A 144,179-nucleotide genomic window follows, 5' to 3' on the forward strand; every position below is an offset into this window, starting at 1 on the left:
CATCTTAAGGTTTGGAAATAATCTTTGACCAGATGTTCGACCTTTTGGCCACATTTAGGCAGAAGTTGGACTCCCCACTGCTCCAGGCAGCCTTATTCTCATGGTTTTGCTGGGTGCAGCTCATGGAACAGATCTCATGGGTCGGAGTCACTTGCCTGGGGCTCTCCCAGGCTAGAGTTTCCCCCTGGAGGCCCTACCATTTGGGCGGTCTATGGAGAGGCCACCCCCCTGTGGTTCTGCTGGGCATTTCTTCTGGGCTCATGCTGGTGGCCCTGTCTGTGGCAGGTCTCTTTCTGGGCCTTGTAGCTCTCTGGGGCATCCTTTCAAATCTAGATGGAGTGTCCCTATAGCATGGACACTCTGAATGCCAGTGGTGACACCATCATGTACACACCACAGGCTGCTCTCTGAAGCTGGCCTGAGTTGCACCAGAATGCAGACAGCAGAGCCTTGAAATCATTACAGCTCCAAGGCCCTGACATTCCGGAAATGCCTTCCCCAAATTCTGGAAATGCCATCAGGGCCATTCTGCCATCCACCGTTTTGATGAATAACATCTTCCTTCAATCTATGCGTATCTCATCAAATGTTCGCTTGGGCACGCCTTTAGTGTTCTCTTCTGAACACTTTTCCATTCTTCTTCTTTTAAAGTTTATTTTATTTAATTGAAAGACAGAGTTACAGAGAGAGGTAGAAACCAAGAGGTCTTCTATCCACTGATTCACTCCCCAGATGGCCACAACGGCTGGAGCTGAGCTGATCCAAAGCCAGGAGCTGGCAGCTTCTTCTGGATCTTGGACGGGGCCCAAGGACTCCAGCCATCATCAGCTGCTTTCCCAGGTGCATCAGCAGGGAGCTGGCTCGGAAGTGGAGCATCCAGGACTTGAATTGGTGCCCATATGGGATGCCAGCGCTGCAGGCCGGGGCTTTAAACCACTGTGCCACAGCTGGCCCCAGTTTTTCATTCTTTACAACATGCCTAGCTGAGAATTTTACCTTCTGCTTCCTTTTTGATTATAAATCCTAACTGTAGCATTTCTCACCATTTACATTTTACTGAAAGCAGCCAAGCCACTCCTTGCCCTCAGCTCTTTGCTTAGACATTTCTCCCATCAAATACTCTGATCACGCCTATGTTCTATCTTCCACAAAGCACTAAGACATGGACACAATTCAGTCAAGTTCTTTGCCATTTTAGGACAATGGTCTCCTCTCCAGGAGAGTTCGAAGTTCATTTCCATTTGAGACTTCATCAGAATGGACATTGCCATGTATACTTCTCCCAACACTGCCATCACGGCCTTTTCAGGAATCTGAGATGACTGGCTTTCCTCCCCTTCCTCTTCTTCCGAGCCCTCATCAGAATCACTCTGAATTCTCCATTCACAGTAATGCAGGCTTTTTTATACCAGCATCTCCACATTTTAGCTGCTGCTCATTAACCAGTTGTGTTTTTTTTAAGATTTGTTTACTAATTTATTTGAAAGGCAGAGTCACAAAGAGGCAGAGGCAGAGGGAGAGAGAGGTCTTCCATCTGCTGGTTCACTTCCCAAATGGCCGCAATGGCCAGAGGGGGGCCAAGCCAAAGCTAGGAGCCAAGAGATTTTTTTCCCAGGTCTCCCACACAGGTGCAAGGGCCCAAGAACTTGGGCCACCTTCTACTGCTTTTCCAGGCCATAGCAGAGAGTTGGATTTGACATGGAGTAGCTGTATGGGATTAAAGCCACTTCCATACTTTAGGTCTTTGTTACACCAGCTCTCCACTCCTCAAAAACAATCCTCAGCCTATTCAGCCTGCTCTAATGAAACATCTTACACTGGGCAATTTATAAACAACAGAAATTTCTTCATCATGGTCCTGGAGGCTGTGAAATCCAAGATCAGGTGCCTGCAGATTTGGTGTCAGGTGACGGCTTGCTTCTTGGTTCGTAGTTGGTGTCTTTCCTGTGACCTCACTTGGTGAAAAGGATGTAGACGCTCACCCAGCTTCCTTCATAAGGCATTGATGCCACTCTTGGGAGCTCATTATGGGATCACCTCCTCATACCATTGAGGTTTATTATTTTAATGTGTGAATGTTAGGAAAATACATCCAGACCACAGCAGCTTCTTGGACTCAGCATGTTTTGGGGTTCATCTGTGTTGTCTAAACTTTTCCAAGAATACCCTGAAACAGAGTATTGAAGTTGAGTTGATTTGTTTAAAATCATAAAACTAATGAGATTGAGAGCCAGAGTTCAAAAAAAGTCCTTTTTGAAAAGTGAAGTTACATATTGAGCCATCAAAATTAAACATCTGAATTTTAGGCATTAAAAAATTGCTAGTATTTATTAGTGTTTTTTTTTTTTTTTACTGGGAGCTGGGAATTCAACTCAGGTCTCCCACCTCAGTGGCAAGAACCCAATTACTTAATCCATCATTGCTGCCTCTTGAGGTCTGCAGCAGGAAGCTGGATCAAAACCAGGCACGCTGATGTGGGATGCCAGTGTCTTTTTTTTAAGATTTATTTATTTTATTTGAAAGAGTTACAGAGAGAGGTAGAGACAGAGAGAGAGAGGTCTTCCATCTGCTGGTTCACTCCCCAGATGGCTGCAACGGCCAGAGCTGCACCGATCCGAAGCCAGGAGCCAAGAGCTTCTTCCAGGTCTCCCATGTGGGTGCAGGGGCCCAAGGACCTGGGCCATCTTCTGCTATCCCAGGCCATAGCAGAGAGCTGAAGTGGAAGAGGAGCAACCAGGACTAGAACCAGTGCCCATATGGGATGCCGGCGCTCCAGGCCAGGGCTTTACCCCACTGCACTACAGCGCCAGACCTGCTAGTATCTACTAGTTTCAGTAAATATAGTAAGTATATTTTGTCTAAACATCAAAGTAAACTAAGATATGTGTGTAAGGTTTCAAATATTATAAAAATGGAAAGAGTTTATTACATTTTAGGTCAGAACACAGATAATATCATTTAAAATGCTTTTAAAAATTATCAGTATCTTTATGCAGTATAACTTCGAAGTTCACATAAAGTGAAAGTCTGTGTTCCATACTTGTTCCTCAGCTAGCTGGTTCTCCTTCTCCTGGAGGAAAATCATGCTCCCAGTTTCCTTTGCACTTTTCCAGAATTACCATATGCATATGAGTATATGTACATTCTAACTCATTTCCTTTTCACTTAACAGTATACATTGAAGACTGACTGATAGTAATGCAAGTAATTCCTCGTTTATGACTACATAGCCTTCTAGTATGGACATCTTATTTAAAATTTGCTCATTGTTGCTGGCTAATTGTCTCTAATATTTTATTATTGCTAAAATAGCTACAATGTCAGTACTGCAATGCTATTTTGCATGTGTGAATATATAAGTAGTTTAAATCCTGAGAGTGAAATGTGCATTTGTAGTACAGATAAAACATTATGTCAACTATTTCTCTGTGAACTGCTTGTTTGTGTTCTATAGAGCTGTTTGTTTTATCTAAAGAAGTTGTATTAACAGGACCAGTGCTGTGGTGTAGTGAGCTGAGCCTCCACCTGTAGCACTGGCATCCCGTATGGGCAACAGTTCGTGTCCCGGCTGCTCCTATTTGGGGCTAGGCGCCCACATGGGACTGTGAGGTGCCCCTGGCCTCCCTGCAGCCCCCAAGGCTGCCTCGGCAGAGTACTCACAGGCGGCTGGCTCTGCAAGCACCTCTGCCTCTCTGTGGATAGGACGGACTGGAAAGACAGTGGATCCTCGTTGCCCCCTTGTGTGCTGGGACTGTGGAAACACTGTGGCTGTGTGGGAGGGTGCAGTGTATGGCTGCATCTCTGGGCTCCACAGGCTCAGGGTTCCCTGACTGCTTGGGATGGGTCATTGCTGCAGGATCCATGCTCAGATGAAGGACTGCATGGATCCTTTGTGTGGTTCTTGTGGCAGCACAGATGAATATTGCACCTTCTAGGGCTAGTGCCCAGGCACTGGTCACCTTGGAGGAGAGGAGGTGAATATGAGACTATGCAACAGAGCTGATCAAATCTTCTCCTCTGATAAGAGAGAGAGAGAGAGAGAGATCTACCATGCCCAACTTGGTGTCACTTTAGATACTCTCCTCATCCTAGAGCACTGAACAGAGCTCCCTGGCCACACCCAGGACACGCCTCTGGGCATTCACTAAAAGAGCAAACACTCCACTAAGCTATAGAAGTATAATGCAAAGATAAAAGCTATCTGAGAAAAAAAGGAAAAAGCCAAGAAGTATCTCCACAAATGCCTAAAAATAAATGTACAAATTCAAGAAATAAGAGTAAGAAAGACAACCTGATGCTCCCAAAGAAACACAACACTTCAACACTAGAATGTGAAGATAAAGAAATTGATGAAATCTCAGAAACAGAATTCAAAAAAATTAACCATAGGTTACTCAGAAGTAATCAGAAGCAAATCTATGAATTAAAGAAATCCATACATAATAAAGAAATTCATACCTGAATAAAAAATTTTCCCATGAAATTGAGATTTTAAAGAGAAATCAAAATGAAATATTAGAAATGAAGAATTCAATGGATCAAATAAAACATGCAGTGGAAAGCCTTAACAACTGACTCAGTGAAGCAGAAGAAAGAATATCTGAATTAGATGGCAAATGTTTGGAAATTTTACAGTCAGACCAAAAAAAAAAAAAAAAAAAAAAGAAAAAAAAAGAAAGAAATTGGAAAAATTAAAACCAGTGTTGGAGATTTAGAGGATATTATCAAATGACCCAACATACAGGTCTTAGGAGTTCCTGAAAGCGTGGAAAGAGAGAATGGATTAGAAGGCCTTTTTAATGAAATGATTACAGAAAACTTCCCCAGTTTGGAGAAAGGGACATCCTTACAGGAAGCACATAGAACTCCATATAGACATGATCAGAAAAGATCTTCACCATGATACATTTTACTCAAACCTCCAACAGTAAAAGATGCTAAACTGTGCATGAGAGAAATGCCAGATTACTTTTGGAGGATATCCAATTAAATTCTCAGCTGACTTCTCATCAGAAACTCTGCAGGCTAGGAGAGAACGGTGAGATATAGTCCAAGTCTCAAGAGAAAAAAAACTGTCAACCCAGAACACTGTACCCTGAAAAGCTCTCATCTACGAATGAAGGTGAAGATCTTCCATAACAAACAGAAGTTGAAACAGTTTGTTACCTCTTGTCCAGCCTTACAAGAGATGCTTAAGGATGCGCAACACACAGAAACACAGAAAGATAGCCATCATTATGAAAGAATGTGAAGGCAGAAAATCCCCTCCCCCTCCCCCGTAAAAGTATGAAAGAAATCCAAACAATAGGAATATTCAGAAAAATGACAGGACCAAGTCATTACATACCAATAGCTACCTTGAATGTAAAGGGCCTCAACCCTCCAGTTAAAAGATAGACTTGTCCAACACATTAGAAAATAAGACCCATCCATTTGCTGCCTACAATAAACACATCTCACCAACAAAGATACATCCAGACTGAAAGTAAAAGGATGGAAAACATATTCCATACTAATGGAAAGCAAAAAAGGGCAGGTGTATTCAGACACAATAGAATTTTTTTTTTTTTTTTTTTTGGCAGGCAGAGTGGACAGTGAGAGAGAGAGACAGAGAGAAAGGTCTTCCTTTTCCGTTGGCTCACCCCGCAATGGCTGCTGCGGCCAGTGCACCACGCTGATCCGAAGGCAGGAGCCAGGTGCTTCCTCCTGGTCTCCCAGGCGGGTGCAGGGCCCAAGGGCTTGGGCCATCCTCCACTGCACTCCCGGACCACAGCAGAGAGCTGGCCTGGAAGACGGGCAACTGGGACAGAATCCGGCACCCCGACCAGGACTAGAACCAGGGGTGCCGGTGCCGCAGGCGGAGGATTAGCCTATTGAGCCGCGGTGCCGGCTGACACAATAGAATTTAAGACAAAAACTGTTAAAAGAGACAAGGGCACTATGGGATGTCAATACAGGCAGCTTAACCCACTGTGCCACAATGCCACCCATTCCCCACTCCCTGTTCTATCTTTTCCATAGTATTTATGACCTTCTAAAATATTCAGTGACAGGGCTGGCACTGTGGTGTACTAAGTTAAGCCTCTGCCTGCGGTGCCAGTTTGAGTCCCAGCTGCTCTAGTTATAATCCAGCTCCCTGCTTATGGCCTGGGGAAGCAGTGGGAGATGGCCCAAGTGCTTGGGTCCCTGCACCTGTGTGGAGACCCAGAAGGATTAATATCCAGAATTTAGAAAGAGCTCAAGAAATTCAACAATAAAACAAACAATCCTTAATGTTAAGAAATGGGCAAAGAACTTGAACAGGCATTTTTCAAGTGAGGAAATTCAAATGACTAACAGACACTTCAAAAAATGCTCAGGATCATTAGTAATCATGGAAATGCAAATCAAAACCACAATGAGGTTTCACCTCACCCCACTTAGAATGGTTCTCACACAGAAATCAACAAACAATAAATGCTGGTGAGATTGTGGGGGAAAAAGTACCCTAATACACTACTGGTATGAATATAAACTGGTGCAGCCACTGTGAAAGACAGCATGGATACCTCAGAAGTCTGAATATAGACCTACCATATGATTCAGCCATCACACTCCAGGGAATTTACTCAAAAATAAATCAGCATATGAAAGCATTATCTGTCCCCCATGTTTATAGCAGCTCAATTCCCAACAAACAGCTAAGATATGGAGTTAACCTAGGTACATCAACTAATGACTGGATAAAGAACTTAAAGTATATTTTCAGCACAGAGTAGTACTCAGCTGTAAAAAAAAAAGAAATTCTGTCTTTTCCAACATAATGGTTGCAACTGGAAAGCATTATACCTAGTGAAATAAGCCAGTCCCAAAGAGACAAATACCATATGTTCTATCTAACCTGTGGTAACTTATAAAGTATCTAAAATGTAAAGTATTGGTGTGAAATGGACATTTTGCAATTGTCCATTTTGCCCTTGTCTCTATTGTTGAGGAACAGTGTTTTTTTCTTCATACTACTTGTTACTCTTTACTTAGTGTAGGTTTAACCTTATGAGTATAAAGTAATCTGAAAATCTTTGTAAAAACTGAGTGGGAACAAGAGAGGAAGAAGGGTTAGAGCATGGACAGCAGGGAGGGTAGGGTGGCAAGTATCATTGTGTTCCTAAATCTGTATATATGAAATACATGAAACTTGGATACCATCAATAAAATTTTAAAAAATGTGCAAGGAAATTTATAAGGCAGATGTATATTACTCAAGACCCTCAGAGCAGTGATCACATTGCAAATTAGCATGGATTTTAAAAAATGTAGGAAAAATGTTTCACAAGCATGCCAAAGCAGATTAAATGAACATGTTAAGATGAGATGGAGTACGAATACATCAAGTCATCAAGGACTGGGAAGTAAAAATCAGTGTAATGAAATCACCTGATGATGCTATAATCACACCACTTTGTGTCTTTCATACTTCACATTTTATCTTGCCTGATATGATTGTTTCAGGACTAGAACTACACTTCTGTGTACAACAGTGATACCAGTGACCCCTAACATAATACCCCTAGCATTGAATTTGATAGGATGGTTCCTTAAAGAAATTAGAGTGTATCACAACTTCACTCCAGATTTCCAAATTAAGGCTGTGGCCCTATCATTCCTTGCCTGGCAAATGGAACTTATTTCTGCAGGAATGACAAAGGGAGCGTCCAAGTCTGACAGATGTTATTGCCTGCTTTAGGAGCAATTAGTACAGCTGAGTCAGGGGAGGAAGTGTGTAGGTTGAAAGCCCATTAAAGTTTTATAGCTGAGATTCAACAATAAAAGAGCTATCTTAAAAGCTGGAAGTCGTCATCTTGCATGTCTAACTACATCTAAATATTTCTTGTACGACTACTAATTGGATATAGCCACCTTAGGATAAATTTGTACCAATAACATCTTTCATGCTGATCAATTATATCCTAACAGTATTACCAAAATGAAATTACATCAAGATTTTGTTAAATGGAGGAGAAAAATAAAGCAATGAAAGGATGAACAAAAAATATTGTTTGGAAAACAGTAGGACAAATTCCTAAAACTATACTGGAACAAATTTTAAAAAGAAAGAAATAATTTTAAAATTATCAATTAATTTCTATATACTCTTTAACAAACCAATATATTTAGATCATGACCAAATTATAAACACATAACTGCAGTCTTATTAATTGAGCTTAATCCTTAAACTGTTGTAGTAAACAGCCTTGCCTCTTCTAGCTACTACTGTTTTTCTCCAAATAGTTAAAGAACTTTTATGGCATCCAAATATGGAGACTTTGAGACTTTATCAGATGTCAAACAGAATTAGACTTTCTATAGCCTTGGAAAACCACAAGCTAATGTTTCAACATTGAATCACTTCTAGGTCTGTGGTATACAGATAAAGACATTTCTATTATAAGCAATACTATGGGTTATAATTTAAAGTGGAAAGAGCAATCAGTTCAAAATTAATGACTGTTAGAATATACAGTGGCAGGTGGCATTCTTTTTAACTTTCCCAAAGGGGCTTTCTTGCCTATGTGGATATTCCAGCCTGTCAAGGATACAAATGAAGATGCTGTCCACAGGCATTTGGGGGTTTATTTTATCCTCTTCTCACTTCCAAGTGAGTCAACAGAATCTTCAATTTGCATTATTTGTTTTGGAAAAATGCCTTAACATCTATAAAATAGAGGTATAAGCTAGTTTTTCTCCTTTCAGAAAATGACTCATATTTAAACCAATATAATACTTTAATAGGCATGAATAACAAAGCATGATAATAATTTTATAATGTAATAGTTTATTATATACATAAGAGTATTAAATAAAACAATGAAGACTGTTTTGTTTTTGTTATACATATATGCATTTTTTTAACTTTGATACAATGTTCAATTCTGAAAGTTGTACACAGAAAGCAAAAAATACTACATATTCATGATTAGTTTAAATTTTTTATGCTGTATAAACTGAAAATGTTTACATTTACTAATAAGGAATGCCAAGTGTATCCATCACCATTTGAATAGCTTGTAGGGGATTCGTGACTTCTTCCATGTTATCTCTTCTCAAAACCCAATTTGGTTTAAGTCTGTTAAGAAAAAATATGGTATTAATAAAGTTCTTCTCTTAAAACAGTTGGCTTCAATTGTTTTCCATCTTCATTAAAATGTGGTTTTTCTTGAACACATCATTTTCCTTACAACTTTGTCAAAGAGGTGGGAAGGGCTTCATATTGTTGCTTATTACCAGTTCCATACTACTGCTATGGGACAATGCTCCTCTATACTTCTCTCCATCCTTCCTAAAAAATGATCTTGGCTTCCTTGATGCTTATTCTGCTTAGCTCCATCATTGCCTTTTGAATAGAACCAGACTCCCAATGTCTTGTTCTTTGTACACCTGGTTCTTGGTTCTCAGCTCCTTTCACCATCTCACTACAGTCAAAACCCACGTGGCCCCAAAGCCAACAACCTGGTCAGTTTTTGTCTCTTTCTGTTCTACCTCAACCAATTCTTTCTCATGTGGTCCCACACTAGACCTCATCATCATCATCATCATCATCATCAGAAATACACCATCACTAACATCTCAGTTTGAGACTTCAATTCTCCAACCAACATTTCTGATTTATACTGAACCAATCTTCCCACCACACTGAGCTTTCTAGTTCATTTGACCTCAATATGTTCCTACCATTCTTCAGAATTTTGGTCTCATTTCCCTCTGTCTTTATTTATGTGCTTCAATATAATCCCCTCTGCAAATATCATGACCTGTTTATCTACTACAAAATTCATCTAGAAAATTCTATTCAGATTCTAAATAGAACCAAAATATCTTCCCATACAGCTGAATGTTGCTAAATAAAAATTATTATACAAACAGGCTGACTGATTTTATGTCAAGAATTTCAAATCTGAAATGGGCACTATGAAATTGACTCCCTTTCTCTCAAAGATGACTATTTTCTTCCTTTCCTTTTTTTCTTTTTTTTTTTAACTTTTATTTAATGAATATAAATTTCCAAAGTACAGCTTATGGATTACAATGGCTTCCCGCCCATAACGTCCCTCCCACCCGCTACCCTCCCCTTTGCCACTCCCTCTCCCCTTCCATTCACATCAAGATTCATTTTCAATTATCTTTATATACAGATCAGTTTAGCATACATTAAGTAAAGATTTCAACAGTTTGCTCCCACACAGAAACATAAAGTGAAAAATACTGTTTGAGTACTAGTTATAGCATTAAATCTCAATGTACAGCACACTAAGGACAAAGATCTTACATGAGGAGTAAGTGCACAGTGACTCCTGTTGTTGACTTAACAAATTGACACTCTTGTTTATGGCATCAGTAATCACCCTAGGATCTTGTCATGAGCTGCCAAGGCTATGGAAGCCCCCTGAGTTCACCGACTCTGATCATATTTAGACAAGGCCATGGTCAAAGTGGAAGTTCTTTCCTCTCTTCAGAGAAAGGTACCTCCTTCTTTGATGACCCGTTCTTTCCACTGGGATCTCACTTGTGGAGATCTTTCATTTAGGGTTTTTTTTTTTTCCCCAGAGTGTCTTGGCTTTCCATGCCAGAAATACTCTCATGGGCTTTTCAGCCAGATCCACATGCCTTAAGGGCTGATTCTGAGGCCAGAGTGCTGTTTAGGACATCTGCCATTCTACAGGTCTGCTGTGTATCTCACTTCCCATGTTGGATCGTTCTCTCCCTTTTTGATTCTATCAGCTAGTATTTGCAGACACTATTCTTGTTTATGTGATCCCTTTGGTTCTTAGTCCTATGATTATGATCAACTGTGAACAGAAATTGATCACTGGGACTAGTGAGATGGCATTGGTACATGCCACCTTGATGGGATTGAATTGGAATCCCCTGGTATGTTTCTAACTCTACCGTTTGAGGTAAGTCAGCTTGAGCATGTCCTGAATTGCACATCTCTTCCCTCTCTTATTCCCACTCTTATATTTAACAGTGATCACTTTTCAGTTAAGTTTCAGCACTTAAGAAGAATTGTGTATTGATTACAGTATTCAACCAAAAGTATTAAGTAGAACAGACAAAAAAAATACTAAGAGGGATAACATATTAGGTTGTTCATCAACAGTCAGGGTGAGGGCTGATCAAGTCACCATTTCTCATAGTGTTCATTTCACTTTAACAGGTTTCCTTTTTGGTGCTCAGTTAGTTGTCACCTATCAGGGAGAACAAGTGGTATTTGTCCCTTTGGGATTGGCTTATTTCACTCAGCATAATGTTTTCCAAATTCCTAACAGGGATCACTTTTCAGTTAAAATTTAAACACCTAAGAATTGTGGTTGTGGTTTCACAACTGTAATGGTTTTAAAACTCATTAAATTGTATACTTAGAAAATGATATTGGCAAATTTAACCTCTATCAAAAGAAATAAAGAATCTGTTCATTCATATGTTAGTAATAACTTTAAAACCTAATGAATAATAAATTCTAATAATGCATTAAACTAAAACCATATGTAGAAACGATACATTAATGAACTTTAAGCAAGTAGACTATTTTTATGCTATACTGTGAAACATGTATGCATAAAATCAATTTCTAATGTTATTATACATTTTATAATCAAAGTGAACTCTGTAACATCTGTCTTCACTCAGGTCAAGAAATGGTGAATTGTCAACACCACAGGACTTATTCCTAATATGCAGAAGTTGTGAGGTACATAAAGGAAAAGAGAGAGGGAAAGGAAGGAGGGAGGTAATTAAACCTCATGATAGCTCACCAAAATAAATTCAATCTTTTTGTTAAGGTAAAATCAGAGCATAATAAATCAATAATTTTCTGATATAATTTTCTATTTCAGCAAAATATTAAGTCTCAGCTGAAGTTCTAGTGTTACAAGTTTTAGATCATTAAAAAACTCATGAATATTAACACACTTGTATCTTATATCAGTATTATAATTCTACTTTATACTATCTAATAGAAGAATAATACTAGAGTCCTATAAAAGAAGACCAACACAAGCTTCATAAAGAAAATTTATCACATTTTACACTTTAAAAGGATAGGGCTTATTATATGCAAATTAAACCTCAATAAGGCTATCTTAAAAAATACGTAACTGCAAGGTCAAAGGTTAAATTACCATAAAAGTTCTCCACACTCTCTAAATTTCTGAATGTTTATCAACAAGGAACAGTAATATAGTTTGTAGTCTGACACTAGTCTGTCCGTGAGTCACACCCTGAGTAGCATTAAAAAGGACTGAGTAACTAGGGTTTTATGGAATGAAATCCTGTTTAGAAGATGCTATGTGCCACAAGACACAGGTATCTGCTTGTTTTAGTTTTTTCTGATATCAGGATACGTCAATAGATTTGATTATTGTTATCAGATTCAATCAATATATTCAAGTGTTTTGTCAGACCTCCATGATCATGGCCTATAGCAGAGAACTCTTTTATATGTACAAGACACAGTCTATAAGAAGAAAGATGATAAACAGTTGATTCTTTCCCTTCAGTTGTGAGGTGACTTCACATAATTCATGGAAAATAGAATTAAAAAATTGTTTCAGTGCAAATTTTTGAAATCTAGGCATAATAAAGGGTCTTCAAAAAGTCTGTGGAAAATGCATATTATGAAAAAACTATGTATGGCTTTTAAAAATCTTTGCATTGAAAATTTTGCACCAAAATAAGCTTATCTTTAATTTCAATTTTCCTGTTAAGTTTTTGAAGTACCCTCATATTTGGCTTTATGAGTTGTTTCTCTAAAATCCTCTAAAGGCCTTCTTTGTTCTTTAGTATCCAGACATAAATTTCTCATATGCTGAGTTTCATTTGTTTTCAATTCTCATCTGGCACATGTCACTACATCAGCATTAATTCCACCTTGCTAAATCCAACAGGCATTTTTTCATCTTCATTTAACTTGAGCTCTCAGCAGTATTCCATATAGATGATTGACACACTACTTTCTTTAGAATATTTCCTATGTGAGTAGCAACCTCTTTTAAGGGTCCCTGGCTGACTCATTCTCTATTTGGTTCTGGAATAAGCAGAATTACACTGGAATTAAATTTGGGACTTTGCTTTTCTACATATTCTCTTCCCTCAAGGTGATCGATCACATTCATGTCCTGGCCTTTAAGTGCTACCTGTATTCTGAAACTAATGATTTCCCAGTTTACTTCTCTAGCATGGGTCTGACTTTTATAATAGGTTTCTCAGGCTTATCCAAAACAAAATCCATGATTAAGCGCCCCTCTCCAATATATTTTAACCTTTCTTTAATTCTTACTTTTACTTCTCATCCTTCAGGACTCACTTTAATTATTACAAACCTGAGACAATTTCCTGGTCACCTGAATTCCATGTTACCCTATCTTAGTAGTTGTCAAAATCTTTACTATTTTGTTCCTTTATTTGAACATTCATGGTCATTCTCTTGACCTACAGAGTTCTATGATCTACAATAAATATAACTTCAGTACCTGGTAGTGTCTACAGCTCCAAACCATTTTTACTCCTTCACAGTGACAGAGGGATCTGTCTGGTTAATCAGGTTAAGCGGGCACCTATTTTTCTCTAAACTTCTAAATCAACCTATCTTAAACTATTTAAATATATGGTCTCTACAGGTCTGAAGTAGGTTGCATAGTGGCCCCCACAAAAGATATATCCATGTCCTAGTCCACAGAACCTATAGATGTTATCTTATTTGGAAACACTTTTTGCAGATATACTTAAGGATCTTGAGATAAGATTTTCCTGGATTATGTGAGGTGGGCCTAAATCCAATGACAAATGTTCTCATATGAGACACAGAGGATGAAGAAAGAGAAGGAGGCCATACAAAGATTAAGGGCAGGAAAATGACTTCTATAGCCACAAATCAAGGAAAGCGTTGAAGCACCAAGAGCTGAAAGACTCAAAGAAGGACTTATTATACACTAGAATCTCTGCTAAGAAACATCTTGATTATGAACTCTTGGTCTCCAGAACTGTGAACTAATACATTTCCATTGTTTAAAGCCACCGGATTTGTGGTAATTAGTTAAGGTAGCCTTAAAAAACTAATATAGGTTCTCATAAAGAATTTCTACGGGGACTGGTGTTGTGATATAGTGGGTTAAGCTGTTGCCTACAATGCTGGCATACCATGCAGGCACTGGTTCACGTTCTGGCTGCTGCACTTCCAATCTGGTTCTAATAATGCACTTGGGAAAGCAGTGGAAGATGGCCCAAGTGCTTGGGTCCCTGCATCCATGTGGGAGACCTGGAGGAGGCTCCTGGTTCTGGCTTGGCCCAGCCCCAGTTGCTGCAGTCATTGTGGAGTGAACCAGAGGATGGAAGAGCTCTTTGTCCCTCCCTGTCTCTCTCTGTAGTTCTGCCTTTCAAATAAATAAATAAATCTTACGAAAAAAACCTTCTCTACAAAATGAAATTTCAAAAATTATGATTATGAGAGGAATTTCTGGCAGGTTCTAAAGTTTGTTCTCCATGTAGGGGGAAACAGTGATACAATAAAATGATAACAAGCTTAGCCTTAGCTTTTAACTATTTAATACAAGGAATTTGCTGAATAATGATTAAGTGCTCAAAGATATAAAGGTAAGTGCTCAAAGTTATTACTTCATTACTTAGAATGCCTCCTTTATATTTACCACACATTCTCATTCATATTTTGTTTCTCTATAGTTAAGAACAATATACTGAGTATAGTAAGTGCTCAATAAATATCTATTTAATGAATGAATCAATTAATGAATAGTGACAAAAAACTACGGAGTACACTTAACTGCTTACCTTGAAACCATCCTGGTCCTCACAGGTGTTTCTGGAATAAAGGGAGTGCCTGTACAAAGATTCTTCTTTTGTTTGTAAAGTATTCTTTTAGTATCCATTTTATGTTTATGAGCTGTAAGTTTGTAAAGACTATAAATACGGTCAACCACTTTGGACCTACTTCGTACATCCTAAAAGAGAAAATGTACATTTATTAAGAAGTAATAATAATTGGCCGGCGCCACGGCTCACTAGGCTAATCCTCCACCTGTGGCGCTGGCACTTCGGGTTCTAGTCCCCGTTGGGGTGCCGGATTCTGTTTCTATCCCAGTTGCTCCTCTTCCAGTCCAGCTTTCTGCTGTGGGCCGGGAAGGCAGTGGTGGACGGCTGAAGTGCTTGGCCCCTGCACATGCATGGGAGACCAGGGGGAAGCACCTGGCGCCTGGCTTCGCTGCACTGGCCGTAATGGCCATTTGCGGGGTGAACCAATGGAAGGAAGACCTTTCTCTCTGTCTCTCTCTCACTGTCTATAACTCTCTCTCTGTCTTTCTCTCTCACTGTCTAACTCTGCCTGTCAAATAAAAAAAAAAAATAATAATAATTGAATTTTTATCTCTTCTAGAATAACACAACCATCATAATAAGCTATACACAGTAAGTTTTGATCTTTTAACAACAAAGGACAAAGCTCTTTCATTTCAGCAGGCAGACTGATTTAAATGATGAACTAATCTACAAGACAACTATAAAGAAGTCAAATATTCAAAAATTGTACATTAACTCATACAGAAATATCACACCCAGTTATCAAGTCTCGTGAATTTTATCATGTCAAAGCTTCTGAAGTCATCCACTTGTCTCAGTGACACAACCCTAAGTCAAGTACAGTCTCGTGCAGAGATCATTCCATATCTGTACTTGCCTTCTTCCTTAGTGTCTCCCTCCTATATCTGCCTGTGCTCTTCCAGATTCATTCTTCAGTCAGTAGCCAGAATGATATTAAAACTTAAACTGGAAAATATCATTCCCTAACTTAAAATCTTCAGTTATTCCCCACTGTTACCATGATAACAAACACAGTCAAATCATAGCTTATGGCTACCCCCATATTAATTGTGATACCTACAGAGAATAACTCAGAGGTATCTCCTTAGAAAAACTTGAAATACATTTATAGTCACAACAGGAAGATAAAGAGTTCTACATATCTAGTTTTCTACCTTACTAGGATAATTTATTCCCTTCGGTACATGTGAATTGGTTACTTATCTGGATGGAATAAATTCTATTTCCAGAATTTCATTTCTTTAACATCAGAAACAACTTATACACACACACACACACAACCACACACACAACCACACACACACACACACACACACACACACATACATGAGTTAAAAGTACCAAAGTCATAGTCTTAAGAACCTAGAAAAATAACTGATTAGGGGGCCAGTACTGTGGCATAGTGGGTAAAGCCATCGCCTGCAGTGCTGGTATCCCATATGGGTGCCAGTTTGAGTCCCAGATACTCCACTTCCAGCTCCCTGCTAAAGTGCCTAGGAAAGCAGTGGAGGATGGTTCAAGCCCTTGGGTTCCTGCATTCATGTGGGAGACCTGGAAGAAGCTCCAGGCTCCTGGTTTCAGATCGGCCCAGCTCTGGCCATTGGGGTCCTTGGGGGAGTGAACCAGTGGATGGAAGACTTCTCTCTGCCTCTGCTTCTGTAATTCTGCCTGTCAAATACACAAATAAATCTTTACAAAAAAAAAAAAAGTAACTGATTAATACTTACAGAGGCTCGATTTGTTGTCTTCATTAAAACAGCCAACAAACAACAAGTTTTTGTGAAAATGCTTCCACCTTTGTCTGCAACTCTATCACCAGGTTTTTCTCTGTACATCTGCAAAAGCTCCAATAATGTATCTATACTATTTTCTACATCATAAACTGCTGAAGTAGTTTTCTCATACTTGAAAAGAAGAGAATGAAATTAAAAGTTACAATGGATACGTAATTTTAGAAACTGACCAGTCAAAAAGAAAGTTTAAAATCTCTCACAATGAACATCTGGAAGTAATTAAGAGGAAGTTTTTAAAGATAAGACCATTTCTTTTCCTTTCAGGAAAGAACTTATGTATGACAGTCAATCACAGGGTAAGATAACAAGTAAAGCCAAGATCTACTTAGTTACGTTAATGTATGCTATTGAACAGAAAATGAGTCTGCTTTGAAATTAAAAAAGTGTGACATTAATAAATCTAGGATATACTTATCCCAATGTGCATTTATATAATTGTATCATTAGATTCATATTCAATTTGCATGGTTACACAAATAACAAAATGACATTAATTAGCTGGCAGTTATAAGGCATGTTAGTGTATCAAGTACTTACATACATTAACCCACTTAATCCTCAAAATAATACTTTGAGATGGGTACTGTTACTCTATCCATTTTACAGTTGAGGAAAGTGAGGCACTAAGAGGCCAAGCAACCTCTAATGCAGGTCATTACCTGCAGAGCTGAGATTCAAACCCAGGCATTAGAATCTACGCTCTTATCCCCTGCCTCTCAATATGAAAATGTAGCTCAATGTGCTCTAAGTTGTGGTAGTGCTCTAAGGGCTTGGGTAGGGAAGAGAAATCTTTCATACTAATAATTTTGATTGCCAGCAATCTAGCTTGGTATAATCCAAAACTAAAGACTTACACTAATACACAGAACATGGCAGGGTAAGTATGTTGTAGCAATCACATTTTGGCAGACGTGATTACAATGAGGTGTTACTGTTTTGAGACATACAGCAGGTAACAGCAGCAGCTTCATGACAGAGTGAATTTAAATTCAAGTCCATAATTTAACACACTTAGGTTTTTAGAAGAGGAAACTAATGAATATAACTTATTCCATCTCTATAAAATGGGAATACAAACTATATTTGAGGATTTTTATAAGGAGTCAGTTAAAAAATGCATGAGAACTCCTAGCATGTAGTATATACTCAATGTCAGTCATCACTGTTATAAATATTGGAAAAGCAGGAGAAATAAAATTATATTAAAATTAGAGTTTCTATCTGTAGTTCTTAACAGATTAAACACCCCTCCCCCTCAGACTCTAGCACATAAATTAATTTTAACTTAGATCTAAGTTCTAGTGATGAGAAAGCATAAACTTAATTTGTAGGGTCATGTTTCTTGATCAATGAATATTTTATTATTAAAATGGAAAATTACCTTAGCTACATTAAGCAAGACTTGTATAGCATATCTGATAACTTCCATACAAGGAACACTGCGATTACAACTTCGGATCAAAACAAATATTTTAGGAATTGCTTCACTCTGGGCCATGTTTTCACAGCAAAGAGGAGACAATCTAGTAACTACCTCTGAAAGGGAAAAAATTAGGTAAATTCACAGCAACAAAATGAAGTTTTAGCTAATACTGTACCATTACAACATTCGTTAAGCATTCCTTATCTTATTCAAGATATCTCAAAAATAACTAACCTAGGTGCTTTAAAGCTTCAAGAATGGCAGAAAGGTGCTTATAAGTTGAAAGATAATGAAGTGCAAGTGCAGTTCTGTTGTAGAGTTTGTCATTTTCTTGAATCTCTCTATTAACAACTTGTAGACTTAGTCGGATAGCTTTAATTTTTGTACAATCATTTTTCTTCCTCCAATAATAGCCTCTCCATAAAGCCTTAAAGAGATAAAATAATAACTTTAGTAATATAGCCAAGGTTTTAAACTTATATCTTTGTCTATTTCCACAATGTATATATTTTTAATACATTTATACATAGTATCATTTCAATTAAATCAATTCAGGTCCTAATCTTAAAAATCACATAATTTTCATTTACCTGAATTTTAGTGATTCCATTACTAATTTTTTCCTGTTTTTTGCGAAGGAGAAATTGGCGCACTGCTTTCTGTATTACTGTTGCAGCCTTATTTTGTTGGTTCAGACATTCTTGAACAGCATGTTCAATTTTTATCATGCTATCATTTTTCTGAATAAATCTCTTTTGTTGTAAGCTTGCTCTAAACCATCTCTGTTTAAAACATATAAGGATTGTTCTCATTTTTACTTCAAGATTTTAAAAAAATACATATATATATTTAAATACATGAGAAAGAAAAAGAACAGTATACTGATGTATGTATGTTTAAAAGTTATTTATTTGAAAGGTAGAGAGGACAGAAAGAAAGATCTTCCACCAATGGTTCACTCCCCAAATGTCTAGGTCTGGGTCAGACGGAAGCCAGAGCCTGGAGCTGGATAGGAAATAGAGCAGCTGGGACTTGAACCAGTGCTCACATGGGATGCTGAAGTCACAAGTGGCAGCAAAACCCACTGTGTCACAATGCTAGCCCTTGAAGTAGCTTTCAGCCCTCACCAGTAGCATCACTTCCCTGTTCCACTTGGTGCAAACCCTTCATATACTTGTGTGTGTGTGCACACATGTATTTCATCGTGCACAACACTGCCTTCATTTTACAATTTGTATCAATTATATTCAGCTGTATACATCATTCTGCAATACTTGTCACTCAATATTTTATGTATATATATAGATCCTTCTCCAGAATATAAAAAGCACACCTAATATCATAAGAGCATCCAACAGAAAAATGAGTAATGCACACAAAAATACAATTAAAATACACTGATAAAAACTTGAATAAACTAACACATATGAAAAATGCTAGCAACTGAGTAAATCAAAACAAAAATGAGATCGTTTTCCCATTCATTAGAATGTCAGAAAGCAGAAAGTGTTCCAAAGCCCTGTGCTTGCAAGGATGAAGGATGTAGAGAAATATTCTGCTGGTAGAACTGTTCATAAGTACAACTACAAAACAGAATAATTCAGTTTGGTTTCTTGTGCAATAAAACATCAGCCAATTTCTAACCCTCAAAATCATCCTACTGGCTAAATGGTGAAAGGCTAAATATTATATGCCCTTCAAATAAGGTGTGTGGAAACTCTTTATGATATATGAAAAGTTTTTAACAGAAAAACTGTATCATCGAGTTTGTTGCTAACCTGAATACAGATGGCTGAATTAACCTGCTTGTTAGCATGCTTCGCAGCAAGGTGACGTCTGAAAGCTCTTTGGATGCTGACGGCAGCCAGGTGATAATACGAAGCTGCTGTGAAGCGAAGCAGCCGACTTCTGGTTTTCTGTTCTAAAATCTAAAGAGGGGGGAAGAGTAGCACATTAATTATTAACTCTCTGACTCCTAAGATAATTAAGGTTTATTTTTGTATAAACTCAATATCAAAATCTATCAACTAGTAAAAAATACTTTTAGTATTAGTTACATTATAATTCAAAATTATTATAATCTGTACTAATCATATTTTAACAGTGTAACACTCATAACTCTTAATCTGTATTAACCATATTTTAACAGTGTAACAAAACTCATAGCATAGAAAGCAAAAGTACATTTTGGGCACTTAACTAAAAAATAATAACATTTAATTTAAGTAAACTGCTCAATATATTCTCTATAACACTAGTTAAGGCTTTTCAATCTACTTACAATGAGAAAGGTATAAACATTAAAGCTAAAATAGGTTACAGGAAGACTATTAGAGATGGTGATACTAAATTAGACAAAATAAAATGAATTATTTTTCCAATATTAGTCTAGCACAAGTGAGCCTAAGACTCATATAGTATAAGTTTTCTGCAGTAACCCGTGACCTTTAGACTTCCAATTTATACTTAATGAACAAAATACAAAATAGTTCTTTTTATTTTCAAATCTCATTATTTTGTCTATGCCAAGACTTTACACACTGGAAATGTCTCATGAGCATCCTAAATATGGATTTTTTTCTCAATGAAATGTGGAAGCTATTGCAGGAATGAGACATATATGTCAAAGAGCTGATTTGTGGTAGCAAAAAGCTACTTGAACAATAATTGTCCTTCTTCAACTATGGTTTTTTTGTCTCATACTTCCATCAGTTCTTTTTAAAGAGTTAATATGCGGCTGCCGCGGCTCACTAGGCTAATCCTCCGCCTAGCGGCGCCGGCACACCGGGTTCTAGTCCCGGTCAGGGTGCCAGATTCTGTCCCGGTTGCCCCTCTTCCAGTCCAGCTCTCTGCTGTGGCCAGGGAGTACAGTGGAGGATGGCCCAAGTGCTTGGGCCCTGCACCCCATGGGAGACCAGGATAAGTATCTGGCTCCTGCCATCGGATCAGTGCAGTGTGCCGGCCGCAGCACGCCGGCCACGGCGGCCATTGGAGGGTGAACCAACGGCAAAGGAAGACCTTTCTCTCTGTCTCTCTCTCTCTCTGTCCACTCTGCCTATAAAAAAAAAAAAAAAAAAAAAAAAGTTATTATGCAAGAGAAATTTTATTTTTCACCCTTGGCAGTGAGCATCTCTAGGAAAAAGCAGGGTCACAGAACAAAAGTCTGTCAAAACAGTGCTCTTGTCAGCTGAATGAATTTAAGTTAACAGTGCACACTTATTCGTTCTGAAATTCTCTAACATCCAAAATTTCTTCACACTACTTAACATCAAATACTTTCATTTCATAACACTGAGAAAGTCTACTTAAAAATACGTACTCTTTTTCTTACTAACCAACCGCGAACCAGTGCTTGAAGAATAATTGTAGATTCTTCTAATTCAGCATATTTCATCCTTTCACACTTCTCAGCCTCCCTGGCTTGGATATATTTTTGTATGATCAATGCAGGTTTCTGGTGAAGAAAGACCTGCCTTCCTTTATATGTTCTAAAATGTGCTTGGATCACACTAGCAGCTCGATGTCTCTACAAGGAAAAATTTGCAAGTATCATTAATAGATGGAAATAGTACAAATTTCAATGAATCAAGAGGCTCTTGAATTTCTTAGCATAAAATGGGATGGGCAATTATCTTCTTTACAATTATAGTTTTAAAATGTTCTGTATTTCATAGATATGACAGGTGATGAAGTGTTATTTCTAAACTCATATAAATCTAGAGCCAAAAATGAAGGAGCAGGCCAGGATCAATAATACCTAGGGCTCCTTCCCTCTTATCTTCTTGATTATTTTCACAGTAAGGCAGAAAAGAACAAAGATTATTATAGGACAAACGCATCTGACAAAAATGCTAGCTACAGTAAGCGCAGAGTGGACATTATAAACAGCTATGAGGGAAACTTTACATAGCTTCAAGAACCATATATTGCATTTTACACACCGCAATCCCACAGATATGCTCACAACCAAAGTATAACAAATATACTAAAAAGGATATGAATTAAAATGGTTTAAGTCATTTAAGCTAGGTGAGTTTTAAGGCTAGTTTTAGAGCCTAATTCCCTTGCCAAATAGTGAAATGACCTTGAGAAATACCATTTTATCTCTTTAAATCTGTTTCCTCATCTGTAAAATGAGTGGGCTTACAGAGTAATTGCCTCATAAGGTTGTTACAAGGAACAAATACATTAAGTGTCAGTAGTAAGAATTTTAACAGATTTATTTAATAAAAGATCATAGGAATTTTAGCTACTTTAAAACTTTGACGTTTAATGTTACATTATGACTGTCCCCAAACATTATTTATTTTCACTTAACTCATTCAAACTTGAGTTTGAGAATATTTCATAAATATGTATATATACACAATACTAACAAATATGCATGTTTTTATTGAAGAATATAATTTCCAATTGACTATAATATGTATATGTGAAATACATACATAGGTATAAAAACAATATTTTTGTTATTTTCCTAAAGTAGTTCTTGGAAAAATGTTTCTTATACCTACTTTTATCATTAAGAAGTTCTCACGAGCTATTCTTGCAGAAAGTATAGCTCTCCATCTTCTCTGAATGGTAATTGTTGATGTTCTCAAATTTAGAAATCTAAAAAAGTAGTTATTAGAAAGTAATTTTAAATTACTTTAATATATAAGACAATTCAATGAACAGTGTTATTTCCCTTAAATGTTTATTTATTACAACTAGTTGAAAGGCAGGGGGAGGAGGGGAGAAAGGAGGGAGGGAGAGAGAGATCAATTGATCTTTCATCTTCCATCTGCTGGTTCACTCCCCAAATGCCTACAAGAGCCAAGACAAGGCCAAGCTGAAGACAGGATTCCAAAAATCCATCTGGTCTCCCATGTGGGTGGCAGAAGCCTAAGCACTTGAATCTATAATCTGCTGCCTCACAGGATGTACATCAGCAGGAAACTAGATCGGAAGCAGAGTAGCCAGTACTCAAACTGGCATTCTGATATGGAATGCAGCATCCCAAGCTGCGGCTTAACCCACTGAGCCAAAGCCCACCCAATAGTGTTATTTTATATGAGCACTTAGCTACATACACAAGATACTCTCATTCTTCCATAGAGCTACAATATATTACCGTTCTCTCTCCAGTTTGGTATAGAAGTAACCTTGAATAATTTTAACAGCTTCTAACACAGCCAGATATTCTTTGCGTGCTCTTTGACACCGATACCAGGCTTGAATCCTGCGGACAGCTTTCACTTTACGTAAATATTTCCTAGCCTTGTATCTCCTCCACATGGCCTAGTAAATACACAAATATAAGAAATATGCAATGAGCTATTTTTTATAAAATTGGAGAATCAATATTAAGGACAATTAACATACGCTTAAGGCTGAAAATAATCAACTGCAGAGATATGATCATATCATGACTCTGACACACATTAAGTCTTTTTTTTTTTTTTTTTTTTTTTTTTTTGCCAGGCAGAGTTAGACAGTGAGAGCCAGAATCTTACTGCCTCTATTGCCAAAGTAGTTTCATATCACTTTTTATTGCTCTCTTTAGGTTTTGGAGTTTTCCATGTTAATCTGCTGCAACTGAATATTCCTTTTACAATTTACTTGGCTATTTCCAATTGATCCTTCAACTCAGTATTCTAAGTTTAACAGCCACCGAGTAAAACACTAACATTTCACATCTAAGTTCAAAGCTCAGTTTATTATAGGTAGAACAGAAATAGCTGAAGCACCTGGATTCAACTCCTGCACCTGTCTTTTCTGTGCAACACTCGCAAGTTATTTAATCTGGTTCCTATATTTTATGTTTTAAGTAAGTTGGTAATTTACACACAACACTATGATTTTCATGATCTGTTTTAGTTTGCTTTATAAATTCTAACAAAAACTGGTCAGAAAAGGTTAAAGCTTTGCATTCAAATATATAAATACCTGAATTTTGAAGGTGCTATTTTTAATTTTTTGAAATCTCCTTTTCTGTATAAATCCTTTAACTGCAGCTTGAATAGTGATAATACTGCTCCTGATTCGTAAATAAAACTGTCTTTGATGTTTTACAGACAGAAGGGCTCTGTAGTGATTTTGTAAAACCACTGCAGCCTTTCTATACATTAGAAACTGTTTTCTGGTTTGCCATGTCCTGACATACTGCTGCAGTGTGACCGCAGCTCTTTTCTGGTGAAGAAATCTTCTTCGACACACAGCCATCTGAAGGAAGGACTGAATTCGCAGGGCTGCGCATCTACGTGTTTCCAGTTTTCTTGTGACCATTTTACGAAAAGCTTTTTGAATTTTCATGGCAGCCCGATTCTCTGCTTCCTGTGAACAAGCAAGTAGAGAAGCTTTACATCATGTGTGAATCACATCGCCCCCTTTGCACAGCTTCATATTGAGCTTTCACTCTGTTACAGCAGAACAGACTGGTTAACAATGGCTACTGTGTTTTGCTGACAGCGCTTTCAATTCCTGTGTAACTTTACTTCCCCTAAATACATAGCCTGAACAGTTCAGATGGATTTTTGAACTGCTAAAAATTTCTCCCTTTCCTTTCTCATTATGACATATGATCCACAATAACTCTGAACAACAATAACCATAGTTCTCTTTGAAAATCAACCATGGACCTGTGCATTCAGTAGAGTGACTGAATCAGTGTGGTAGCCAATTGCATACACTGTAAGAAGACTGCATGCAAATAACTGCTTAGGTTTGCCTTGCTGTTAATGCTCTATATCTTCTTGCTCTAAGGTGGAGATATCCCCTTATTTTAAAGGCTTTAAAATGCTTCTGAGTAACAGCAGCAGCCTTATGCTATTTCTGAATGTTTCCTTATATTCATTTCCCAAAAACTTGCCTGAATACAAGTTGCTGCTACTTCCTTAGGTGTGTTGTGTAGAAGAGCTTCTTGTTTCTTTTTATTTGCTCTGTATTTTCCTTGTATTAATTTTGTAGCCCACTGAAGCTTTTGGTACAGACAGTACTGCTTATACATTCTATATGTGCTTTGTATAATGACAGCAGCTCTGTGTTCTTTCTGTAAATGCTGTCTCACTTTCATTCCTTTATAAGCAGCCTGAATGACCACAGCAGAATCCCATCGCCTGACAAAATTGTCTCTCTCCAGTTTTGCAGCTGTGTATGCTCGATAACGTTGTTGAATTAGAATTGAGGCATTTCTCCAAGTCTGAAATGTAACATATGTTCTGTGCATTCTGAAAGTGGCCTGAATGACAGTTGCAGCCCTGTGCCTTTCTTGTAACTTCTTCCCTTGGAGTCTTCGGTAAGACGACTGTATCACAATGGCTGCTTTTCGTAACTGCAAGAATTCATGCAATTTTTTCCTGGCACAAACGGTGGCTCGATATTTCTGTTGAACAAAAATAGCAGCTTTTCTGAGGGAAATGAATCTTCTTCTCATCACTAAAGATCTAAACCTACTCTGAATAAGAGTTGCAGAGGAATGCATGCTTTTCAAATGTCTTCTAGTTTTCATGCCCCTAAAGGCAGCCTGAAGGACCACAGCAGAACGTCTCTGTGTGAGGAAACACTGCCTCTGCAGCTTCCCAGCTCGCTTTGCTTGGTATTGTTGTTGGATCACAAGTGAGGCCTGTTTCAGTGCCTGGTATCTCACATATGCTCTGTGCATTCTGAAAGTAGCCTGGATGTAAGTAGCAGCTCTGTGCATTTCTTGAATCTTTTTCCTCACCACCCATCCTCTATATGATGACTGGATTTGAATAGCTGCCCTTTGCAACTTAAGGAATTGTAAGTGATGCTTTGTACAAAGTTTTGCACGGTATTTTCTCTGAATCCAAACAACAGTTTTTTTGAGAGAGAGGAATCTTCTTCTCATGATTAGAGTTCTAAATCTCCTCTGAATAAGGGTAGCACTTAAATGCATAACTTTTAAATGTCTCCTGGCTTTCATTCCCCTAAACGCTGACTGAATGCATATTGCAGATTGTCTCAATTTGTTGTACCTTTGAAACTGCATGTTTCTTTCTTTCACTGCACGGTATCTCTGCTGTACTATTTTTGTTAACTTCTTCAACTTATTAAAGTGTGTTTGCTGTCTGTATCTTCTATAGTGTGACTGAATGAGTGTTGCTGCAATCTGCATCTTTCTTAGAGACTGTCTAACTCTAGCTCCTCTAAAACTTGCCTGAAGAATATTAACAGCTTTCAAAAATGTCAGGTAATTTTCACGCTGAATTTTACCTTGATAATATGCTCTATATCTTACTTGAATTACAACAGCAGCTTGTCTCAGTCTATGGTATCTTACTCTCAACTGATACATTTTAAACATGGCTTGAATAAAAGTGGCTGCCATATGCATGCGTTTAATATGTCTTCTTATTCTAACACCTCTATAAACAGCTTGGATCTTAACTGCTGTCTTCTTTAAAGTAAGGTATTCCCTATGTTGATGGCTTGCAATTTTAATATTTCGATACCATCTCTGAATTATAATAGCTGAGGCTCTATAGACTGCATATTTCTGTTTTGTTTTATAGGCTCTATATTTAGTCTGTATAGTGACTGCTGCTTTGTTGCAATCCTTTAGTCTTTTTCTCACTTTCATACCACGGTAAGCTGACTGTAAAATTACGACAGCTGCTTTTGTCTTCAAATATAAATGATGCTGTTCTCTACCAATACTGTAAGCCCTGTAATACATTTGAATCAGAAGAGCAGCTTTCTTCATAGTTTTCCACTTCTTTTGTTGCAGATGCATTCTACAGTATGACTGTAGGAGGACAGCACATTGGTGTTGCCTCTGAATCTGTCTTCTCAGTGTTCTTCCTCTCCATGTAGACTGAAGCATTAATGCAGCACGACGGAGCTCAATATACTCCATACGTTGCTTCTTTCCTGCAATCCATGCTCTCAGATGTTGCTGGATGACCACTGCTGCTGTCTTTAACAATCTAAACTGTTTCTGGGCCTTAGTCATTCTAAAAGCAGACTGAATCTTCATTGCAGCTTGATGCTGCCTCCTGATCTGCTTCCGAACTTTCCAGCCACGATAAGCAGACTGGAGAGAAATCACTGCTGCCCTTGTCTTTAAAAAATGTGTTCTTACATCACAAGCAGTCTTATGTGCCCTATACCATCTCTGAATCTTTACAGCAGAAAGAAGCACAGATTGGTATTTCACCCTTTTACTGTAGCCTCTAAAAGCAGTTTGAATTTTAAGGGCAGCCACAGACTGTTGTTTCATCAGCTGCCGTACTTTATATCCTCTGTAAGCTGCTTGTAAGCAAGTAGCTGCTCTTTTGACTTGCAAGAAATTCTTTCGCTGATTGACTAGTGCCTTGTATGCACGATAGTAAATCTGAATGACAACAACTGCTTTATAAATTTTCAGGTAGTCTTGCCGCATCTTTCTCATTCTGAAATAGGATTGCAGTAAAATAGCAGCTTTTCTCTGCAACCTTATCTGCTTTCGGACCAGATGTCCCCTAACAAAAGCTTGCAGTCTGATACAAGATTCCCGCATCTGCACATATTCTTCTCTCTTCTGTGCACCCAGTTTTTGGGACCGGTACCACTGCTGGATAAACACTACAGCTGCTCTTAAACGTAGATATTGTTTACGTGTTTGTTTCATCCTGACAATTGACTGCAGTTTTATTGTAGCATATTTTAGTTTCAGAAATTTCTTTTTGGAAAGATAAGCACGGTAATATGATTGGATCTTTACAATGGATGTGAGGATGCGAACAGATGTTTTCCTGGCTTGCATCCCTCTGTATGCAGATTGTAGAACAATGACAGCAGAACGTATTTTCTGATAAGTTGCTAGAGCTTTCCTGGCTGTAATATAAGCTCGGAAATAAGTTTGAATTACAAGAGCTGCTTTCTTCATCTTCTTGTATTTCTGTAACTGTTGATGTTTTCTTATGTGTGCCTGCAATCTGATAACACACTTCTTAAGGCTTAAAAATCGAAATCTGTTTTGTCTCATTCTCCAGTATGATTGTAAAATACAGGCAGCCCTAATCTGTCTGTGTAAATTACGAGCTCTCATTCTCCTGAAAGCAGCCTGCAGTTGAATGGCCGCAGCTCGTTTCTGCAGATAATTGGTGCGTTCAATCTTTCCTCTCAGATAGGCTCTGTAGTACTTCTGGATCGTCAGCACAGACTCTTTTCTTCTTTTATATAACTTTTGGGCTTGAAAGCACCGAAATCTTCTCTGAATGATAACAACACAAGATCTAATATAAATATATTTCTGTAATTCTTTGTGCATTCTATACCATGATTGTATGACAACAGCAGACTTTTCCTCTTTAACTTGTTTCCTGAAATGCCATTCTCTAAAAGCTCTTTGCAGAATAATCACAGCTCTTAGCTGTAATTTCATTTTACGTTGCCTCCACCTTCTGAACACAGACTGAATTATCAGGGCTGATGATTTTAACATTTCATATCTCTGTTGATCTTGATTTCTTCTTAAACAGGCACGCCAATGCCTCTGAATTGTAACTGTAGCCCAAAGATATCGCTTATAAGATGCTACAGCAATTAGCATTCTTATCCTAGACTGCAAAATGATTGAATAATATTTCAGTTTCAGAAATCTTTTTCTAGCAGAGTATCTTCTCCAATACCCCTGAGAAAGGTAAGAAAGAACAAAGTAAAATAGATGTAACGTTCCATACTTAACATTTCTGAAAATACTAATTTTTCTAACATTCTGTTTACAAATAAAAACATTAAATTAGAAAACCAGTGTATTTTTACTACTTATCTCTGACTTGTACTTTAGTTTTTACATGGATAGTATTGTAGCCAATTCAAAAATAAATATCTCATTCCTCATTATATTTACATTGCATTTGTATTCCAGAGTCATAAGCAATATAAACAAATTTGTTATATATAATAGGAGCAAAAGAGTCAAAATAAAACTATTGTAATATTATTCTTGGTTACCTACTGATCCTAAATGGTTTTGTATGCGTTTTCTCTGGATGTTATAGGATCCCTTTATTTATTTCCTATTATTTATTTCTCTGGATGTTATATGTTCCCTTTATTTACTATCTTAAAATGACCAAAAATTACTTAATTGAGGGATCCTATACCATTATATTACAGGCTCAATAATACAAGCATAGTTGGTCCTCTGTCTCCATGGTTTCATGGATTCAACCAGTATCAGACTGAAAATGTCTGGGACAAGAAAATTGCATCTGTACTGAACATGTAGATGTAGTCTCCCTGTCCTTTTTCCTTTAAACAATACAGTATAACAACTATTACACAGCTTTTACATTGTATTTTCAGGTATAATAAGCAATCTATAGACAAGTTTAAAGTATACAGAATAATATGCACTAGCTTATAAAATTCATTTTGTATAAAAAACTTGAACATTCACAGATTTTGTGGTATCTGCTAAGGTCCTAAAACCAATATAACTGGATTCCAAGGAACAACATACAGGAATGTGGGAAATAAAGGAATCAAATCATTTTCAGTTACTATTTACTTAAGAATAACATTAGTTTCTTTCTAAAAATTTAGAAATTATAGATACCTGGCAAAAAAAATTCAATAAGATGATATATTTGTCCAAAATATAAAGAGGGGAGCTGTCTTAATTTTTCTCAAGTATTTGTTGGACAGTACAGTAGCTGAACACCTCACACTTCTTTAACAGTGTTTATTGCGCATGCTGCTATGCTTGACCCAAGCACATCTATCCAAGGACAAGAAAGTTATGGAGAACATTTGTCTCCTGCTGGCCATTTTTATAAGTTTTACTGCCTTCTCTATTAAATGTCACCTAAAATCCTGTTCCTACTCTTTAGCCTGAGAAGAAATGACACATACTCTATATTATTTCCCTTAATATTAAGAGATGTAATTAAATAAAACATGAATTGACGTACAGTCAAGGTTATTTGTGCAAAATGACCTTGAAAACTAACTATAAGCTATCTCTTATAAGTAAGCTGCCCTAAAAAATAAGCAGGGGGACCACTATTGTGGTGCAGCAGGTTAAGTTGCTTATAACTACATCCCATATCACAGTGTTGTTCAAGGCCTTGCATCTTTGCTTCAGATTCAGCTTCCTGCTAATGCACCTGGGAAGGCAGAGGAAGATGGTCCAACTACTTAGGCCCCTTTCACCCACGTGGGAGATCTGGATGGAGTTCCTGGTCAAGCTTTGGCCTGACCTGGACCTGGCTACTACAGTCATTCAAGGAGAGAACCAGCAAATGGAAGACTTCTGTCTTTCCCTCTGTCACTCTTTCAAATAAATAAGTAAACAAATTTTTATAAAGAAAAGGCAAAGTAAAGCAGAAAAGGCAAAGTAAAAGCAAAGTAAAGTACTAAGAACTCTAGTATTTAGAGTTGCAGTTACCTTTATTTTTATTTTTTTTCCCCAGATATTTGAAGATACAGATCAGGATCTAGACTTGAGGGTGGCTACTGAGTGAAAACACACATGGGACTGATACCCATAGAAGGCAGATATGAACCTCTGGCCTCAACCTAACAAGCGGATTATCTGCTAACACATATCAACCTTCTCCACTGGATTTAAACAAAACACTCTCTCATATTTAAAAAACTCAAATGAAATGTAAAAATGACTTGGCATACATTAAAGGAAATTTTCAACTTGCACATTTAAAGATAAAACTAATGCCAGTGATGAGATGACACATATATTAGAAATACCTAACACAGGTATTTTTTAAGATAGCTAACTTGAAAATGTTCTAGTAAGTAGAACCTAATGTAAAGATATGTCTCAGTAAAGATATCAAAGGATAAATAATCAAATGATAATAATAGAACTAAAAAACACAATAACTGAAACAAAAAATTCAATGAACTAATAGAATGGAGATGGAGAAATCAATTAATTTGAAGATCAGAACAAATTATTAATGATGAACATGACAGAGGAAAATAAGGGAGAGGAAAATATCTCAATAAACTATGGATAAGGGGGACTTCCTCAATTTGATAAAAATTAGCTCCTCAAACCTATGGCTAACATCAGACTTCATGGTCAGAAATTATATCCTTTCCCTTAAGATTTAGAACAAAGCAAGAAAGGACCTCTCACCATTCCTAATCAATATCATGAAAGCAATAAAAGAAGGAAGAAATGAAACTATACTTATTTACAGATGATATTATCAGGAAAATTTAAAGTACTAACCAAAAATATCCTAGAATAATAGCAAATTGAACAAGTTTATAGACTACAACATTTATATTAGCATCAAAATACATACACATATATCTAAAATACATACACATACATCTACATACACATCTATCTAAAAAATATGTACAAGATACCTATGAACAAAATTTCTAAATTCTGATGAAACAGTCCATAGTTTTAAAAGATCTAAATGAACAGACACTTTCTTGAAGAGGAAGAATCAGTATTATTAAGATTTCAGTTCGTCCAATTTGATTCAATGCAACCACAGTCAAAATCCTACCTAGTTACTGTTAGAATCAACAATGTGATTCTAACATTAGATGGGAAGGCAAAAAAAATCAATACTCAATAGCACACTGAAGAAAAACAAAGTTGGTGGACAAATACTACTTATTGTCAAGACTCAGTAAAACTACCCCCCAAATACCCGCTACAGCCGGCACGCTGCACCAATCTGAAGCCAGGAGCCAGGTGCTTCCTCTGGTCTCCCATGCGGGTGCAGGACCTAAGCCTTTGGGCCATCCTCCAATGCCTTCCCGGGCCACAGCAGAGAGCGGGACTGGAAGAGGAGCAACCGGGACAGAATCCGATGCTCCAACCGTGACTAGAACCTGGGGTGCTGGCGCCGCAGGTGGAGGATTAGCCAAGTGAGCCGTGGCGCCGGCCAGAAAGTTATTTTTAAAAAATGCTAAAATATGTCACATCCACATGCAAAAATATAAAAGTTAATCTCTTTACCTTTTATAATAATTAACTAAAATAAAAATATAATCGCTTCTCAGCATTTTGGCTAAGATCAAGTGTAGTATCTGTTCTTATTAGTTTAAAAATATGAAATTATAAAAACTTTTAAAAGACAACAGTACAAAATCTAAACGACTTTAGTTTGGCAATCACTCTTTAGACAAATACAAAAAGTATCCTACTCATAAAAGAAAAATTTATCAGCTAGACTTTATTAAAATTTAAGAATTTGGCTCTTACAAGATTCTGTTAAGAGAAGGAAAAGACAAGACACAGATTAAGGGAAAATATTTTCAAAAAAATCATCTGATAAAGGTTTTATATTTAAATTATATATATATATATATCTGAAGCCTTTAAAACTCAATAAGAAATTATACAATTTTAAAATGAGCAAAAAAATTTTTAAATGGGCAAAAAGATTTGAATAGATGCTTTTCTAAGGAAGATATTTAAATGGTAAATAAGCATATGAAAAGTTTCTCAACATCATTTGAGATCTGCAAACTGATAAATATGTGATACCACTATCTACCTATAGAATAGCTAAAATTGAAAGTACTGGCAACACTAAATGCTAGCAAGGATATGGAGCAAAAGAGACTCTTATTCTTTTCTGGAGAGAATGCAAAATGACAGCCACTTGGTAGACAGTTTGGCAGTTATGTGAAAAGCTAAACATAGTCTTATTGTGCAATAGAACAATCACCCCAACTCAAGACAGTTCAAAACAAGTCCATGGAAAATCCTGCACAAAAATGTTTATAGAAGCTTTTTTTATAATTGCCGAAATTAGAGTAATTGAGATATCCTTTGATAATTGAATAGATAAAAAGTTCTAATATACCCATGCCAAGGAATATTATTTGCTAATAAAAAATAAGTTAACAAGCCTGGAAAAGTATAGAGTACTCTTTAAGTACATGTTACTAAATGACAGAAATCAAAAGGTTTCCAACTATATGATTTTCTGGAAAAGAATGAACTATTGAGAAGAAGAGCACTGATTGCCAGAGTTTAGGGGGAGAGAAAAGGGAGGAGAAAATCATTAGGATAAAGAGGGACATTACATAATGAAAAGAGTCAACTCACCAAAAAGATATAGCAATCCCAAATGTGTATGACCTAACCAGACCTTCAAAATATATGAAGCAAAAACTCAAAGAACTGAATGGAAAAACACATGTCCACATGTTAGAGACTGTCACCTCTGCCTCAGCAAAAGAATGAATGGAAAAAAATAAGTAAGGATATCAAAGAACTGACCATCAACAACCAAATGGAGCTATCTGACATTTATAGAACACTGTGCCCAACAACAACAGAATACACATTCTTTTTAAGCATACATAGAACATTCATTGGGATCGTGGGTCAGTAAATTTTTGTATATAAAATATCACATAGCAAGTACTTAGCTTTGAGGGCCAATTCTGTTTCAAAAAGTCTATTTTGCCACCACAGTGCAAAAGAAACCCACAGATAACACATAAAAAAATGGATGTGGCTGTGGTCTAAAAAAAATTGCATTTCAAAAACATATCAGGACAAAGGTAAAACACATTCTGGGTTTGAGTAACCACATTTTTGGTATCTGCTGGGTCCAGTAATCAATTCCCCTCAGATATTGAGGATGCCTGCATTTAAAGATCTTAAAATATAATTATTTAAAACTATCACATTTTGCCTTCCTACTTAAAAAATGCCATTAAGAGTTTTTAAGTTTAGTAATGAGTCAAATATACTCTACCTGAATAACAGATGCTGATCTTTTTTTAACTTTTTCCAGTTTTTCTTTTTTTAATGTTAACAATTTTTGCTGTGCTAAAACTCTTCGCCAATATTTCTGAATTACCAGTGCTGCATTAACCTCTTTTTTCAATCGTCGTTTAGCTAGAAAATTGATTACAGCAGATTGAATAATTCTTGCAGCTTTATCTCTTTCCTTAAAAAGAAAAATATTAGCAATGTGAATTAAACACTTAAGAATCTTAAAAATTGTTCTTTGATAATTGTCTATTAGTCAAATTGATCCTGGAATTAAAATGTCTGCCAAGCCTCTTGTGTTCCTCTTTGGAGAACAGATTCACTGGGCATGTTAAAAGGGCCTATTGCTGGGCTTGTAGGTATCTGTGCATGATGGAAAAGAGTCCTAAGAAATAGTCTAAGATAAAAATCAAAGAAATGATTTATCCATCCGAGATCCTCAGCAACTGAGATAAAGACAATATGAAATATAATGAGGCGTGTTTTTAGATTTGGGTCCAGCAAATTCATGCTTGAAGTGTAGGAAACAGAATTTATAGCATAAGGTAGCTATTATTTTGTTGCAATATAAAAAAGGGAAGAAAGAAACAATTCTTCTTGAGCACAGCTCTGTGGTGGTGTTAACCACAGAGTCTCAGAGGTCAAAGTGCAGCTGGGCTTTGGAGGGGTGGTATCTGATACGCCCTGCACCATCGTGGTCAAAGAGCAGACAGCCACCACGGGAACACTAGAGGCCAGCACTCTCCAAATCTCTTATTTCTATGACTTCTGATAACAAACTACTATGAAAAATAACAACATATTTTTGTTCAGTACCAATCTAAATACTTCATGAATGATACATTTAGACCTCACAATAACCATAAAAACAAATGAGCAGATAATACTTTTCAGACTAGCAGGAAGCAGAAGTAGAAAAGTTATGTGACTTGTCTTTTCCATAAACATAGTTAGGATTTCAAGCAGGCAGTCTAATCTGGCAGATAAGTCCTTGGCCTTAATCACTTTGCTACACTTTCCAAGGCTACCTTAGCAATTCATTTTAATTGAATAGCAAATTAGAATTTGAGTTACTTCCTCCGGTGGAAATCAACTTACAGATGTCTACCAACCCTTTATGTTTCTGTCTGGGATAGTAAATTATGCAAGGATGGGCTCTACACAGTGATAAGCTATATAGTTCCTCACTAATAATAACAACCAGTAGATGGTATCTGTATGTGAAGGCTGTCAAATTGATAATTTAACATAAAAAAGGTAGTCAATCCAATTAAAACAAATATTAAGAAATGGTAAGGGCCATATACTGGATCACTCATCTGCAGGAAGACCAGAAACATGTAAAACTGGGCGGGAGGAATTATATATACATCAAGTTGACCAAGTCACCTAACATCACTGCCAGAGCCTCTGTGAAACTTAGGACCTTTAGATCTGTAGACAGTCAAGTTAAAAAAACACCTCATTAGCTAAAAAAGAATTTTAAAAAATACTGTAGTTCAGAATTACATAGCATTGAGGTAGAAAGTGACAGAGGCCAGAGGCTTCTGATCTAATTCCCTGATAATGCAATTGGGAAAGCAAGAGAAAATGGGCCAAGTGGTTAGGCCCCTGCCACCCAAGTGTGAGACCCAGATGGAGTTCCAGGCTCCTGGCCACTGACTATCCCAGCCCCAGCCATTGCAGCCAGTTGGGTAGGGAACCAGCAGTTGGAAGATCTCTAACTCTGCATTTCAAATAAATAAAAATAAATCTTTAAAAAATTTCAAAAAGAAATACAAAAAAAGAAAGAGAAAAAAAAATACCAAAAGTGCTTCACACATCAGTAACATGTAAAAATCATGCGAAGAATCAATCAACCAGCATCTTATAAGTGACAATCCACACTGCAGTGTTTCATTTACTGCAGTGTTTCATTTACAGGGAGTACCTGATAGCATTTCAGATCTTTTTGTAGTTTATATTTTCTCCAGGTTGTCTGTATAAGACGGGCAGCTCTTATTTCTTTACGAAGATCCAAAAGCCTTGCACAGAGAAATGACAAATAAGTAATGACCACCTAAAAAACAAAAGATGTTAAGTGAAGATCGACAGAGAATATATGCCTTCCTATCATCTTCTGAGACTCTTGTTATCAAAGGTTATAAAGAGATCTTCTGTTACCTACCTTCTCATCTGGAATTGTATTTGACATATCTGAATGATGAATCATTGCAGGTATTCCACCAAGGTCTCGAACTGCAGACCTAACTAAATGAAAATTTTTCTTCTCATTTTCTAGGAGCTCTTTGTATAGTTCTGAAGCATTTTCTAGTATGCAAGTGAAAAACAGTTATTAGACTACAGCTGCCAAAGATCAAGCATGGCAAAGAATTGGAAAAGTTACATATAAAAAAGTACTAACCATGATCAAATGCTTTAAGAGACAGATCCAAAGAACTATCATCAGATTCAGATGATGAATTTAATACCACTGAACCGGTCTGCGTGCACTCCACAGTTTGGGTAGTGCGCTGACAAATGGCATCAAAAGGCACATAGCAAGGGTGGTAGTGGTGGATCAGGTAACACAACACACGACCATCTGAGAAAGCCACTGTGAAATTCTCCACCTGAGAGAAAATGCCAGAAAAATATTAACTATCTTTTTAGATAGTAAAACATTTTAATAGCTTTGTAATCCTTTATTTTCTTTTAATAGCTAAGAATACCAGTTGCTAACAGTATCCGTGATGATACTATTGTCACCAATTCTCAATTATAAAATACCAAACATTCCTAAAATAGGATATGGTTTTATTAATAATAAATTTGTGGTATTATTATAACATTAATCATTATCCTTGATTGAAGAGAATCCCTCAAAACCTCATGTCTTGCCTAGAACCTCAGAATGTGAACTTATTGGGGCCGGCACCATGGCACAGTGGGTTAACACTCCACCTGCGGCACTGGCATCACATATGGGCACCAGTTCTAGTCCCGGCTGCTCCTCTTCCAATCCAGCTTTCTGCTACGGCCTGAGAAAGCAGTGGAAGATGGCCTAAGCCCTTGGGCCCCTGCACCCACGATGGAGACGCAGAAGACGCTCCTGGCTCCTGGCTTCGGATCAGCACAGCTCTGGCTGTTGCAGCCAGTTAGGGAGTGAACCAACGGACAGAAGCCCTTTCTCTCTGTCTCTCCCTCTCACTGTCTGTAACTCTACCTCTAAAATAAATATAAATAAATAAATACATAAAAAGAATGTAAACTTATTTAATGAAGTCACACTGGTATAAAATGAGCTTTAATCCAAAATGAATCAACCCAGATGTCTACCAACTGATTACTGGATAAAGAAAATGTGGTATATTAACACTATGGAATACTAGTTAGCCATAAAAAAGAATGAAATCCTGTCTTTTGCAACAAAATAGATGTAACTGAAAACTATTATCCGTAGTAAAATAAGCATCTCAAAAAACATAAATATGTTTTCTCTGATAAATGGTAGTTAATACAGAATACAAAAAAAAAAGTATAGGAATGAAATGGACAGTTTGTGATATGATTGTTTATACTTATGCAGAACCGTGGTCTTCCTACTTTTTACTTGTTGAATATTATGGTTAGTAGTGAAATAAGCCTGCAGATATAGAGTGGATTAAAATTACATCTTTGTAAAAACTGATGACAGGAAGAGATGGGAGGGAGGTAAGGAAGTCAGAGAATGGTAGGAGGGAAGCATGGTTGTCTTTTCAGAACTGTACCTGTAGAATGCATGAAATCTGTTCTCTTTATGTTAATATAAGAAAACTTCAAAAAATAAATAAAGCTAACAAAAAAATAAAAAAACAAAAGACAAAAGAAGCAAACATACAGGGAGAACTCCATGTGATAACAGAGGCAGACTGAAGTAACACACCTACAACACAAGGAATGTCAAGGATTGCTGAAAACACCAGAATTTCAGAGAAAGGCATGGAATAAAGTCTCCCCCAGAATCTTCAGTGAGAGCATGGCCAGGCTAACACTTTGATTTCAGACTTCTAACCTCTAGAACTGTGACAAAATACATTTCTATTCTTTTAACTGATACAATATTTGTATATACTTAAGGAATACAATAAAATAAATTCCATAAACATAATGTGTGATGAGCAAATCAGGGTAAATAGCATTTGACCTCCTTAAACATTTATTATTTCTATGCACAGAAAACCTATGAAACCTTCTAGTTATTTTGAAATACGTAACAAAGTGACGTAGACTATCGTTAGCCAACTATGCTATAGAACACAATGAAAATAGACATTGGACAATTGGTTGCAATAAATTTCTATTTTAAGCCACCTAGTTTGTAGTAATTTTGATAGCAATCTTCATAAATTACAATAATTATGGTTGATTCTCATTATTCATGATCACTGAATTAGTGAATATTGAACTCATCAGGGAAATACAAGTACAGGGTTAGGCTCCTGTGTGCCTCTGGTCACAATATTTTCATCAACCAGTCAATATATAACCTTGTTTTAGGTATGTTTCTCATTCAGTAACAACGAATTTGCAGCAAAAGCATTACAAGTCATACTTGAATGAAACTTATTTAGCACACTTATTTCTGCATATTACAATCTAGGAACACTAGACTATTACAGCACTACACTTGAGGGACATTTTAAACAGGAAATGAGCAAGAAAAAGCACAAAAATGCAAAATACAGGACACTTGCTTTTTTCAGTGGAACTGCTGAAACAAGAAGGCAGAGTATCACTTCACTGGACCTCACTGGAAATGAGTGCCTTGGTGTTTACACACCAGCATTAATTCTTGCATTAGAAATAAATTTTAGTTAGTAGGCAAATTCCAAATAAGGCATCCATGAATAAGGATGTCAACTGTGTCTTCTTTAGCTCTCTAGTATTAGTTAAAACAGAGATATGTAATTGACAGTTTTTCTACTAACAACTTCAAGGTATAAGAGTTTACCATATCTAGTTATATGTGCTCTACATCATTTGTTCCTGTTTTATATTCCTTACTAGATGTGCAGCAGAGCATTTTTTCCACATAATTATACTCTTAATGGCAATAAAAGCAAAAATAGATTTTATGTATTAAGTTTAATTGTACTTCACCAAAATGTGTTTCAGCATCCTGGGTTGGGACAGGTGTTGTGCAGCTGTGGATTAAGCTGCTGCAAGGGGCACCCACACCCAACATGGTAGTGCTGGTTTGAGTAGCAGCTAATCTGCTTCTAAACCAGCTCTCTGCTAACACACCTCAGCAGCAGAGGATGATGGCTCACGTGTCTGAGCCTCTATCACCCATGTGGGAGAACAGGATAGAGTTCCTGGCTCCCAGCTTCAGCTCAGTCCAGCCCCGGTCATTGTAGTCATTTGGGGAGTGAACAAGTGTATGGAGGATTTCTTTCTTTTTTTCTCTCTGTGCTACTCTACCTTTCAAATAAATAAATCTTTAAAAATATATTGATTTTAAACAAAGTCAAAGAAATTTACCTTTTTATTATAGAAAGCACAAACAGCATTCACCCAATCCATCAATAATTTAATGCTTTCACTATATTGTCCAAAGGAATCATGATTCCTTTTGTCTTTTTTATTAACAAAAGCATCAGAATGACATGTTAGTGCAGACATTGTTTTCTTTATACGCCGCGTTTGTTTTAGAAAGTCAATTTCATCCTTTAATTGATCTAAATTTAGGGAAATATCCACCTGGAATACACATAAGAAAAAATAAATACCTTTATGTTTTCTGTTTAGTATTTTTAAACCACAGAATTTAAAATAACTATCTTTTACTTAGAGAAACTATTGAAGGCTGAAATATAACCCATAAAGAAATTTTTTAAAAATCTAGGGAAATACATACAACATATGTTTTAGCATAAAAATGCATTTTAAAAAAGACAAACACAATCCATGGAAGTGCTAGAATGCTTAAGACTTAAAAATGTGGAATTTGTAGCAATATAAACCTCTGTTCTAATCTCTACTTTTAATCAATGACATAAGCTTCAGCTTCAGTTTCCTCACTGTGAGGAAGATTTTACAACCAACATTGCCAGTGGATGGAGAAGATTAAACTGGAACATATACATGGCAAATATTACATGTCCAGGGACAGAATAAACCCCAGCAATCTCTATTTGATTCAAATTGCTTTTGTACATCATTATTCAAAATTAGTAAAAACTGCAAAATATACCAGATATACAATACCTGAAAGGCAAATGCTATTTTCCAAAGCAACCCAAGAGTTTTTTCTCTGTGCCTATCCACAATATCCTTAGACAGAATTGTATTTCCTATAAATGAAAAGATAGCCTGTTAGCATAATCTATGTACATATGAACACTCAGTGTAGAAATCAATTTTAGTTGTCTTTACCATGCTCATCACTTAATTCAATTCCTTTTGATTTTAGGACTTGAAGAACAATGTCAACATTGTGCATCTTTTGAAGACGACTTATTGCAGGAATCCTGAGTTTCTTTGAGAGATCCCAGTTCTGTGTGAGAAGTTCCATGGTTCGCCTAGCAGGAAATAAATTTTCAGATGAAATTGTTATGTAAAAACATATATGAAAAGCATATAAAAATGAATAATTTTCATGTAACTTGGTTATTATAAATATAAATTCCAAGAGATAAAGGGTGTTATTAATGTCAGAAAGACTCCAGAAAATTATTTTATAGCTCTGTTGCTCCATGGTTAGCAAGTAGAGTAATTTTTCATGTTAAGTCTGGGTTGTTGAAGTCCATGCACAAACTATAAAAGAAAACAATGAGACAATGGGCTGGCACAGTGAATTAAACCACCACCATCCCATATGGGCACTGGTCCAAGTCCCAGCTGCTTCACTTCCAATCCAGCTCCTTACTAATGCACCTGAGAAAGCAATGGAAGATAGCCCATGTGCTTGGGTCTCTGTCACACATGTGGGAGACCAGGATGAAGCTCATGGCTCCTGGCTTCAGTCTGGCCCAGCCTAGGCCATTGTGGCCAAGATGGAAGAAATCTCTCTCTCTCTCTCTCTCTGTGTGTGTGTAACACTACCTCTCAGACAAATAAATAAATCTTTAAAAAAAAAAAGAAAAGAAATTGAGACATACACTCAGAAATATACACATGAATAAAACAAGAGGGCTCTAGAGTGAAAGAAAAAGAGAAAAGAAATGAGAGAAGAGGAATATTATTCAGGTATTTTAAATTCTACATATCAAACATGTATTCTCTTCTCTTATTTCAGTCATCACAGTAAATCCCTCAATCAGTTCTTATTACCCTATTTAGATAAAGAAACCAAGCCCAGTGAAATTAAGTAAATTGCCCAGGGTCATATAAGCTGGTAATGCCACAACTAAGTCAAGAACTAAAGGCTAGTTTTATCAGTTTCCATAGTCATTCTCTAACAGATTACTTCAAAAATAATCTGAGGGCATACCTGAAAAAGACAGGTACACCACAGTTTGACCTCAAATCCCTAACACCATCTAGTGCTTTATTCTCTAGACAACAGTTGATAGTCCCACAGAAAAAGCAAGCTCCAACTGATTATGTAAGAGCTGGCAGAATTACTTATAGAACCATAGTCTCTAAGAGTTAGAAAGTGACTTAAGCTCATTCCAGGCCAACCACCCAATCAATGTAGGAAGCATGTCGGCAACAGAACAATCCATAACCGTTGGTATTAAAGGAGTCCACATATTTTAAAGTGACTTTCAAAAACCATGAAACAGTCATTGTTGTTAACACTGAACATAATAAAAATTTGGCATGTAAAACTGAGACTCTTAATGATTGACACTTTAATCAACCACATATCATCAAAATCCAATATTGCTAAGTCCTTAGTAACTCATGTTAAAGCATTAAAAATGTCTGGGAAAATAACACAACATTAAACCTACCCCTGCTCCTCCTGGAAAGTAGAAAAAGTTTGAAAACATGAATTCCTACTGGCTAGACAATAAATGTGGTGGCTTAAAATTATAGAATGAACAAATGCACCAAATATAAAAAAAAATCTGAAATAATTTCAGCAAATGATATAGAATGTATGGAAACTGCTTGAATGATAGAAATTAACAATAATATTCAGAATATTAGGGGCCGGCACTGTGGCGCAGTGGGTTAACGCCCTAGCCTGAAGCGCTGGCATCCCATATGGGCGCCAGTTCAAGACCCAGCTGCTCCACTTCTGATCCAGCTCTCTGCAATGGCCTGGGAAAGCTGTAGAAGATGGCCCAAGTCCTTGGGCTCCTGCACCCGCATGTGAGACCTGGAGGAAGCTCCTGGCTCCTGGCTTCGGATCGGCGCAGCTCCGGCCATCGTGGCCATCTGGGGAGTGAACCAGTGGATGGAAGACCTCTCTCTCTCTTTGCCTCTTCTCTCTCTGTGTAACTGACTTTCAAATAAATAAATAAATCTTAAAAAAAAAAAAAAGATACTAATTTGTGAAAATACTCAGAAGGAAGAAAGGGACATGCATGTTTTTGAAGAAACTGGGGATTCCTTGTATTCCTAAAAACTGAGGGATGTCTTCCTCAAAAATGAAGAATTACTCCATTCCAGCCAAGTAGACCCTTATCCTCTGCTTGAATCTTTCAAGGTTCCTCCTCAAAGACATCTCTGGGTCATAACAAAGAAGTTAACTGGTATAGCCAAGTAGCCTCATTTCTGTTCAGTAGCTTTTAGCCCCTTAGTACTTTAATTTTTTTATTTTATTTTATTTTTTATTTTTTTGACAGGCAGAGTGGACAGTGAAAGAGAGAGAGACAGAGAGAAAGGTCTTCCTTTTCCATTGGTTCACCCCCCAATAGCGGCTGCGGCCGGTGCACTGCAGCCGGCGTACCACGCTGATCCAAAGCCAGGAGCCAGGTGCTTCTCCTGGTCTTCCATGCGGGTGCAGGGCCCAAGGACCTGGGCCATCCTCCGCTGCACTCCCAGGCCACAGCAGAGAACTGGACAGGAAGAGGAGCGACCAGGACGGACTCCAGCGCCCCGACCGGGACTAGAACCCGGTGTGCTGGCACTGCAGGTGGAGGATTTGGCTATTGAGCTGCGGCACCGTCTGCCCCTTAGTATTTTGACATGAAGATTGCCTGCAAGATTCTGGCTATACCACAGCAATTTAAGATGCAGTAGGTCAGGTAAAGAGTTCTGAAAGTTTTATTGTAACAGAGATATTTTATGAAGACCATTAATTCTGTACTTCCCATATTTCAAAACTGAAATGGCTCTTTTGAGGCTTAGCAATTCTTAAATACACAGAGAAAAATTGTATCTTTGCTTTACAAAAATCCTCTTCTTTGACTCTAAGAGTGCTTCCTTGAGAGGACATACAACACATTGGAGAGTTCCCTAGAAACAAGACAGTTGTCTCCAAGCCCAGTGTCCTAAAGAGGCAACCACAGAAACATGCCACAGGCCATTCCTTCCAAAGCAGAAACTGGCAACCCATTACTTAATACCATAGCCAATTTTAAGAATTCTACTTTATAACTAAGAAAGTATTGTATAATTTGAAGGCAGACATCATGAGTATATGTCCAGATTCCATTGTATAAACTTGGGCAAGTCATTCTACCTATTCAACTTATATTCCTCATATGTATAATAAAGTTAATGCTACGGTCTCAAATAATACAGAAGCCACTGTCAATACAGGGTGCTATTTCAATGTTTGCAATATGAGCTTCATGTTCTTCCTGTCCTGAGACATCAGTAGTTCCTATCACAGACTCTAATCACATACCAGCAGAGGGAAAAAAAGTATTTTCCAGAAAATTTTAGTCTATTATTCTGTAAAGTAAAATAATTCTATTTCTTATACTTACACAAGACGCACCCCACATTGCAAGTCCACAGCAAGATTGGTCACAGCAAAATCGAATTCATCAAATGGTGTCTGGACATGACTAACAGGTAATCCCAATAAGCTAAGGTGACGGGAAAGGTCACCTTCTCCACTTAGGAAATCTCGTGAAAAAGCCAGAAGAATCTCTTTACTAGCCTATAAAGACACAAGTTGTAAATATTGTATTACATTGTAATAATTTTGTTTATGATAAAAACAAATCCAAACCATTCTTTACATATAGAAATAAAATTAAATATTACTACAAAAATATTTCCAGTTTCATGCCATATGGTAATAATACAAACTTCTATACTGCTAATTTAAGACCTTTTTATTTATTTTTTATTATTATTATTTTTTTTAGTTTGTTTATTTGAAAGATAGAGTTAGACAGTGAGAGAGAGAGAGAGACAGAGAGAAAGGTCTTCCTTCTGATGGTTCACTCCCCAAATGGCTGCTACGGTCAGAGCTATGCCGATCCGAAGCCAGGACCCAGGTGCTTCCTCTGGTCTCCCATGCGGGTGCAGGGGCCCAAGCACTTGGGCCATCCTCCACTGCCCTCCTAGGCCACAGCAGAGAGCTGGACTGGAAAAGGAGCAACTGGGACTAGAACCTTGCGCTCATATGGGATGCAGGCAGAGGATTAACCAAGTGAGGCTCGGCACCAGCCCCTAAGACCTTTTTAAAAAAGGTAAATAATTAATGTTCTAGTGAAAGATCAACCAATAAAAAGAAGGCCTGGTTATAATTAATAACGAAAACTCATTAAATAGGTATTCTTATTTTACAGCACAGTACTATTCTTCTGAAAATTAATTTTTGTCTAAAGAGAGAATATGTCATAAAAACAGGCAAGTTTTAGACAGGAAATATGAAATGTGAAACAGAACATTAAAACTATACCTTGAATTCAGCATCTTTACAGAAGAGACAAGGATCATGATCAATAAGTCTGGAAAGTTTAGCATAATCAAGGAAACAGATCAACAACAATAACTTTTTCAGTGTAAACTTCGACAAAGTTTCTTCATGATCTTAAATAAAGTACAAAAAAGCATAGTAAGTTAATCATGGAAGGTAAGTTTCACTTTGAAATAAGCTAACCCTAATGCTAATCATGTACAAATAAAAAAATGTAGCAAGCAACAATAAAATACTTTGTTTTACATTTCATCCTCATAATGACTCTGAGGGCCAGGTACCATTTAAAATACCCAACTCATGGATGAGGAAATAGGCACAAAGACACCAAGAGATCTAACTGATCTCACTCAACAAGTATTTACTGAACACCTACTATATGCAGGCATCATCCCGGATACTAGATCTACAGTAACAAACTATAACAAATAAGATCTCCACAGGAATTACAAACTACTGGAGGGAGTGAATGGGCAGAGACAACAAACAGATAATAATGATTATAAACAGTAATGGAGGAAATGATGGGGAATGATAAGGAAAGAGGGGCGGATGAAGGGAAGGTAGTGGAAACAGAGAGGTATTAACACCGGTTTCTTTGATAAAGTAAAATGCAAACAGAAAGAGTGACAAGCCATTTACACAGCATGGAGATAAAGCAGTGCCAGCAACACCTACCTTCTCTATAGAGATGTGGAACAGTGGGGTGTCTATATTCAGCTGCGATATCAGGATTCCAAAGCAAGCGATTCAGAATAAACATAGCTAACCCTGTGACATCACTATTATCTTCCAAAGAAATGAGTTCTCCATAAATTGTCTGAAAAGAAAAAATTACAGCAGAACTGAGGCTTATACTATCTTTAAGAAGCAAAAAGGATATAACCGGGGAAGGGCATGATCTTCTAAGGAATGCAATTTGTTGTTTCCAGAAAAGTATGGAAATGATATGTTATATACTAAACAACCCCCTTAAATTTTACATGCATGCTTTATACACATTTTGGTATGTATACTACTTCACAGTGAAAAAAGACAAAGTTTAGGACTAAGATAAGTTCTTATTCACTTGGAAAACAATATTTACATTTAAAATTTTTCATATATATTAAAAAATATCAAATACTAGCATATTGTTAAAATTTAATATAATTGTCCTGCTAAATAAATGAAGGTATAACAGAAACCAACATATTCAAAATTTTCTATTACTTATCAAATGAAAAAGCATCTGCACATAACCTAATAATTTGGGATGTTCAGATCTATTTATAGTCAGTGACTTAAATGTGACATTAGTTTAACCTCACCATGCTTTTTAACGATTTTTCGAAGAAATTAGAAAAAACTAAAGACATATCAAATTATTCTGTAATCCTGTAATATACTGATAAAATGTAGAGATGAAAGCAGGAAAAAGTGTTAATAGTTGCCACAATAGAGAAATCTATCTTTTTCTACTTAGTTTTTTAGCCTTTGAAACTTTCTTAAAATCTTCCAAGGCCATGCCCATTAACTAAAATATAGTGCTGAGGCAGAATGTTTTATTGTTCAAGTCATTTATCCACCACTCCCTGTGAAAGGATTACACATCCCCACTATTTGTCACAGACATGCTGTGTCTCTTGCGGGAAGTTAATACATTTCTGACTAGTTTGTGCTTGATAGATAATGTACTCTGGTAATGAAATAAGGGTAGAGGTAATGCACACAACCTTAAGCACAAGTTTTAAAAGGTATTCCAAATTTCTATCCAATGTGCTTGCTTTTTACTCTTGCCACAAATAAAACTATGTCCCAAAATTGAGAACCCTACTGAAACTGAGGTTCAAAAATTATCTGACATGTAAAGCAAAGCCAGTTAGTAGGTAATTTGCTGACTAATGAAAGGAAAAGCATACTTTAAAAAGGATTTAAATTAGAAATCTAACCAATGACACTATCAAGTTGAGTGACTGCAGTAAGCTGATTATTTATTCTTTCTGGGCCTCAATTTATTAGCACATAAAAGTCAGATTATTTGCAATGATTCCTTTCAATCCTAAAGATTCTACTATTCTAAAGCCTGAAATAAACTGAAAGCGTGGGAAATATCAGGTGAGGAACATAGCAAACCTAGAAAAGCTATAAAAGTATACTAGAAAAAAGACTACAGGGGAGAGAAGCAAAGAGGATTTTTGAATAAATGCATACTTTTAAACGCCAACCACTAGTAATAGCTTTCTAATTCAGTTAGTTTTAACATCCTAGCTATTACTGAGCTAAGACCCATGTGAATAACTGAAATCCTGATGACATTTTCATAAGGAGTGCTTCATTAGAATGGTTACTACATTGAGCCTTGACATTAGGCTGGTAAAGGCTCAAATCTTGACTGATATTGGCATTTGGCAATTCACTTAGCATTTAACCTTCTGTTTTCTTAGTGAAGTGGCAATAATAACACATACCTCACTGGGTACTAATGAGGTTTAAATCAGAAAATGTATTTAATACAGTCTAGTCTTTTCATTTGTAAATGTTCAGGAATAAGCTTAGTATAGTTGTCATTACCTACAGCAAAACCTGTAGCTATTTAAGAGGTTACAGGTAAACTATTCTGTAATAGTATCACAATAATGGTAATATATAATGGCACAGTCTATTTAACTGATGAGCATTTATTAACAGATCTTACATTTTTTACTGAAAGGTGAACCAAACTAACAAAATGACTTCCTAACTTTTATAAGTAAAACCATATTTTATTAAAGAATCTATTCTACTAAAATTATGTAATAAAGAAATACTGTTTTCAGAAACAGAAATATATGCTTACCTCTAGACCAATTCGAAGCCACAAAGGATTATATGACAACAGCCAATTCAGGACTTTCTGGCGTTCTCCTGAAATGCATGTCAAAAGCAAGTAAACTCAGATTGCTAATCAAATACAGACAATAAATAAGGCTTCATGGAAAGGATATTAGTGGGGGAAAAAAGTGCTTACATAGAATAATTTAACTGAAATATACCTCTAAAAGATAAATGATCATATTTATGTAAGATTTTGGGCAACAAAGTTAATTAATGCAGATTTAGCAGTGAAATATAAATCTCTTAAGCATATATCATAAGGAAATGAAACCAGTATCTGGAAGAGGTATCTGCATTTTCATGTTCATTGCGGCATTATTCAGAATAGCCAAGATATGGAATCAGCCTAACTGTTCACCAAAGGGTGAATGAATTTAAAAAAAAATGACATACATGCATATATACAAACACACACACACACACACACAATGAAATACTATCCAGCCTTTAAAAAGAAGGGAATTATGTCATCTGTGACAACATGGATGAACTTACATTCTGTGAGTGATTAATTACATTATATAAGTGAATAATGTCAAAATGTACAAATTATCCAAAGCAATCTACAGATTCATTGCAATTCTAATCAAAATACCAACAATATTAATCTAAGATCTAGAAAAAATTCAAGGAGACCAAGAATAGCAAGGCAATATTAACAAAAACAAAGCCAGAGGCATCATAATACCAGGTTTCAAGACATACCTACTACAGGGCAGCTACTACAGTCAAAATAACCTGGTACAAACACAAAAATAGACATGTAGGCCAATGGAACAGAATAGAAACTCCAGAAATTAATCCATGCATCTACAACCAACTAATCTTTGACGTACAAACTAAAATCAATTCTTGGAGAAAGGACAGCCTCTTCAACAAATGGTGTGGGAAAATTGGATCTATGCATGCAGAAGTATAAAACAAAACACCTACCTTAAACCTTATAAAAAATCAACTCAAAATGGATCAAAGATCTAAATCTACAGCCTGATACCATCAAATTATTTGAAGAACACATCAAGGAAACTGCAAGACATTGGCATAGGCAAAGTCTCCTTGAAAAAGACTCCAGAAGCACAAGCAGTAAAAGCAAAAATAGACAAATGGGATTATATCAATCTAAGAAGCTTCTGTACTACAAAGGAAACACTCAACAAGAAGCCAACTGACAGAATGGGAGAAAATATTTGTAAACAATGCAACTGCAAAAAGGGTAATATCTAGAATCCCAGAATCTATAAAGAGATCAAGAAACTCAACAACAACAAAAAACAGTCCAGTTAAGAAATGGGCGAAGCCTGGGAAAGCAGAAGATGGCCCAAGTCCTTGGGTCCCTGCACCTGTGTGGGAAACCAGGAAGAAGTTCCTGGCTCCTGGCTTCCAATCGGCACAGTTCTGGCCATTGTGGCCATTTGGGGGGTGAACCAATGGAAGGAAGACCTTTCTCTCTGTCTCTCTCTCACACTGTCTGTAACTCTACCTCTCAAAAAAAAAAAAAAAAAAAAAAAGGAAATGGGCAAAGAACATGAATAGGCATTTTTTCAAAAGATGAGATTGTTATGGCCAACAGATGCTCTGGATCACTAACCATCAAGGAAATGCAAATAAAAATACTGTGAGGTTTTACCTCACCTGGGTTAGAATGGTTATTATCTCCAAATCCAAAAACAATAAATGCTGGTAAGGATGTGGGGAAAAGGAATACTCTGGTAGGAATGCAAACTAGTACAACCATTATGGAAGACAGCATATAGATACCTCAAAAAGCTGAAAATAGATCTACCATATGACACAGCAAACCAGCTCCTGGGAATGTACCCAAATGAAATGAAATCACCATATGAAAGAGTTAACTACAGCCTCATGTTTACTGCAGCTGAATTCACAATAGCTAAGATATTCACCTAGATGTTCACCAACCTAGATGTTCACCAACTTATGACTGAATAAAGAAAATGTGTTATATAAACACTATGAAATACCACTCAACTATAAAAAGAATTCAATCCTGTCTTTTACAACAAAATGGATCCAACTGGAAACCATTATGTTTACTGAAATAAGACAGTCCCTAAAAGGAAAGTACCATATGCTTTCCCTGATTTGTGCTAACTAAATACCAGGTACCTAATGTATATGAATGAAATTGACATTCTGAGATTTGATTATTGTTTACAGCCCTTGTCTATACTCGAGGAACAGTGGGTTTTCTACTTACTACTTGTTGAAGTCTTTATTTAGTGGAGGGTTAAGGTTGTGATTATAAAATAAACTGAAAGTATGTCATTGTAAAAATTAAAAGGAAAAAATAAAAGAAGGAGGAGAAAGTGTGGGAATGTGGGCAAGAGGGAGGGTAGGGTGGGGAGCATCATGCTTTAAATCTGTATATATGAATTACATGAAATTTGTTCACTTTATATAAGTAAATATATAAACACTGTATCATATTTAAGAGAGTATCTTGGGGTCAGCATCATGGCACAGAGGGTTAAGCCACCACCTGCTACACTGACATCCCATATGGGAGCAAATTCGAGTCCTAAATGATCTACTTCCCATCCAGCTCCCTGCTAATGCACGTGGGAGCAGTGGAAGATGGCTCAAGTTCTTGGGCCCCTGCCATCCATGTGGGAGACCTAGATGAAGCTCTTGGCTGCTGGCTTCAGCCTGGCTTAGCTCTGGCTGTTGCAGCCATTTGAGGAGTGAACCATCAGATAATCTCTCTCTCTCTCCTTGTGTCTCTCTCTCTCGCTGTGTAACTCTGCCTTTCAAATAAATAAATAAATCTTTAAAAAAAGTGTTTTTTAAATGCTCTCACCACACGTATACATAAAAATGTAATTATGTGAGGTAATGTATATGATAATCAGCTTGGTTATTGGCATCATTTCCATAATATATACATGCTAAGAACATCATGTTGTATACCTTAAGCATATACAATTTTTGTGTTATTCCTCACTAAAGCTATGGGTGGGAAGGGAATACAAAATCTTTATCTCAAGATTTTTGGAATCTTCTTACCCACATCCTTCCAAAGGTGTCTATCTTTCCGAACAATTAATCGCCTAGCTTCAATTTCAGTTTCAAGCTTTTTAATAGCTTTAACCATTTTTTCAGAAGTAAATAAACGGCATGCTGCACGACGCAATCTGTTCAACCTGCATCGAGCAGTATAAGCTCTAAGAGACATTTCGTCTTTTGTAGGTGCTCTCTGAACACTTATTTTATGTTGATTCTCCACTCCTAAAAGAAGAGTAGCAGCATTTACTAGAAAAAAAAAAGGGAAAATGTTTCTGGTTAAAAAATATCTCTGTAATTGTCTCAATTCCAGTAATAAAATGCAACACAGAACAATCAACACTCTCTGCAAGTTTCTATTGCTCTTTCTTATCTCAAAATACAGGTGTTATCATTCACTGAATATCAAAGGCCAATCATCTATCACTGCAATTTGTCAGTTCTAATTGCAAAATATATCTCCAGTCTAACCACTTCCCACCACCTCTAGCATAAGTTCCAACAGTATGATCACTAATCCTAATAAAATGGCCTCTGAACTGGCATGTCTATTTCTATCCTCTTTATAAATTCGTAAAAAGGCAAGCTTCTAAGGAATGAAGTTTTTAAATAACAATTAAAATATGAAATGTACATAAATTTTTGTAAAGCATTTATTTTCTCTTGAGAACTAAACATCTGGCTTTTATCCTTCAGAGAAAAATAAGTGATCTTAGAGATCACCTAATCCAAAGACATCTCATACACGCAGAAATCCTATACATGTTTCTCTGACACATACAAATGGATATTTATTCAAACATTACAACATAGGGCAATCACTATTTTAAAAGACAGTCTTTAGATGGTTTGACAATTTAAATGTATTTAAGGGATTTCCTTATCTTGAGCTGAAACTAATTCTTATCACTTCAGTGTGACAGCTACACAAAAGTTAATTTCCTTCTCTTTCAGAAGAAAACCTTTCAAATGTTTGAAGGGTCCCATGTCTCCACTGTGTCTCACACTCAAGTCTTCCCTTTCTCAGAATAAATACAGAAGTATTCTAACTATTCCTAATATGATTTACTTTTCAGATTCCTCATAATCCAATAGCTTGCTTATATACTTTGAAAACCAATGTACTTGACAGCAGAGACAGTATGCCCAACATGATCAGGCTACACAGAACTGATTGCATTCACTGATGAGAGAGAATAGAAAGCAAAGAACAAAAATAAACTTCAGTACTTTCAGTACAGAAAAATCTACGTAAACCCGTGCAGGTAAGCATTCTTACCTGTTTTACTTTTAGCATTTACAAGGAAATCGTGAACCATGCCATCAACTACAATATAAAGTATGTGTAGTTAAAGAATGACAAATCATGCTATAATTTTGATGTTAAAACAAGAGTATTATTTAACTTAAATACTAATTAAATGCTTACCTTCAGAAACATTTGTTTTTACAGTGAAGTCATCAGGAGTCAATATGAAATTTAGCCACCAAGTGAAGCCCTGTTCCTGCTTTTCCTTCCAGCGCTCATCATAAAACATGTTTTTTGCAGCGAAAGGCATTGGATGTCTAGGAATATCTAAGAATACAATTAGATAATTGCATGAAAAATTTTCCTTTAAAATATTATTTAACACATAACAAAAGGCCATTTTTATTAGCAAAGCCATCTTTAAAACACTGAACAAATCTGCCTTCCCACTCCTTGTTGTAAAGAATTGAAAGTATTTTGGTCATGAAATACAATTACAGCAAAAGGGAAAAACATAAAGCAACACTTCTTGGTTATCTAAAAATCCTAATGTGTCATGAATCAGCTTCATCAAAATCTGTTAGAATATTTCAAATATAATTTGAATATACCTTTTAACAGTTGTTCAAAACCTTTATTCAACAAAAGTATTATTTCATTTCCATTTGAAATGCAATTAATGGCTCAGTCCATGTCACTTTTTCAGAGTTTAAATTTAATAAACACTTGCCTGTTTTTAGAGGTTTTATGAAGGTCAAACTGGACTGCGCCACAGCAATAATTGGTTTTGTCCTTTTATTTGTTTTATAAATAGGAGTTTTGAATACTAATGAATCTGAAATAAATTAGAAAACATATCCATTAACATTAAAATTAAACAAGTTTGATTCCTTCATAATCATATTCACTTAGCAATACTTAATCACTTCTGTGATCCAGGCATTTGCACTATGAATTCAGTGGTCAATGAAACCACCAGTTTGAAGTTATAGACCACAAACTAGAATTTGTTCTTTGTCTACAGAAGCAAAAATCTAGATTCAACAACTTATTGTGTACTCATATTCCAGGACTCTGTGCTAGGTATTGGGAATATGTAGAACTGAAAGATACATTCTCAGCTCTTACCAAGTTTTTGGTCTAGTATGGAAAAAGCATAAAAAAGGGATGGGGCTGGCATCATGGCTCACTTGGCTAATCCTCTGCCTGTGGCGCCAGCATCCCATATGGGTGCCAGGTTCTAGTCCTGGTTGCTCCTTTTCCAGTCCAGCTCTCTGCTGTGGCCCGGGAAGGCAGTGGAGGATGGCCCAAGTGCTTGGGCGCCTGCAACCGCATTGGAGACCAGGAGGAAGCACCTGGGTCCTGGCTTCGGATCAGCATAGCTCCGACCATAGCAGCCATTTGGTGGGTGAACCAGCGGAAGGAAGACCTTTCTCTCTGTCTCTCTCTCTCACTGCCTAACTCTGTCAAAAAAAAAAAAAAGTATAAAAAATGGTAGGAAAGTCTTCCTCGATGGGAATACTCATACAAGCCATCTTAAAAAGTTCACAGAAAGTATGTGTTATGAAAAATCTATGCATGGACTTCAAAAATGTTTTATACCCAGGTGGGCACTTGGCCAAATGGTTAAGATGTGTGTTAGGAAGCCTGCATTCCACATCAGAATGCGAGTCCGACTCCTATTTCCTGATTCCAGCTCCCTCCCATGCAAATTATGGAAGGCTACAGTGATGGCTCAACTGGGTTCCATCCATCCACAGAGGAGACTTGAATTGAGTTCTTGGCTTCTGGCTTTGCCTCCCAGCCACTGTGGGCATTTCCAGAGTGAATTAGAAAATGAGGCGCTGGCGCTGTGGCACAACAGAATAACACCCTGGCCTGAAGCACCAGCATCCCATATGGGCACCAGTTCTAGTCCCTGCTGCTCCACTTCCAATCCAGCTCTCTGCTATGGCCTGGGAAAGCAGTAAGAAGATGGCCCAAGTCCTTGGGACCCTGCACCCATGTGAGAGACCCAGAGGAGGCTCCTGGCTCCTGGCTTCGGATCGGCACAGCTCCGGTCATTGCAGCCAGTTGGGGAGTGAACCATTGGATGGAAGACCTCTCTCTCTGTCTCTCTCTGCTTCTCCTCTCTCTGTGTAACCCTGACTTTCAAATAAATAAATAAATCTTAAAAAAAAAAAAAAGAAAGAAAATGAGAGCTCACTTTCTACTTTAGCACCAAAATAAACTTATCTTTTAATTCCAATTTTCCCCAAAATTTTTGAAGTACACTTGTATATATCACTTAACTCATGAAATGGAAATTAGGCATGAGGAATATGACTTGTTGACAGAACTATGAGAGATCTGGAACAAAGAATACAAGTGAGAAATTACATACAAGAAGAGACTGGAAGTAGAGAAGAGTTCAACAGGATCAAAAAATAATAGTGGCAAGCAATATTTGAATACTTTGTCGTCACTAAGTCTTTTACTTAACCATAAATTTCACAACAAACCCATAAGACTTGTACTATTTTTATCTACCACTTTCATAATTGGGAGACTGAGGGTTAGAGCAATTAAGCCCTTTGGTAAAGGTCACATAAGGTAGCAAGTAGCAGGGGTTTGAACCTAGGCAATACAACTGGGGAGCCAGCACCATTAATCACTTTGAAGCACCTTCTCTGACAGTGAAGGATTTTTTCCCAGTAAGAACACATCCTCATTTATATCTTAGAAAACAGAATGATGAATGGAATGAATAGGTCAAAACCAAAGACAAGGTGATTTTTGCCACTGTCCAAGTTAGGTATGATGAGACAAATTAACACAGATGCAGTGGAGACAAGTAGAGAAGAGTTACTTATTTTATTTAGAGATTTATTTATATATTTGAAAAGTAGGGTTACAGAGAAGGAGAGGCAGAGAGAGAGAAATCTTCCATTTGCTGGTTTACTCCCCAAATGGCCAAAATGGCCAGGGCTGCGCCAGATTGAAGCCAGGACCCAGGAGCTTCATCCAGGTCTCCCACATAGGTGTAATGGCCCAAGCACTTGGGCCACCTTTGGCTGCTTTCTCAAGCACAATAGCAGAGAGCTGGATCAGAAGTGGAGCAGCTGGGACTCAAACCAACACCCATATGAGATGCTAGCACTGCAGGCGGTTGCTTTATCTGCTATGCTACAGCCCTAGCCCTGAAAAGAGTTATTTTAATAGCAGAATAATATGCCTTAAAGCCAAATAACTAGGAAAGTGATAGAGAATGAGAACAAGCTGATTCCCAGGTATGCAACTGATGATAGCTGGCTACCAAGGAAAAAGCAATGAAAATCACCTAACCTATAGGAACAGCAATTCTCTCTCTCAAAGCAGGTTTCACACCAGCATAAACTGCTACTAAATATGAGCAAGGCGCTAATAAGAACCAGGCTTAACACACAGTCCACCAGACAAGCATAGCTTTTACATTTGAAAAAAAAATCAAGAGTAACGTTTTATGCTACACAAAGATTATATGAAATTGAAATTTTAGTTTCCGTAAATAAAGTCTTAGTGGGACCCAGCCACACTCATCAATTTGCAGATGATCAATGGCTGCTTTCCCACTACAGTGGCAGAGTTGAATAGCCTGATAGAAATATGGCCTGCAAAGTGTAAAACAGGTATTATTTGGACCATTAGAGAAAAAGTTTGCTTAACTTTATATTAGAGATATTTCAAATCTGTGTTAATTATGAAAAAATAAGGAATATAACCAAACTGCAATGGAATATTAGGTTCTAAGCTTCTTCCTAAATTTCTGAAGAGAAAGCCTTTATTCTGAATGCTTGCCAAAGCCAATTCCTCTGCCTGGAACCAGGTTATTGTCCTGGAAGCCTTTCTTAGAACTATGTCATACCTCCTACCACATACACAATACCTCTGCCTCTACAGAGACTCCCTAAGTCCCTGGGCATAGTTTAATCATAGAATAGACAGCAATATGAGGACTGAAATTATGCCTTTTCTCCCTGTATCCATAGATACTAGACCAATGCACAACTCAAAGTGGACACATTATCAACTTGAATAAATCCATCTAGAAAATTGCTTTTTTTCTCTGCTTTCCTAGATTTTCCAGAAAAGAAATCTAGAATTACTCTAGAAAGTTACTTGGCTCTCATACAGGCTCATAAAGCAGGTACTTCATGTGTACAATTCTTTCGAAATCTAGGAAAGCAGCTCAACAAAGTGGCTGCCTCAAACAAACTGTAGCTATGACTGTCAACATTTCAGTGGTTCATTTGTACATTCACTAATTAATTCATTCATCATGTATTGTACACCTCAAAGGAGATCAAAATAAATATGTTCATTACAATCAAAGAACTTATTATCTGATCAGAATATATCTACAGAAAACCATACAAGCAAAGAAACGGTTAATATAGGTATAAGATATCATATGAGGGAGCTTCAAAAAGTTCATGAAAATTTTGCATTAGCATTTAATTCCTTTTTCCATGAACTTTTTAGAGTTCCTCACATTTCCTGGGATTCTTTTAAATAGCATGGTGTAAGAACTAGCAGAGTCTGTTTTCCTGTGTGGACCTTGATTGTCAAAAGAAGTAATGTGGGTGAAAGCGGCATGGTGGGACAGAGCCTGACTATTTTTGAGGCAGATACCAGTGGTGAAGCTTTTAATACTAGTGAAGAAACAATGAGGTTTTTCTGCAAAAGACTGAAGAACTTCGGGGCCTAACTATATTTCCAATTAATGGCTGGACAGAGGCTGAGGAAGCATGAACTCCCTGGGAGCGCAGAATTTGCAAGGGCCTTTGCTGCATTCTTTCAGACAGTATTATAGAGCCATGCACATCATTGGGCCTGTCAATCAAAATCTGAACTAAAATGAGGCACGTAAAAACACTTTCTATGGCTGTAAACTTAGGGAGATGCCAAGAACTCAGTAATTAAGATAAATACAAGAGATTGGCTATTATCAAATAGACAATAGATAACCAGTAGTGGCAACGTGGTAGAGAAAAGGGAATCTTTGCAAGCTGTCAGGAGGAATGTAAATTAGTAAAACCATTGTGGAAAATAGCATGGAGGTTCCTTAAAAACTTAAAAATAGAATGAACATATGATCTAGCAACCCATTAGTGGCTATATATCCAAAGGAAAGGAAATCAACCTATCAAAGAGACATCTGTTCTCCCATGTTAATTGCAGCACTATTCACAAGTGCCAATAAATGGAAATCACCTAAGTACCCTTCAACTGACAGATGGATTTGTAAAATGTGATACAAATACATAAGGGAATACTATTCAGCCATAAAAAGGATGAAATCCTATCATATGCGGGCCAGCGCTGTGGCTCACTAGGCTAATCCTCCACCTTGCAGCGCCGGCACACCGGGTTCTAGTCCCAGTCGGGGCGCCGGATTCTGTCCCGGTTGCCCCTCTTCCAGGCCAGCTCTCTGCTGTGGCCCAGGAGTGCAGTGGAGGATGGCCCAAATCCTTGGGCCCTGCACCCCCTGGGAGACCAGGATAAGTACCTGGCTCCTGCCATCGGATCAGCGCGGTGTGCCGGCCACAGCGCGCCGGCCACGGCGGCCATTGGAGGGTGAACCAACGGCAAAAGGAAGACCTTTCTCTGTCTCTCTCACTGTCCACTCTGCCTGTCAAAAAAAAATCCTATCATATGCAACAACATGGACAAAACTAAAAGTTATTAAGTGAAATAAGCCAGGCACATAATGACAAGTACTGTATAATCCCACTCATACATAGAATCTAAAAAAGTTGGTCTCATAGAAGTTGACTATAGAAAGCTGTCACCAGAATATGTGGAGATTAAGGGACAGGGGGATGGAGAAAGTTTCATTAATGGATACTAATTTACAGTTACATAAGAGTAAGAAGCTCCTGTGTTCTGTTGCATAGAAGGGTGATATTAGCTAACAATAATGTATGGAAAGATCATGGAAAACATGTTTCATGAAAAAACTATACATGGATTTCAAAAGGTTTGGCACCAAAATAAACTTATAAATTAATTCCATTATTCCTTGAACTTTCTAAAGTATCCTCAACTGCACATTTTTTTAACAAAAAGTTGGAGGAAAGGATTTGGATGTGTCTACCACGAAGAAATGATAAATGTTTGAGGAGATAAAGACCCTGATTTGAGAATAACACAATGTACACAGGTACTGAAAACATCTCATGATAATCTATAAACATGATAATCTATAAACACGTACAATTTGTATTTCTCAGTTAAAAATCTTCTAACAGCAGAGACATATACTAGAATGCAGTATTTTTTTTAATCATCACAATTAATGTAGAAAATTTGAGGTGAATAAAATACCAAAAGTATAAATAAGGATAGGATAATAACTATATCAGAATCAGGTTCCACACCTCATTTGTTCCATCTTTCAGTAAGCAACCAGGTTGAATTATATGTTAAGAACATGTATCAATACAGAGTTACCAATCTGAAAGACATTAATTAACTAAACCAAAAGAAATAGAAAATACACCTTATAGTTTTACGTTCACTGAGATAAAATAAGACTCACCAGTTTTCTTCTTCAGGTTTAATTTTTCTCTGTTGCTGAAACATTTTGAAATAGGTGTTACTGTGCTTTTTGTTTTTTTAACAGTTGATGTTTTAGACTCCAGGGGAGAAAAGTGGATTCTTTTGCTTTCTCCCACTTCTGTATGTTCTGTAACAGCAACTTTCACATTCCCATCTTCCATGGTTCCCTCACTTTTTCTTTTACGAATAACTAAAGCTTTCCTTGAAGGGGGAGTTATTTCACTTTTATAACTTTTGGAGTTACTTAATTCTGGATCTATAATTGGAAGAAAAGAATGAAAACTGCCTTTCTCTTTCTGATAACTGATGACTTTTTCACTCACTGCATTGCTGAGGCATCTTTTTGCCTTTGGTTTCTTCATCTCAGTTTGGTTTTCTCTGCCATGGGTGGCCCTCCTTTTAGTAACAGTGGCAGAAAGTATTGGGCGTCTTTTAGGTTCTTTATCATGGCTGTGACTGGAACCATCTTGAACTGCAGGAAATGTAGGATGATTTTGTTTTCTGAGACTGTAGTGATTTGGCTTCATTTCCACAACTTTAGTTTCTTCAAAAACAGTTTTAGGAGATTTTACACCCTGATGTGTAGGAATACATGGCAAAACTTCACTTTTCGCACACTGTTGAGGAGACTCTGGGACTTGGTAATTTTCACTTGATAACAATACTTTACTTGTTTGCTGCGATGTACACAGATATGCCATGTTATCTTTTACAAATTGATTTGGGGATAAAATGGGATGAACCGACTCTGATTCTCGCTCCTGATTTATTCCATAGTTATCATTTATGAAAGAATCTGGACTTAAAATTGTCCGATAAATTTCATGCACAGTTTTTGACTCCAAATGTACAGGCTCTGAATCATCTCTCATAAAGGCATCTGATGAAGGACATGTCACTGTTTCTAGTCTATTAGCAGTCGCATGACTATTATTTACAAATGAATCTGGACTTAAAAAATTTCCCTGGTTTTGTGTAATGTTCAAAGTTGAAGAATAGTTTGGAGTAAGAGTAAGTTTACTGTTCTCCTCACTTTGGCCATTAATATGTATAGCATTAAAGCAAGTTTCAGTTATAACTTTCTCACTAAAACTATAATGTTTTGAAATGTTGGCATCTTCTGCTTTCAAAAGTTCCACATTTTCAGATACATGAAGAGATGAATAAGTAGTAGATCGACGTACAGACAGTGGCAAGCAAGTTTCACCGTGGCATTCTTTGAAAATAGGGCTGATAGGGGATAGGGGGATTTCATCTTCTTCAAGGGTTAGAGAATTGTTTTTTGTTGGAGAACAGTCTTCATTCGCAGCCAAATTCTCACAAGCCTGTAATGGGCTCCTAACCCTGTCAACTTTGTGGGAAACACTAAATGTTTTATTAACATTTTGAGTATTTGAAATTCTTTTGTTATAATTAGATGAGGCTGAAATTTTCTTCTTACTAATGGTATTCCAGACACTCCTCTGCAAAAATAAGCAAAATATACCTATTAAGTTGACAGCTATTAAATACTACTCTTAAAAATGCAATACTGTATATGTTACTCCAAGCCTCTAATGAACATAATTTTTACATATTATTAAATACTTTCTTACAGCAAATCACAGAATGATTAAAACATTACCTTTTTCTTTTTCTTTTCTTCTGCATTTCCTAGTAATATTGCTTGGTGTTTCAAAATATCATTTACAAGAAATGTCACAATCTCTCTTACTCGGCCTTCTTTTAATGGTGTCCAGGTAACAGAAATCACAATTTTTTCTTTAGGCTATCAGTAAAAGAACATATTTTAAGTGATTATGACTATGATAACTACATAATAATGAAAACATATTACATATAACTTAGAAAAGGGATTAAAATTATTAGTCACCAATACTATCTACTAACAAAATTTAGTAAGTCAAATATATTTTCCAACCCTATGTGTTCATTCCATCATAAGGAAAGAAATTATTAGCAATAACAGCGTTCACCACAGAATTAAAATTATAGAATGTTAATTCTATGAGGCAGAGTTACTTTAGTTGAGCGGTTCTTAAAAATTTAATTGTATATTTCTACTTCTTTAATATGTACACTACTTCTATTTCAAATATAATGACTATGCATTATGAAGATTTTATTCAAAAAGAAATATAAATCAGATCAACTAAATTTCCTCTAAAATCCACATCATCATACAGTATGTGTCAATTGTTGTGTTCCTTGCAAAGTTGAAAGTGTTTTAAAACTCATTCACTGCTAACATCTTTATGAAGCTATTACTAAGATCATACACATTCACAGATAAGAAACTAATGTTCAGAGAGCTTTGTCAAAGTCACCAGAACCCAGACACACTTTGCATCCACGCCCCACAGCCTGGCAGATGGACAGAATGGGCCAACTGCAAAACTGCCCTGACAGGCTCTGCTGTCACTCATGAGGAAGACAAGTTTGTGTTTTAGAAGAGAAGCTATATAATAGCACAAGCAGCTGCCTTTAAAAAATAAGAACAGAAAAGTTATACTCCATAAAACAGAATTTATTCAAAATACAAAAAGCTTCAGTTCCAGCTTATCACAAAAAGGAGTAAGTAGAAGTGTTAACGTTGATAGAAAAGGAATCTACGGTTCCGCGGAAAGGAAAAACACTCAGAGGGGAGGGGCAGGCGGCTTCCGAAGCTTTAGAGGGGCCACTGCTGTCTAACAGATCAGCTCCTTCTAGAGAAATGGGACATGGGACTGGGGGCACCACTCTGGCCCACGCGATGCTGTAAAAGCTAAGGGATGATATTGCTAATACTAAACTGGATATATCACTACAATCATAGGGGCAGCAAAGAGAAAAATATTAGAAGTGTGCATACACACCACAGACGCATACAGAAAATCTCTCGAGGTTTTTGGTTTGTTTTTGGCTGTAGACATTCAGCCAAAACAAAAACTATTCCATCAGAAAAAAGTCGTGACCCTGACTCTAACGGTAACGTGCGTATGAAGACGTCTAGTGGGAAAACCAAGTGGAAGACATCAAAAAAGTTGCTCTAAGCAATCAATTGAGAAATAGTTTACGAGAAAACCCGTCCGTTCATTCGCAGCCGCAAGAGCATCTTGCAAAGCCCAGTACTAAACAAGCCGAGTGCGCGCGCCCGGACGCGCTGTCACCGCCCGCGTCCCTGCCCACCCCGGCCTCCTGAGGGGGACCCAGGCACGCGCGAGGGGTCCACGCGCGGCGCCCCCAGGGCCCACCCGGCCTACCTGCAGCACCAGGCAGCGCGGAGACACGCTGAAGCCCTGCTCGGCGGCCGGGAAGCGCGAGACCTTCACCTCGGCCACCTCGTCGTTGGGGTTGTCCAGCGCCAGGGGCCGCGCGCGCGAGGAGCCCAGGCGCACGTCGCCGAAGCACAGGAAGGGCGGCCGGCAGAAGTGGCTGAGGGACAGCACGGGCGGGGAGGCCGCCGCCTCCTCAGCCGCGGGGCCCGGCCGCCCCGTGGGGCTCAGCTCCCAGCGGCTGCGTCCCGCTCGCCGGGTCGCCATGGCGGCTCGGAGCCGGCTCCTGAGGGGCGTGCAGGTCGCGCGCCGACCGCTCTCCCTCAGGGGGCGGCTGCCGGAGGTCGTGAGGGCGTGCTCTCCCCCTGTCTTCTCCAAGAGCCGACAGCCTCCGGGAAGCGAAAGGAAAGCCGGCAGATTCGCCAAAACCCAACAGAGCAGCTCACTTAAGTGTGGCCTCTCGCCTCGTTTAAACTTCCCGCCTCCGCCAATGGGCGCCTCCGGGCACCGCCCACAGCGCCGCGGGGCCAATCGCTGCGTACAGCTTCTGGCCAATGAGGCGGCAGCGCCTTATTTAAATGATAGGACCGGGCTGCGGGCGCTCCCCGCGTGGGAGGCAAGTACGGCGGCGGGGTCCTAGCGACCCCTGAAACCAGGGCCCTGCGACTGAAATGTGCTTTTCGGTTTTGTAGACCCGTTGGGCTGAAAAGGGAGAGACTTCGAGCACTTCCAAAGCGACCGTGGCGATTATTTTGGTGGTACGGTGCAACCGTAGGTAAAGCTGTTAAGTAGGCAAAAACTGGTTTATGACGCTCCTCTCGTCTGATTATATCCCGCCCAGAATGAATCGGATTTACTTTCTCCGCTTCCTGAGCCGAATGGTTGAAACGTCTAGAAATTTAAATCTGTGGTTTGTGTATTTATTTTGCTGACTGACCCCAAAGCAGGAGGCTCCTTACCTCAGGATGCGGGGAGCAGAGCTAGAAAAACACAGGAAACCCGAAAATCCCAATAACTCATACCTGATCATTTTCTAGGCAATGCCCTTGACAGCTTCTTGGCTTTTATTTTGATTGTCAGGATCTAATAATAATGAGTACAGGGTACATCCCACTATATTCCAGGGTCTACTGTAATCCCTTTCTACCTACATGAATCAACTTTCAGTGGATGTTAAGAACTTTTTTGTATTTTACGAATGAGGATTTCAGGGGTACAACTAAGTTGGAAGTGGCAAAGCCAGGATATGTCCCCAGGCAATTTGGTCGGAATCTTGCTCTTACTGCCTCTAAAAGTAATAGGAAACTTAAATAATAGCAACAGTGTATGAATGTGTATATAACTACACAACATAGGAAGAAAAAGTAGAAAAGCAAAGAAGATGACATATGGAATTATATCCAATGACACCTGGAGTTGAACTCTATTAGTTTAACAATAAACAAATAAAATTGCTCATAGAGGTTTTTTAATCCTTCAGGACTGATGGACAATGAAGTTATTACTACCTAATTTTATTCTCAGCAAAAATGTCAATATGAATTGTAATTATTTTCAAATATATTTAACTTAGTTTGGTGTGGCTGTTACTCATTAACATTGCAAATAACCCCTGTTTAGGATAGAGCACTCAAGTAGCACAATTTTTCCTATTTGCTCATTCCTCACAGTTTTTAAATAAAGCAATGCTATTGGCACACATTTTTTAAAAAATCAGAATGACCTGTATTGGAGATTTTTATTTGCTCCTTCACTTGCACACTCCGTCCTTTCCCAGCCGTCTCTTTGGGGACTGCTTATTTCCATTGAGTGCAACAATGCGTTTTCTTACTCTGGGTCTTCTATTTTGCTTCAGAAGAGAAGTGAGGTGAGGGTTTTTCTGAGCTACTCACCTCCGTCCTGGGATGTTGGTTGCCTCTCTCTACATTAAAAATCACACATAGCTGTGGCAGGTACCCTCTCCATAGAGATTCTTCCCTTCAGATGTGGGGTGGGAATACCATGTTATTACTAGTTTCAATGTTCTGCACTATCACTTATGGCTTCCTTACATCCTGGTCACATGTTCACATTTAATCACTTAATTAAATTTTGTTTTCTATTGACTTGGTGACCCTGATTGATTTAACAGTGGTCTTGTGTCTTAGTATGGAAATCTAGAATTGATTTGCTCATGGGTTTTTTTTTTTTTTTTAATGTATTTATTTTGGAAAGTCAGAGTTAGAGGGAGAGGCAGAGCAGAGAGAGAGAGAGAGAGAGAGAGAGAGACAGACAGACAGATTGACCTTCCATCCATTGGTTCACTACCCAAATGGCCAAAGCCAGTATCCAAGAGCTTCATCCAGGTCTCCCACGTGGGTACAGGGGCCCAAGGACCTGGGACATCCTCTGCTGCTTTCCCAGGTGCATTAGCAGGGAGCTGGATTGGAAGTGGAGCAGTCAGAACTCGGAACCCAAAGGGAATGCTGGCACCATGGATGGCAGCTTTACTGCCACACCTCAGCACTAGCCCCTGGTTACTTGTATTTCAAGAGCATGGGATATACTCTTGCCAGAAAGGAACAGATCCCGATGATCTGAGGCATGTGGAGGCATCATGATTATTAAAATTACTGCTGGTAGCATGAGACAAAGTATACATGAGTAATTCATTCAGAAATCAAGTGGCTGTGGTACACAGATGCTATGCCACCACTTTACAAATGATTAAAAGATTACAGTGCCACTTAAGTTTTCCTGGTACCCTAGAGAGCAAACACAATGGAAATGAAAATGAAAGTCTATAAAGCATACAACTAAGAACGTTTTTTGAAAACATGAAGGCACTGATGAAAGCTCTTAAGTCCCTTCATTCCTGGAAAGATACAGCCAAGTACTAAACTCAGATGTCTGCTAATAAACCCAAGGATCTGATGGTAAATGTGGTGCACTATCTCAATGCTCAAAGCTGCTAGCTTTCTTAGGCAGAGGGATGGAATAGTGCTTTTGTTGGATGAAACAGTGCAGATATGATCCTCCTTATTTCCACAAACCTCCCCTGCTTGGAAGAGAGGCAGCCTCGTCCAAATCTGTCCCAAGTTGAGGGCTTCTTTAATCTGCTAACTTCACCTGGAGACTAGACTCACGGCTCATGGCCAATTCCCCTCGGCCTCCACCTCATGACCTCTCGTTAGCTCAGGTTCAACAAAATAAAACCTGGTCAAAGAGGTAAGTGCAAGATGCGCTGATGAAGAAATAGCCTATGCAAGTGTACCCCAAAAGAGTTTTGAGACCTTGACATTCTAAAGTAGATTGTACTGGTGTTAGACCAAGGGCACAAACCCTAAGGAACAATCAGCAAAATGTATTGTCACAGGTACAGTTTACCTATTTAATACCCTGGCTCAAGTACTGGGTATGGGTATGGCAATGAGAGTCTTCTAGATTCACTAACTGAAAGTTGCATTCAGTAGTGTTTTACAGTCTGTTAAATTAATATGCTGGAACCTACTTGACACTCTAGAATAAGGTGTGTAAAGGCTCAGGAAGGTGGGAATATTGGAGGTTGTCCATATCTGCTATATACTCAGCTAAGACACATGTAAAAAAAAAAAAATATATATATATATATATATATATGTATGATCTCAGCACCCCCACTCCAAATCTTCCCTTTACCAAGGGGTAAAGAAATACATAAATGAGGATGACTCAGTCATCCTTAAAAGGACTTATGATGAGTCTTCTTTATAGGTCATAAATGATGTTAGAGAATATTACATTGAAAATAGCTTCTCTGGTCTCCATGTAAAAGATAAGATCCCCAAGTGCCAAGTCCAGTTGGCACTCAGATAAAGTGTTACAGCACTTCACACAATGTGTGCAGGACTGAACAGTCTGAACAGGGGAATGAACAGGGAAATGTAGCAATAGCTAATTGATCAAAGATCCCTAGAAATAACTTGGGCAGTATAGGATCATGTTACTTGGCATAAAGGAGAAACCTGTAAAGGAGAAACCTGTAAAGGAGAAACCTAACTGAAGTCAATGTAGTGATTCACTCTTTTGTCCGGTTCTCAACAGAGCCAATTCTATGAGAAAGGATTCTGTAATATGAATGCAAGTGTATACCAGAGTGAAGTGCAGCCACTTACCAATGTGACTATGGATAGAGGGAGGGGAAAAACAAAACTTCCCACAGGTCATGAGATAATAGCTCTGCTACAATGCAGAAACCTCAAATGCCACCATAGACCACCAGTCACGGTGGGACTGTCTAGAGATGAGGCAATAGATGCCTGCAGGCCTGAAGCTGTTTCACAGTGTCTGCTGGATCCATCCAATTCCAGAATACAAAATAAGAATACTTTCTGGTAGCATCCTCACTCTGGTTCCCAGATCCAAAGAGTAAGGGATAGTATGGTAGAAAAAGGCCAAGTGGAATTCCTCCTTCCTCATTTCTCCAATTCAGAGATTATTCAGAGATGTTGGGATGATTATATTCACATATCCACTTGTCTCACTTACTTGGCTAGTAAAAAACAAACATAAAACCAGGTGAGTCCTGAAGAATGACAGATTATAGCAATTAAGTGATGATGCCAATTACTGTGACAGTTTCATATTGTTATCAGCATCCTGTTGCCAACTGGCTTGTAGATATTGACTAGGAAGTAGATTTTGCTTGTTTTTCTCCCTTCATCCAATGTGAAAAACTGAAGCAATTTCTATTTATGTTGTGGGGCAATACTATAGCATTACTGTCTTATCTCAGGGCTAGTCAAATCTCTCTAAACCACAGTATTATCCAAAGCATCTGGATTTCTTGAAAGCTCTCAAAATATCCCAGTGGTCTATTATACTGATGGCATTTTCTAATTAGGATCAGTGAGTGATACGTAGCTGTCAAGAACTCTGAGGATCTGGATTTTGTCCCACTTGCATCATAAATGCTGGCAGATGATTTGATAGTCCTGGGTAGTGACAAGTAACTTCATTACCCACAGAAAAAAGTAGTCATATTGTTTATATTTTTATTCACATGGCTTTCTCTTGCTCCACAGGTTTCATGGGGCAGTCCAAGGGTCCATGATGAATTCCAGCACACACAGTAGGTTGTTACAGGAGAGAACACTGAGCTGGAAATTTTAGCTTTTATAGCTCCACCCCTGGGAAGGTGGACATCACTGCATCCTTCAGGATTGCCCTCTGCAGACATAACCTGGAGAAATGGCCTGGAGAAAGACAGTCAAGACTTTACATTCTTGGCATAACCAGTAAGAATGTATAACCAGGCCCTTGGTGAGCTGTGTCTCTAACAGCAGCAAGCATTCTAGATGCCAGAAATACAGCAAACGCAAGTCAGACAGGATATGTCTGTACTAATCATTTTTTCATTACTATTACAAAATACCTGAAGCAGGCTAATTTTGTAAAGAAATGGTTTGTTTTGGAGGATCACAGTCTAGCAGGTGGGCCCCATGGGGTCAGCCTCTGGTGATGGTGTTCTTGCTGGCAGAGTTCTGAGGTGGCACAGGGCACCACATGGCACGAGACAAGAGCACATGTGTCTGCTTGTGTTTCTCTTATAAACTACCAGGATTTAATCAAGAGGGCTCCACACCCATGACCTCATTTAATCTTTTTCTAATTTTTTTTTTTGACAGGCAGAGTGGACAGTGAGAGAGAGGGACAGAAAGGTCTTCCTTTGCCCTTGGTTCACCCTCTAATGGCCGCTGTGGCCATCGCGCTGCGGCCGGCGCACCACGCTGATCAGCAGCCAGGAGCCAGATGCTTCTCCTGGTCTCCCATGCGGGTGCAGGGCCCAAGCACTTGGGCCATACTCCACTGCAATCCCAGGCCACGGCAGAGAGCTGGACTGGAAGAAAAGCAACCGGGACAGAACCTGGTGTGCCAGCACCGCAGGTGGAGGATTAGCCTATTGAGCCACAGTGCCAGCCGACCTCAATTTTACCATTTCCAAAGGCTTTACCATAATTGGATTAATTTTTCATTCTCTTACTAGTGTTAACATGATTTTGTTGTCTAACCTGCATGGATTTGGGGGCCAAATCATATTCAAACCATAGCATTCTAACAAAGTTCAGAGTTTTGCCACATCAATAAAGTTATAGGGTTTCAATGGTCAGATATGCCAGAATATCCATTCTAAAATAAATTACTACTTGCTGTATTTTTGTCTTGTTTTCAGGCAGTGAATACTTTATTAGGGTATGTCTCAGCAATCTATTTAACTGGTAAACTGCTAAGATCTACATTTTTCAAGTGGGGCCTGGACCTGGGAAGGCCTCTGGGGCAGGTCCAGGTTGCACTGAGTGCTGCCCGGCTTTTCATGTTACATGGCCTAAAAGACTCAACTGTGTATGACAATCAGAGGTATAGAACAGAAGCTCTGGCAAGTTTACAGAGCAGAATCACAACACAAAATTCCAGGCTTAGCAATAAGGTCAGTCTTCCTCTGCAGACAAGCACTCACCATTTGAAAAGCTGATCCTTTTTTAGTTGTTTTGCTATTGGGCTGGTAGAGACTAAATGTCTAAGCCTAGGGAGGTGACTATACAAGCCAAACTGTCTATCATCTCAACTATTACCTAGTCCAGGTCGAAACAACTAAGACCTGAAGCCCAAATCTGGCTCCGTGATGTTTAGGAAATTTTACTGGAATGAAGCCATGCCCATTCATTTGCATATCTTCCATGATAGCTTTTCTACTACAATGGCAGAACAGCTATGAAACAAATCATAGGCCAGTGCCATGACTCAATAGGCTAATCCTCCGCCTGCGGCACCAGCACACCGGGTTCTAGTCCCGGTCGGGGTGCCGGTTCTGTCCCGGTTGCTCCTCTTCCAGTCCAGCTCTCTGCTGTGGCCCGGGAGTGCAGTGGAGGATGGCCCAAGTCCTTGGGCCCTGCAACCGTGTGGGAGACCAGAACACCTGGCTCCCGGCTTCGGATCAGTGTGGTGTGCCTGCTGCAGCGCGCTGGCCGCAGCGGCCATTGGGGGGTAAACCAATGGAAAAAGAAGACTTTTCTCTCTGTCCACTCTGCAAGTCAAAAAAAAAAAAAAAAAAATGGGGGCTGGCACTATGGCATAGCAGGTAATGCCATTGCCTGCAGTGTCAGGATTCCATATGGGTGCTGGTTGAAGACCTGGCTTGGCCAGCGCCGCAGCTCACTAGGCTAATCCTCTGCCTGCGGCACTGGCACACCAGGTTCTAGTCACAGTCAGGGTGCCGGATTCTGTCCCGGTTGCCCCTCTTCCAGGCCAGCTCTCTGCTGTGGCCCAGGAGTGCAGTGGAGGATGGCCCAAGTACTTGGGCCCTGCACCCCATGGGAGACCAGGAGAAGTACCTGGCTCCTGCCTTCGGATCAGCGTGGTGCACCAGCTGCAGCGGCCATTGGAGGGTGAACCAATGGCAAAGGAGGACCTTTCTCTCTGTCTCACTGTCCACTCTGCCTGTCAAAAAAAAAAAAAAAAAAAAAAAAAGACCTGGCTGCTCCACTTCCAATCCAGCTCTCTGCTATGACCTGGGAAAGCTTTGGAAGATGGCCCAAGTCCTTGGGCCCCTGCACCCACGTGGGAGACCCAGAAAAGCTCCTGGCTTCAGATCCCTGCAGCTCAGAAGTTGCTATTGGGGAGTGAACCAGTGGATAGAAGACCACTCTCTCTCTCCTCCTCTCTGCCTTTCAAATAAATAATTTTTTTTTTTTTTGACAGGCAGAGTGGACAGTGAGAGAGACAGAGAGAAAGGTCTTCCTTTGCCATTGGTTCACCCTCCAATAGCTGCTGCGGCCAGCGCGCTGTGGCCGGCACATCATGCGGATCCGAAGCCAGGAGAGGAGACAGGTGCTTCTCCTGGTCTCACACGTGGGTGCAGGGCCCAAGCACTTGGGCCATCCTCCACTGCACTCCCGGGCCACAGAAAAGAGCTGGCCTGGAAGAAGGGCAACTGGGACAGAATCCTGCACCCTGACTGCGACTAGAACCTGGTGTGCCAGTGCCGCAGGCAGAGGATTAGCCTAGTGAGCCATGGCGCCAGTCCAAATAAATAAATCTTTTAAAAAATCATATGGCCTGTATAACTTTAGTGTCTAGCCCTTTACAAAGAAATCTGCTGACTTGAGATACAAAGGATCATAAAACTGGATGTTAACATGCAACATTCCATTACTTGTCCCACAAACTGGCAGGTAGTAAGTAACCTGTTGTTTGACGCCACTTGGCTTGGTGTAATTTGTTAGTTAGCAACAGATGAAACTAAGCATCACACACAACACTGCCTCCAAATCAGAAGACTCACTTTGCAGAAAAGGGCCCCTGCTTGTAGAATCTACTGGTCTTCCAACACTCAAAAGCAGCTCCCTTGATAGAATGATGGCCTGTTTAACACTGATGGGGTGCTAGGTGGAGATGACTGCATGCAAGATTGGGGTTCTGTCCAGTGGTGTTCTGGTTGTGCCTAACCAGTCACCATTTCTACCATGGCCAGCAGGTGGGGGTCTGGAAGTGAGGGGGTTAGAGAAAAGAGGGGCCACTCTAGTATTATATCTTACTCTATTAATAGGATTTTGCTGTATTTTTTAAAAAATGATTACTTCAAGCCAAATAGTCATCACTGACATTTGAATTTACATTAGACACTCAACATCATTAAATAGTTTAACGGTCTGTGTTTAGTAAACAAAATATTTCAAAGTAATGTGTAGCTTATGAGAAATGAAAGTTCTTAAAATGTGCCCCAAGATGCTTGGTTTTCCATTTGTCAATGGTCTTGCATTCAATTTTTTTCACAGGCATGCAGAGCACAGTGTCTCCATGCTAAGACAATATAATAAAACCTAGATGGGCTTATCAGGAACGAACTTCATATTTATTTTAAATATCAAAATAACAAAGAACTAGTTCGATATACAAGACACTTCCTATTCTTCACAGAGAACTGAATTTTTCTATAAAGACATTGGTACTTAATAAACATGAGACAACCAAAATATCTATAAAACTCACAATATATTTTGCACACAATTGACAATAATGAATTTTGACAGTTTAGATTTTTTTGTCATTGCTTTTAAAAGTATCCTTAATTAAAAACAAAAATTATGATTTGAGACTGAAAGCAAGTTCAAAAGCATTTCCACTTTAATGTACAACATAAATCCCCTTCATCAGAGTATTTACCACACAACACGCAGCAGCTGAATGCCCAGCTTTGTGTCATCTTTTGGCAGCCACATTCATCAAGTGTGATACAGTTTTATCAAGAGGCATGGATAATAAGAGTTTGATTGTTGGAAGGAATAAATATTTTGACACCACAGTACATTGTCCAACTTTAATGCAAGCAGGAATACCAAGCAAAGAGGTGCAATGAAAAATGAGATGTGCACATGCTCTTCAGTTAAGAATATTTTAGAATCTCAAACAGTAATTTAAGCACTGAAATTATTTTTGTCTAAGAATTTGGAAAACAAGAGTCATTTCCATCTTTGTACAAACCTCTATGCTCCAAAAAAGATCTTTAATTTCTCTATATTTAAGTGGCTGCAGAGACTAAATATTACTTACGGGATTTTTCAAGAGTCATAGACAGAAGACCAATACATAGCAAGTTGAAACATAAATAAGCAAAACGTAGGCACACTCTCTCTACTAAAACCTGCTTTCTCTCATCTTCTACATAACCTAATCCTATTACTTCTATCTTATTAATGCTATTTCCCAAGAGAAAGAGCAGAAAGCATGCTAATATTATTGGGAAAAATGCATCTTAAGTAAAAATGATTTCAGAGGAAATAAGGCAGAAACCCCCACCCCAAAACCACTAGACTATAAGAGAAACGTGTAAAAGAACAAGAAAAAAAAGGTAAGATGTAAGGAGAAAGTGTCTAGAAACTGTTTAGAAAATTACTCTCATATTATCCATTATTCACTCTAAAGCAAGTAACATTTATCATACTACTTAAGGTTTAGAAATGCTACTTGTTCCCTATTAAAGAATATGTTTTCAGTCATCTCAAATTTGGCACCAAATCTAAAAATATCCAAATACGATTGTTTAATCTATTTTTTCCTGAGTTCATCAACTCAAGTTACATGTTGGTTGGGATGTTGCTGCTCCTAAGGATAAATTCACCTCAAACTATCACCTCTTGTTCAGTTTTAGGCAAACTGAAATAAGAAGTCTTAACAGTGCAAAGTTGTGTGGTGTGGTTATGGTAACTAGTTATTTGATAAGAGACAGACAGAAAGAGCTGGAAAGACAGACAAATGCCCTACTTATCTGTCAGATTCCTCTAATAAGCATCTAGAGACAGGCCCTGGAGTGGCTTAGAGTAATGATAAAGGCCACGATAGATAATTCTTTTAAAAAAATATATAAATCATAATAACAAAAGTCCACACTAGTACTTAGTGCCAATTTTTCTATGTAAACTTAAAGCAACCTAAAAAAAAAAAATGTTGCCTTACCAGCAGGCAACTAAACATTAAGACCCATAATCAAAAAACCCCCGAACTGAAAACAAAACATCATTTATTAACCAGTACAATCTAGCCAGCAGGATCAACCGTAACTATAACACATAGAAAAGGCACAAAGCATTCAATACAGAAATGAGTGGGTATAAAAGGACACTGTCAAAGAGCTAATGCTCAAAATCTGACTTTCCATCAGTGATGTTTTATACTATGGCAGGAAGAAAACTCAAGCTTATAAACAAAGCAGCTTAACTCTATGTTTGCACTTATAGAGTGAAAAGCAATGAACGATATCTAAGTACTTATTAGCCCTTAAATAACAGTTTATCTTCACTCTACAAAGATGTTTCAAAATTTTTAAAATTGATAGAAAAATGTATTAGTGTACCTATTTAATGATCTACCACCACTTAAAAGGAAGTCTCTTAGTAAAGCACCAATCTAAAATCTTTTTGCTGTTCCTCTTCTCCCAGCAATGTCTAAATTACATAAAAGTATGCAAAGATCACTACCTTTATAGGTATTGGTTAAATCTTGCTGGCACAAGGAACAAACCCTAACCTCAGATGGTATTTTAGGCTGCAAGAAGCAGATAGGGTTTCTTAGAAAAATAATCTTGACTTGAAAAAAAAATTCTAAGGCAAAAATTATTTTCATAATATGTGGTGTAGTGTAAAAAATAAGCTTATCATTTAGCATTTGATAGTGTTCACTAAAAACATAACATTCAATTAATTAAACTGAGGAAAACAGTATTATTACTTGTCACCAGTTTGTCAGTATGACTATTCCCAGAGTATTTTTTCTGTTCTTATTTTTATACATATAGACACAAACACTTAATACTTCATCTCAGTATTCAAACTAACAACTTTTTAAAAATCCATTATTCCAGGACTTCAAATGTGCTTCTTTGGACAAATATTTATTCAAACAACAAAGAATTTATATTTTTTAAACTATATAATACCTACTAAAAATCTTTGGTGCATTTAAGTTCAAAACCAATTTCTGCACATGATAAATTATTCAATGTACAGATTAAGTGCTAACTGCTATCTGCTAAAATTAATTTAAAACAATAAATTATACTCATAAAATAAAGAATTCAGAATGAGGCTAAACTTAGTTACCAGATTCTAAATTTTATCTATATTTACAAAATAAGCAGATTTTAGAGTTATAGAAAGGTCATCTGAAAACAGGCCTCATACTTTTTGTGCCAACTTCAAAATCTTATATACATTCAGTTTGCCCAAATCTATGAGGTTTTTACTATTTAAGATTTTCTTATACTTCTGGAAATTAGAGGCAGCAGATGAGTTTGTTGTTGTGTTGTTTCTGCGCACCTGTTGAGACCATTTCTTCCTAAGAATTACAGTACCCACTCTGTTGATTGGGTTAGGACTAAAGGAGAGAGAACGTAGTGCCTGGCACACAGTGAGCATTCATCAATGCTCGCTGCCCCTTTCCCTACTAGTAGCTCTGCTACTTCTTGACCACATGAGCTAAAGTGACTCCTTTCATCTTAATCTCAGATTTCTCCTAACATGGGAACACAGCATGTCCTTTCTATTTCTGAGCTGGTTATGAGGTTCAAATAAGATAGCATGTGTGAAAGCATTTTATAAAATAGTAAACCACTATTCAAGTTTCAGTTATCTCTAGTAATAACTAAATACAATTATACAATTTTTCACTTTATATAAGAGATGTATTCCAGAAGAGTTCTATGTAAACCAATTCCTACTACTAAATCATATATTTAAAGCATTAGGACATCATTATTGAAGGAACCCTACTGTAAATACCTTCAAAAAGCAAAGTATTCTTTTCAATGTGAAAATGCAATATCCTTTTTTTTATGCCATCAAATATATAATATACCATATACATACACACATATATATACCAATTGCCTTTCTGTAAGTCCAAATTTTTTATATTCGGTTATATGTAAGGCAGGTATATTTGCAGGTAAGATTTCTTTCCATTATAGTAAAATTTTTAGTTAAATCTTGTCAGTCTTTATGATAAAAATCATAAAGATAGGTATGTTTAGATCAATTTGAAAGCCCAACAGAGCAACAGTACCTCATACCATCAAGCCCAGCCATGTAAGTACCTCAGATATAACATTTCCACAAAAAGTAAGAATGATTTAAAAGGAAATAATGCAGTAATTAGGTGTACTGGTCCTCATATAATTATAACCAAACCTTGACAAGTGAGGCAAAAACTCAGGTTGGTTTTACCATTTATATGAGCTACTTTGGTTAACTGCCTCCATTCTCAACTTTTTTTTTTCTTTTGTTTCATCTTCACTAGCATGGCAAAAGTTCCTGTAAAGTACCTTCATTTCTTAAGTGCTTCAGCAAAGAATTCCCCCCATTTCTAACTGGTTAAATTTTATTCATTAAAAGTTCATTATTTTATTCATTCCCCCCCCCCCCCACAAGGGCCAGGCCAGACTTTACAAACAAACAAACAAAAAAAGTGCTTAACGCAATTGGGAGTGTAAACACACATGAAACAGAAAATGTTTAAAACTGCTAGTTTCCAGTAGTTCACATAAAAATGACATGCTAATAAATCAACCCTGCCTAGTCTAGTCCTCAAGCAATCTTCCTAGGAAATATTTTCCTAGTTTAAATTTTAATTGTCTTGAAAATATGGAAAGTGCATGTCCTTACAGGTAAGTTATAATTTTAACTTTTTCCTCAATTAATTTTAATCAGCGAGGTTTTACTGTAACTGTTATTTCCTTTCACATGTCCTTAACTTTTGTCTCATACAAAATAAAAATCAAGGATAATTACAGACATTAATAAAATGTGAAAGCAAATATAAAGACCCGAATCGCATGCAAATTTGTATATAAGTAGTGGTTGCATTTAGTTAAATGACACAGAGTTAAATTAGACACAAATTTTACAATTTGGCACCTCTTATAACAATTATACATGAAATATCTAGGTTCTGTTCCTTAGTTTCAATCAAAGTAAATGAAATCAAACAAGTATATTCAATGAAATGTCATTAGTTATAATCACCCCTTCCTTAGTGAGATGAAGACTTATGTTGTATTACATTGTTAATGTTTCTGAAATAAATGGCAAAGTACAAAAGGTGAATCAGAATGACATCTAGTTAAAAATGTCATAGTTCTCTTAGAACATTTTTAATTTGTAAACTTTAATGCCTAGACCTAAGGTTTTATTTCTTATTCATAATAATTGAATACAGGTAAAAATCAATTATCTGGATAATTATTTCAACCCTATACTTTGTTTAAAAGTTAATCTTACATTTGGTTTCTGGCTTTAAGTTTGTCTACAGTCCAAAGGATGACCTACAATTATGGACAGATGGAAAGACAACATAAAAATATCCAAGTTTTTTTTATAAATTCAAATTCCTAATTTTGATTTTAAAAATCTGGGTGAACTGATAATGAACCTTAAGTTGGGATAAAGAACAGTTGCAATTATTCATATAGTCTTTACATTCCTCCTTAAAGGCTGCATGGTCCTGAAGCTGTTTGTTAAGATGGGAAAGGGAGAAAAAAGGAATGAGACTAAAGAATAAAAATTTCTACTGGTGATTAAAAAAAATTGTCAGTAGCTAATAATTCTGAAAAATTTGAGAACCCATTAAAAATTAGTACTAAATCATCTTTTTAAAAAAAATCACAAAAATATTTGCTTCAAATACTATGCCAGAAAATGTGTCCAAATATTCATATGTTCAGTAAACAAACACACATAGTTTCCTTGATATGAAACTGTTCTGAGGACTTGGGAAACCAGAGAAAATAAAAAAAAAATAGCAGCCCTATTAACTGATGAGCCATCAGCTCTTGGCTACATTAACATATGACCACCAAAAAGTCTGTGGAATGTTTAGATGGACTCATGAATGATGCTCACTAGTAGAAATATTCTGAACAGCAGTAGTGTTATCAAGGCCCAGTAATGTACCAAGATAAGACTGTTCTCTAGGATCTAGCATTTGTTCAGGTCGGACTGGATGAACTATATTTGCAGGTTGAGGAGTGAGAGTATATTTTTCAAGAAAAGCTAAATCAGCTGCTCGAGGGTAATCGGTTGATTGTGGCGGTGACGACAGGATTTCATGAGAAGATGGAGGCAGAGTAGTAGTGTGACGCACCAGGTCACTGGGCGGGTCAGGCATGTGAACTGGGACCAGCGTTACTGGAACACAAACTTCAGCAGACACATTCTGTAACATAGTCTTCGCTTCCGATGGATAAACTTTAGGCTGGTCCATATACTGTTTTGTTTCTGTTTGAAAGATTTTATCATCAGATGAGTACTCTACAGGTAAGGACACAAGTTTTTCCTCCGAAGTACTGAGGGGATCATCAGGAGACTTTATCCCGTGAACGTGGTCAATGTGGTATTTCAGCTTGTCTTTCCGCTTAAAGGTTGCATTACAGTGCTGGCAGTTGAAGGGTCGGGCATCAGAATGAATAACCAGATGTTTTGTTAAAGTTTTCTTAATTCTAAAAGACTGATTGCAAATCTGACACTTGTATGGCTTTTCACCTGTATGAACAAAAATGAAATTAAATGCACTCACTTGATAACATGATTGTATGGTGGCAATTTTTTCATGTGAAAACATGCAAGAACTTAGTAATAGCAATAATATAGTATAAATCACAAAACGGAGACAGGACAAGTAAACTTACATCTTACCAGCCAAACCCTAGTTGGCAAGCTAGCCAACTTCTAAGCCTAGTTCCCTAACCTGTAATGTGGTAATGTGGTAACAGTACCTCTTTCATAGAGTTGGTGAGTGGATCAAATAATAAAGTAAAGTAATTGTGCTTAGCATTCTACCTGGCATGTGTAAGTGCTTGGTAAACCTAAGCTACTATTATTATTAACATTGTTTAAAGTTATCCCTACCATAGCCTTCAAAAAGATTTCTTAAACTAAAAGATATGATTTCTTCCAATCTAAGGAGGATAAAAATCAAAAGACAAACTCTGATTGACCTACTTCTTTGGATGAGAATGAGAAGTAGTAATACTCATCTTCAGCCTGAGGTCAAAGTTAAGGAAAGTTGATCAGGGTAAAAAGTAAGTAAGTGGGACCAGTTTTCAATTCTTCCAGTCAGGTTTTTTTTCTTTTTTATATAAAACGCTGAAAATTTCTAGGTTATCCAATATGATAGACAGACTAATGAACTCTCCAAGATGTACATATTCTGATTCATGGAACCTGTGAATATGGTACCTTAGTTGGTAACAGAGCTTTCAGATATGAGTCAGGTGTAAGAACTTGAAATAAGAGATTAACAAGATTATACAGGTGGACCAAATAAGGTCCCAGGAGAAGGCTGGATTAAAGCGACATAACATGGGAATAGCATACTACATCTTATACCCTATGAACCAATCTAGATTTAGTACAAAAATTATTGAAGGCTTTACATTAAAAAAAAAATCAGTCAATATACTTTGTACATTAATGAAATAAAGGAAAAATAACTTGATCATCTTAATAAATGCATAACACTGGAGAGTATGCAAAGCAATACAGCATCCCATCCCCCAAAACAAAACAAAAACAAGGGGCAGGCATTGTGGCTCATTGGATTAACCCAACACTTGGGACACCCACATCTTGTATCAGAATTCCTTAGGATCCTATCAGTTTCCAATCCAGCTTCCTGTTACTCCATCTGAGGCCAAAGATAATGACCCAAGTGCCTGGTCCCTGTCACCCATGTGGAAGACCCTTATGGAGTCCCAGGCTTTGTTTCAACCCAGCCCAACGCTGGCTGTTGCAGGCATTTGGATAGTGAACCAGTAGATGGAAAATCTCTCTCTCTCCCTATCTCTCTGGTCTGCTTTTCAAATAAATAAATAAATACAATAAAACCAAAAAGCAGTTGTATTTGTGCACCAGAATTACAAGGATTTAAAAGGGAAAAATAAAACTGTCATTATTCAGATGACCTATTCTATGCTTAGAAAAATCCAAAACAACTAGAGATAAAACTAAAAAAATTAATAAGAGAATTTAGCAAGGTCAGTTCAAAAAGTCAATATATATGCATATATTCAATTGCATTTTTATATATAAGAAATAAAAATAAAACTGAAAAATATTTCAAAATTTATACAAAAGCATCAAATTCCTAGATACAAATCTTATGAAAGATGTGTAAGGTACTTACACTAAAAACTAGAACATATCATTGAGCAAATTTCAAAAAGAAAAAATTATAGAGGGATATTCAGTTTCTATGGAATATATGATTCAATACTATAAAGATACTAAATAAAGGAAAAACTGGGCATAAATTCACTGAAATTCAAACAATGTCTGCTAGATATTTCTGTGTGTGAAAGCTATAAATGATTTTTAAATTTGTATAAAAAGAAAATAAGAATAATAAAGATATTGAAAAGATGGCAAAGGACTTATGATACTGCACATTAAGACTCATTGTAAAGCTACAGTAATTAAAATTGAATAGTGTTAGTGCAAGGAGATATATAAAACACAATAAAACAGAATCAAGCTCAGAATCAAGTCACACATATATGATCCTTTAATTTAAAACAAATATGCCAATTAAATACAGTGAGAAAAAAATGACCGTCTTTTCAGTACATAATGCCAGAGCAACTGGATAATCACATATAGAAACAAAATTCTCCTCAGCCTTACCTAATAATAAATACAAAAATAAATTATAGAGGATTTACAGGTCTAAATATGAAAGTTGAAATAAATCTTTTAACCTTAGGCTAAATGATACAAAAGAACAAAAAAAGATGCTTGACTTCTTTTAAATTCAGAACCTTTGTTCACTGCAAGATCCCACTGCAAGAGTGAAAAGATAAATCACAGAGTAGAAAGGAGAGCTACACTATATATATATATATATATATATATATATATTATATACTATATTATAAATAAAAACACCAAACAATGGATTCATCTCACATCTCCAGGCTATAGAAAGAATTATTACCAATCAATTAGAAAAAGGTAGACAATTAAATTTGAGAAAATGAGCACACAATGAGTCTGGGGTGCCATAAAAATAGGCACCCCAGTGACCCATAAGCACATGGAAAGGTGCTCAACATCAGTGCTCATCACAGAGAGGCAAACTAGAGCCATTGCAGACAGTGTTACCCATCAGCAACTGTAAAAAACACAGCGACAATGTGGGCAAAAACGCAGAGCAACTAGAGTTCTCAAACTTCATTGGTGGTAGTGGAAACTGACACAGTTACCATGAAAAACTGTTTATTATGAGCCAGGGATCCCAGGGCCAGGCAAATACCCAACAGAAATGAATGCAAACGTGTATGAAAGGACATGGATGAGGTTGTTCAGGATAGTCTTACTCATAACAAAACTAAGTATAAATCAAGTGTACATCAAAGTAAAATGGCTAACGTGTGTAGATTTACATGATAATGAAAATAAACAACTGCCATAGAAGAATCTCCTAGACATATTACTGAGTGAATGAAGTCAGACAAAAAACTGTGATTCCATTTATCTGAGGTTCAAACATGCAAAACTAATTTTTTATGATGTAACTCAAGCAGTTCTTATCAATGTCAAGGAGGTTACTTCTCTGGGGGAGGCTGCAGATGCTGCTTCTGGAGTTTCGTATCTTCATCTAAGTAGTGGCTATAAAAACTGATGTATTCATTTATAAACATTCACTGAGATGTCTATTAAGATTTAGTAAGATCTTTAGATATATACTGTAACAAAAATATTTATTAAGACCTTTGGGTGTTATACTTATTTATTAAGATCTTTTGGTGCTATACTTCAATAAAAATAACTTACCAAGATTTCACCTCGAATAAAAATTTTAAAAATCAGCCAATACCAAAATCAAGTGCTAAATTTATTGTCAGCTTTATGCAAACTTTAACTAATGTACTCTATTTCAATCAACTACTGAAGCAAAGAAATAATTACTGCTTTGTGGTTAACACAAGCAAAACAAACATGGATGAGAATAAGCCATTTGTACGAGAAAATATTATATATTTTCCCATAATTTCTCTAATTATGCATTTAAAACAGCCCAACAAATTAAAAGGTAGTCATAGGAAAGCACGATAAATAATTAATTGAACAAATACTGAGCAAATACTATCTGCACACCCCACACTATATACTGATCAAGTCAGTCTCATTTCAAGCAAATAAGACAATTGACATGGCCCAAACTCAAATTAATTCACTATATTATACCTCATGTGATGAAAAGATATACTAACAGAGAGAAAAGGTCTGTTTGGAATACGGCTAAGAGGATTCCAAAAAGCAAGAACTGAGCAGTGCATCTAAGGCACAGAGGCACCCAAGCTACAGACAAAGAATCAGGGAAAACAAAGTTACTCAGATGGCCACTGCAGTATATACTGCTATACAGGTAAAGGTGGTTTAGCATTCTTCAAATTTCTCCGCATGAGCAATTCTGTAGATGTACTACCCAGTTTACTCTCTATCTATCTTTGGTAAATTTCCTTCTGATTAGCAAATTTAGCAACTCTGCTTCCCCTTATTCAACATACATTAATAGGTCACTCTCTAGAAAGAAAATGAGATGAGCAAACTGACATTTTTTTTAATTAATTTTCAGTAATTACTATGAACTACTCAAAATACTTAGAACTTTCAGCACACAGATAAAATGGAACCTTACAAATCTCAGAAATGGACTTGGGAAGTGGCAACCAGTTCTCAAAACACTCAATCTAAGAATCCTACCTGGGCTACCTTGCTGGTCACTTTCAATCCAAAGCCAGCAAATTACAGCTCATAAACTAAATCCAGCCTGCTGCTTGTTTTTATAAATAAAGTTTTATTGGAACGCAGTCATGCTCATTTGTTTACATGTTGCTTGTGGGCAATTTCATGACACAACAGCAGAAATGAGTGACTGTGATAGAGATGGGCTCACACACCTGAAATACTGACTAACCCTTCACAAAGGTTTGCTGACCCATTTTAGATTATTTCACCCTTTCATTGCACAATGGCCAGTCTGCTTTATTCTGTAACAGAGCTTCAGTTTCCAAACGGCAGAGACTTGTCTCAAAGTACAATTAACCGGGGCTAGTGCTGTCGCACAGTAGGCTAAGCCTCAGCCTGCAGTGCTGGCATCCCATGTGGTTTCCAGTTTGTGTCCTGGCTGTTCCTCTTACAATCCTGCTCTCAGCATATGGCCTGGGAAAGCAATGGAAGATGGCCCAAGAGCTTGGGTCCCTGCACCCACATGGGAGACCCAGAAGTTGTTCCTGGCTCCTAGCTTAGGATTGGCTCAGCTCCAGCCGTTGCAGCCACTTAGGAAGTGAACCAGTGGATGGAAGACCTCTCTTTCTGTCTCTCCCTCTAACTCTATCTCTCAATTAAATAAATAAACCCTTTAAAAAAATAGTACAATTAACTGCAAGATAGCCAGGAAGAAATTTCCTCATTGCCATGGGTCTCCAATAAATTACTATAAATTGATGCTCTCAAAACTTTTAATGCAATTCAGCCAGCACTGCTAAATTTCTCCTTTAGAATAGCTCCTGAAGTTTCAAAATTCTTAAATTATCAATGATTTCAAACTAATTTTTTATAAGTTCAGTATCTCTTGCAAATCATTAGTTCTATTAAGCTGACTGCTTAAAAAACTGTTAATTAGTACAAGGAGGCAAACAAAGACTAAGGCAATCTATAAGAAAGAATCCAATATATTTTTTATTTCAAAATGTGGTAGCATCTCCCCGGGGAAAAAAGAAACAGTTAGACAATGACAATTTCTAGAAGGCAGCTGAAACACAGTAGTCCACTACAACTATATATAAATGATGAACAACTTTGTAATAAGGAAATAGTACAATGTTAACTTGTAAACAAGACAATCAAGCCATATTTGCATTATTCTTTTAAAAGAGAACAAAAGGAACAAAACCTAAGAAAAGCCTTCAGAAAGTAAAATAAAGAGGATCAATAAACAGAAAAGGGAAAGATGAGAGCTAAAATTTTAGTAAAACTGCAAAAACCTTCTTTGCCAAATTATAAAAAATATTAAAATATCAAAGTTTACGTAACAGAATAGTGAAAAATATTACTCACTCATGATATGAACTTCAATACAATGAATACACAGTTTAATGAGGAAAAAAATTTTAACCCAATACAAAAAAGTTTACATGTTCACATTATACTTCTGAGTAGTTACACAAAAACATTTAACCATTGATTAAATTTTACCTGAATGTGTCCGAAAATGCATTTCTAGACTTGATTTGCCTTTAAAAATTTTCTTACAAACATCACACTGATGAAATGTTGCCTTATATCTAAGAAAACAAAAAAAGTTTGAGTTTTTCAATATAATTGTATGAAAATAAGTTAAAATTTCACTTGCAGTTTGTCTCCGGTTCTTCCTTCTGTTATACTCAACAAACGAATCTATAAAAATAAGTTCTTAAATTTTCAATTGCTTTAAGTCACTGAATATTTATCATTAGATAATCAAATATGTAAAGGAGAAATTGGAAATACCTCAATGGTGGGCTTAAGAGGGAAGGGAAATGGCAGAAATTTGAGATGCCAGAACCATTCTGTATCTTGACTGTACTGAAGATTATGGGACCTACATAGTTGCAGACTAAAAAGAGCAGGAAATATACGCTGAGGCTGATTAAAAAGAAAGTCCAACAATCGCAAAATCTGTATTCATCAAAAAGGTGACACTGATATCACTGGTTCAGTTCCTAGCAAGTATTACAAATTTGAACTTCATAGGTATCTATATAAAAAAAAATGAAATACTAACCCTTTACTTTCATTACATATAGACATAAATAAAGCTAAAAAGTACCCTAAAGTTACCTTGAAAAGTGTTTTTGGATTAAACAATTCTTAACATTAAATTTTAATAGTGAAGACTAAAATAATTATAAAACTGCCAGCACTTTTTAAAAAAGTTTTCCTTAATCATTTATTTGAGAGGCATGGTGACAGGGAGAGAGGAAAACACAGAGAGATATCTTCCAACCATTGGTTCACTCTCTAAATGACCACAACAGCTAGGGTTTGGCCAGGTAGGAGTCAGGAGCGAGGAACTCCATTCAGGTCTCCTATGTGGTTTTAAGGGACCCAAGTACTTAATCCATCATCTGGTGCCTTCCAGGTGCGTTAGGCAGAATCTTGGGCACTCCAATATGGGATGTGGGTATCCCAAATGATAGCTTAACATACTGAGCCACAACCCCACCACAAACTATTAGCATTTAAGTGACAGTCATTGGTAATGCCATTATCGCTTCATCTGGGGAGCAATTCATATCTAATGAACATATGGCAAAATTATTATGTCAAGAGGCTATTTAATATTCTCTAAGATTGTTCTTAACATATCCAGTAAGTTTTACCAGAATGTTTAGCACATTATAACCAACACTACATAGCAATGTAATATACCATTCACAGTTTTCACCACATCTACTCTAACATTTACAAGACACAAGCAAAGCCTTGCCTCCTAGGAACTTCTACTTAATGAAATACACAAAGTGATTTGGATTTGGCAAACTGGAGGCATCAGGAGAACCTCAGCAATAGATTCCTAAACTCTCTTCTTGGTTTGTATCATTCCAGTTATATTTATGGTAGATACAAATGGTCACCATGGGTCCATAAAGATAGAGGATGCGGTACTCAACTAGGAGTAGTTTTGCCAACCGTGGAACACATGGCAATGCCTGAAGATATCGGTGACTTTTATAACTGGGGATGAAAGAGTAAATGCTACTGGTATTATTGGTCTTTTTTATGAAACTACTTTGTAACTGGGGCAGGCATTGTGACAGAGCTGGTAAGACCACTGCCTGTGACACTGGAAATCCATTTGGGCTCAGTTTGTGTCCTTGGTGTTGTACTGTCAGTGCACCTCCCTTCTAATAGTCTGGGATAAGCAGCAGAGAGTGGCCCAGTTTTCTGGGCTCTTGTACCCACGTGGGAGACCAGGAGGAAGCTCCTGGCTCCTGGCTTCGGTCTTGCCCAGGCCCAGCCATTGTGGCCACCTGAGGAGTAAACCAGAGCATGGATGTATCTCTCTGTCTCTCCCTCCCTTTCTGTAACTATTTCAAGTAAATAAATAAATCTTAAAAAAACTATATGATATTATGATGCAAAGAAACGGTGGGTAAAAGCGTTATTATCTTAGTTCTAAAGAAGGGAGATACCCAAATGCCTTCTTCACCACCATGTATGCACAGAGAGAAAAAGATGTGATAAAGCAATAAAATTATAATTTCACTAAGTTTTAACCTTTCAGATCTCAGCCTTTTTAATACTGTGATGAAATGGGAAGTACACATGAAGCAATTCTAGTGCATATGAAAGTATGACAGCTGTCTCAAGAAAAAGCACTTCTTCAAAATCAAATGAAGTGAGCAGTCACTTCAAAGGGAACAACTGATGATAAAAGTTTCAGCTTTCAATTCAAACTAATTAAAGACTTTGGAAAACACGTATTTTCTGCCACTGTGATCCTGATAGCTTCCCAATGCTCCTCTCTGAGAGAGAGGCCATGCTAACAAATGTAATACATTGATACCACACCGTGAAATGTGCCATCTGGAGAAACTGTATAACTTAGTGAACCTGTAACTTCAATAACAGATGCATAACATGAAAAGAGCATGTATGGCCAAAAAGTAAATTCAAAGTACAAGACAGACCCATGAACTGAATGGAACAGATCGAGAACATTTTATAGATCTTGTTTCAAATTCCACCTGGCAACTACCTTTACAAAACAACCACTTGTTTAATTTAGTAGTGGTGGTAACAAGGACATTTACAATTATCTGAGAAGGCTATTACAATGCTCCATTTGTTTCCAATTCCATATCTGTGTGAGGCACACATTGCAGCACGTATGACAACCCAGCTGCATTGTAGTAAGCCATTGAAGAGATTCATAAAAATGTAAAACAATGCCACTCTTCTAATTTCTTTAGCTTTATAAAGTATTTTTATAAAATGCTATTTACATTAGCATACATGTGTATTTTAAATGAATTAATATCTGAAAAATTTCAGTTTTAATTTCTCAATGATTTATGTAATTCATGTAATACAACTTGTATGTTAGATTTTTCACATTACATAGTTTATAACAAAATAGCTCCTTGCTGAATAATTGTTAAAGATATAAAGAGGTCTTGAAGGAAAAAAAAGTTACAGAACCCCTTTAGCTAGTGAGTTTGTAGTTCTAACTCTTTTTTCCATCTATCCTCACAACGTGTTGAAGTTCTTCTGAACAGCATCATGCATATTGTTGATTATCCCACCACTCAGCAACATTCCTAGCATATACTGAATTAATAATTCAATGAGGGGCTGGCATTGTAGCAAAGCAGGATTAAGTCACCACCTGCAATACCAGCATCCCACATTGGAGCAGCACTTCAAGTCCTGGCTGCTCTGCTACTAATACAGCTCCCAGCTAACGAGCCTGGGAAAGCAGTGGAAGACAGCCCAAGTACTTGGGCCCTCCCACCCACACAGGAGACCAGAATGCAGTTCCTAGCTCCTGGCATCAGCCTAGCCCAGCCCCAGTCGTCACAGCCATTTGGGGAGTGAACCAACAGATGGAAGTTCTGTGTCTCTTCCTCTCTATCCTCTACTTTCAAATTAAAAAAAAAAAAAAAAAAAATCTTAAAAAAATTAGATACATTGATTAATGAGTGAATCAGCTAACATCAGTGAAAGAAATAATAAACATATGAAAATGTAAAAAAGAATACAAATAGCACACTCTCTACTCCTCTTCAAAATGATCTTTTATGTACTACATTTATATGCACTATGCATATCTTGTTCATTGGTAGCACTTTTTTTTTTAAAGATTTATTTTATTTATTTGAAAGACAGAGTTACAGATACAGGTAGAGACAGAGAGAGGTCTTCCATCCGCTGGTTCACTCCCCAGATGGCTGCAATGGCTGGAGCTGCACCGATCAAAAGCCAGGAGCCAAAAGCTTCTTCCAGGTCTCTCACGTTGAGTGCAGGGGCCCAAGGACTTAGGCCATCTTCTATTGGTATCCCAGGCCATAACAGAGCTGGATCGGAAGAGGAGCAACCGGGACTAGAACCGGCGCCCATATGAGATGCCAGCACTTCAGGCCAGGGCATTAACCCACTGCACCACAGCGCTGGCCCCTATATGTAGCACTTTTAAACTACACTTCATAGAACCACAGATCATGTCTGTTACTTATCATTCACCCCAAATATCTGGTCTGGGAACATGAATTCTTCCAACATTTTATACTCAGTAACTAACTTTAGTTAAACTGTGATATCTAAATTACATTAAAAAGCTGATGTTCAAGACAGCAAATTCTTTCTTCAGATAAAACATTTTATTTTAAATGCTTAGTGTGATTAGAAACAAGTTTAAAGGCCGGCGCCGCGGCTCACTAGGCTAATCCTCCACCTAGCAGCGCCGGCACACCGGGTTCTAGTCCCGGTCGGGGTGCCGGATTCTGTCCCAGTTGCCCCTCTTCCAGGCCAGCTCTCTGCTGTGGCCAGGGAGTGCAGTGGAGGATGGCCCAAGTACTTGGGCCCTGCACCCCATGGGAGACCAGGATAAGTACCCGGCTTCTGCCATCGGATCAGCGCGGTGCGCCGGCCGCAGCGCGCCGGCCGCGGTGGCCATTGGAGGGTGAACCGACGGCAAAGGAAGACCTTTCTCTCTGTCTCTCTCTCTCACTGTCCACTCTGCCTGTCAAAAAAAAAAAACAAGTTTAATTTCTTTTTTTTTTTTTTTGACAGGCAGAGTGGATAGTGAGAGAGAGAGAGACAGAGAGAAAGGTTTTCTTTTGCCATGGCTGGCGCACCGCACTGATCCAAAGGCAGGAGCCAGGTACTTCTCCTGGTCTCCCATGGGGTGCAGGGCCCAAGCACTTGGGCCATCCTCCACTGCACTCCCTGGCCACAGCAGAGAGCTGGCCTGGAAGAGGGGCAACCGGGAAAGAATCCGGCACCCCGACCGGGACTAGAACCCGGTGTGCCGGCGCTGCTAGGTGGAGGATTAGCCTAGTGAGCCATGGCACCGGCCCAGAAACAAGTTTAATTTCTGACTGCAAACATCTTCTAACTGCTGTCTTACTAAACATAGTAAATAGGCAGTATATTTAGCTCTCAAAGAGCAAAAGCAACCAAAGATAAATAATATCCCCAAAGAATTCCCAGATTTCAAATTAGTTATTGACTTCAAGATCTACTACATTTTAGCCTCTGAAGTACTCAAAAACAAGCAGGAAAAAATATGAGTTAATTCTTTTAGTTCTACAAAGAAGTAACAGATGCTACACAAGAGCTGGTTAACCTATCACCAGTTGAACAGAATGAACAAGACAAGCAGTAACTTGCCTCCAAATGAAACTCAGCCAATGTTGTAATTATCAGAAACTTTGGTTTTTCACTTACTTTTGCCATACTTTCTCTCCCAGGTGCACACTTTTATAATGAACAGTGAGATGATCCCTACGACCAAAACATTTTCCACATTCTTCACACTGATGAGCCTTTTCACCTTAAAAGAGTCACATATTTTTATTAAAATATGCATTTCAATTAACAAAAACTAAAATCTCTTGGTGTGAAATGCACAATGAAAGCCAAGTCATCCTTATTTTGGACTGTTTCCTTTACATTCCCTATTCAAATATGTTTCCTCAAAGCATCCATGCTTAATTCATGCATGTAAATCCTTTCCCCACTTGGAGATGAAATAAGAAGTCTTTTGTAATACACCTCAGATCTCACCTTTCAATGTAACAAAGCAAGACAGATTAAGTAATTTCGAAACTCAGAATTTTAAAAAATGTTTATATTCCTAAAAATGTATCTTTGTATCCCTAAATATATACTTATGTATAGAAATATATTTTATATACTTATATAAATATTCCTAAATATATAAATATAAAATATTTTACATTACTAAAAGCATATATACATATATATGCATGAATGTTTGGATATAAAACACTCCAAATGGATTTACATTAGAGATTTTTAAGAAGTAAAAAAAAAAAATCTGATTTTCAGATCTTTGTACTTAATTTTAAAAGACTTTCATCTGTGGGGATTTCTTACATTCACAATGAGCTAAAACACAAATGTAGTGGAAAATTCTAGATAAGTCCAATTTCTCATCCCTGTTCTTGTATTCAGTTACAAAGCCTTGGTCTTTAAAAATTCTGGTCTCAATATTTATGTGCAATGTCAGTATGTGATCTCTAGAATTAGGAATCCCAAGTTCTTCTAAAAATGAAAACATATTCATTCCAATGAAGAAAGTTATCAGATCTTTATCATTTACAAGTGGTGATAATAAATCAGACTGGCTTGCTGAGACTTTTAAGCAAATGATTACTGTCTGTTATACTTTATATAATACCAGTAACGTCGCCTGTTCTGTGTCATACAGATGGCTCTTTACCACTACTGTAATTACATAATTGTTCCCTTAGCACTCTTGAACAACAAAATCGGAGGAAAAAAACCCCAAATATAAAAATTATAGAGTACAAAGATTTGAAATTGATCATTAATGTACTATTAATGTACTCTTTTTTTTTTTTTTTGACAGGCAGAGTGGACAGTGAGAGAGACAGAGAGAAAGGTCTTCCTTTGCCGATGGTTCACCCTCTAATGGTTGTCACCGCCAGCGCGCTGCGCTGATCCGATGGCAGGAGCCAGGTGCTTCTCCTGGTCTCCCATGGGCTGCAGGGCCCAAGTACTTGGGCCATCCTCCACTGCACTCCCTGGCCACAGCAGAGAGCTGGCCTGGAAGAGGGGCAACCAGGACAGAATCCGGTGCCCCGACCGGGACTAGAACCTGGTGTGCCGGCGCCGCAAGGTGGAGGATTAGCCTCGTGAGCCGCAGCGCCAGCTAACGTACTCTTCTAAAGACAGAGTTTCAAATTCAATATAATGGAAAACTGAACATCAAATTATAATAATTGCCGTTTTAAAAAATTTTGCTACTTCTCAAAATTATCCAAGTGACAAATATTACCATAGTTTCTCCCTTTGTGAAAAGTGCCAATACCAATTACCACACAAATATACATAATATCCAAAATGAAAAACTTGAGAATTATTTAAACTTTATAGTCACAAAGTAAACAAACATGTCATAAAATTATGTTACTTTCAGCTACTTTTTAAAAAAGGCCTTTCAGATCACTATTTAGTTACAAAGGAGCAACCAAAATATATCAACTTATTAAAATTACAGTCAACATAAACATGATGTAATAGTATGTCCTTTCCAGATATTTTTAAAGGATTTTGGAAATAGCAATACAAAACACAGCTTACCTGAATGTATTTTTTTGTGCTTCGTAAGGTGGTCATGACGAATAAATGTTTTACCACATTCATCACATTCATATCTTTTATCATCGTGATGCACTCGTAAGTGAAGTCTATAATAGAAAAAATATTAAAGATGACTGAAATGGATATTTCAGAAAGAAAGACCTTGATAATTATTAATTCCTCCGTTTTTATAATTTTCAGAGTCCTTCCCAGTTTTTCATGATATGAAATCATGGTTCCTATTCACCTCTTTCAAAAAAGCATTTCACGGGAAACATCTGAACTAGAGGTTAAGAAGTCAGGTGGAATGCCCACATCCCAAATCAGAGTGCTTGAATTCAAGTCCCAGATGCCTATCCAAAACCAGCCCCCTACTAACAGGCGTCCTGAGAGGCAGCAGGTAAAGCCTCATATGTCACACATATGGAAGACCCAGACTCTATTACTGGCTCATGGCTTTGGCCTAGCTCAGCCCCAGAAGTTATGAGCATCTGGGGAATGAACCAGCAGCTGAGAGGTCACAGTCTGTCTCTTTCAAACTAATAAAAACAAATTTTTTTTAAAAAAAGCATTCAATATTTGCTCATGCTGAAGCCACTTCTGGGTGATATTCTTTCTGGACTTATAGATCCTCTATCTGTTTAACTGAATCTACCAAGTATCTGGGGGTATCATCCATTTAACTAGCCAAATCTAAGAGATAGGAGGAGAGGAAAAAATAGAAATTAAACAAATGGAGTAATTGTGATATTGACAGCAAATGATACCACAAATGATAGAGAATCTCGTTGTAGGCAACTAATACTACTTATATATAGTTGAAAATTTACTATATTAATAATTATATTACATTTTACTACTTTTCTCCACATTTATAAAATGTGGACCATTTTCAGGCTGGCACTGTGGTGAAGTGGTTTAGGACCCCCTTCTTGTGACACCAGCATCATATATTGAAGTGCCAGTTCAAGTTCCAGCTGCTCCACTTCTGATCCAGCTTCCTGATAAGGTGCCTGGAAAAGTAGCGGATGATGACCCAATTACCTGAGTCTTTATCACCCACATGGGAGACTCAGATGAAGTTCCTAGCTCTTGGCTCCTGGCTTCAGCCTGGCCTAGTCCTAGGTGTTGTGGGCATTTGAGAAATGAACCAGTGGAGCGAAGACAGAATCTCTCTTTCTCTGTTTCTCCCTTTCTGTCACTCTTTCATATAAAATAAGAAAATTTTTTTTAAAAGTGTTCATTTTACTGTCACTCAAAGGCAGATTATAAAACTCTTTTTACTTGATTATTTTTATCCTCATAATCCTTTATCTCCTTGCAACAGGAGTAACTTTCCCATTCACTAATTTTCAAAGCAGGTAACTGTAACTGAAACCAGTAAACTGGCGAGACTAAATCTAAAGGAGAAATATACTGCTTTAACATAGAGAGAAATAATAACTAAATCATAAATATTAGTCAAAATTCTTAAGAGCCTAAGAAAAATTAAAACTATATATACATTTCACAATAAGGAATTATATATTATTTATTTAGAAAAAAACTTTCCATAAACTGTAAATGTAGTCAGGGATTCAACCATAAAAATAATTAAATAAGTTATATGTACAACTAATATACAGAAGACTTTCTAAAACTGAGGATTCCAGAGTTGTAAATGTTGCCATATTTTCATGGTAAGGCATCATTTAATGAACAGTAGAGAAATACATTAACTTTAGAACATCAGACTTTTAATACATTTTCAAAATAATAAATATTTAAATAACATTAACTTAGTGAAGACTTTAGTAAACACAATAATGAAATATTTAATAATGCTTCATAATATAGAATGAAGGTAATAAAAACATTGGGGGAAAAATCTATTTAGTAATAATTTTTATGCATCATAAAGCCCAAGAAATGTTTAACTCAATAAGCTGAATTAGAGAAATGATGAAAATCTGGAATATGTAGATTTAATTTTATCTCATTCAATTTAGAGAAAAAACAGCTTTACTCACCTGTATGAGCTTCCATGGCGAAAACTTTGTCCACAAATACTACAAAGATGAGGCTTTTCTCCACTGTGGATTCTTAAATGTTCTTTCAAAGTAGTTCTGTGTTAAAAAAAATTATGTATTTAAAGATTTTTAAAATGTCAGTGTAGATAAGCTACCATACTACAGCAACTGTCTTTCTCTTACAACACTTTTGCTTTTTGTTGGACTACTCACGTCAGTATACAAAAATGTTTGCTCTATTTCCTTACAAAAACAAATATAACTTCAATCTCCACCACTGGTTTACTCAGAGATCTGATTATCCAAGCAAATTTTGAAGAAGTATAAATTTAAAATGTTCAACTGTTACTACTGAATTAGGTAAAGCTGATGTGAATTTTGGTGGGAAAGGTAATACTATTTAAGTAATCAAGTTTATCAACACTATTCTTTTCAAATATGTGCTGAGGAATTTGACCTGGTGGTTAAGATGCCTGGGTCACATATCAGAGTGCCTGGCTTTGATATCTGGCTCTACTCCTACTCCAGCTTCCCACTAATGTGCACTTTGGAAGGGAGCAGGGATGGCTCAGTAATCAGGTTCCTGTCACCCACGTTGGAGAACTGCCTTGCGTTCTCAGTTCCCAGCTTCAGTTTGGCCCAGCACCAGCCCCTGAAGGCATCTGGGTACTGAAACAGTGGATGGCAGCTCTTTCTATCTTTCAAATGAATAAATAATAATAATAATGTTTTAAGACAAATAAAACATTACAGGTATGTCCCATTTCCAGAAGCTGATAGGAAAAAGCAACCAGGGGCCAGCATTCTGATGCAGAGGTTTAAAACACCATTTGTGATTCCAGGATGTAATATCAGAATGGTGGTTAGAGTCCCAGCTCTCCACTTCATTCACTGCTAATGTGACTCGGAAGGCGCAGATGATGGTCTAAGTACCGGGGCACCTGCCACCCACGTGGGAAACCCAGGAGAAATTCCTGGCTCCTGGCTTTAGCCTGGCTCAGCGCTGTTGTGGCCATTATGGGAGTGAACCACCAGATGGAAGATCTCTATCATATTGTTTTTCAAATAAATATTTTAAAAAAAAGTAAAGAAAAAGAAAAGACAACCTATATAAAGGATGTAATGGTTGCTATTCTAGTCTTCCAGCCCCTGCGACTCTGCAAGGGTTATTGTATGAACATCGCTGCTCCAAGTACATCACCAGCAGTTCCTATATTCTAAAATTCAGAATTTTTCCACATTATCTAAAAGTGCTGGTAAAGATGTTATTTTAAGGAAAAAGGAAGTAAAACTAAGAGCAAGTGACCTCTGCAGGCTTTTGGCTGTCACTACTACTTAGTGTTTATTTCACTCCCATACATAATAAAATTAAAGGCTTTGTCAGTAGATGGTGCTCTTCTATAGGCCCACCAATCAAGAACAGGTAACACTTTGTAGGCAACTCAGTTTTGGGGAAAAATACTCTTAGACTCCTATCACAGTAAAAAGATACAAAGTTATATTTCTTTGTTTCTTCTTGTTACACAAGGGGAAAATTAGATTATAATGCATATAAATCTTTGTCAATCTGATAATACATTTTTACATAAATATGGCATACTGATTTTCCTATCCGATTATCATTGTATGTATCTGTTATTTTATGGGAATGGCATTCATAATTTTTATTATGAAAATTTTATATACTGGAATATATAAAATTGATAGTACACACTGCTTAAATAATAGTATTAATCATTTAAGTGCAGGTTAAGAATGAGAACATAAACGTATCTTTTTTAAGGACTTATTTATTTGAAAGGCAGAGATACAGAGAGAGAAGCAGGGAGAGAGGTCTTCCATCTGCTGGTTATTCCACAAAGGGCTGCAAAGGCTGGAGTTGGACTAGGCCAGAGCCAGGACCTTCTTCCAGGTCTCGTATGTGGGTATAAGGGACCAAGTATGCAGGCCATCTTCCGCTGCTTTCCCAGGCACATTAGCAGGGAGCTGAATGGGAAGTGGAGCAGCCGGGAATTGAACTAACACCCATACGGGATGCCAGCACTGCAGACAGAAGCTAAACCTTCTACACCACAGTGTTGGCCCCACATTACTGTATCTAAACTACATCTATATGCTGGCTCTTTCCTAATTTCATCCTCCTCACTTTTTCTCCAAAGTATGTTTATGTTAAGCATTTCCTTTTGTTTCATATATGCAGATACATAGACATAAATAAAAACAATGTTTTGGATGTTTTGAAAGGCTGAGAAGCAAGCATAAACCTAACAATAGCACCACAAATAAAAGAGCCTAGAAGATAATATAAACACCGTTGCTAGATCAATATCAAGCTGCAGCTGCCTAAGAGTTAACAAGAGACTCTTTTGACAAGCCAATGGGTAAAGTTATGCATTAATACCAGAAACCACTGGGTTCTCCCAGTGGGAGCAACCGACAGAAGTAGACTGACAGAAATACAAAGTGAGTAAGCTTCCTTAATATGACATAGCCCTAATTCTCATAGATGGCTCAAGAAAGAACATTTTTGTAAAATGAAATGAGTATCATCAGTTCAGTCAACCAGAAGAGTAGAACAAGTAGGAACCTCACTAGCACACACTTCCTAAACAGGGAGAGTACAGATAAGAAGGCAGATTCACTACAGCATTCTGTTCACCGGATATGCACTGGGTCACACTACTACCAGTGTGGACTACACACTCCTTATGCTGCACATCTGACAATTTGGGACCGACTCTCACCATCCTATAATGAATTGGCTTTCTTCTCTCCCATGTTAGAACTATTTCCTGTAGCCCATCTTCTCTTTATGGCTTTACTCTCCTTTTGGTTCAGTAACTTCATGACTAAGACTAGATTAGGGGCCAGCGCTGTGGCATGCTGGCATCCTATATAGGCACCGGTTTGAGTCCCAGCTGCTGCACTTCCAGTCTAGCTCTCTGCTGTGGCCTGGGAAAGCAGTGGAAGATGGCCCAAGACTGGGTCCTTGCACCCACATGGGAGACCCAGAAGAAGCTCCTGGCTTTGGATTGCCGTAGCTCCAGCTGTTGCAGCCATCTGGGGAGTGAATCAGAGGATGAAAGATCTCTCTTTCTCTCTCTCTCTCTCTCAGTCTCTGCCTCTCTGCAACTCTGCCTTTCAAATAAATTAATTAATTAAAAAAAGACTACATTAAAGGGTAATTTGTTGACAACATGAAAATGGCTTTAGAGCCTGGCATGATGTAGTGGATAAAGCTGTCTACTGTGACACCGGCATCCAATATCAGCCATGGTTCAAATCCTGGCTGCTCCACTTCCTATTCAGCTCCCTGCTAATGCACCTGGGAAAGCAGTGGAGGATGGCCCGAGAGCTTGGGACCCTGCCACCTCTGTGGGAGATTCAGATGGAGTTCCAGGCTACTGGCCATTGTGGCAATTTGAGGAGTAAACCAACGGAAAAAGATTCATTTCTCTGTCTCTCTCTGTAACTCTGCCTTCCAAATAAATAAATCTTTTAGAAAACGGCTTTATTCTGTCCTCATACTTGATTGTGTTAATTTGAGAACAGAATTCTATTGTGGAGAATATTCTTTCAGAATTTCGAAGGTACTGCTGCATCTAGTGCTACTATTGAGAAGGTACACATAGGCCAGCGCTGTGGCGTAGTGGGTTGATGCCCTGGCCTGAAGCGCCAGCATCCCATGTGGGTGCCCATTCGAGACCCAGCTGCTCCACTTCCGATCTGCTATGGCCTGGGAAAGCAGTAGAAGACGGCCCAAGTCCTTGGATCCCTACACCCGCCTGGAGACCTGGAGGAAGCTCCTGGCTCCTGGCTTCGGATCTAGGCAGCTCCAGCCACTGCGGCCAATTGGGGAGTGAACCAGTGGATGGAAGACCTCTCTCTCTCTCTCTCTCTCTCTGCCTCTCCTCTCTCTGTGTAACTCTGACTTTCAAATAAATAAATAAATCTTTAAAAAAAAAATAAAAGAGAAGGTACACATAATTCTACTCAACGTATGTGACTTTTTCCCTCTCTAGAAACATGTTTGTTTGTCCCATGTACTGAAATGTACTGACATATCTTGGGACAGTTTCTTTTCATCTAATTTATCTAAGCATATGAATTGTCTTTTTTAAAAAATTATCTATTTTATTTGAAAGGCAGAGTTACAAAAAGAGAGACAGAGAGAGACACAGATCTTCCATCCGCTAGTTCACCTCTCAAATGGCTACAAAGGCTGGAGCTGGGCCAAACTAAAGCCAGAAGCCAGGAGCTTCTTCCAGGTCTCCCATGTGGGTGAAGGGGCCCAAGCATTTGGGCCCTTTTCCTCTGCTTTCCCAGGCCCATTAGCAGGGATCTAGATGGGAAGTAGAACAGCCCTGAATTGTAATGGTACCCATACGAGTTCCAACTTCACAGGCAGAGACTTAAATTGCTACACCACAGCTCCAGCCCTTGAACTGTCATTTCCAACTGGCAACTCATGTCCTTCAGTTCTGAAAATCTTGAATTATTTCAACAATTTTCCCCCTCCATTTTATCTGTATTTTCTTTCTCAAACACGTATTATTCAGATGCTGGTCTAATCCTTTAATGTTCTGATCTTTATTTTACATTTCTGCATATTTTTGCTCTGGTTTTGTCCTTCAACTAGGTCTATACTCTGGCCTTCATTCTTTCAGTATCTGAGAGCTCTTTTTTTTTTTTTAATTTGAGTGATTCTCTTGCTTAGTGGATTCTGTATCTTCCATTGGGAAAAATAGTAATTGTTTATTTCTTATTGTTTTCTTCTTCCTTTATATTCATTTTCCTTGAAGAGTGTGTGTATGTGTGTGTGTGTTGGAATCTATTTCGCCAAGTTTTTCCACTGTCCTGTAATCCTTGCCTCTCTGGCTCATGAGTTTAACAGTAACAGGTTAAAAGATGGACAGGAAGGTCAAAGAACACAAACGGTTCTTGGTGACTGCTTTACTGTAGGTGATCTGGGTGTGTCACTAGTTATGGAATATATATGACCTTAGACTGTTTTCAGGGAATAGTCTTCTAACCTGCTACCGGAAGAGTAAAATATAAAAGCCAAGATGTTGGCCAGGATAAGGCCTGGCTCACTGCTGTCAGCATTCACAATGCATTTGATCATGTAACAGCATGGCACATGCCAGTCCAACTTTCTGTTGGGAGAAGGAAAGGGCAGATATGCAGAAGCAATGGCATGTGTGATGGTAGGAGGGAATCCAATGAGGCGACCTCTGTAAGCTTTTACTCTAGAGCTCCTTGTTCTGCCTTTCCTTCACCCCAGTATCCAGAAGTATCTGATACTGCCAGTTCTCAGACCTTTTATGGATTCTGCAAGGTAAACCGAATTCTCATTTTTTCACCACTGCCACTTTCAATTGTATTTTGCAGATCTGATAAGTCAGTTAAAACTCATCGATATGCATTTTAGCTTCCAAACCTGTGTCATTCTTGTCACCTTTCTACTCACCTTGTCTTCACTGCCTTTAAAAAACAACACAACAAAAAGTTGAGGCAGGTGGTACAGTGGGTTAAGCCATGGGACACCCGAATCCCTTATCAGACTACCAGTTCAAGTCCCAGGTACTCTGCTTCTCATTCAGGTAACTGATAATGTGCCTGGGAAGCAGTGGAAGATGGTTCAAGTATGGAAGATCTCTCTGTCTCTATTTGCTGTCTTTCAAAAAGAGAATATCACTTTAAAGTCAAAAACCAATTCACTTATTTTTAGTGGGATTTCAGAAAGAAATAAAATGATATGTATGTTACCTACAAATACTTTCTCCATATTATTTTCTAGAATATTTAATATAAATCCTTTTTCCTTATATTTCAAACTGAAGCATAATTCAGGTATTTTGTATCTTGCATTAACTGAACCCTTATAACTTATATTTGCTAATTACCTCTACATAACACTATTGGGATTTTTCTGGGTAGGCAGATGATTCTTTACCTTTCTCTTACTGATTTTCCACAGATAAAGCAAGTCCATTTTCTTTTTCCACCATGAGTACATTCTATATGGCGTTTCAAATTTCCAGTGTCATTAAACTGGCGGCCACATATATCACATGGAAAAGGACCTTAAACAAAAAATAATGTTCAGTTAAAGTTTACACATTTACTAAATTAAATTTATAGGTATGTCATAATTTTATGCCTAATACTATTAGTTCATATATCAAAAGGCACTATAATTATTTGTTTATAGCTTCCTCTTCCCTTCCAGACTATTTATTCCTAGAAGGCAGATTATAATCATTTCTGTATCTCTAGAGGCAAATATAAGGCTTGGCATCTGATACACAAGATAAATGCTCAATAAGTTAATAAAGTAATGTGTTAATAAATTAATAATCATTTGCATACTTTGAAGAAAATAAAACTGCCAAAATGAGCTTATAACATTAATTTATTAACTTACTCAGCACTTACTATATGCCTGAGTTAATTTAAACAGCCAATTTCTAGTTTGAAATCATACTGGAACAAAGTAGAAATCACTACATATTAAATTTCTGAGAAAATGAGGTAATGAGAAACTTTGGAAAAATAAAGAGAGGACTTACTATTGAACTCATGGTTTGGCAATACATTTCTGTCCCTAATTACAACAAATTTTTAGTGACTCTGAGTAGATTGAAAATACTGAGCCATACTTCTGCTTAACCTTATAAAATTAAACCCAGATGTCTCATACTAATACCGACATGGGCAGTATTCTGAATTTCAACATGGTTTTACCAAAGAAGCAACTGAAGAGAAGACAGAGTTCAACTGAATAGCAAACTACAAGGAAGATGAATGATGTGTAAGGAAGAAGCACAGTACATGCAGTTCCAGGAATCTATTTGGAAGAACATGTCTCTGAATTTGGAAGAATAAACTGCATAAGGACTTCTAATAAAGAATTAATCATAACAGCACAATGAAAAGACAATGAGAAATGTGCATACTGGAATTCAGAAACATACCTATCCATAAGCAAAACTGCTTACTACAGTAGGTTTGGGGAAATTTCAACAGAGGATCTCTAAACGCATTTCATATTAAGTATCTTTAATATATTCTTATTTAAAATGTCAAAGATTTCAATTTCCATGGGATAGGAATCTTTTACCAATTTGTTAACTCACTCAACAAATATTTATTCTTAACGCCTATCTATCACTGTTTTAAGTACCATGAGAAATCCTTCTACCTTAACCCAATCAAAAAAGCCTCCAAGAAGTTGCAAAAAGGAGTATTTGCAGAATTGACGATAAACAGGTGAAGTCAGTAAGAATGCCAAGATGAGCATGTTAACAGGAAATGTGTGTAGGTGAAGAGTGAGATATTTACTAATAAAACTTTTTATAAACTAATAACTATATGTACAGCTGAGGACTCCAGAGGGGCTATAAAAGAAATGGAGCATTCTCTTTCACGTTGCTACTTATCAGAATTTTTCACAGAAATTAACAACTATTGTGCTTCCTTATATTGGCTATTCAGTTTTACATGCAGCAAAGGCTCTTTGAACCTTTATTTATGAAGCTAAGTTGGGAATTCACACTAAAGCCAATCTTCACGAAACTCTCCAGGTAGATTAGAATCATAACTTCTGACTTTTTAAAGCCAATCTATAACATTTACATTTATAAATACTGATATATAAAAGATCTCTTAAATGTACTACTTATATAACTTTCCTTCTGACTTAACAACATATAATCCTAATGTAGGTGGTACAAGTATGACTTTGAATGACCTAAATCAGTAGCCCTCAAACTGTGATATCTAAGTCAAGTGCACCAAAATCACCTGGGAATTTGTTGGAAATGAAAATTTGGGAGACATACCTCAAGCTTCCTGAATCACATATTCTAGGGATGGGACATGGCAATCTATTTTTGTTGTTGTTTTCTCTGATCTGTTTAAGAATCAGAGAGAGAGAGGAAGGGAGGGAGGGAGGGAGGGAGGGAGACAGGGAGACAGGGAGACAGGGAGAGAGGGAGAGAGGGAGAGAGAGAGAAAAAGAGAGAGTGTTCCCATCGGCTGGTTCACTCCCCAAATACATACAATGACAAGGCTGGGTCAAGGCCAAGGCTGGAGGCCAGGATCACAATCAAGGTATCTCTGACTTGGGTAATAAGAGCTCAACTACTTGAGCCTACTATTGCCTCTCCAGGTCACGAATTAAATCCATGTATTCAGATATGGGACGCAGGTATCTTAAGCTCTGGGGCAAATGTCCAGCCTAGCAATTTGTTTTTTAATAAGCTCTCCAAGTATTGTAATGGACACCAATTTTTGTGAATCATTTACAGAGATTCAAGGAAACAGATGCTTATGAACTGGAATGCAAAAGAAATGAAATACATAAATTCATATAAAAACAGGACATCATGGTTCTGGTGCTATGGCGCAGCAGGTTGACGCTGTCTGCAGTGCCGGCATCCCACAAGGGTGCCAGTTCAAGCCTCACCTCCCTGCTAACATGCCTGAGAAAGCAGAGGAAGATGGCCCAAGTTCCTGGGTCCCTATACCTACACAGGAGACTCAGAAGTTCCTGGCTTCCACCTGGCCCAGCCCCGGCAGTTGTGGCTTTTTGAGGAGAGAACCAGCAGATGGAAGATCTCGCTCTCCATAACTATGACTTTAATATAAACAAATCAATCTTTTTTAAAAAAATCACATCATTAAATATTGTTAAATATCATTACTAAAATATTGCTTTGAATATTATATATATATGTGTATGTTTGAGTACTATAAAATATTTATTGTAATATTCTATTTGATTCTATTTGGCCTAAAATGCAAAATCACCATTTTATTTCACAAATGGTATTTCTTAAAGGTATTAAAAATAATAATACTAAAAATGATGACATATTCAGAGAAGGGGAATGCAAATGATGTCTGGCTCCAGACCTGGTACTTTTACACAATCTCACATAATCCTCACAATCCTGTTCTACCCTACCATCAAGGAACCTGGAGCTCTGTGAGGCTGGTCCTTTATCACACAATAGGTATTTAATCAGATGTAGAAAACAAGCCTGTCTATGAAGTCTTCTACTTCCATTTCCACTTCATGCTTTTTCTTCTACTAATTGTCAATCCAACCTAATAAACATCAACTCATTAAAAATTATACAAATTACCTAATCATTTGTGAAATAGTCGAGTGGGTTCAGCATTATAATGTAATGATTTATTTACTTGTTTGATTACCCAATGCACTGTAATTATTTTGGCAGGAATGGTGTCCCTAGATTCTAACCCAGATGTTAGGTATCACAATGTTAGGTATTTTCAGTTAATATATACGACCCTGAACATCACATTCCTTGGGTATTTTCCTCAGGAAGCTTTAGTTAACTAAAGGTGAGCTAAGCTTTATCACCTGACATTCTGGACCACCATTCATACCACCTCTCCTTACTGAACACTGGAGCATGATAGAAAAATGAATAATCTTTTAATAAGTCATAAAAGTCTTCTAGTTCAACCACTTCTCAGGAATGTCCTCTTCAACAACATTAAGCTGATCAACAGTTCAGTATATGTGTACTTTCACTAATGGGAAAGTAAATACTGTGCAAGACAAGTTATTTTAATTTGTAAGTTCTAAAACTTAAAAAGGACATAGAAGGAAGTATGTTAATAAAAAAACATCATACTTTGCTATGATGTTTCCACAAGACAGGACACAAATATTATCTACAGTTTTCATTTCAAAAGGGAAAAAGCCAGGGCCGGCACTGTGGTGCAATGGGTTAACGTCCTGGCCTGAAGCGCCGGCATCCCATATGGGCACCAGTTTGAGACTCGGCTGATCCACTTCCAATCCAGCTCTCTGCTATGGCCTTGGAAAGCAGTAGAAGATGGCCCAATTCCTTGGGCCCTTGCACCCATGTGAGAGACCCGGAGGAGGCTCCTAGCTCCTGACTTCAGATCGGTGCAACTCCAGCTGTTGCGGCCAACTGGGGAGTGAACCAGCGAATGGAAGGAAGATCTCTCTCTCTCTCTCTCTCTCTCTCCCTCCCTCCCTCCCTCTCCTCTCTGTGTAACTCTGACTTTCAAATGAAAAAAAAAAAAAGGGAAAAAGCCCACAAATTCTCCAATAAAAACTATTTTTCCTGGAACTAAAGTCTAAAGAACTTCCTCACATGCAACATGCAGTCATCAACATGTGTCCAACAACAGTTTTGGTAAAATCTGTTATTATATGATGCTCCATAAAAGAACAGCTTAGGGTTAGTCCTGAAAGATAAGTAAGCTTCCAGCATTTATTAGCCTTTATACCAGAATTAAGAAAGATTTAGTATCCCCCTGTTGCACAATAGAGCCTTGGAAGTGTTTGAAAACAGCTACTTTATCTCCCTTTACCAAACAAAATATTTCAAGGTCCTTCAAACTTTTTCACATGACATAAATTTAAGACTCTATATGATTCATTCTTATATATTTTTCAGTATCAATATTAAATGGGGGGGCCGGCGCTGTGGCATAGGGAGTAAAGCCGCAGCCTGCAGTGCTGGCATCCCATATGGGCACCAGTTTGAGTCCCGGCTGCTCCACTTCCGATTCAGCTCTCTGCTGTCGCCTGGGAAAGCAGTCGAAGATGGCCCAAGTCCTTGGGCCCCTGCACCTGCATGGGAGATCCAGAAGAAGGTCCTGGCTCCTTGCTTTGGATTGGCATAGCTCCAGCTGTTGTAGCCAACTGGGGAGTGAACCAGCAGATGGAAGACCTCTCTCTCTCTGCCTCTCCTCTCTCTGTGTAACTCCAACTTTCAAATAAATAAATGAATCTTTAAACAAAAATATTAAATGAGGTATTCAGAAATAAATGTAATTTTCCAGATCAATTCAAAATCAGACTATTACCTTGTCTGATTCTGAAAGACATACCTGTATTAATATAGTCTGAAACTAAATTGGTTTTTGTTGGTATCACATTATTCATTCCTACTGGGCCTAAACAGCCTCTGCTTCTGTCCTGGGCAGGCAACCAGACAGTTAAGCTCCTGGTGGAAAGCCCCCTCCCATATCAGAATGCCTGGGCTGAGGCACTGGCTCTGCTCTCAATTCCAGCTTCCTGCCATTGTGCATCCTGGGAAACTGGAGGTGATGACATAAGTATTTTGGTACCTACCAACTATGTGAGAGAACCAAATGGAATTCCTAACTCTTAGCTTCAGCCTGGCTCAGTCCCAGCCTTTGCAAGTACCTGGAGAATAAACTAGTGGATGGGAGCTCTGTTTCTCTCTCCATCTTTCTGCTCTCAGTTAAATAAACACACTTAAAAATATAATTTAAAAAGCCCATGCTATTAAGCCCATCTGTACAATAAGGAATTTGGTTTTTCTACCATTTTATTGTTCCTCAAGACCCAATGAATAAAAATCGGATCATTCTGCTAGGTTTGCAACTTGTATTTATTCTTAATTAATTTTAATCTATTCTGTTTTGACTTACTGTATGCCACTTTTATTTTTTACATTTTGATTTTCTGGTATATTAAATACTAAATACCCCTGCTAGTTTTATGGCATCTATAAATTCCATAAACATGCAGTTTTTATTTTTACCAAAGTGGTTAATAAACACATTGCACAGGAAAGGGAGAAGGCTTCTACTTGAAATAACAATAATTCATTATTGAGATTAACTCTCATAAATTTGCCAGACTACAAGCCTCTAACATAGCTGCAGCAATAGGGAGAGAATTACTCAAACGAAATACTGAATTTCAAGTATACCAAGATTATTATATTTCCTGAAAAATGAAGTTTTTTTCCAAAACAAATATGCTCCATCAAAAACACTCTCAAGCCTACCCAAAAATCAACTGTGGGTAACTGACATACTTGTCATCAAATTAATAGAATGTTCATCTCTAGAATTTGCAGTATGTATTATATATAGTTCTTCTCCCAATCTATATGACTTAATCTGCCTAAGCCAAACACCTAAGTTCACCAAGTGTGGCTCAGTAACTCCTGCACATTAAATATTTAGGTAGAAATCTAACAAAAGAAGCACAGGCTCAATATAAAGAAAATGACGAAATTATTTAAAAAGCAAAGAACTAAATAAATGAGGAGATATTTCACGTTCATGGATAGAAAGAATCAATGTCATCAGGATGCTAGTTCTTCCCAAATTCATCTATAGGTTTAATGCAATCTAGAACAAATCCCCAGAAAATTATCTTCTGCTGATCCACATATTGATTTTAAAGTTTATATGAAAGGCAAAATATTCAGAAAACACAACACAATATTGAAAGAGAACAAAGTTGGAGAACTGATGCTATCTGACTTCAAGATTTACTATGAAGTTAGAGTAATCAGACAGAACAAACAGATCAATGGAATAGAATGAAAAGTCCAGAAATAAAGCTACAATAATTGTCAACTTATGTTTTTGAATATGTATTTTTCATTAATTTCCATGTATAATTGTACATATTAATGGAGTACAGTGTAGTAGTTCAATATTGATAAATGTGTAATGATCAACAAAATAAGCATACATATCACCTCAATTATTTATCATTTCTTTGTGCTGGGAATATTCAAAATTCTCATTACTAGCTATCTTGAAATATACAACTAATTGTTATCAAACATAGTTACCCTTTTCTCTAGAACATCAGAAATTATTCCTCCTATCCAACTATACCTCTGTAACTGTAAACCATCCTTTCTTCATGCCTCCCTTCCCCACATCCTCCAATGCTCTGGTGTCTACTATTCTACTCTCTACTTCTGTGCGATCAACTTTTTGGATTCTACTTATAGGTGAGAACGTGACGTATTGGTCTTCCTGTGCCTGACTTCTTTCACTTAACATAATGTCTTCCACTTCCATCCATGCTGCTGTTCACTACAGAATTCCATTCCTTTTTATGACTGAATCATATTCCATTGTACATACATGTACATACATCTCTGTATGTAAGTATGGATTCATATTCCATGACATGTATATGCATGTGTGTGAAGGAATGGATAGACATAGATATATGTGACTTTTTTTTTTTTTTTAAGATTTCTTTATTTATCTGAAAGTGAGAGTTGCAGAGAAGGAGAGGCAGAGAGAGAAAGAGAAAGATCTTCCATTTGCTGGTTCACTCCCCAAATGGCCACAAAAGCTGGGGCTGAGCCAGGCCGAAACCAGGAGCCAGGGGCACCTTCCAGGTCTCCTTATGGGTTCAGGGGCCCAAGGACTTGGACCATCCCCTGCTGCTTTCCTAGGCACATTAGCAGCAAGCTAGATCGGAAGTGGAGCAGCTAGCACTTGAACCAGTACCCATATGGTATGCTGGTACTGCAGGTGTGGCTTTACCCACTATGCCACAGTGCCAGCCCCAATATATTATCATTTTGACACACTGATTTCATTTCTTTTGGATACATCCAACAGAGGGACTGTTGGATCATAACAGCAAATGTTTTTCATAATGACTGCACTAATTTACATTCTTACTAACAGTATATAAAAGAGCTACCTTTTCTCAGCATCTCTGCCAGTTTTTGTTATTTTTCTGTCTTTTGGTTAACTGATCTTTGACAAAGTGAAGGCAACATAATGGAGCAAAGAAAGTCTTTCCGACAAATGGTGCTGGGACAACCGGGCAACCAAATGCAAAACAAACAAAAAGACAACTGAGCCTAAACCTAGACCTATATCCTTTGCAAAAATACACTCAAAATGGACCATGGACTTTAACGTAAAATGGAAAACTATAAAACTCTTAGAAGTTAATGCGAGCAAAAATCTAGATTTTTGTGTTTGTCAAGGAGGCAAACATATGAAAGAAATAGCTGACAAGACATATTAAAATTTAAAATTTGTTTTGAGAGACACTGTTAAGATAAAGATAAGTCAGAGATTAAGAGAATAGTTAGACATTTATTACAATGGCCAAAATTCACAGTTCAACAACACCAAATACTGACAAGGGCAAAAGAATGACAAGAATTGTCTTTCATTGCTGATGAGAATGCAAAATGGTACAGTCACAGTCACTTCGGTAGAGTGTTCAGTGGATTTATACAAACCAATTACCATCCGATTAAGCCTTCACAGTCCCAGTTACCTAAACAAAGGAAAACTAATGTGCACATAAAATCCTGCACACAAATGTTACAGCAATTTTAATCATAATTGCCAACACCTGGAAGCAAGCAAGATGTCCTTTAGGAGATGAATGGTTAAACACTAATCTATCCAGTCAATTAAATATTATTTAGCACCAAAAACAAATAATAGCATGACATGAAAAGACATGGAGGAACCTTAAGTGCATATTTCAAGTGAAAGAAGTCAATCTGAAAAATAATTAATGATTCCAATTATCTGAAATTCTGGAAAGGGCAAAACCAAGAGAGTAAAAAGATTATTTACTAACCACCAGAGGATGGAGTTAGGGGTGGAGGTGGGGAACGAACAAGGAAGCACAGTAAATTTTTAAGGCAGTGAAAAATACTCTGAATGATACTATAATGGTGGATACCCGTCATTACACATTTTTCCAAACTCAAAGAATGTACAATACCATGAGTGAATCCTAATGTAAACTAAGGACTTTGGGTGTTAATGATGTGTCAATATAGGCTGGTCATCTATAATAAATGTACCATTCTGCTGGAGGATGTTGGTAACACACTATGCATGTACAGAGCCAGAGAGCGTAGTACAGGATTTTTTGCTGTGAACCTAAAACTAATCTAAAAAATGAAATCTTTTAAAAGAAAAAGAGTAGTTCAACAGCAGCAGCATGATGTGATAATCAAAAATTCCCATGACTACTTAAGAAAAAGGAAGCTGCTTACCCAGATGGAACTTTTCTTGATGCTTCAACCGTGCAAAGCGTGATTTGAAATGTTCTTCACAATATGTACACTTAAAAGGTTTATCTTGAGAATGCAGGATCATATGTTCCTCCAAGTGTGGTCTTCGAGTAAAAGATTTCTTACAAATCTAAATGAAAATGCATATAAAATAAGAGAACCTGGATTAAGTATTAAAATAAAAAGCTCATTAGCAAAACAAAACAAAACAAAAAACCCAAAAATGTAAGTAAAAAGAATTACCAAACAGAAAATTTACCCAAAGTATACTGGAATTCTAATTGGGCAAGAAAATAAATCCTGGAGGAATTATATTAAGGAATTATTTTAAATTAATACTAAAGATAGCTGATTTTCAACTCATTACATTTCTTTTTTTTTTTTTTTTTGAAGACTGATTTTTCTATTTTAAAGGTGGAGTTACAGAAAGAGGGTGAGACAGAGACAATGAGATCTTCCATCTGATTCCCCAAATAGCCAAACAGCAGGGATGAGGCCTGGCTGAAGCCAGCAGCCTGGAATTCCATCTGGGTTTCCCACAAGGGTGTTAGGGACCCAAGCACCTGGGCCATATTTTGCTGCTTTTCCAGGTGCATTAGCAGGAAGCTGGATCAGAAGTGGAGCAGCCAGGACTCTACTCATATGGAATGCTAGCATCAAAGGTGATGGCTTAACCTGCTGCACCACAATGGCAGCCCCAACTCCTTACATTTCTAACAGGCCAACTTAATAATCTTTCTATCTTAATTCTAGTATCCATGTTTATATATATAGATATATATACATAATATATATATACACACATACATGCAACATATACATATATATACATAAGTATATTTAATTTTTTAAATTTCAAAGGTGAAACTAAGAGAGACAGAAAGAGATCCCCATTTGCAACAGCTGGGGCTGGGACAGGCTGAAGCCAAGAGTCAGAAATCCAATCCAGGTCTCACACACGCGTGGCAGGCACCCAAGTACTTGAGTCATTCACTACCTGCTGCCTTCCAGGATGCACACTGGCAAGACACCAGAATCGTAAGTTCCACATGGAATACAGGCATCCACATGGAATACAGGCATCCCAAGCAGCATCTCAAAACATCGTACAAAATGCCTGCTTCAAAATCTGCTTGAAATAATTTATGTATCAGTAATATAAAGTTTCATTATTGTTGCCATATATTTTCTTAGGAATATGAATAAGAAATCACAGAAAAACCATTACAAAATTTATCTCTTAAAGCAGTCAGAAGGAAGAAACAAATTTTAAAGAAATTTTACCTACATTTGATTTTACAACAAAGTGGAAGAGGCCACTATAACAACAACAATATAGCCTGTACTGTAAACCAGGAACAACACTACAGAATTCCTTGATTCTTTAACTTGGTTCTCACAATCATCCCATGAGGTAGACATCAGATTGTCATCATTTATAGCTGAGGATGGTGAAACTTAACAAGATGTTCCCTTATGTGGATTCAAATAATTAATAATCAACTTCAATTTCAAGAAGCTTAAATGAGAGAAGAGTGAAAATTTTGCTGTTTATATAAACTGAAACTTTGGAATAAAGGAAAGTGATAGTTGGTGCCCCTTTAAACAATATTCACTAAATATTGAAAAAAAATACTTTAAGTGTATGGTAGAATAAAGATGTCCACAAATTCTTTGCTATTCCCCCACTGAAAAATAGAAGTCTAATCCTCTCCCCTTATTCTGTTCTGCTTATGATTTTTCTGACCAATATGATGTTGCAGAAGGGATATTCTAGGACGTCTGGGCTAGGCCACAAAAAGCCTTCTAGTCTTTGCCTTTCTTGGCTCACTCACCCATGGAACCTATCTGCCATACTAGAAGGAAGCATAAGTAGCTTCAAAATGGAGAATTCAGGCTCTTGGTCAACAGTCCCTGCTGAGATCCTAGTCATCAGCTAATACCAATTTGCCAGCCACTGGGAAGTGGCCCCAAACCAGACCAGATCATTCACCAGCAGAGAACAGAGTGGCATCAAATTACACTAGGTAGAACAACAGAAATACCTAACAAAGCTTTGACTCAAATTCAGAGTTTTGACCCATCAAAAGGGTGAGACAGAAAAAAAAAAAAAAAGGCTGTTTAAAGCCACTAAATTCTGAGTTGCTTTGTCATAAAGCAATCAACAATCAGACATGGAGGGGAAATTCTAAAGTTTTACACTCTGATCAGCAAATTTAGTTTACCAACACAACTATAAATCCATGGTACATTTATTTCAACAAAAGAACTAAGATTTCCACTTCTCAGGCCCATCATCTAAAAACTACCCTATTTTAGGCTCAACTAACCAAAAAAATAAAAATCATGATAACATTGTATAAAAAGATGTGAATGGAATGGGAGAAGGAGCAGGAGATGGGAGGGGTGTGAGTGGGAGGGAACTTATGCTGGGGAAAAAGCCATTGTAATCCATAAAATGTACTTTGGAAATTATACTTACTAAATAAAAGTTAAAAAAAAAAAAACATTTGAGGAGTGAAGTAGAGTGGAAAAATCCCTCTCTGTCTGTCTTAATAAGTAAATGAAAATTTTAAAACAGTGATACGTCCTAAGTTTATCACTTTAGAACCTATACTTTACTTTCCCAAAAGGCAACATTACATTTACTTTGGTTTTCTACCACAAATTTAAAACTCTTACATCGCATTTCCAACTTTCACTCTTGGTCTTCTTGATGGAAATAAATTCTTGTGCATTTTCAGGATGAAATCTATCAAAGGGGAAAAAAAACCACATTGATCAGGAACAACTGTATTAGTTAACTTGGTATTCCATATGAATAGTTATTATAAGAATCAGATACTGGTTCTTTTCTTAAAATGACAGGCACACATGAGTTCCTTAAGACTACAGGTACCATTATCATTTAAAAAATTTATAATAATTATATCTAAGTTTATGAATAAGAAAGTTTAGTCATATTTTCAATGCATTTAGGAACCTAGTTATGTACAGATAATCTACAAAGTAATTCACTTGATTAGTTTTAGTCCAGATTTCTGTAAATTTAATTTTAGAATATGCAACATTGCACTAAATTTTCTTTCACAAATATTTGCATATATTAAAAAAGGCTGAATATAAGAAATAAATTTTCAAGATTTCTCAAACCATATATTTGACTAGATACATTTGCCAAAACCCAAGACAGAAAACAGGATAATCAAATGACAGAGGACTTCAAAAAGTCTGTGGAAATACGGAATTGAAAGGTAAGTTTATTTTGGTGCAAAAATTTCTGAAATTCATACATACTTTTCTCTTTTTTTTTATTTTTAATGAAATTTTTTTTTTGACAGGCAGAGTGGACAGTGAGAGAGAGAGACAGAGAGACAGAGAGAAAGGTCTTCCTTTGCCATTGGTTCACCCTCCAATGGCCGCCACGGCCGGCGAGCTGCAGCCGGTGCACCGCGCTGATCCAATGGCAGGAGCCAGGTGCTTCTCCTGGTCTCCCATGGGGTGCAGGGCCCAAGCACTTGGGCCATCCTCCACTGCACTCCCTGGCCACAGCAGAGAGCTGGCCTGGAAGAGGGGCAACTGGGACAGAATCCGGCGCCCCTACTTTTCTCTTAATACGCTTTTTCCATGAACCTTTTAAAAGCCCCTTACATCTTAAACATTTATATTATTGACTATTTTCTTGCTTCAATGTGGAAAAAAACTTTATCTCAATTGCATGAATAAAAAAATAAACTAACACTCAATGTTCTTTTCTTAATCTGTAGTCTCTGCAAAATGTTAACCAATGAAAGAGCTGGAGAGAAGCACTCTGCGTTTTTATCTTACTATATTATTTAAATTACAAAGTACAATACACTTTATTATGGAAGCAAGATAATACTTGCCTCTTAACATGCTTGGCTAAAGTCTTCTTGCTTGCATGAAGTTTATTACAATAAGGGCACTTGTGCTCCTTCTTATGAAAGTCTGTTTCACTACTGTGCTTCTTTCTGTGAACAGTTAGGTTAGACTTTGTTGAATAGCGCTGGTGACAAATATCACACTCAAAGGGCTTCTCACCTGTGTGAACACGAGTGTGGCTCTCATATTTGCCTACAGAAAGAGAGAAATTAAAATTAAATTCAGTGCACTTGCAATACGGTAAGTAAAATTTGAGAGAATAAAATCTCATGATTCAGCAAAGTTAATATACATACACAAACTAGAAAAAAGTTTATTTAAAGTTCTAAATCTGCTAAGTCTTAATGACTTACTGCTTTAAGCTTATTGCTCAAAACATACTTGTTTTAAAAAAACTAGGTCATTCAAGAAAAAAATTACTCGTGTTCATATAATTTAAAAATTATTTGGTTTGGAGAAATTTTCTGAAAACTGTTGGCAAATTCTATGCAGTTAAAACTTTTAAAGTATATATTTAAATTAAAATTAATCTTTAGCAAAAAAAAACTACTCATCATTTAAGACTTACTTTCATATTTTTTCCACTGTGTATATCCATGAATTGAAAGAATTTTTCAGATTTGATAATCCTTTTAAAAAATCATAAAAAATGTAAAATAATTTGCTTATATATTTTATAATATATTTTTCATTTCTTCTCATAGAAGGTAAGGTTATGGTAAGGGGACCAAAAATCTAGAATACTGTGTAAAACTTATACTTCACATTAATCCATTTATATAAGATTTTTCCAACTTATAAAAAATTAAGAAACAAGTAAATAAATTGTATTTGGTGACATGCTTATTAACAGTAATAACTGGGAAATAATATAAGCAGTACCCAAGAAAGCAAGAAAAGGTGAACAGGTATAATAGATAGATATTCAGAGTCATACTTGAGGTGAGATTTACATTATAGTATGAAAAGTCCTGTCCAAATGTTATAGGTATTTCCAAAAGAAAGAAAGAATTAATTTTAATATAAGTACTTCAAAGAGAAGTGTTATCATTTTAATAAAGGAAATCCTTTAAAAAAGGACATTTTGTCTTTTCATCTGCATTCTAATTTTGAATAAAAATCTTTACATCATTATTCAGAATACAAACTGCCACATTCCAGAAGTAGAATAGCTATCACATATAGCACATATCCTAGCACAGTATTCTCGATCCACACAATTTGGTTATGAATCCTGGGTTTTCAAATAGCAGGCTCTACGACCTTGGATAAGTAAACTATGCCTCAACTGGGATAATAGTATTTGCCTTATAGACCAGTTATAAGAATAAACAAATCCACAAACACAAAGCACTTTATAATAGTGCTAGACAAATAAGCTCTAGCAGAAATTGCAATGAATGACACTTTCAAATAAGAGTAAGAAAAAATGAAAAAAACACTATCCCGATGAAGATTAAAACTCTGCTTTGTCCTGCAAAACAAATGCATAAATAGTTTTTTCTTCAGGCTAAAACTAATGTAAAAGTATACCATTATAGAATACACTTAATGAAAAGCTAAATCTTGTATTTATCATGAAAATTAGAAAAAATCCAAAATATTCCAAGGTCACTGAGGGAAATGATAACCAAAATTACTTGTCTAACTGGGGCTGGCGCTGTTGCATAGTAGGCTAAGCCTTCGCCTGTGGTGCTGGCATCCCATGTGGGTGCTGGTTCATGTCCCAGTTGCTCCTCTTCAGATCCAGCTCTCTGCTTTGGCCAGCGAATGCAGTAGAAGATGGTCCAAGTACTTGGGCCCCTGCACCCACGTGGGAGACCTGGAAAAAGCTCCTGTCTCCTGGCTTTGGATAGGCCCAGCTCCAGCCATTGTGGTCATCAGGGAGTGAACTAGCAGATGGAAGACCCTTCTGCCTCTCCCTCTCTGTCTGTAACTCTAACTCTCAAATAAATACCTTTTTAAAAAAATTACTTCTCTACTTAATATGGACACACTAATTCACTAGTTATAACTATATATAACTGAATTTAATAAGTAGTATTGTATTACTCAAAAATCAATGACATTGCACTTATCTCATAAACTGAGGAAAGAAAACCAAGGATTTTTTGTTATTTTTTTTTTTTTTTAATGGGGTGAAGGGGAAGGATACCAATCATAAGCAGAGAAAAAAAAAGTATGAGATAGAATCTATTAGGTATTTAGGTATAGATCATACAAATAATGGTCTATGCAAATTTTTAAATGGATGTAGCCAGAACACTCAGGCATTATTTGTGAACTCTGTATCTGAGTTAGTAACACTTCATGGAGTTGTGAATAAATTATATGCAAAAAACTTAAAACATCTCAGCACATAATAAGCAGTAACAAATATTAGTCATTATTATTTTCATATGCATGACTAGTCACAGTACAAACACACAAGTAAATACAAATCTGAAGGAGTGGGCATTTGGTGCAGCAAATGCTGCTGTGGATACCACATCCCATATCATAGTGCCTGGGAATGAGTCTTGCCCCTGCTTCTAATCTAGTTTCTTGCTAGTGCACACTCTGTGAGGCGCAGTTGATGGCTCCAACTTTGGTACCTGCCACCCACATGGGTGATCTGGATTGTCAGATCTGGCTTTCATCTGGCCCTGCCCTAGTCATCACAGCCACTTGGGAAGTGAACCAGAGGACAGAAGATCTCTCTCTTTGTGTGTGTCTCCTTCTCTTGTTATAATTCTGCCTTTCAAATACACAAAAATAAATCTTAAAAAATATTAAGAAAAAGCAATTATTAATTGAAAAAGCAAAAATTAGATAAACCATTATAATAAATTCAGTAAGGAGACCAATGAAAATATGGAAACTTTAATAATTCATTATGCCATTAAGAATCTCTAAAGTGAAACAATTTTTACTAAGTTTTAAAGTCAAACTGTATGCACACGGGAATTATAGGCTCTGTTACATCCATGGATTAGAATTTCTGAATAATTATAGAACAGACAATTTCAAAGGGAATGCTGGACTCAGAAAGGCCAGGCAGAGATTTAGGGACTAGCAAGAACAAAGAACAAAAAGTTTTAAGCCCTTAAATCAATTGGTAGGGTTTATGTCTGTGTGTAACTACTAATCAGTAGAAAGAGTAAACATCTGTATCTACTTCTCCATTTTTATGGCATGGAGAATTCAATAATTATGCATAAATCAAAATGTTCACTTCAACCTATCAAAGTCTCAATCATATTCTGATTGTCAACAGAAAACACAAAGTACTAAGACATTCCATCCAGAGCATTTTTCTGAACTGAATCCTAATACAAACTGTGTCTCAAACTAAAGATATTTTCATAGTAACAAATTTGACACTGTGGGACCCACATCATGGTACCGCCTTTGACACTGGTATTCCCTATCAGAGGGCAGTTCCAGTCCCGCTCTGCCTTTTTTTTTTTTTTTTTTTTTTTTTTTGACAGGCAGAGTTAGACAGCGAGAGAGAGAGACAGAAAGGTCTTCCTTTCATTGGTTCACCCCCCAAATGGCCCGAAGCCAGGAGCCAGGTGGCCCCTCCTGGTCTCCCACGCGGGTGCAGGGCCCAATCACCTGCGCCATCCTCCACTGCCTTCCTGGGCCACAGCAGAGAGCTGGACCAGAAGAAGAGCAACCAGGACAGAACCAGTGCCCTAACCAGGATCAGAACCCGGGGTGCTGGCGCTGCAGGCAGAGGATTAGCCTAGTGAGCCGCGGCGCCAACCCCGGCTCTGCTTCTGATCCAGCTCAATGCTAACATGCCTGGGAAGGCAGCAGATGGCATCTTGGGTACTTAGGTCCCTTCCTGACTCCTGGCTTCAGCCTGGCCCAGATCTGGCTGATGTGGCCATTTGGGGAGTAAACCGACAGGTGGAAGATCTCTCTTTTTTTCTCTCCCCCTCTGTCTTTTAGCCTTTTAAGTAAATAAACAAATTATTTTAAAAAAATGAACTCTTGCTTCAGAACTTATTCACTTATACAGATCATACAAATTATCACTATTCACCTTTGTAGGAAGTTTCTAAAAAGAGAAACATCAGCACCAAGTAATTTCATTATAAATCTGATATTGCTAAATCTTAAATTCTATTAGAATCTATTCATACAACACACCCAAAAGAACACATAACTAAAATATTTGGCCTTAAGAACTGTTGTAGTGTTTACTAAAAACTAGGCTGAATCCATCAGAATGGAGTAAGGAGTCACATTTTTAAAAACGTACAAAACATTTTCTATCTCTAGAAGACAGTATGAATTTAATTGAAGGAAAGATTTTAGTTCATTGTAGGATCAATGGAAAAAATAAGTTATCCACATTTTCTCTCACCACATCTGTCATCTCACTATTTTGCCTTTCTACCCACTAGGTTTCTGGTATAAGGGGAAAGGTCAAGGGACTCTTATTTACATGAGAATTGTCTGAGAAAAGGACAGCTGGTAGCCTAAGAAAAAATATAACTGGATCAAGAATCTCACTCAAAGCAATTATCAAATACATGAGAAAGATTAAAGATCCAAAGGAATGAAATCAAATTAGTAGATTATACAGGGCTCAAGTTATTATTCACCCATTTATTACTATTCACCTCTCCTAAGGCCACTCCTAGGCAGCCAAGTTAAACTTGTTTCTTGTGGGCCCAATGTAAAGTCAGATACCAACCTTTCAACTTAGTTCAAGTAAACAAGCACTTGCTGAAAACATCTCTGAAATAACCTTAAAATGGTTACTATCCAATAGTATGATGCATAAACTTTAAGCTCACAATCTTAACACAGATAACCACCACCAAAAATCTGGGTAAATGCCTTTAAGTCCTATAAAAAGAATGTGTGTGGTATAAGGAGAGGTAGTTACCAAACATTTAGAATTTTTCTTCTATATATTCTTTTCATTCTACCCATCACCAGTTCGTGTAGTCACCATCCAGTGTAGCTCTGCTCTACCTTAATCCCACATACCATCCCCTACATCACACATCTTCCTACCTCAGGCCATATTGTCCTTCTAGTTGTTTGCTACATGTTCACTCTTGTCTCCCTGGCTCTTTTCTTACTTTCTTTTTCCGATTTTCTTCTTGGCATTGAAGCCGGCATGATTTTTCTAAAACTCATGGAGGCTATCATTTCCTTTCCACAGCTTCTATCACTAACTGTGTAAAATCGCAACTATTCTGTTTAACATATAAAACATTAAAAAAAAAAAAATCCGACTCCCTCTTACCTGCCAATCTTCACCTGGTCATTTTCATTATGCCTCCTTGCCCGCCATGAAATTTCCGGAATATAACATATCTCAACGCTTTTTCACACGTTCACTCTTCTGCCTTATAAATTCCCCTCTATGCTTTCAATCTCAGCTCAAGTACTACCTGCCCTACAAAGGCTCTGAATCGTTAGTCCTCTGTATAGTTCTTGAAAAATTTTCTTCAGTGTACTAAAATTGTGCTTTGGCATGTACTCATTCAACAAATTCTAAAATTCTTGAGGCAAAATAATGTTAGATTAATAAATAAGAGCAGTTACCACACCTCAAACACCTAAATTTCATGTAATATTTTTAGTGACACACTAGAACTATCCCCCCAAAAAAAAACTCAGGCAGTCTGACATCAACATAGCTCATGCTTTTTAAGCCGTGTAAGACATAGATGGACAGACAGATAGATATGCTAATGTAATGGACATGAGAAGGTACTAAAGAAAACTAAGCAAAAGTGACAAAGCAAGGGAGTGATATGGGGTAAGGGAGGTGGGAATAAAAATACTCTTTGTAAATAGGCTTGGTATGGTAGACTGGAAACAAACCTATTATGTTACCTATTGGTTCTCTCAATTATCTACAATGAGCTTGGCAAGAAGGTTGTTCAATGCCTTTCTTCCAGTGATCAGCAATTAATCTTGAGCTGTGTTTCCACAAACTGTGTGTTTCTGAGACATTAAGTGTCCCGTGGTAAAATGATTTGAGGAAATGCTAGGTGAAGCAAAATTTCGAATTCTTTATTAGTGAACTTGGCAGAATGAGAATTATATTGTTTTCCCAATGTCACTTGAAAACAGAACCCCTCTCTCATAAAGCATCTCACATTCCTCAGGTTCAGTGAGACAGTTTGAGATCTATGTGCTGAACCTACGCAATGTCATTTGTGAACTGACCCCTGCTCACTCATCTCTAAATCAAATTAGGTCAATTAAGAGAATACAGGAAGTATGTGCTGGGTACAAATTTTAAGAAGTTGAATCTACTAGAAAGATGAAATGTTCTCAGGTACCTCAATCCAAAAAAGCTTTTGATTCCTTTCCACTATAAATACCCTCCTTGTGTCTGTTTATAATGCTAGAACAGCATTTACAGAGCCTGACTTATGAGGGTACTTCAAAAAGTTCATGGAAAAATAGAAGTAAAAGATGTTTATTTTGATGCAAAAAATGTTTGAGAGCCATGTGTAGTTTTTCAGATGAATTTTCCATGAACTTGCTGAATACCCCAAATACATATGCTCTTCCAAGTGACTAAGTTACTCAAAAAGTTATTTCATTCATTTTGTATAGAGCTTCAAAACAAAAATATTAATAATTATTGGACTTTTAAAAGTATTTTGAATCAGAAAAAAAATATTCAAAAAGCATTATAAAAAACAAAAGTTACCACTATGTCATAAGTGTGCACTTAGCATATTTTGGTAACAAACAATTACTAATATATTATAAAATGAATTTCCACCTATAATAAGTAACTCAATACTGCAAGACACAAGGATATATGGTAAAGTGTGTAAGTAATTTTACAAAGTCAGATTGCACTACTATGTTCTTTTCATCACCGTATGTGGTAGAATACATTTCACAATTTTTAACTTCAATTTACATGGATATAGCCTAATTACTGCAGCTAAGTCCACCTTAAAATGGTTCATAGAAAATACTTCTAAACGCTACTAGGAAATACTAGACAACTTGAAATTAAATAAACACTAACACAAAACTTCAGGTTACAGACTACATTACTATATACTTTCAACTAATAGGGTAAAATCAATTTATTCATGATTTTTAATAATTAGTACTAGCAATTAGGTCACTTCCTAAAGACTCTACTTAAAGAATTAGATTACACTCAGTACAACTTAATTCTTCACTATCTATCAGTCTAATCTAAAACAGCCCAATTATAACTGTGGCAAATACTGGAAAATTAATGGCACAAGTATTTATAACTCATATATTACCCTTAACAAGGGGAACAGCATACAAATAAACTAAATATAATATGATTTAATTCAATCTTTTATGACTCAAAAACATAGCACTTATCTCACAAATTTAATTGGCACATAAACCAAAGCTCTGTATGATAATAACTGATACTCTGGATTCTCTCATACCAAAGACATGAACTAATGATCTTTCATCTACTGTTGGGACATAAGAAAGATAAAAATAAGAGGCCAATATAAATATTTAAAATGAATTACTAAATCACAGCAAATTTAAAATAACAGGATATACTATGTAACGAAAACCAAAGCATTCTCCTTACTTAATCAGTCTTTTCAAAAGTTACTTTCAGAGTTTAGCTTTTAATTATCACCTTTAAAATATCCATGAAATGTAAAATTAATGGTGGAAAACAAGCTCTGTTCCTTTCTTACCTATTCGGTCAAATGTTTTATCACATTTAGGACACTGCAGTATTTTTTTGTTACTGTTCTGAATGACTACTGGAGTCAAGCCCTCGTGAATATTTCCCACAGAATCACCAGCCTCAGGTTCCTCTTCTGCATCCTGATGCTCTTTTTCACTCTGGTCTTCAATGTCAGAGTATTCATCTGACATCTCCTCCTCTAGCTCATCTTCCTCAGCGTTATATTCACTTCCAGGGTCCTCAGAATCATTTTGCTCTGACTTCTCCTTATCAAAAGTTTCTTGATTCAAATTGTCTGACCCATCACCACTTTCTTGTTCATCATCACTGGTGTCATCAAACTTAACTGGACACTTTCGATTCCTTTTTGATCTTCTTGTGGAAAAACTTCTCTCCAGCATTTTTAACCCATGTTTTTTTCCTAATAACAGAGACCTATGTGTTTTAGCCAAATGATTCTCTAAAGACTTTTTATAACAAAAATGTCTACTACAGAATTTGCACTGATGATTATTTGATAGTCGTCCAGTTAATTCATTGAGTGTTTCTTCTGATGACTTCTCAGTTAGCTCTGACTGAAAAGCAGCAACATTTTCGTTATTCAGCAGCTTTACTGCATCTATAATGTCCAGAAATTTTGCAGCCTCTAAAACAAGAGGTATTTCATATTTGTACACAAAAAATTCTGATGTGTAAAGAAATTCAAGCAAATGCTGAAAAACCGAATGTGTTACGTGATCCAGGGTGACAACATCAGTGCTTGGATTTTTGCTTAAACAGGCGTGAAAATAGCTACTGCCGACAGCAACGACTACTTTATGTGCACTAAATTCTTTTCCTTCCACTATGATGAGCAAATCACAGAAAGATGGTTGCTTCTGCCTATCATCATTTAAATACTTCAGCAAATTCTTATTATACTGCAAAGAACTCAAAAGCTTTCTCTGATCTGGAGAGGGAGGGAACTCCTGGTAGCAGTGAAGAGCCTCAGGGGTTGGTCTTTCTGCGGAATGTGTGTAGCTCACTGGGTCGCACTCCACTGCCACATTGCCTTCTGCAGAATCTTTATGATAGCCTAGATGGATCTTCTCGTCAAGATCTGAAGTAACCTTTCTCCTTTTCTTCATTGCAGTACAGCAATTCCAGAACAAGAAATTTCATAAGTGTCTTATGAGATTTATAAATGAAAACTAGATTGTCTTGGGTAACAGCTTCTGGAGGGGCGTGCCCAAGGGTTTCATGGTCTGCAAAAAAAAAAAAAAAAGAAAAAAAGTCAAAGAGCCAGGTAAAAGAACCGCGGCAAAGCAACCCAGGCCGGTCCACGGCGCTGGCCAGCCGAGCCTCTCGAAACGATACCTACATTATGATAAAAATCACAGCCGACACTCATTCGTGGCTGATTTTGGGGCGGAGAACAAGGAGGGCCGGGTCAGAAAAGACGGCCAACAAAAGAATAATTTTAAAGACAGCCCGAGCGCACCTTCCAGGCCTGATTTATGAAGAGAGTTGGCAAAATCGGGCAGATGAGGGAGCTCCTCCCAAGACCCTCGATGGTGCAGGCTGAGGGGGGCTGCAGTCGTAGTTTGGGGGCTCCGGGATGGTGACAATAAGGCCGTGGCGGTCGAGAAAACGAGTCTCCCCAAGAACGGGGCTTTTCCCAGGCGGGCTTGGCACAGCTCCTCAGGGAGAGGGAGCGGAGCTCAGCCAAAACCGCCCGGCGGGGAGACGGCCCCAGGAGGGGCGCGGAGCGAGAGAGAAGCGGGGTCACCCGCAGAAACGACCCAAGGCAGTGCCAGAGCCTGCCCAGGCCCTGGCCGGGCGGAGGACGCACTCGCCGCCGACGAACCCGCTACCCTTCCCACCCCGTCTCCCCGGGCGCACGCCCCGCAAGTCCATTACCGGGAACACACGGCTCCCCCGCTGGCCGCTGGCCGCCGAGCTCCACTCCCAGCGCGCTCGCTCGAGCGCCTACCCACTTCCGGGTTCAGCCCCCCACCTCACCCCCTCCCCTCCCCGCGCCCCGCCGCCGGCACTGCCACCGAACACGTCAACGGCGCGCGCAGCCTCCCAGCCGCCCGGAGAGAGGCGCGCGGCCCTGCGCCTGGCGGTGCGCATGCGCGCGCACCCGTCCTGGCGCACGCGCCGTCAGTCTTCCTTGCTGCCCTGGAGACCGTGTCCGCGGCCGCAATCCGTTACTCCGGGTTTTCGCGGTGCCTTGGTGGCCTACTGGGGCCGCGCGGGGGAATGCACGCTTCGAGGAGGGGGAGCGTCAAAGAGGGGAGGTCTGGGGGGCAGCTTGGGAGACACTGAGCGGGGCGCTGCGGCGCTGAAGGCTCTGGTGTTCACGGGCGTGGAGTTTGTAGGCAAATGGCAACCGCCGGAGGCCGTCCCGGCTGAGGCGCTGCTGATGTTGACGTCGTTTTCTGTTATTTAATCCCTTTTTCAAACAGGTTGAAGCGCGGTTGTTCCTCAGATGGTTTTTCTTTTTCTTTTTTTTTTTTTTTTAATTTTTATTATTTTTACTGAACGCAGAAAACGTACATAGCAGTAGGACAGAAGAGGACGCCAAAGCAAAACGGACAGAAACACCCGCGCGGACGACGCCAGGAGCCGGTGTCTGAGATGGGCGTTTCTCACAGCCCCGGGCGGCCGTGATGGTGGCGGTCTCAGGACCACACCGTGAAGAGGAAAGTCGACTTTACAGACCTAAGATATACGGCCAAATAGGGCCGCTGGCCGAATTGGAGAAACCACCCACCGTTTCCCCTGCCCACCCGTCACTTACCAACGGAGCTGGAAATGTGGAAGGGCCACCGTCTGCGAGGGAGAACTAGGGGGCGACAGTCTCCTGCAGAGGGAGCGAGAATTGAGTGAAACTTGCTTGCCTCAGATTTTCCTGGGAGTTAAAAGCTGTAGGAATTCTCATGACAATTCTTAGCAAAACAAAAACAAACAAACAAACAAAACAACAACATAGATTGGGAAAAGGATTCCTATCACCTGTGTGACTCATCAAGCTAAAACTGGCCACACTGAGAAGAGTAAATGTGTAAATGTTCAAAGAACATATCAAGTATTTTGATAAACAAAGCCTGCACATACTGGGATTATCAAAGGTGGAAAATAATGCTATATTTAAAGAAATAAATTGAAGAAAACACAAGCAGATAAAAAGGATAATTTAGAAGTGAACACACACGCAATTGTCTAAGTTCTTAATAAAACAGGCTGCAATAAGATTGAAAATAAATTCGAAGAAATAGAAAAAATAACAAGAACAAGTAATGAAATAGTGAACTGTTCAATAAGGAGAAATAATAGAGCAAGAAGAAATATGCTTTTGCTATCATTTGAACATGATTTGACTCCCAACTAATGTTGGACTTTAAACCCCAAAGTAATTATAGTAAAAGGGTGGAAACCTAATCCCATCAGAGTGTTTAGGAGGTGAACTCAGTCGAAGGTCCTTAGGTCATTGAGGGTGAAAAGTGGTTCTCTGGAGAGCATTGGTATGTAAGCCAAGCTGGGTCCATACCCACTCTGCTCCCTGGCTGATTTTCTGTCAGTGTTCTTCAGTTCTCTGTCCACCACCCTGGCCGGAGACCAAATCAGTGGAGCTGCCTAATCTTGGAAAGAACCTCTGAAAGTGTGAGCTAACTAATCCTTTCATTGGTTTCCTCAGGTATTTTGTTATTGTGACAAAAGCTGACTGATGCCAAAAAATAAAATCTGTGCTGCTATAACAAAATACCACAGACTGAGTGATTCATAAACAAAAGAAATGTATTTCTCACAGTTCTGGAGCCTGGGAAGTCCCAAGGTCAAGGCCCAGACTTTCAGTGTCTGGTGAGGACTTTTTGCTGTATTCTCACATAGTAGAAGCAGTGAAGGCCGTGTCCTAATGTGGAGGAACGACACAAAAGGATGTAAGCTAATTGCCTTGTTAAGGCACTGATTCACTCGCCAGAGCAGAGCCATTATAACTTAATCACTTTCAAAAAGGATGCCTGCTTAAAGCCACCACAAAAGGAATTGTTTCAGGGTAGAAATTTAGGGGGACATTCAGGCTATGATAAATGCCATATCAATGTTGTAAAGATATCTCTGAATTAATCTAAGATAGATCCAATTTTTTTTCAAGAGATAATGCTAAGAAAATAAGGAAAGCCACAGATTGGGAGAAGACATTTGACAAAGATATGGGTATATCTAGTAAAGAATTTATATCTATATTTTTTCAAATGAACTCATTGAGCTAATGAACATATGGGAAGATATTTTTAATTTGCATCTTGAGAGTATTACCACTATATGTCCATCAGAGTAATTTGATTTATGAAAACGCAATATCAAGGGTTGACGATGTGGAACAACTGAAAATTTCATACACTTCTTGTGGGAATATAAAACAATACAAGCACTTTGGAAAAGACAAATACTTTTTAAAAATGTTAAGCTTAGACCATACAAACTAGTCATTCCATCCTTATCAAAGAGAAAGGAAATGGTATATGCACACAGTCTTAACATACAAAAGTTCATAGCAGGTTTACTTGTATAATATCCAAACACCAAAAGCAATCAAAGTGAATGGATAAGCAGTGGTGTTCAAATGGAATATTACTACTTAACAATTAAAAAAAGAACGGTGCTAATGATGGAAGTAACAAAGGAGTCTCAAAATAGCTTTGCTGAGAAAAAGAGAAAAGGGATACATTATATGTGATCAAAACTATAAGTTACAACAGAATTCTAATCGGTTTGCTGTTTGGTGACAGCTAGAGGTAGAAGTAGGGAGGAGTCCTAAATTATAAAAGAACAACAACAAAAAAAACTTTTGTTCACTATTTTGATTGTTAATTGTTTCACAAGGATATATGTATGTCATTAACAGATCAAATCATACACTTTATGTATGTGTAGAATATTGTAGAACAAGCCTAAATAAAACCATTAAGAAATTCACAAAGGCACATGAACAGAGATAAACAATGAAGTAGAATACAAAATAGAAAATTCAGAAATCCATATCATAGAAAATTTTCCTATATAAAAGAAAACTTCAAATATGTGCATCTCAACAGATCAAAATAAATTCCAAGTGGATCAAATATTTTCATCTAAAAATTGAAACCATAAAAGTACTATAGCAAAGCACAAACTTTTAAATAATGGCAAAATAGGAAAGGTCTCTATGAAACAGAATTCAGAAGCAATTAAGGGGAAAAATTGTTAAATCAACCATATAAATTTTTTTAAAAATTTGCATGGAGGAGTTCCAGTATCAGTAATGGTGTGTTAAGTGATTCAAACCAATCTCCTGCTGAGAACAGCTAGGACAAAATGTTTTTAAACAAGAACTTCTGCTTTGAATGCATGGGAGAACTATGAAGGCTGTGTGATAGGAATTATAATGCTATGATCTGCAAGAAAAAAGCACAAAGCGATGATTCTGGCATTTGGGGTGAAAACAATATTACTAATGCCTGTGAGGTTAACAAAAAACATGAAAGGCAAGAAATGTCAAATGGAATTGCATTTCCAGCATCTTGGGTTTTCTGTGTTGAACGGACTAATTTATGCAATTTTAGTAACAGGGGTAATTGTATCTCTGGAATGACTACTAAAATTTAAAGAATGTTTAATAAATGACCTATTAAAGGAGAGAAATGGAACGTTGGAAAAAGAATCTGAAAGAAGACTTGGAAGAAGTAACAGCATATAGGACATCTAGGGAGGGGGAAAAAAAGCAAGATTATAGATTTAACTCCAAATGTACAGGCAGATGGTTAGTCTTGTATTTAGGACACTTGCTACCCACATGGAGTGCCATCTCTGGCTATGGACTCCAGTTTCCTGGCTAATACAGACCCCAGGAAGCAGCACTGATGGCTCAAGTAGTTGGGTTCCTTCTTACCATGTTCAAAATATGTGTGCCTATAATAAATGAGTTATGTATTTATAAATTTTATTTGTATATACAAATGTTTATATTCATTATATACTGCTTTTATAATTATATTAAATAAAATATTAGTAATTTTTATGCTCAATATATAAACATGTTAATGACAAAAACATAAATTAAGAATCTCAAATGTTTGGAAATGTATTAATATATGGGTAACCCATAGGTAATTAGCTTATAAACAAAAGAAAATAACTGTAATGGAGATTAGAAAATATTTTTAACAGAATAAAAATTTTCAAATATATGTTAAAACAAGTGTCTATCCCTAAAGCCATGTTTAGGCCGGCGCCACGGCTCACTAGGCTAATCCTCCACCTTGCGGTGCCAGCACACTGGGTTCTAGTCCCAGTCGGGGCACTGGATTCTGTCCCGGTTGCCCCTCTTCCAGGCCAGCTCTCTGCTATGGCCAGGGAGTGCAGTAGAGGATGGCCCAAGTGCTTGGGCCCTGCACCCCATGGGAGACCAGGATAAGTACCTGGCTCCTGCCATCGGATCAGCGTGGTGCGCTGGCCATGGCGCGCTGGCCGTGGCGGCCGTTGGAGGGTGAACCAACCAAAAAGGAAGACCTTTCTCTCTGTCTCTCTCTCTCACTGTCCACTCTGCCTGTCAAAAAAAAAAAAAAAAAAAAAGCCATGTTTAAAGGGCAATTTTAACTTAAAAGTCACATAGCAGAAATGGAGAAAAGCTGACAATATTTGAGCTAGGCAGTCATTCAAGAAATTATTGGGGAGAATAAAAACTCCAAAGAGTGTAGAAGAATGGCAACAAAAAAGCACAGGCATCAATAAAATTAGAAACAGCTGTTTAATAGAGAGGTTCAAGAGTATTTTATAGGAATAGAAAACTAATAAAACTGATAGATCCATCGAAAGACTTCTCTTCCTATGTGCCATTTATTGAGCTATTCTCTATTCCAACCCACCCTCCAGGACCCTGCATTATGAAGCTGGGGCTGGAATTCATCTTCATGGTCTGGCCCCCTGTTAGATTCTGCCAATGGAAGAAAATAGAGCTGGAAATAAGGAAAATGGGTAAGTTCCATCCTGTTTGATTCCTGGTCCTATCAGTTTTCCCAGCCTCCTCCTTCACCCTGGCAGGTAGCTGCAATTAAACACAACTGGCACATTTTCAAACTCTTACATAACCATTCTCATGCCCTCAGAAACAGCAGCTGTAACAGGCACTGCTCTCCACGATTTGGGTATCAAGTCGTCGCATTCCTCCTCCAAGCTCAGAAAGTGAACATGAGCTAACCGTTGTCCCCTCACAAAGACCTGAGTTTCAACCCTGAGAGGCCCCTTTAGTGTTTTTTTGCCCTTTCAGTTCTTTGAAATCTAGTCATGAAGCACTTATATTAAAAAACCTCTGATGAAGATAACTAATAGGATTTCTCTTCACTGGGTTGTGGTTAAAACAACCTAAGAAGACTAATTAAAAAAGAAATAACTGCTCAGAATGAAAAATATGACATTATTATGGAAACTATAAAAATAAAAAGATAATAAAATAATATATTTTAAAAGGTCATGCCAATATAATGGAAAATTTGTTTGAAATTGGCATATTCCTAAAAAAAGCTCAACTTTCTCAAATTCACCCAGATAGGGATAGGAAAGATAAATTGTTCCATACATATTAAAGAAAATGAACCTACAGATCAAAACTCCCCTAGAAAGGAATACCAGGCCTGCATGGATTTACATAAAAATCCTCTAAAATGTATAAGGGAAAAAATGATCAATAAGTCTTACAAAAACTATTCCAGAGATGATAAAAAAGATAGTGTTTTCCATATCACTTTGTGATGCCACTATAACCTTGATGATAAACCCAACAAAGATATTATAAGAAAGGAAAAGTATAGAATAATATTTTATGTACATAAATACAAATACCAACAAATCAAATAAGCAGTAAAATAATAAAAAAGTATATAAAAGCATAATATGTTTTTGATCAAGTCGAGTTTATTCCAGGAATACTTGGTTTGTAATTTGAAAAAATCAGTTGTAATTAAATAATAAAATAAGAGGGGAAAGGCATACAAATTTCTCAGGAAATTCAAAAGTAACTTTTGATGAAGTTTAATAATGCTTTGAAAACTACTTAAAATACAATAGAGGGAAATGTCTTTAATCAGATAAATATTATCTTCAAAATATCTATGTGTACTTACTGTCCAAATTAATTAGCAATCATAACTAATTAAGGGGAAAATAGATGACTATCAGCAAGAAATGCTATTCTAGTATGCTGTTGAAGTCTCTGATTTGTATTTGACAACCTTCAATTAGTCTATTTATTCAAAAATATTCATTTACTTATTGCCAGAATCTTTTTTTTTTTTTTTTTTTTTAATTTTTGACAGGCAGAGTGGACAGTGAGAGAGAGAGAGAGAAAGGTCTTCCTTTGCCGTTGGTTCACCCTCCAATGGCCGCCGCTGCAGCCGGCGCACCGCGCTGATCCGATGGCAGGAGCCAGGATCCAGGTGCTTTTTCCTGGTCTCCCATGGGGTGCAGGGCCCAAGCACCTGGGCCATCCTCCACTGCACTCCCTGGCCATAGCAGAGAGCTGGCCTGGAAGAGGGGCAACCGGGACAGAATCCGGCTCCCCAACCGGGACTAGAACCCGGTGTGCCGGCGCCGCAAGGTGGAGGATTAGCCTATTGAGCCACGGCGCCGGCTCTATTGCCAGAATCTAAGCATTTTACTAGTCAATTATGATCTTGTGTTAAGTGGGGTTAGTATAGTTCCCGTCTGAAAACTTTTTATCTGAATTTGCATTTGGACAAAAATGTCCCATAGAAGCAAAGGGTTAACAGCTGATTTGTTGTTTTCTCCATCTTCCAGCTACCTAGAGATTTGACCCTTCACTGAATTCTTTTCATCCTACCTCAAGGTACTTACACGGGAACAGAGATAAATGAAAGTCTGGCCAAAGATACTATGTTCTAGACCAACTACCTTTTCTAAGTAATTGTTATTGAAAATATGCTGGTATACTGACAAGACTCCAACATTGATGGCATCTTGAAACTTTCCCATTATTTTAGTCATACATCATTTATGTTAATGGTATGTGACGATAAAGAATATAACAGTTTAATCCACCAGAACCTATATCTACATTTTTCCTTATAATGGTAATATTTACTTTGATTTTGATACCCTTGAATTACCTGTTAGGTTTTACTTAATTCTATAAGCCAAGAATTGAAATATTTCAAAAGTTCTTAGACTTAATAGCGTGCTCTTTTTTCCCCCCTCTGACCTTCTGAATGTACAGTTTCCTTTCCTTAGAATATTCTTCCTCCAATATGTTATCACTTGACCTCCAGTTTGGTGAAGTTCCATTAATATTTTAGATTCAGATAGTTTTAGATTAGGCATTTTCTCCTGGGAGAAACCTACAATGCTCTATTTATTTTCTGTCACAACATTATATTTCTTATATTGCATGGTTGCTTGGCTAGCTCACATATAGCACTAAAAAGTATATCTTTGAGGACAGGAGGCATATTAATCCCATTGCTACTGTAATCTTAATTACTAATAAAATGTCTAGATTCTGATAAGTCAATAAATACTAATGGATAAATAACCTAGTTAGAGATTGTCAGGTATATGTTATTGAAAAGCCAAAAGGGTACCATAATACTCTTTCTTGCTGAATTTGAGCTCCTGTTTTACCTTTAAGCTAATGTAACATCTAAAGTTTTACATTAGTGGGATCAAAATTTACCATAAATCCTGATGTGATATTTACTCTTGCTACTGACTAGTTATGATTCAAAGTGATACAAAGTCTGTTTATTTGAAGTAGGACAATGACAGTTTTATAAAACAGGGACTCAGATGTCATAGCAGTCAAGAGATTAACAGTGATCTGTGCTGAGGCCAAAACTGGAGGGCCTACAGGCTCCTTGAGGGCGCTCTGTGAGTGTCAGCTGCCATACATAAGGAATGAGGGCAGCTTCTAGTGATTTGGGAGAAAGACATTTACTCTCTGATCTTTAGAGCAAAACCAAGTAAGGAAGGCATAGTTGTAAGGTGGCATTCAAGCTCTTCATCTCATAAAACTGTCATAAAGAAAAATACAATGGGAAGAATCACCATGTTCTTAAAGTTATGTAATCATGAAATGTACGAAGCTTGTATTCTTCAAATAAAAGGTTTCTTGGGGAAAAATAATGCCACCTTGATGGGATTGAATTGGAATCCCCTGGCATGTTTCTAACTCTACCATTTGGGGCAAGTCCGATTGAGCATGTGCCAAACTGTACATCTCCTCCCTCTCTTATTCCCACTCTTATATTTAACAGGGATCACTTGACAGTCAGGACAAAGGCAAAAAAAAAAAAACCTAAATGAAAGATCTCTATGAGTGAGATCCCAGCGGAAAGAATGGGCCATCAAAGAAAGAGGTACCTTTCTCTGAAGGGAGGAGAGAACTTCCACTATGACCTTGTCTAAATAAGATCAGAGTTGGTGAACTCAAAAGGATTCCATAGCCTTGGCAACTCATGACAAGAGCCTAGGGTAAATACTGATTCCATAAACAAGAGTGTCAATTATTATTAAGTCAACAATAGGAGTCACTGTGTACTTGCTCATTATGTAGGATCTCTGTCCTAATGTGTTCTACAGTGTGAATTAATGCTATAACTAATACTCAAACAGTACTTTACACTTTGTGTTTCTGTGTGGGTGCAAACTGTTGAAATTTTTACTTAATATATACTAAGTCAATCTTCTGTAATTAAAGATAATTGAAAATGAATCTTGATATGAATGGGATGGGAGAGGGAGTGGGAGATGGGATGGTTGCGGGTGGGAGGGAAGGTATGTGGGGGGGGAAGCCACTGTAATCCAAAAGCTGTACTTAGGAAATTTATATTTATTAAATAAAAGTTAAAAAATATTGAATAAATGGAATAATGCAAAATACAGTGTCTTTAAAAAAATCTGACCCAGAGGCGAATGTTTGGCCCAATGGTTAACATGTTGATCAACATGTCCAAATCTTATATAGGAGTACCTGGGTTCAAGTATGGGTTCCACTCCTGATTCTAGTTTCCTGCTAATGCATACTCTGGGAAGCAACATATAGTAGTTCTAATAGTTTGGTGTCTGCCACTTCTGTGGGAGACCTAGATTGAGTATCTGGCTCCCAGCTTTGGACTGCTCTAGCCGCAGCAATTGTGGGTATTTGGAGAAGTGAACAAGAGCATGGGAGCTTGTTTTCTCTCTCCCTCTGTCTCTCTGTCTACCTCCCCAATCAATGAATCCATTAGTCAATAAACAAGTTATTCTTAAAAATATGACTCATAGAATCGAAAATGAATCTTGATGTGAATGGAAGGGGAGAGGGAGTGGGAGAGGGGAGGATTGCGGGTGGGAGGGACGTTATGGGGGGGAAGCCATTGTAATCCATAAGCTGTACTTTGGAAATTTATATTCATTAAATAAAAGTTAAAAAAATGACTCATAATTTCATTTGAAACAATAATCTCCAATATGACTAATATTAACCATGTGCTCTGTGATACTACTTTAAGTTTATTGGCTCTTTTAATCTTCACAAAATACCATGAAGTAGGTATTCACCATTCTTTTAAAGATTATTTGAAAGAGTTACAGAGAGAGAGAAGGAGTGGTAGAGAAACATAGAGAGAAAGATAGAGAAGTCTTCCATCCACTGGTCCACTCATCAATTGGCTGCAATGGCCAGAGCTGTGCTGATCCAAGTCCAGGAGCCAGGAGCTTCCTCTGGGTCTCCCATGTGGGTGCACGGGCCAAGGACTTGGGCCATCTACCGCTGCTTTTCCAGGCCATAGCAGAGAGCTGGATTAGAAGTAGAGCAGCTGGGATATGAACCAGTGCCCACATAGGATGCTGGCACTGCAGGCAGTGGCTTCACCTGCTACACTACAGCGCCAGCCTCCTTCACCATTTATTAGCTATTGTGTTTACCTTGCTAGATGTCTGTACCTCATTTTCCTGATTTGAAAAACAGAATGTTAGTAATAGTGCTCACATCATATGGAACTTAAATAAGTGATTCATGAGTCCCTGAAAACAGTGTCTAGTGCAAGGAACATTCTCCATAAAGCTAATCTTTCATTGTGATCACTGTTTCCTACACAACTGCTACTGTAAACAGCTGTTATTATTGCCATTTCATAGATGAGGCAAAAAGATTGGGAAAGTTGCCTAAGGCATGTCACACAGCTGCTAAGTACCACAGTAAGAATTCAAATGCCAGTCTTTCCACACTGTTCTTACTTTTGCTATGATGTCTGAATTATTTCCATTTGACTTTAAGATACACACCAAAATTCTGAACAAAACCTTTACAATTCAAACTCCAGTTTTCTCCAAATCACCCGTCATGCTTCCCTCTCTGTTGCTCCAGCCACAATGCCTTTCATCACTTCTTACAAATCTTCTCTCAAAAGATGATGGTGTAGCATCCCCTCTGTTTGTGGCATTCACGCACTCACATATTTTCATTCTTTTTGATATCTGAGTTCATCTCTTCTTTAGGGAAAGTTTGTTAACTTCTCTGAGTAGGCTAATCACCCTGTCATCTGCTCTCATAAACCACCTGCCTCTCTTTCTAGCACTTAATATTTTAGTTTATTTTTATTTTAATTTTTGATAGGCAGAGTGGACAGTGAGAGAGAGAGACAGAGAGAAAGGTCTTCCTTTTCCATTGGTTCACCCTCCAATAGCCACTGTGGCCAGTGCACTGTGACCGGCGCACCACGCTGATCCAAAGCCAGGAGCCAGGTGCTTCTCCTGGTCTCCCATGGGATGCAGGGCCCAAGCACTTGGGCCATCCTCCACTGCACTCCCGGGCCACAGCAGAGAGCTAGACTGGAAGAGGAGCAACTGGGACAGAATCCGGCGCCCCAACCGGGACTAGAACCCAGTGTGCCAGCACTGCAGGCGGAGGATTAGTCTATTGAGCCATGGCGCCGGCCAATATTTTAGTTTATTAATGCATCTTTTGATAAATATGTTTCCTCCACTTGACATGAGAGACACTCTGCATTGTGAATGTGACCTATTTAAAAGATGAAGTAAAATGGGTAAAGAAAAGAGTAAAAAGGACATAGTAACAGGTTAAAGAGTAAAAGCAGTAAGATGAAAGCTTACAAAGTGGGGAGTTACGACTTTAAGAAAAGGAAAAAGTAGAAACTAAGTAAAATGAAGAAAATTTATAAGCAAGTAAAGTAAATAAATAATGTAAAGGAAGTAGAGATAAAACTTGCACTCGACAATACAAAAATGTTGAATTGGGATGAGGAAGGCATTCAAGGGGACAAGAACACACTGTCCCCAGCAGTGCCTGCCTAGGCTGGTTCCAGATGGGAGCTTCCCAAGCAAGGTGATATCAGATCAAAGGAAGTGAGGGAGTGGGAAGGGTGCCAGAATTAGGCCATGGGCTATAAGAGCTTTAGGAAATGAAGATAAATATTGTGTGTTTATGTGGTGGTGATGGGGTGGTCAGTAAAAGACTTAGATTGATTTACTAAGGACAGCAAATGTTTGGCAAAGTGGTAACACAAGATGAAAATATCATTTCTTAACAAAATTCTTTATAAGGAAGACACCTGTAAGTCCTTAAAAGAACATATTGAGGAATAATTAAGAGACAGTCTCAGTTGGACTACCAGACATTCATTTTGCTTACAGTGTGCCAGGTATATAAAGGAAATGTCAGAGCAGACTTCCTTAGGAGAACAGAGAACATTTTGAATGGCCATGCTGTGGTGGAGAGAGGAAAGCCAGAGAAGTGGACATTTCTGGGAAACAGAGACATTAGAAAGAGACCTCAGGATAGGTGATGCCTGCGCCTGAGTTGACAGAGAGTCATTGATTCATAGCAAGCAGAAACAGAGCAAGGGGTCAATAGCTGTAGAATTTTGTGGAAGGAGTTCAGTTTTGGAGTCAGGTTGATTTGTATTCAAAACATATCTCATCATGTTCTGTTAGAGTTGGCTCTTAATACTTTTCAGACTAAAGTGAAAAACACAGATGTGGTCAGTGTTTCAGCTCTTTTGGAAAAATAATTTTACTAATATTAACATTGCTTACACTGGAAAAAAGTACAAACTGTGTTTTGAAGTAGCATGAAATATTTGCCTGATTTTTTTTTTAAATAAAAACATTTCTTGCTTATAGGCTATTGCAGTGGTCTATACCTTCATGATTGTCACAGTCTATACTCATTTTCCTTTGTCAGCAGGAGGAGTTCAGTATAAACAAATAAATAAATCTGGGACCCAGAAGCAGCTTATTTTGGTCACTGTAAAAAGGGAGGGGGAGATGAATCAATGTATCTAAGCACTGAGCATTGATCCGGTCACATGGCTCAAAAGTGTTTTTTTACTTTTGTATTCCTCCTCTGTTCAATTTAGGACAGGATTCTATGATGCTTCAATTTTGGTTAACCAGTTTTTAAAAGCCTTTGCAATATTGAGCAACTACAGATCTTTCCAACCCAAACCTTAGTCCATTGTAATACAAATGAAAGTTGTTAATATAGCAACACAATCCATTCATATAAAGAGGTATTGCTATATCTAATATATTTATTTTTTATTTTTGTTTTTGACAGGCAGAGTGGACAGTGAGAGAGAGAGAGACAGAGAGAAAGGTCTTCCTTTTTGGTTGGTTCACCCTCCAATGGCCGCTGCGGCCAGCATGCTATGGCCGGTGCACTGCGCTGGTCCGAAGCCAGGAGCCAGGTGCTTCTCCTGGTCTCCCATTCGGGTGCAGGGCCCAAGCACTTGGGCCATCCTCCACTGCACTCCCTGGCCACAGCAGAGAGCTGGCCTGGAAGAGGGGCAACCGGGACAGAATCCGGCACCCCAACGGGGACTAGAACCCGGTGTGCCAGCGCCACAAGGCGGAGGATTAGCCTATTGAGCCGCGGCGCCGACCTAATGTATTTCTATACTAAATACATAATCCAGTATATATTATTTTAGAAAATATTTAATATATGCATATTTATATGGTCCAGTTTTGTCTTTTACTTTTCTTTTCAAAAAGCTACATTAAAACTCTTACTTTTCTAACATTTAACCTCTCATTCACATTACAGAATTGTAATCCAGGAAGTATAATTTGTATTCAATAGGGATAAACATTAGTTCAAGTCATAAAACATAACATTTTTAAACATTTTAGGCAGGAGGCTTTGACTGTATCAAAGCTGAGATGCAGAAACACAAAATTTTTATGGATAAGTATTTTTTCCACTGGAGGGTGCAATTTGTCAGCATATCAAGATTTTCACAGTTCCCTTAATGGGTATAAATAATATCAGAGTCCTGTTTATTTCCCTGATACTAACATAGAATGATGAGGATAGTTCATGAAACTTTAAATAAAACCTTACCAATAGAAATCTGGGCTTTATTCCACAATACATTTAGAATTTGATTAGGATCAGGTGATTTATAAACTGAGCATAATCTAATTTTATTTCCTTTTTGGTACCATGTATAAACTTCTTGACTACTAACATTGCAAAAATGTACGCTAACAATTTATGAATAAGAATAAAAACAGCCGGCACCGTGGCTCAGTAGGCTAATCCTCCGCCTTGTGGTGCCAGCACACCAGGTTCTAGTCCCGGTCAGGGCGCTGGATTCTATCCTGGTTGCCCCTCTTCCAGGCCAGCTCTCTGCTGTGGCCCGGGAGTGCAGTGGAAGATGGCCCAATTGCTTGGGCCCTGCACCCCATGGGAAACCAGGAGAAGCACCTGGCTCCTGGCTTCGGATCAGCGCGGTGCGCCGGCCGCAGCAGCCATTGGAGGGTGAACCAACCAAAAAGGAAGACCTTTCTCTCTGTCTCTCTCTCTCACTGTCCACTCAGCCTGTCAAAAAAAAAAAAAAAAGATTTTATTTATCTATTTCTTTAAAAGAGTTACAGAGAAGAGAGAGCTTCCATCCAAAGTGGCTGCAATGGCAGGGGCTGGGCCAGGCCCAGGCCGGCTGCTCCACTTCCAATCCAGCTCCCTGCTAATACGCCTGGGAAGGCAACAAGAAATGGCCCAAATACTTGGATCCCCAAACGTATTGGTTGGCTCCACATCCCATCCAGCTCCCTGCCCATGCTATGGGAAGGTAGCTGGGGCCCCTGCACCCACGTGGGAGACCCAGAAGAAGCTCATGGCTCTTGACCCAGCCCTGGCCATTGCAGCCATTTGGGGAATGAACCAGTGAGTGGAAGACCTGTGTGTGTGTGTGTGTGTGTGTGTGTGTCTCCCTCTCTCTCTCTCTCTAACTCTGCCTTTCAAATAAATAAAATAAATATTTTTAAAAATTTATTATAGCCTGAGGCAAGTGTTGTGGTTCAGGGGGTTGAGCCTGTGCTTGGGACACCTGCTTCCCATACCAGAGAACCTGGGGTCAAATCTAACCTCCCCGTCCAATCTGGCTGCTTGGTAATAACGTGCACCCTGGGAGGCAGCAGAAATAATGGCTTCAGTGCTTGGGTCTCTGCCACCCACTCGGGAGACCAGGATGCAGCTCATGGCTCCTGGCTTCCACCTGGTTCCTGGCTGCTGTGGGCATTTGGAAAATGAACCAGTGGGTGAAAGATCTCTCTCTGTCTCTCTGTCTCTCTCCCTCTGGGAATGATGCTGTGGTATGGCGAGTAAAGCCGCTGTCTGTAGTACTGACAACTGACATCCTGTGTGGGCACTGGTTCTAGTCCCCGCTGCTCCACTTCCGATCCAGCTCTCTGCTGTGGCCTGGGAAAGCAGTAGAAGATGGCCCAAGTCCTTGGGCCCCTGCACCCACGTGGGAGACCTGGAGGAAGCTCCTGGCCCCTGGCTTCAGATCAACCCAGCTCTGACCATTGAGGGCATCTGGGGAGTAAACCAGCAGATGAAAGACCTCTCTCTCTCTCTGTGCCTCTCTCTCTCTGTGCCTCTCTCTCTCTCTGCCTCTCTGTAACTGCCTTTCGAATAAATAAATCTTTAAAAAAAAATCTCTCCTCCCTCTCCTTATCCCACTCCCTCTCCCTCTCTGTCACTCTGCCTTTCAAATAAATAAAAATAAATAAATTTTAAATAAACAGTGATGTGGGGAGGAGCCTGGCAGGGTGTGGGGACCCAGGCCTGGCTGCCCCTGTCCTCCCGGGGCGTCTCCCGGAGTCCCCTCTTCCTGCCATCTGCAGAAACCCCCGCAACGTGCACGTGTGATGTTTCCGCCCCCGGCAGCCCATCCCGGTCTCCGCACACGCAGTTCTTTTAGGACTGGTCACATAGGCCCCTCCTGCCTGGCAAGCACCAGAACCGCAGGCCCCCGGGGGGGGAAGCAGGTGCTCAGATGAAGCATGCGGTCTGGGCGAGGCCTAGACCCAGCGCGCCTCCCTTGCCAGCTAACTCACTGCCAGCGTTCTGAGAGCCAGGCTCCCGGACGCCGGCCAAGCATCGCAGAGCCACTGTGCCACTGACTGCGGGGCCTCCACAGCTCTCTCCAACCTTAGCTTAGATGCCTGAGCCTGTGCCCCGGCATCACACGTTTCTCCTGGGAGTCCCCCTCCCGTTCAGTGGGGAACAGAGCCGGAGCCAGAGGGTGTTCCTTGCTTCCAGGCCTTCTCGGAGGCAAAGCCAAGAGTTACGCTCTTACTGTCTCCTGTTGGGTTTTGCCCTTGTTTATTTTCAAGAATATTTCAAGTTAAAAAAAAAAAAAAAGCTCCCCTTCACATTCGGAACAGAGAATTCTCACTTCCCAGTTTCTACCCTGCTGGTTTGATTTGACTCCCCCTGGTTTTATATTTGTATGTCGTACCCTCCACACTTTGACTCGTCGTGGCATTAACATAATCATTATTCGCTTTATCCTAAAATATATGTCATCGTTTCCAAACAGCAGTAACAATACTGATCCACTGAGTCAGCTAAAGCCAGCTGGCTGCCTTCTTCCAGGTCTTCCGCCCACAGGTATATTTGCTAGGGCTGCACATCAGGTTCCGTGAAGCCATCGAGCCACTTTGCTTTTGCGTAGTTGTGCTCCCAACAGGCCTAGGCAGGGAGAATGGGCTCCCTCCCTCTCCGCCCCTCTCTGTAGGGACCCTAGCACAGCGTGTCACCCCCCCCCCCCGTTTCCTCTGTGGGGCCCTCCAGTGTTCACACCCAGCTTGGAAGTTTCTTGGCCATCAGGAAGTGGAGTCTGGCTTCTGGAGGTGCCCAGGCCCTCACTGGGTTCCCTCCCGCCTCCCCCCCCACCCCCCCACCCAGGGGATTGCAGGCACAGACATGGCAGACATGGCAAAGGAAGCCTCGGACATCATCCTCACCGACGACAACTTCACCAGCATCGTCAAGGCCGTGATGTGGGGGCGGAACGTCTACGACAGCATCTCCAAGTTCCTGCAGTTCCAGCTCACCATCAACGTGGTGGCCATGATCGTGGTCTTCACGGGCGCCTGCATCACTCAGGTGAGTGGGGCCTGGGGTGGGCTCAGATGAGGGAGACATGGCAGGGGCCGGGGAGCACGCCATACGCCGGGCGTCCCCACGAAGTCGGAGCCCCGGGCCGACTGTCTCCAGTGAAGGTAAACTGTCCACCCTTCATAGCTCTGATGTGCTGACCAGCACCATGGGCACCAACACGAGGGTGCACCATGTCCGTTCTCCAAGAACTGCCGTGCCAGGGCGGTGTCACCGGCCCCATCTGCTGCCCGGAGGTTAGGTGCATTTCTACAGCACGGCCAGATTAGAAGTCTAGGTGGACAGTGGGAGCGAGGCCACCCAGCTCGAGGGCGCTAGGGGGTCTCCTGAGTAGGCAGGGGCCGCTCCTGGGGCAAGCTGAAGGGACTGCACCTTCCTCCCACCAGGACTCCCCGCTGAAAGCCGTGCAGATGCTGTGGGTGAACCTGATCAAGGATACTTTCGCCTCGCTGGCCCTGGCCACCGAGTCCCCCACCGACGCGCTGCTAAGGTGGCGCCCCACGGCCGCAACAAGCCCCTGATCTCGCGGACCATGATGAAGAACATCCTGGGCCACGCCGTCTATCAGCTCGCCGTCATCTTTTTCCTGGTGTTTGCTGGTGAGCCAGGGCCGGGGGCTGGGGCAGCGATGGGGGTGCTGGAGGGAGATGGAGGCCAAGAATGGCCCCTGGAAAGAGGTGACACAGATCCGGAGTGATGGCGCCTCCTGCTGAGCACTGCCTGCCTTGCCGCTGCCCGGCGCACTGAAGAATTTCACAAGGGTGGGTTTTTACACCTTTCCATCGCGGGAGAACACTGTGGCTCAGGTCATACAGACGATGAGTCTAGGACGAGTCTGTAGGGGCCCTAAAATGCAAAACTATGTCAGCCCTACTGTGGTCGGCTTCATTTTCACCAGAAGGCAGATAGATACAATGGAACAAACGAGAGATTCCAGGCAGGCAGGCTGAGTGCAGGGCTGGCTGTTAAAGTAGGCAGGAGCCAGGACAGCTCAGCTGCTGCCCACCTGGGGTGCACACGAGCCATGAGCTCCCTGGGTAGCCATGCCAGCGTGTTCCCACTCAGCCTGCCCTCGCCCCATAGGTGAGAAGTTCTTCCACATCCACAGTGGGAGGAAGGCCCCGCTCCACTCGCTGCCCAGCCAGCACTACACCATCGTCTTCAGAACCTTCCTGCTGATGCAGCTCTTCAACGAGATCAACTCCCGCAAGATCCACGGGGAGAGGAACGTGTTCGCCGGCATCTACCACAACCTCATCTTCTGCTCGGTGGTCCTGGGCACGTTCATCAGCCAGGTGAGGGCCCATCGGGAGCCGGGCGGGGGCAGGGACCACAGGCTGGGAGCCAGGACGCCCTAAGTACTTCGGAGAGGGAGTAAGGGAGCAGCTGGTGGGGCTGCGGCCACAGGACAAGCACTTGGGGCTCCCAGTTAACCTCCTCTCGCACCTCGCTATAGAACGGGAGCCCAGTGTGCCCAGTGCTCCAGCGCAAGGCAACGTGTTGCATGCAAATAAGACAAGATTTATCCTTTTGTTACCTTCCTAAGTACACGTCCATTCCACAGAGTGACCAGGGGACGGTCAGGCTGTTCCAGCCCACCTCCGTGCCTCCTGGCAACGTAGCATGCCTGCAAGCAAGGTGTAGGCTTCCTCCTTGCCCTCTGGGGGTACCAAAGACTGGGAGCCCCCTGTCCAGCCACAGCCTCAGCAGGGTCCCTCCCTCACTGCCCCCCCTCCATGCTGTGCACTCTCCTGGTCGCCCACTGGCTTTAGCCCCAGGACGCCCCCACGCCCCTGCTCTGACCTTACAGGAGTCAGGAGCACAGTACGTGTGCCTGCCTGCCCGTCCAGCTGCTCTGTGGACTCTCCCTGCCTCCCCTCTCCCCACCTCCCCGCCTCCCCACCTCCCCTTCCAGGCTTCCCTCTCCTCCCTCAGCGAGCCAACCAGAACTCCTGGTGAGGGCAGGGGGAGCCCTGGCGTCTGGGGCCCTGCCTAGAGGGCCGCCCGCTCTCTGTTCTAGGTTCTCCTTGTGGAATTTGGGGGCAAGCCCTTCAGCTGCACAAAGCTCAGCCTGTCGCAGTGGCTGTGGTGTCTCTTCTTTGGGATCGGAGAACTCCTGTGGGGCCAGGTGAGTAGCCGCGTGCCTTCCCCACGCGTTTGCAGGGCCTGCAGACCCCTCTCCTCTGCGTGAGACGGGACGAGCACCCGCGGGGGCTCCCAGCTTCCCTCAGCCTCCCCTCCCCTCCCCTCTCCTCACCCAAGTCCTCGAATCCCCTCCGTCGTCCGGGGTGAAAGCATTGGGGGCCGCACGTCGGAAACTCCTGGCTTCCTCTCTAACCATGCTTGGGCACAGGCAGATCCCTGAGCTTCCTGAGGCGGGCGTGGGACTTTGCGGTGGAACTCAGCTGTAGAGAAACAAAGGGTCTGGGGCCGTGTTTGATGCAGCCCACCTGCTGTATCAGAGCACCGGCTTCAAGGCCTGGCTCCGCTTCCGGCCAGTGCTCGCCCTGGGAGGCCGCGGATGAAGGCCCAGGTACCTGGACCCCTGCCACCCAGGAGGCAGACTTGGATGGAGTTCCAGGCTCCTGGCTTGAGCCCTGCCCTGCCCAACTGGTTGCACACATTTGGGGAGTGAAACAGTGCATAGAAGAGATATCTCTCTTTCTCTGTCTTTCAAGATTGATTTATTTATTGAAAGAGTTACAGAGAGAGAGGGAGCCAGATCCTCCATCCACTGCTTCACTCCCCCAGATAGCCACAGTGGCCAGGGCTGGGCCAGACTGAAGCCCGCAGCCAGGAGCTTCTTCCATGGCTCCCATATAGGTGGCAGGGGCCCAACACCTGGGCCATCTTCCTCTGCTTTTCCCAGGCCATTAGCAGGGAAGCTGGGTCAGAAGTGGAGCTACCGAGACAGGAAGCTGCGTCCATGTGGGATGCTGGTGTGGCAGGCGATGGCTTTTACCCCCTGCTCCATAACACCGCACCCAGTCCTTGTGGTTTCTAATCGAGGCTCTTAGGAGTAGGAGAGTTCTTCCTCTGTGTGTATTGGAACACAGCAGCACCCCGGGCCCCAGGCTGCCCTGCTGCCGGCCCCTTGTGTTGCTCCCTTGCTGCTGATCCCCCGTGGGGCCACCCCCGGGCCTTGATGCCACGCAGCAGCTTTCCTTCGGAAGCCCCCAGCCCCTCCCAGCATCGCAGCACAAAGCCCAAGTGTTCCTCCCTCTCAGCACGCGGTGCCAGCCCCACCTGCCCACGCCCCCAGCTCGCCCAGTGACTTGTTCTGAGTCGCACATAGTCTGTTCGGGCGCTGCACGCCGTGGAAGCGTGGAGTACCCCCTCCCCGAGGTTGACCACACAGGCTGCGGTGGGAGTGGGAACCCAGAAGATCCTTCTCACCCAGGCCTTTTCCCTGCGCCTTGGCCGTGCGCATACCACGTGCCCAGCTCCTCCCACATCCTCTCACCCCCACGAGGTGGCCCCCACGAGGTGACGGCTCTTCTCGTCCTCAGATCATCTCTGCGATACCCACGCAATCCCTGAAGTTCCTGAAGGAGGCCGGGCACAGCACCACCAAGGAGGAGATCAGCAAGGATGCCGAGGGGCTGGATGCGATCGACCACGCCGAGATGGAGCTGCGCCCAGGCCAGATCCTCTGGTTCCGGGGCCTGAACCGGATCCAGACCCAGGTACTCCGCTCGTGGTCTCTGCTCGCCCCGGGGGAGGACACCACCCCATGCTGGGAGAGGGTGGCAGGCGGCCGGCCTCTCTCCCCGGGCCAGGGCAGCCCCAGCTCCCGAGCTCCAGGACAGAGATGGGGGTTTCTGCGTGGGCAGCCGTGGGAGGCAGGGAGTCCGGGGGCCTGGGCCCTGGGACCTTGTCTGCCAAGCCTGCGAGCTGCGGGCTGGGGCTCGAGCGCTCTCTGCCGCCCTCTGTTGGATGGGCAAGCTTCCTGCAAGCACTGGACCAGACCCCAGGGTGGAAACTGGGCAGTGTCCCTGCCCCTGCGGAGGAGGAAGTTAGATCCTGGGCCAGCATCCCCCGCAGGCCACGTGGTGCCCCCCGCGCTGCCTGCCGTTACGGGAATCGCCGTTCTCCGGAGGGATCTCAGGAAAACCAACTCAAGCCCTGACCTCCCACTCAGACCTCACACCCTGTGACTGCAGCGTCCCCATGCCGAGCGTCTCTTGCAGGATTCCGGCTTGCTTCTCGAAAAGGAAGAAGCTGTCAATTCTTCAAACCTCTTCCCCTTTTGCCATTTCTGAAATGGGATTACGAAGCGGTTTCTGCTGCTGCTCCCAAGTCCCTGCCTGTCACCTCGGCGTGGCTTCTTTCCCGCCACCATCCACGCAGCAGCCGAGGCTGCCTTCTGGATCGGGCTGGTCCGTTCGGCCTCTCCCTGCCGTCACCCCAGACTTCTTATTGTGCAGATCCGGGGGTTCCCCGTCTTGGGCCTGTCTCCCTCCGCTGATCCCAAAAATCACACTCAGCCTCGAATCTGGCCTTGCAGTTGGCTCAGAGAGGTCCCCGGTGCGGCCTGCCTCCCAGCAGACGCAAATGTCCAGCCACACACCCAGCAGGACCGGGCCTCCCACGGGCAAGACGGCAGACGGGGAAGTGGATGAGGGCCGGGCAGGGGAGCCCTGTGGCTGCTCTCCCCTCACTCGAGTCCTCCTCCCAGAGAGGGGCACCCCAGCGGGACCCGCACAGGCCCCTGAGGGTGTGCACGGTGCCCACCCCAGCCACCAGCTGCCGAGTCCGTCAACTGCCCCTAGAACCTGGTGCCCTCGGCTCCCATCTCTGCCCCCCATGCTTTCCCAGGGGTCTACTCTTTTCCAAAATAACCTTTCTTTGCTTTTCTTCCCTTCAGGAACACCCGCCTCCTCTTCCATTGCGTGGTTGTTTTCCTAACTAGGAGCCCCTCACTGCAGTGCCTCCTTGCTCCCTCCTTGCCCGTCTCCTCTCCTGGGGGGCTGAGGCCCCCGGGTCCTCCTCTCCCTCCACTGCCAGCCTCTGTCCCCTTGACCGTGCACCTCTCTGGTGGCACTGGCTGCCTGGCTTTGGCCTACGACCTTTCTCTGTTGGAGCACCAGGCAGTGTGGGCCACAGAAACAACCGGCCAGGAATGCTGCAGTGACCACAGCCATGCCACCCCCTCGGGCACCTGCCCCTGTGAGCAGCTGTGTGTCCCCTCGTGGCTCCAAACCCTCGGCCCCAGGAGGTGCTAACAGGATCCCTGCCAGCCAGTTGCTTCTCACTGCCATGGTCCTCGCCACCCCTGGCGACTGGAGGTGCTGCCAAGCTGTTATCCAGTCCTGGTTCTAGATTATTCTCCCTGAACTCTGAAAGCTCTAGAAAGCAGAAGTTTTGAGAAACTTAAGGGCTAGAGTCTTGGGAAGGTGAGCTGGCGTCCAGTTTCACTGTCAAGGTTGGGACTCAGCTGCCCGAATGAGTACTGAGTTAGGGGGTCCCTGCAGCACCCCGCCCCCATGGAACTGGAACCTCCCCTGTGCCAGGCCTGCCCTCCCACAGTTCCCTGGAATCCGAATCCAGAAACCAACCCAGAACACTTCACGGCTTCTCAGGAAGCTTCATAAATGCAAAGGTACTTCAAAAAGTTTGTGGAAAGTGGAATTAAAAGGTAACGTTTATTTTGGTGCAAAAAATCTTGTTATCCATGCATCATGTTTTTTAATCATTTGCATTTTCCATGAGCTTTTTGAAGGCTGCCCTCCCCCACCATGAGAACAACCCTTTGGTCACAAGGTGCCCTCTTTCCGGCCTCCACTCCCGGGGAGGTGTGGCGGGCGAGAGAGGCAGCACCTTTCCCGTGGCCCCAGTAGATGACCCTCGGTGTTAGGCGTGTGGGCGCGCCAGGCACGATTCCTGCAGGTGCACGGCAGAGCAGGGACTTCCCTCTGGTTTGTGCCTTGTTCCCTCGGGTCAGGGGTGACCAAGGCAGATCAAGGCCCTTGTTGGGGAGTGAATGCATTCACTGCCCTGCCCATGAGGAGACGTTGGCACAGGCCTGGAGCCTCGGCTGCCATACCGCGGGCTAACTGCTGGACACTCAGGAACTCCAGCGCGTTCCCTGGCCACGGGCACACGGGCCCTGTCCCCCTCAGCCTGGGGAAAGGGGATCCCAGGAGACTCCGTAATCCCAGGAGTCTCGGGTTCGGGCGCCTTTCCACTCCGGCCGCCTCTGTACGGCCTGCCACACCCCCTGGGTTTTTCCTGAAACACGTGAGTTATTTCCCTGGAGAACCTGCAAACAGAGGCTGCCGCTTGACTTGGTGCAGGTGCTGGGTCAGGACGATGCGCAGGCTCCAGGCCCTGCCTAGTGCAAGGAGGGCCGGAGGCGGGGCAGCCCGCTTTGAGCTCTGAAGACGCAAGGACACCTGCACACTCAGATGCCCAGCACAGCCGGGCTCTGAGTCCTGAGCGGGGATTTGGCTCCATGGTAAACTGTTCCTTAACTGAAGTGCCATATGCAATGAGCACCCCCCTCCCCTCACCACTGCTGTGTGTGAGCCACTCTCCTTCTCTCTCTCTCTCTCTCTCTAGCTCCTGTGCCCATCCCCAGCCCCCCACTGCCACCCTCACTCTCCTACCCTCTCTCTGACTGTGGAGCAAAGCTGTCTCACTCTCTGATTCTTTGCAGATCAAAGTAATCAACACATTCCAGACGGGAGCCTCTATTAAGGGAGTCCTAAGGTGCCAGACCATGGGGCAGCACCTTGACGTAAAACTGGGTCCTAGCTCGTCCTATGTGTCAGTTGTGCCAGTCAGAACCTCCCCCACCACTTATGCTGCTGCTGCCGCATCATCTCCTACTGTGGGCAGTGAGTGAGAGTCTCTTAGGATGCATGATTTGCTAAGATGACCACAAGAGAGCATGCGGCCTCCGCCCTAACCCACGGTGGTTAGCTTTTCCTTTTGGTTTTTCCTTTGACCTTTGACCCAAGGGAAGAAAAGACAAAAGTCCCACTCTAAAACCAGGCTGTGTGCCCTTTGATTATTATTTTTCAATGTTGAAAAGCTGTTAAACCTTAAGCATTTTAAAGACCAGAATCCTGTTTTCCGCCTGTGCCTCTGCATCGCTTGTTTCTTCCTTTCCTTGTGTTTTTGTTTTGCTTTGCCTCTTTGTTTTGTTTGTGTTGTTTTCGGGGTTTTTTGTTTTTTTGTCTCTTGCTTTGTTTGGCTATGTCACTGCTCCTCTACTCCTTTGAGTCTAAACTCTCCCTCCTAAGGTCAGACGCAAGGTGAGACTGAGTGGACACCCAGGGAGTCTGTTCACTTGATGGTGACTTGGGGATCGCTTGAGGAGAGTCACGTAGAGAGCCACCCCGCCCGCCCCTGGGTTTTGACCGCTGCACCTGCTGTAGCCCAGCTAGTTCTGGGCTTGCTCAGACAGCCCTCCTGCTGGCACGCCCCTGGCGGCCAGAGGCAGTAGCCCGGCAGCAGCCGGACAGCCATAGCGGGGCAGGTAGCTCAAGGTGGAGGGTCCCTGACCTTTTACCTTGCAGGGCCCATAAATAAAGCAAGCTCTCGCTTTAAGAATCTACTGGCTCACTTCTGGGCAGGTGGAATGATCAAAACAACGTGTTTTACGTCATCGACTAAGCTTTTTTTTTAGGAGTTTCTGAAGAGCAACCCTTTTGCTTCTCCTCTCCTCTGGTTCGATTGCTTCACCGGTAGCCAGCCCTTCCTGTCTCGTTTGCACGTGCAGTCTAGGAGCCGCTCTGCCAGCCAGCCTGGCGCTGCAATGCCATCCGCTCTCGGGCTCAGAGCAGGTGGTCCCGGTGGTAGATTGTCAGACCCTGGCTGACGCTGTGCTTTCCTCTTCCCGGTCACTGGGCCT

At 39.2% G+C, this 144,179-nt stretch overlaps 3 protein-coding genes, 1 long non-coding RNA gene and 1 pseudogene across 9 annotated transcripts; 3 read left to right on the forward strand and 2 right to left on the reverse strand.

Annotated features, from left to right (window-relative positions):
* Positions 1-8,791: 8,791 nt before the first annotated feature.
* Positions 8,792-62,027, reverse strand: ASPM (assembly factor for spindle microtubules). Of its 3 annotated transcripts, none has more exons than XM_008268710.5 (29): positions 61,530-62,027; positions 59,912-60,055; positions 58,268-59,750; positions 52,439-52,543; positions 51,889-52,035; positions 50,463-50,708; positions 47,401-47,468; positions 45,261-45,402; positions 44,565-44,695; positions 43,639-43,814; positions 40,187-40,332; positions 40,019-40,104; positions 39,293-39,511; positions 36,195-36,402; positions 35,958-36,100; positions 35,721-35,849; positions 33,774-33,968; positions 24,932-28,696; positions 24,010-24,396; positions 23,195-23,361; positions 22,596-22,692; positions 21,401-21,607; positions 19,860-20,009; positions 18,672-18,863; positions 18,316-18,508; positions 18,040-18,194; positions 16,593-16,769; positions 14,821-14,990; positions 8,792-9,103 (listed from the first exon to the last, which is right to left on the reverse strand). In XM_008268710.5, the coding sequence occupies exons 1-29, from the start codon at positions 61,806-61,808 to the stop codon at positions 9,001-9,003; spliced, it is 9,810 nt and encodes a 3,269-aa protein (XP_008266932.4). In that variant the 5' UTR covers positions 61,809-62,027; the 3' UTR covers positions 8,792-9,000. The 3 variants fall into 3 exon arrangements, with proteins under 3 accessions (XP_008266932.4, XP_089168152.1, XP_089168153.1); XM_089312026.1 differs by having other exon boundaries at positions 24,010-24,392; positions 24,928-28,696; XM_089312027.1 differs by lacking the exons at positions 36,195-36,402; positions 39,293-39,511; positions 40,019-40,104; ... (9 more) ...; positions 59,912-60,055; positions 61,530-62,027 and having other exon boundaries at positions 33,774-33,916; positions 35,958-35,978.
* Positions 25,605-40,471, forward strand: LOC149122479 (uncharacterized). 2 transcript variants are annotated; one of them, XR_016219491.1, is made up of 2 exons: positions 25,605-25,741; positions 40,224-40,471. It is a non-coding gene; the product is annotated as an uncharacterized LOC149122479 (long non-coding RNA). The 2 variants fall into 2 exon arrangements; XR_016219490.1 differs by having other exon boundaries at positions 25,706-25,842.
* On the forward strand, positions 32,050-32,145 carry LOC127483645 (U2 spliceosomal RNA; annotated as a pseudogene).
* Positions 62,028-70,388: 8,361 nt separating the features above from the next.
* ZBTB41 (zinc finger and BTB domain containing 41) lies at positions 70,389-120,777 on the reverse strand. 3 transcript variants are annotated; one of them, XM_089312028.1, is made up of 11 exons: positions 120,659-120,777; positions 117,881-119,117; positions 110,189-110,396; positions 108,984-109,053; positions 106,284-106,431; positions 97,406-97,535; positions 91,450-91,545; positions 89,441-89,547; positions 87,539-87,644; positions 82,304-82,392; positions 70,389-76,588 (listed from the first exon to the last, which is right to left on the reverse strand). In XM_089312028.1, the coding sequence occupies exons 2-11, from the start codon at positions 118,998-119,000 to the stop codon at positions 75,933-75,935; spliced, it is 2,730 nt and encodes a 909-aa protein (XP_089168154.1). In that variant the 5' UTR covers positions 119,001-119,117; positions 120,659-120,777; the 3' UTR covers positions 70,389-75,932. The 3 variants fall into 3 exon arrangements, with proteins under 3 accessions (XP_089168154.1, XP_002717728.1, XP_089168156.1); XM_002717682.6 differs by lacking the exon at positions 120,659-120,777 and adding an exon at positions 119,773-119,959; XM_089312030.1 differs by lacking the exons at positions 70,389-76,588; positions 120,659-120,777 and adding exons at positions 78,586-78,883; positions 119,773-119,959.
* Positions 120,778-137,364: 16,587 nt separating this feature from the next.
* LOC100339668 (plasma membrane calcium-transporting ATPase 2-like) lies at positions 137,365-140,616 on the forward strand. Its single transcript, XM_089311946.1, has 3 exons — positions 137,365-137,616; positions 138,342-138,449; positions 139,831-140,616. The coding sequence occupies exons 1-3, from the start codon at positions 137,365-137,367 to the stop codon at positions 140,476-140,478; spliced, it is 1,008 nt and encodes a 335-aa protein (XP_089168072.1). The 3' UTR covers positions 140,479-140,616.
* Positions 140,617-144,179: the final 3,563 nt, after the last annotated feature.

The sequence above is a fragment of the Oryctolagus cuniculus genome, chromosome 13 (genome assembly GCF_051225735.1).
Source record: "Oryctolagus cuniculus isolate XC-2025 breed Fujian yellow rabbit chromosome 13, ASM5122573v1, whole genome shotgun sequence".
NCBI classification, from domain to species: domain Eukaryota; kingdom Metazoa; phylum Chordata; class Mammalia; order Lagomorpha; family Leporidae; genus Oryctolagus; species Oryctolagus cuniculus.

Bases quoted from the DNA above. Each gene is read 5' to 3' on its own strand.
- ASPM (XM_008268710.5), bottom strand. From the start codon at position 61,808: ATGGCGACCCGGCGAGCGGGACGCAGCCGCTGGGAGCTGAGCCCCACG. The intron at 59,751-59,911 runs GTAATGTTTTAA...TTATTTTTGCAG, and splicing joins AAGAAAAGAAAAAGAAAAAG to AGGAGTGTCTGGAATACCAT. The intron at 52,544-58,267 runs GTGAGTCTTATT...AATTTATTTCAG, and splicing joins AAACCTGAAGAAGAAAACTG to ATTCATTAGTATTCAAAACT.
- LOC100339668 (XM_089311946.1), top strand. From the start codon at position 137,365: ATGCCAGCGTGTTCCCACTCAGCCTGCCCTCGCCCCATAGGTGAGAAG. The intron at 137,617-138,341 runs GTGAGGGCCCAT...TCTCTGTTCTAG, and splicing joins TGGGCACGTTCATCAGCCAG to GTTCTCCTTGTGGAATTTGG. The intron at 138,450-139,830 runs GTGAGTAGCCGC...TCTCGTCCTCAG, and splicing joins GAGAACTCCTGTGGGGCCAG to ATCATCTCTGCGATACCCAC.
- ZBTB41 (XM_089312028.1), bottom strand. From the start codon at position 119,000: ATGAAGAAAAGGAGAAAGGTTACTTCAGATCTTGACGAGAAGATCCAT. The intron at 89,548-91,449 runs GTGAGTAAAGCT...TTTCTATTATAG, and splicing joins CGCCATGGAAGCTCATACAG to ACTTCACTTACGAGTGCATC. The intron at 87,645-89,440 runs GTAAGCTGTGTT...GACTCTTTTAAG, and splicing joins GCACAAAAAAATACATTCAG to GTGAAAAGGCTCATCAGTGT.